The 117,697-nt window shown below is 38.5% G+C and overlaps 7 protein-coding genes and 1 non-coding gene across 10 annotated transcripts; 4 read left to right on the top strand and 4 right to left on the bottom strand.

Moving 5' to 3' along the window:
- Positions 1–1,934: 1,934 nt before the first annotated feature.
- LOC121520082 (ras-related protein Rab-3A-like) lies at positions 1,935–15,199 on the top strand. Of its 2 annotated transcripts, XM_041803331.1 has the most exons (6): positions 1,967–2,072; positions 3,950–3,995; positions 4,075–4,299; positions 7,630–7,748; positions 7,993–8,117; positions 12,323–15,199. In XM_041803331.1, exons 3-6 carry the CDS (start codon positions 4,075–4,077, stop codon positions 12,511–12,513), a joined length of 660 nt encoding a protein of 219 aa, XP_041659265.1. In that variant the 5' UTR covers positions 1,967–2,072; positions 3,950–3,995; the 3' UTR covers positions 12,514–15,199. The 2 variants fall into 2 exon arrangements, with proteins under 2 accessions (XP_041659266.1, XP_041659265.1); XM_041803332.1 differs by lacking the exon at positions 3,950–3,995 and having other exon boundaries at positions 1,935–2,072.
- Positions 15,200–15,505: 306 nt separating this feature from the next.
- LOC121520787 (transcription factor jun-D-like) lies at positions 15,506–17,408 on the bottom strand. Its single transcript, XM_041804405.1, has one exon. It carries the CDS (start codon positions 17,155–17,157, stop codon positions 16,216–16,218), a length of 942 nt encoding a protein of 313 aa, XP_041660339.1. The 5' UTR covers positions 17,158–17,408; the 3' UTR covers positions 15,506–16,215.
- A 7,050-nt stretch (positions 17,409–24,458) lies between these two features.
- On the top strand, positions 24,459–28,583 carry LOC121519705 (pyroglutamyl-peptidase 1-like). The gene is made up of 5 exons (XM_041802531.1): positions 24,459–24,598; positions 25,118–25,170; positions 25,376–25,492; positions 26,740–26,972; positions 27,150–28,583. The coding sequence occupies exons 1-5, from the start codon at positions 24,568–24,570 to the stop codon at positions 27,361–27,363; spliced, it is 648 nt and encodes a 215-aa protein (XP_041658465.1). The 5' UTR covers positions 24,459–24,567; the 3' UTR covers positions 27,364–28,583.
- Positions 28,584–33,122: 4,539 nt separating this feature from the next.
- Positions 33,123–52,081, top strand: LOC121520135 (regulator of nonsense transcripts 1-like). Its single transcript, XM_041803433.1, has 24 exons — positions 33,123–33,461; positions 34,038–34,174; positions 36,577–36,666; positions 37,203–37,370; positions 37,492–37,672; positions 38,417–38,578; positions 38,858–38,942; positions 39,205–39,303; positions 39,688–39,796; positions 40,071–40,230; positions 40,381–40,499; positions 41,524–41,688; positions 41,879–41,993; positions 42,180–42,323; positions 42,510–42,723; positions 43,088–43,205; positions 43,366–43,522; positions 45,635–45,777; positions 45,936–46,110; positions 46,330–46,411; positions 46,535–46,696; positions 46,786–47,042; positions 47,293–47,415; positions 48,996–52,081. Exons 1-23 carry the CDS (start codon positions 33,291–33,293, stop codon positions 47,410–47,412), a joined length of 3,333 nt encoding a protein of 1,110 aa, XP_041659367.1. The 5' UTR covers positions 33,123–33,290; the 3' UTR covers positions 47,413–47,415; positions 48,996–52,081.
- A 1,234-nt stretch (positions 52,082–53,315) lies between these two features.
- On the top strand, positions 53,316–84,269 carry LOC121520486 (homer protein homolog 3-like). 2 transcript variants are annotated; one of them, XM_041803959.1, is made up of 11 exons: positions 53,316–53,706; positions 53,827–53,875; positions 61,224–61,380; positions 66,714–66,845; positions 67,002–67,106; positions 67,895–67,903; positions 71,126–71,259; positions 77,405–77,561; positions 82,530–82,637; positions 82,754–82,834; positions 82,959–84,269. In XM_041803959.1, the coding sequence occupies exons 2-11, from the start codon at positions 53,853–53,855 to the stop codon at positions 83,142–83,144; spliced, it is 1,092 nt and encodes a 363-aa protein (XP_041659893.1). In that variant the 5' UTR covers positions 53,316–53,706; positions 53,827–53,852; the 3' UTR covers positions 83,145–84,269. The 2 variants fall into 2 exon arrangements, with proteins under 2 accessions (XP_041659893.1, XP_041659892.1); XM_041803958.1 differs by having other exon boundaries at positions 61,224–61,386.
- Positions 84,270–86,145: 1,876 nt separating this feature from the next.
- trnan-guu lies at positions 86,146–86,219 on the bottom strand. Its single transcript has one exon. It is a non-coding gene; the product is annotated as a tRNA-Asn (tRNA).
- Positions 86,220–88,490: 2,271 nt separating this feature from the next.
- On the bottom strand, positions 88,491–103,100 carry LOC121519690 (ceramide synthase 2-like). Its single transcript, XM_041802513.1, has 11 exons — positions 103,007–103,100; positions 100,984–101,151; positions 99,924–100,041; positions 97,474–97,592; positions 97,213–97,270; positions 96,996–97,046; positions 94,010–94,102; positions 93,671–93,799; positions 91,151–91,260; positions 90,692–90,845; positions 88,491–90,531 (listed from the first exon to the last, which is right to left on the bottom strand). Exons 2-11 carry the CDS (start codon positions 101,148–101,150, stop codon positions 90,151–90,153), a joined length of 1,380 nt encoding a protein of 459 aa, XP_041658447.1. The 5' UTR covers position 101,151; positions 103,007–103,100; the 3' UTR covers positions 88,491–90,150.
- Positions 103,101–111,336: 8,236 nt separating this feature from the next.
- On the bottom strand, positions 111,337–111,669 carry LOC121519691 (cortexin-1-like). The gene has a single exon (XM_041802514.1). It carries the CDS (start codon positions 111,667–111,669, stop codon positions 111,394–111,396), a length of 276 nt encoding a protein of 91 aa, XP_041658448.1. The 3' UTR covers positions 111,337–111,393.
- Positions 111,670–117,697: the final 6,028 nt, after the last annotated feature.

Genomic DNA, 117,697 nt, shown 5'->3' with positions numbered 1-117,697 from the left:
TAAAATGTTGGAAAAAATTGTCTACAATCACATGTATTTCGCTATTATATGACTTATTTTTCTTTATCTACCTACACCATAGAGCAGAGGTTCTCAACCTTTTCAGCCTGCGACCCCCAAAATAAAGGTGCCAGAGACCCCCACTGTACCTGAAGGTGGTTGAACACAGCCATGCACAAACTGGGGGCTCATGGAGGTCATTACAACCATGCTCCATTGTAAAGTTAAGCTGTGATATCTGTATTTCATATTCAAACTGAAAAACCGCTCTTCTCTAAGAAACAAATATCTTTTTTTTTCATTATTTCTGTGGTAAAAAACCTTCTTAAAAATGTAAATCCCTTTTGTTAAAAAAAATGATTAAAATGGTTTAAAAATGGCTAAAATGGGTTAATAATGGCAAAAAAATGGTGGAAAGGTTGTGAAGTTGGATTTAAAAAGTAGCAGAAATGGGTTAGAAGTGGCCAAAACTAAACGAAAATGGCAAAAAAAAAAAAAAAGGCAAAAATGGGTTAAAGTGGCAAAATGGGCATAAATAAATAAAAATTAATCAAAATGTGGCTGAAATGGCAAATTGGCAAAAATTGGTGGAGATTTGGTGAAAAGGGATGAAAAGTTGATAAAAACTGGCATAAAAAGGTTAACTGAGAAAAAAATAGGCAGATATTGGCAGAAACTGGTTAAACTAGCAAAATGGGCATATCGTATGGTGAAATTGGGTTAAAATGGGAGAAATTGGCTATAAAAAGTGGTTAAAAGGGGTTAATAGTAGCAATAATGGGTCAACAGAGGCATATGGGTCAATCTTGGTTTAGAAGTGGAAAAAAAGTAGTGGAAAGAGTTTAAGACTGACAAAAAGGTGTTTAGTGGTAAAAATTATTAACATTGGTGGGGAAAAAATGATGAAAAGGGGTAAAAAAAGAATTGGACAAAGTTGCCATAAAGTGTCAACAGAGTGATTTTAAAAAATATTCTTAGTTTTTTTAGGGCAACTGGAGACCCCCTCTCAGTGTTTTGTGACCCCCAAGGGGGTCCCGACCCCAAGGTTGAGAACCACTGCCATAGAGTACTGTTTTCTTGTATATAACAGTCCTTTTTCAAGAAAATACCCTTTGTATGGCTTGCTAGATGAATTGCCCATATGTCTTATAACATGAATGGGTGAATGTCCAGATAAGGTTTCTCCAAATTGCAGAATTGCTAGAAATCCTACATGGACAAAACCTGTCATGACATCCACCCCTATTCACCTTTATGATGTGTGAGTGTTATTAGCTTGTCATGGTTAGTTATGATTTTAGGGCCATTTGTTTGGGACCAGAAGAGACGTATAACAGCATTTTTTGAGTCCCGGAGGAAATAGGAAGTTTTAAATGCTCTGGACAACTGCTGATTGGTCGGATGGTGTAATGTCATGTTCAGTGATGACTGATCTCCACTGACTGGCTGAAAAATCATTCTGGTTCTGCTAAATCACTGAGAGTTCGAGGAAGGCCACGAAGAAGGACAAGGGTATATGGTTCCTTGTCTCACAAAGGGTTAAGGTGATATATCTAAAGTATCTATAGTTTGAGACTTTTCATTCTTTTAAGCCACTAATATCAGATGCTATGCCTTTTTGTATTTCCTCAAATAATTGCTTTAAGTAGGCCACACTTACCTGGCAAGAGTAGACTTCACTCGACTTCAATGAAATAGAATTCACAAAAAAAGATTATTTCTTTAATTAACTACCTAAACAAACCAAATAAGTTTTTAATGTCTATACATCTGCATTAATAATAATATTCTTGAAAAATAATAATATTAATAATTTAATCTCACAGTCACATGTTTTAAATCAGAAATAGTATTTAAGTCTCGCTAAAATTAAAGTAGGTGGGACTTTTCGAGAATGAATGGACCCTCTTCTCTGATTGGCCAGTCGCCCTGACAATCATCCTTACACTCTGTTTGTACCCTCTTATGCCGGGGCTGTCAATCAACAGACGCACGAGCTACTGCAGGTGCAAAGCTTGGTACTGGGCTAGGCGCTGCTGCTGTGAAGCCGAGGATAAAACACATAATATAAGGTAAACCTTGCGCTTATTTGTAAATGCTGGACCGCATTAATTCCAGCAGTTGCAACAGATAACATGTGGTTTATTTGTCGCTCTTCACTTCATGGAAATAGAGTGAAAAATTCGCCGTAAATAAGGAAGAGTAACCTTCATTTGACATAGCTGGGATGCTTAGCTAGCTCCCGATGCCAGTTTTAAACAGTGGTAACGGTCTGCTGTGTTAGCTTTAAAGGTAGCGGTGCTAGCCTAAATTAGTACATGACCAGCGTCTGAAAGCTGCTTTTTATGGTCTGTGTTTCACCTGTCATCTAATCTTTATCATAAGTGATAGGCTGTGTTAAAGCCTGAACGTTTTCTGTGTTATTTTTTACGTTTTTTCCCCAACTTACTTGAAACAGACCGTCATACTCGGGCTGCTAACATGTCCACTAGCGAGCTAACGTCAGATAGATAAGCTCCGCTGTGGACAGGGTCTGTGTCTAAGGCCTTTCAAATTGGGAATATGGTATGTTAGAAAGAGTCAGAGGGCACTTCTAGGCGATGACGACAATTTCCCTTTATATCTTCTAATTTCCCACAGGGCATATTCTGTGTAAACATATGGCGAATCATAATTGGCTGGCTAACGCAGGCTCCTGCCCCCCTGGATAGGGAGGATAGTCAGTTTAGCTGAAGATGCTTAGCCTGCTAAGCCCTGGTACTTCCGCCCTGTTATCTGGCGTGGCGGTGGTGTGTACACCTTGTATTACTGACATGAGTGGAGACACTCAGGGCTGTGTGTGTGCAGGCATTGGCTGGTTGTATTTTCACAGCCTTGAGTGAATTATTTTATTCCCTGATAAAACCATAAAAGAGCATAGAAACCATATGGTGTATAGCCCGACCTCAAACAGCTGACGATGCTGACATTATTCAACCTGATTACGTCTTTAAATGTTTATTTAAGGCTGTAAAACAATAGCTTGTAGGCTCTGCTGATGTTCTGTTGTCCGTGGGAAGGATTTATAGACTAAGAGTGATGATAGCTTGGTTGATGTAGAACTTTTCTCAGAGAAATTACAAAGTACTTTATTGTCAAATCAAGATTAAATAACGAAATCCAAACAACTGTAAACAGGTACATAAAACATATTGGTATTAAAAACCTTGTAAAGAAGTACAAAACAAGCTGATGTTTAAGAAAAAGCCACCAGAATAAAAGTGAGCTTTACAAGATGATTTATAAAGAAGATATTTTAAAAAAGCTCATGATTTGAGGGCCTGAGATTTCCAGGCGTAGTGCTATCTCTATACATTTTTGTGCGTTAGTATCCTTCACAGGTGTTGCATAAAATGGTAAGTTACAATGAGATTCATATATTGCATTTGTGTTTCAGAAAGCAGCCGAGTAATTGTAAAATCTTTCATATTTAGCAGCTGCCTGGCCATCTTGTTACATGCTATTCATTCTGAAACACTCTACAGATGTCACTCCTATATTTTTGCTCCAAAACACTGTCAATATATATGTGTGATTAACGGTTATAAACTCTGGTTTCATGACAACCATACTGTTCTAGCTCTAAACTGTCATGTTTACATTATAGTATTTAAAAGCTTAAGCTTGTGTCAATGATCTAGTCTTCAGGGAGGAGTTGACTCAGGTGGTAGTGCTACTACAATTTTGATTTGTTGAGTTAATCTGAAGTAACCATGTATGGACAAGCAGGGATGTACATCTCCTTTATTTAATTTTTACAATTTATTCTCATCAAACATATAAAAGTGCAACTATTGGCAGAGGTATTGTGTAACTTTAGGGACTGGACACAATTTATCGAACACAGGAAAACCCTGCTAGTACTTTGCTATTGCTCTTAAAAGTTTATGTAACATCTTTCTTTCTGCAGGAACTCTCAGAGAGGCTTTAATTCAACACATTATTTAGTGGCAAAGGTTTGTGAAAGAGATTTATGGATGGTCTTACTACTTCATCTTTTTTAATGATTAATATTTAATCTCCACCCTTGTTTAGATGGCGTCTGCTAATGCCACATACGGACAGAAGGAGTCCTCGGACCAGAACTTTGATTATATGTTTAAAATCCTCATCATTGGGAACAGCAGCGTAGGAAAGACCTCCTTTCTCTTCCGCTATGCAGACGACTCTTTTACGCCAGCCTTTGTCAGCACAGTGGGCATTGACTTTAAGGTCAAGACCATCTACAGGAACGACAAGAGGATAAAGCTGCAGATCTGGGTGAGGAAGTTAACAAAACATATGCTGATGTGACGCCAGGAAAACCTGATGCTGTACACTGAACTCCTGTAAAAAGAAGCCAAAAAGTCACATTAATTTGTTTTGATGCCTTAGTTTTACATTCATCTCTAATTTTTAATGTCGCCAAAGAAGGAAGAGCTTTGCAGGTGGAGGTGATTACAAGTACACACTTATTTTATTAATGTTACATTTTGTATTCACTTAACAAGTCTCAGTCAGTGTTCTTTGTGTCTGCTGATAATGAGTCAATCTAATGTATTTTCTGTGCAATACAGAATCATTTACAGCTGCATTTTTGTTAGACAGTTTGATTTGGTTCAGTTTGGTAAAGTCTGATATGCACTCAATCACATTTCACTGTCAAAAATTGTGAAAGGTACTAATATAACTGATCCATGCCATCCTGCTGGTTTTGGCACCTTTTTTTGTGGTACCAAGGGCCTCATCTGACCTTAAAAAGTGGAGCTAAACTCACTGCCGTCCATTAATTGGTCAAAAGTACCCTAATCACCTATTTGGTAGCTGTAATAATGCACAAACACAAACCTGTTCTTCAGATGAACATCTTTTCTCCCTCATTTTGTCATAAATCTGCTTTCAAAGGAAACAGTAATGTGTTATTTTGCTAATAAACCTTGTTGAGTACTGGTTGGGTTGAAGTGACAACCTAATTCAGTACAAGAAGTTACAGGTCATATTGTTGTGTCATTTATAAGCCTGCTTTTTTCATTTGAATAACAGCCGTTGGCTTCTGTTTGAAAACTGTGGCCCCTACAACAGCTATACACAAGTTAGGGTGTTAAGTCCACTGTAAATTCCATGTTGAAACTAGTCACTGTTTGGTTGCACCACAGAGACATAAGGTTCATCTTTGTACTGGAACTTTAACATCCAAAGTAAGTGAAATATTGTCACTGATATGATGTTTTCACTTCTTTGACAATCACTGAAAAGCACATTTATTGCAGTGCTTGTTGAAGTGCTGTCTCCCATGCTGGATTGACTCTCAATAGACTCATGGTTGGAATTAACTTCTGCTAAGTGCCGTTAATCCTCAAACTGCAATGAAAGTGTATGCAAAATATGTCAAAGCATTGTGATTAGTTGATAACTAAAGCCTGTACCCTGAACCTACAGCCAGTGTTATAAATAGATAATTTAAAGCTAATTTAAAGTTTGATGGCTGAAATTATCTCTGCTTATGGAAATGACAGTGAGTCCAAAGAAAATCATCAAACATCTTTGAGGGATGTGAATTGTCAGCGAGAACAGACAGCCAGTAACATCCTCAGCTCTTTGTCATCCTGCAAGTTATCTTACCTTTTAAAACAACCACAAAGACAGCCACATTTTATGGATGACTTTACACCTACTAGTAGGTAAGTGTAATATTTAACTTATAACTTAAGCCCACACTGAAACTATCTTAGCTGGTGCAACACCTTAAATATGAGTAAATTCTAGGGGTGGGAATCACTAGTGGCCCCATGATACGATATTATCACGATGCTTCGGTCACGATTCGATATTATTGCGATTTTAAACATTTTGCAATACAGTGAGTATTGCAATACCATATATTGCGATCTATACCATTTTTTTCAACTGTCTAGCTGATTTAGCATTAGTCTTGCCCCAATGTTTGTCATATTTCCACAGTATTTTGTTTTCATGTAGCACTTCTTGCAAACCTCATGTGTCATGTCCGTCTAATTTGTGCCCTGCTTTCATTTCAATGTTCTTTCCCTGGTGCTGCCATGTTTGTTGTACCAACTTTCTCCTGCTGTATAACCGTCACCTCTGCCGACCTCACTGGACAAACAATTGCTCAAACAGTTGATTTTTATTTTTCCATTATCATAGACTTTAGCTCATATAAGCAATTAATTTGAAAAAATCAATACTTGGTGGACAAGACAGCACGATATATGACCAGACAAAATATTGCAATACTATGCTGTATGGATTTTTTTCTCCCACCCCTAGTAAATTCTGTCTTAAGTTAGAACGTACTTTCAAACTAAGCTATATTTGGACTTACACATGGCTGATACAACTCGTAGCCAAAATTGTACCAAATGAAAGCAGTTTGTGAGCTGAAAGGCTGCCTCTTATAACTGTGTTAAACCAAAAGAGCCAGAATTCCCTAAACCATCAGCAAGGATGGATGGACACTGGCTGGAAACGCAAGGAAGATCAGGATTTACTGTACCAAATCATGCCAACCTTACTGTAAAAAACTGGACCGCTCTTTAAAAACATACTACTAGAAAATAGCTGCTGGCACTGAGATACAACCTGCAGAAAAATGCATTTATTTAACAAAATACAAATGAAAATAAGAGTAGGGGTAAAATAGAAAATAAAGTTAAATCACACAATAAGTACGACAAACGTAGGGATTAAGGGAAATAATCAGTTTGTTCAAGGAGTGCAGTATTGAACAGTGAATTGCAGTTTTCCAGCTGACATCCATTACATTTTTTCCATGTCTGCATAAAATGGTAATTTTCAACATCATAAAAAGCACTCAAGTTTGCTGTATCTCTGACATCTTTTGAAATATCCCATCAGGCAAGTTTGCTTCCCAAACTGTCCTGTAATATCAGTTGAATAGAACAAAAAGTAAAGATGTCCAGTAAACAGTATCAGGAAATTCCTTTAGGACTGTGGCACTAACAACACAAGCAAACAAAAAAATAAAACGAGCAACAAACCTGCAAGAACTTGTTTTAGTTAATCTGAATTAGGGCAAATGTTTTTACTGCCTGTAATGTCTTTAATAAGAGCCTGTTTCTCGTGCAGCCCAGTCACATCTGTGGATGAAGCGTTCTCTATTATTATGTATCTGTAATGAATAGCAGCTGTTCAACTGGCCCCTCTAGTCCTCACAATCACTTCATCTGGGCTGGAATGGCAATACCCTTGAAGTGTACTTAACACGAGCCATAAAGCCAGACCCTGGGACCAATCAGTTATTACATGTGACACCAGAGGAATACCTAATGCTCATGGGGCTTTGTCTGAATGTTGAACCTCTACAATCATCAGGAGGCACATGCACAGTCATAAATTCTTTGCAGGTGCAGAGCAGCAATCTTCTGCATACAAAAAAAGAGGTAACATTTGCAACACAAGTGTCTTGTTGTTAGTTTTATTGGATTTAACATCAAAATAACAATGTTTGGACAACAGCTTTAAAAAGATGGATGAATCTTTCCATCTTATTTTTAAGTTAGATATCCTGCTTTGTTGATGCTAAATGTTATGTTGTTATCAATTAACATCAATGGTTGATGTTTTGTTTAGGACACTGCTGGCCAAGAACGCTATAGGACAATCACCACAGCTTACTACAGGGGAGCCATGGGCTTCATCCTCATGTATGACATCACAAATGAAGAGTCTTTCAACGCTGTTCAAGACTGGTGAGCCACATCTGAGTTTGCTTGCCTATGTGAATGAGGGTGGCAAATTCCCAACCTACTGTCTCATTTCTTTCAACTTAATGTAACACAGCTGTGCTGTTTCTTTAAAACAATGTACCCAAGCACTGAATTTCATAAAGACTCACATCAATAGTCTAGAGAATCAGTTTTCAAACATTTTGCATGTTAGAAATAAAATTAAAAGGTCAGTGAGCTGAAGCTGCTTTACTGTGTCTGCTAACAGGTCCACACAAATCAAGACATATTCGTGGGACAACGCCCAAGTCCTCCTGGTGGGGAATAAGTGTGATATGGAGGATGAACGAGTGGTGGCTGCAGAGAGAGGCCGGCAGCTCTCAGAACAACTCGGTAAGTCTGCTAGTCAGAGTAAGAACAAGATGTAATATGTGCCTTGGTTTCCGATGCTTTTTCTGAGAGCTTTAGTAAAAATTTAACACCATCATCGATGAGTTGTTTTGGAAATTTTTGCACACTTTGGTGTATGGTCTTTGTCTCTTTAATGCTTCATATTACTAGAATATCTACAACTGAAGCTAAAAGCTAATTAACAAACTCTTAAAACATTGCAAAATAAGTTGATACAAAGCGATATACTTCTTCATACCCAGGAAGTCCTAAAAAAAAGGATTTATGTTCTTTTTTTTCTTAAATTGTGCTCAAGCTTAAGTGTTTTTTATTTACAACCCCAGTTCCCTAAAAAGTTGGAATGCTGTGTATAATGTACATTGTATTCAGTATTTAGACCCCCTTCACTTTTTATCAATCCTGTTATGTTGCAGCCTGATGCTACAGTAAAAAGGATGTATTTTTACTCTTATTAATCTACACTCTGTACCTCATAATGAAAAAGTGAACACAGATTTTTAGAAATGTTTCAAATTTATTAAAAATAAAAAACTGAAATATCACACATTGACATAAGTATTCAGATCCTTTGAAAAACTCTTGAAATTTAGCTCAGGTTCCTCCTATTTCTCTTAAATCGTTGCTGAGATGTTTCTTCTTGATTAGAGTCCACCGGCCGTAAATTTGATTGATTGAACCTGATTTGGAAATGTACACACAGAGGGGCCTTAGTCTAAGAGACTCTACAGTAACTCTGACTCCAGAGCAAGGTTATAATAGTTTTGGATTTTTCATTAGTTTTTATTTCTATTTTGTTTTCACTTTCTGTGTTCCATTTCAGTTTAGCTTTTATTAGTTTTGACTGCTGGTTTTTTAGTTTAGTTTTTTTTTTTTTTTTTTGCAAAAATGCTTTGCTTTAGTTTTTATTAGTTTTAGAGTTAGTTTTAGTTTTTTACGGATAGATGCCGGAGCTGAGTGAGCGTCATACATTTTTAAAAACACATTAAAACAGGCTGCTCTATACTTATTATTTATTTATTTGATGATGATGTTTGAATACCAGTCCAGACATACAGCTACCACTATGTGAAGTCTTAACCAATCAGATCAGGCAATTTTACTCTCCCCAGACTTGGGTGTCAGTGCCAGTCAGTATGGTTGTGTCAAAGACTAAAACTAAGGATGTTTTCTCTCCATTTTTATTTTATTTTAGTTTTGTAAGCCCACTATGCAGTTTTAGTTAGTTTTCGTTTTTTGGTAAAACTTAGTTTTTATTTAGTTTCAGTTAACTAGAATGATTTTTGAATTTTAGTTTTGCTCCAGAGATCTTGTGTGGAAATTGGACAAAGCTCCAGAAGGGCAAGCATCACTGCAGCCCTTCAGCAATGTGGGCTCATGGCAGAGTGGCTGGATGGAAGCTTTTCCTCAGTGCAAAACACATGAAAGCCCACTCAGAGTTTGCAAAAAGGTCCATGTGAAAGTCAAGCAGGAGGCACCTGAGATAAATTTCATGTGTTTTTGCAAAGGGTCTGAATACTTATGTCAGTGTGATATTTCAGTTTTTGATTTACAAGAAATTTTGAAAGTGTCTAAAATTCTGTTTTCACTTTTCATGATGGGTACTAAATGTAGATTAATGAGAATAAAAAACATTCTTTTGACTGTATCACCAGTAGGTTTTAAAGTTTTTTTCTCAAGGCAGCTTTAGGTCTAAATGAGTTAAAGATAAGATAGTGTTTTTATTTTGCCTTTTAAAAATAAGTTAATTCATGTTTGTTTTGTTTTTACACAGTCAGGTTTTGAATCTCCTCTGTAATTCTTATGTTTTCTGTTTTTGCCACACTGTAGGACAATAATAGATCATATAATCCTGTTAGAGGTTATGTAACAATAAATCAGACTGAAGTCTAAAATCCAGTGCTTCAGGCCTTAAAGAAAAACTTTCAGAAGCATAAAGGATCCCGTGGTCACATGTTTTCTGCAGTAGGGTTTTTTCTGCTCTTTCTGAAGAAATGTGTGGGAAAATGCAAGTTAGAGACTAAGTATGCCTGTAACTAGGGATAGGTACTGAATTCGATCAACATCAAATCAAACAGTATCATATTTTCAGTACCTAAACGCATCCTTGTGACTGTGAGAGAGTGGGAGAGTAGGCGACTTTTCCATGCCCCACACAAACGCAGCATTGCATGAACGAGGGTATAATGACAGAGCATGCACAGCTGATAGGAAGAGATCAAAGGTATTGCTTCACTCTTCAAAATATAATTCAGATTACGCCGCATTATTTGTGATGTGTAGTACAAGGCTTGCCATGGCAATACTGCTAATCTGAGAAAGCAAAGTGATGAATAATGATTCAGATCAGTGCTCGCTGCTTCTTCTTCCCCTCTCTCTTGCTCACTCACCCACCTATGTCTCTCTCCCTCTCTTGCACCAAAAACTTTAAACAGTGTGATTTGCCCATTTATCATGTGGATATCAACCATGGAAATATACCAGATAAAGTTTGTTCTCTCTAACAGAGACTCAGTTAAGCTCAAACACGCTCAGGCACGGTACAGATTGCCCAGCGTGAGTGCATCCTAAAAGTTGCCCCAACTGGGACAGTTGGTGCTGTATGAAGCTCTCTGTCAGGATCGATAGATCCAGAGTGTTTTTTCAAGAGTGACAGAGCCACAGGCTCATCCTCACTGCTTTGTTTCATTGCAGTATCAAACAATTTGCCACATTTTACACATTTTCGCAGTAAATACAAGACAGACTCAGTGTGAAAGGTACGGGTGTTTGACGTATTTTCGGATTAAGGCTCGATTTTACTTTCTGCATGGACGGCCGCACGATTGATTCATGAGTGGGGAGCGGGCTCTGAAAAAGTAGTTTGTTTGTTTTCATTAGTTGTTTGTAATATTTTGTAAAATATACTTTTATTTATTTATTTAGACTCTATCCTCTATTGTTCATTTGTTTTAAGCTTATTGGCCCTTGATGGACCATTAACACACATTTTTCCAAGAGGGGAAAGGAGAGGTATAGGAGGTACTAGGGCTGGGTTTTCATTTAATATATTCAATTTAAAAAAAAAAAAAAACACTGGGTAGATTTTTCATGTTCAAGTAATTTGAAACAAACAAACAAAAAAAAACACTTGTGATGCTACAGTACAAACATTGTTTGATGTTGTTTTAATATATTTGATATTGTTTTGATATTGAGAAATAAATATCTAAAATTCAGAAGTTTTGAGATTTTTTATAAACTAAGTAACATTTATTATCTCATATACCCACACACAAAAGTACTGAAAATGGGTACCGTAGCGTACTGGTACCGATTTGCAGCTGCCGGGCATCGGTACCGTACCGGTTCAAATGTGAAAGGTATCCCTACCTGTAACTGTTCCTCTCTATAATAGCAAAGAAAAGATTGAAATACAGATACATTTTGAAGATGTATTAAAAGAAAGTGTGACAAAATATGAACATCTAAAAAAATGATTATGACTACAATTATGGCGAGGGTCGCCAGAAATGACTAAAACCCACACATCCTCTATGTTTGCCTCCCACCACAACTGATCAGGGGAAATGAGAAAAAAACATACCCAAATGTGCATCACCAGAAATTATATGTAAACTAGAGAAGCACTCGGAGAGCACAGACCTCCGCCATTAGCCCTATCTCCCAATAGTATCGAATCCTTTAAAAAGTTTCTGGATCCAGACAGTGATCCGGATCACTCCCAAAATCTAATCAGTTCCTATCCTTATGCCATTTCTGACATTTCTTGAAAATTTCATCCATATCTGTCCATAACTTTTTGAGTTATGTTGCTAACAAACTAACAAACCCTGCCGATCAATAACCTCCTTGACGGAGGTAAAAATATAAGGGGCAAAACATAACAATCAACAGAGATAAACCTTATGACTTCTACGTATAGCCTCAAAAGGGAGAATGATTGAGTTAGTATTAAATGTAGCAAGATTATATAAAGTATAATCTGAAAACACAGAAAAAAACTGAAGATTCATGAATGGACAGTAAACATGGACAGAAATCTGATTTAGACGTGAAAAGCTTCCTTTCTGACTACCGTCTTGATGTGTCCTGACACGATGGGACAAGTGGATTAACAGGGTAATCTTCACATTAGAACAATGAGTGTAACTGAGGTCTCTCTCTCTCCCTGTCGTCCATCCTGGCAGGTTTCGAGTACTTTGAGGCGAGCGCTAAAGATAACATCAATGTGAAGCAGACCTTCGAGCGGCTGGTGGACATCATCTGTGAAAGGATGGCAGAGAGCCTGGACAACAACGACCCGACCATCACTGGAGCCAAACAGGGGCCACAACTCACCGAGCAGCCTCAGAGGTCCAGTCAGGATTGTGCTTGCTAAACATAACCATATACACACATGTACAACCGCTGTTTACTGTCCTGAAAACACTCGAGTTTACGTTTCTCAGTCTGGTTCTCACTTTTTCTTTCTCATTTACAACTACAAGCAAATGAATCACTACCCAAACACTGCCATACAGAGACACCACATGGCTGCTTAGATTCTTCACCCATCTAGCTACATCAATAGCTCTACACCCTGAAGAACTGGGTTTTTACAGAGATATAGTCTGTATAGTTTTGCTTATTATGATGATAGTGGCAGAGAGGTGATGAGCATTTAACAGAGGAACCAAGTTGTCTTTCTTTCTTAAACACTATACTGTATCATAACAGAAATACAATAGACCAGGAAAAACTACCACTCAGTCATTCCTTACTGACACATCTGCAGGTTTTTATATAAAATACTGTAAGAAAGATATTTAAGCGAATCTTCATTTCCAACCTCCCATTTAAAAAATAATGCCTCAACTTAAATGGATCAGTTCCAATGGTTTTAAACAGTGCTATTTAAAATTTACTGTATGTTTGTTGCTGTAGATAGAGGTGCTGTTTTTTTAGTGTTTTTGAAATGGTTGCGTGTTGTTCTTAAGGATGCTAAATCTGGTCATTCCTGATGGTTGTGTTTGAGCTCCAGATAGTTACGGTCCAAGTTTAAAGGTCAGTGTGCGATATTTAGCTTAATTAAGAAGAACAAACCTGGAAAAGTAGGTCTGTCTTAATTGGTCTTTGATCACCTGAATATATAGAATTGTTTTAGACGGTTCCTCTGTGGTAATGCAGAAGCATGCAAGATTTAAAAAATCCAAGATGGCGGCGCCCATGGAGGGGACCCTCCCCCTTCCCCCCTTCTAAGTTAATATGGAAAAAACATTTTTTCATGACCAGGTGATTAAACATTGATTTCCAGAGGCCTACATATGAATATTATGTTACATTTTTAGCAGGTTTGCTTTGCTAAATGCTGTGAGGCTAAATATTACACTGTGACTTTAATGTGCAAAGAGGGCATTTAAAATTTTCAATCCTTTGAAAAACAAGAAAAAGAAGTCATGCATATCAGATCAATAGTCAAGTTTGCCCTTTACCACATTAGATTATTTTTCATATTTAAGTTTATTTAAGAGGCAGTTTCAGCAGCTCAGTTAGTTGAGTGTGCAGAGCGACACAGCATTGATATTTGTTTTTTTATTTTTTTGTTACTTTTTTAAAAGACAATGAAAAGAAGAAGAGTGCATAAATATCTAAAAGTCAATAGATATACATTCTAAGATGCATAGATAATATATATAAATCAATGAGTAATACATACATAATGATTTAGATTTTTTGATTCCTATCTGAGCTTAAGTGGGACATGGATGTTGTTTTCAACCACCTCTGGTTGACTGGAAGGTTATATGTATGAGCTGTTTTCTGGATTTAAACCCTGTCCGTCCGATAGTGTCTCCTCTCAGAGGAACCAGGCAGAGTTGAAGGTTTCACATGTGGAGCGTGTGGCCCCTTCTCATTGTATTAACTTTCATTCACCACATACAATGTGAAACATGCACTCACTAGAATGGCATGTGTGAGCACATGTATACCACAGAGCCACCATCTCCAGATAGCCTCTATGCCATGGTAGAAACTCTTTTAATTTTTGTTATTTTGGGGGGGGGGACATGATGTTTATAAGCATGTTAAATGTCAAAATGTGACTTTAATTTCTCTCTCGGATGCTACAGGTTTGTCTGCTTGTGTGTACAGAACCAAACCTCCTGTATGTCTTGCATCCACAGATCAGCTGAGGCATGCGACAGTACTCTCAAAAGTTATTTTAAAATGTAACCTATTTATTTTATACTACTTAATTTATTTCTGAGATAATGTTCTTCGTAGATGATGCATTACAATCAGTACTCTGCTTTTTAAAGAGCTGTTCAACAGTATTCAATTGCTTAAACCATCCCAGCTTTAAAATGAAAATGTGTTTGTGTTTACAGTAAATATAAAGCTTAAAATGCTTCCTCAAGAGGAAAGTTTAACATTCCAGAGTAAGAATCTCTTATCGTGTCAGCGCGGCTTTGGTGGGAAGCTTGTTTGTCTTTTGATATCAGTTGTGTAGCGCTTAAGACTCAGTAGGACTGTTCTCGCAGAGCAATAGAAGTTTTTCTCTCCACACCCAGAAATCAGCAACATAAAACTCTGCTGAAGTTTTTGAGCTTGGGTGTGTGAATGTACAGTTTGTATAAAGGCTGTATCTTTAATTTTTCTTCCCAAAGAGATCCCGACAACAAATCTAGAGCCAAAAAGGGGCATGTTTTCCTGTCAATGTTTGCTCGAATTGCACTAAAATAAATGTATAGTAGTTTTCCTACTCTGCAGAGGCTTCATAAAGGGAAAATGTTTAGGAAGTAAACTGAATACTCTGAACACTTCATTAAAATAGTTATTCTTGAAGCATTGTTTCACTTTTGACTTATTTGTTGATTTTTTTTTTTTTTTGTTGTTACTTTGTGTTTTGCTACAGCTGTAAACTTTCCTGTGACTTAGAAACACGTATCAGTCCTGTTCAATCCTCTTCGTCAGAAACAACCTTTGTAAATAGGAATTTCTTCCCCTGTCGGGTATTTAGTTGTGTGAATTGTGCTGTACTTCTGTAATGCCAGATTTGCTAAAAGAAGGAATCAATAAACTGTAAAAGCTGATGTTTTCGTTTCATTCAGTGTCTTTCTAAAGTGACGTGATTTATAAGAATTGCTCATGTGATATTTGAGAAAATGTCTCAGAGTTGTATGCCCAGCAGAGGGCATAATACTGCAATAATATGTGTTTTCTTCCCTATACAGCTGTTTGACCATCTATGGCTTGGTTCAGAATCTCTACTGCACTTTAAACAACACCCACAGCTGCTTAAGAGTCAATAAATGTAAAGGTATGACTGCACTCATTTTCACTGAAGTTCCTTCTAATGTAATAAAATCAGAATCTGAACAGGTGGGGTTTAGTAATGTAGTGAATTTAATAAATGTCAGGTAGACTTGTAAGTCCATTACACATGGATACATAAGAGTTGAGCACGTACACATACATTCATGGAAGTGGCAACTATACAGCAGCAAACATGAAGAGAGATACAAGATTACTGTACACTAAAGCGACGAGACATGCACTTTTCAATTTAGCAAAAAACAAATACAAGAAGTAAGACCATGTGTAAAATAAGAAATGTTTCAGTAAATAAAATATATATTTGTCATAGCGAAGTGCTTGTAAACAAGTAAGGCATTATATTACACTGTGGATGACAGCACTTGGTGACACCCTGGTGTTTGGTTGCACTCTTAGGTTGAGATTGTCCAGCTTACACACACACTGCTATCCTGCACAAAGAGTCCAGTGGATAGCTGTTTGCTACATGGCTTCAAAGCAACAAATGAGTCTGTTTGCTGCAAAACACTGCCACATTTTCATGAATGATCAGAGTAGGCTGCAGCATAAATACCTGCTGCTGATTTCCAGTACACTTTGCTCTCATTAAGGCCTGTGTCTAGTGAAGTCTTTGAGTTACAGGCGTTATCTCCTTGGTTCATTAAGTGTCCTCATATCAGAGTCTGTGATAAGGATTACAGGGCACAAATGTTCCTCAAAGCACAGGCCTCATCCTCGGAGCAGATTTAAAGCTGTAAATACATCCTGTAGGCTACTGCTGGATTTAGTAAGCTTGGACCTGGTTTGGTAAAAGCTGGCACCCACTGCTGACATGGTTCATCACCTTTTGCTTCAGTTGGGCCACTTGCTCCCTGAGGACGCTGGCTGTGGACGCCAGCTCGGTGTTCTGCGTTTTCAGACTCTTGACCTTGTCCTCCAGCCGAGAGATCCGCTCCAGTTTTCTTTTGCGGCATTTGGAGGCGGCTATTCTGTTCCGCAGCTTTTTCCTCTCCGCCTTGATGCGCTCCTGGTTGTCCATGTCGATGGGAGACAGAGGGGGGCTCTCCCCGAAGCTCTGCATGTCAGGCACGGTCTGCGGTTCGTCCTTCAACGCGCCGCCGGCAGCCTGGAGTCGTGACAGCGCAGCCGCAGCCGCCGCCTGTTGCTGCGCGCCGGCTAGATGAGACGGAGGCGGCGGGAAGGGGATGGTGTCCGTGGCGTAGTTGATGGTGGTGGCTCCGAGCGGGCTGGCGGCATACCCGTTGAGAGTGGTGTAAACGGGGAGGTCTGATGTCTGGAGCCCCGAGGAGCCGACCGCGTTTGACGATCCTAGCAGCTCCAGTCTGTCCACGGAGACGCACCCCGCCTCGCTCAGCTGGTTCTGCTTGTGGAGATCCTCCAACGCCTTCACGAAGCCCTCTGCGAATTCCTGCTCGTCACTGGCCGACTTCGGGTACAGGAACTGGGAGGCCGGGTTGCTGCTGGAGGAGGTGACCAGACCGTTTGACTGGATGATAAGGCGCTCCAAGTCCGGGGAGGTGAGTTTCAAGAGTCCCAAGTCCGGAGAGTTTAGAAGTCCGTCCGTGTCTCGGAGAGGGTTGGATTTGAGCTCGGGGTTCTGCTCATCTAGGTTGAGATTAATCTCCTTCTTCATCATCGTGCTCTGGGTGTAGATGCTGGAGCCCCTTGGAGTGTTCACGGTGTCTTGGTAGAGGCTTGTTTCCATTCTACACCCTCACATGAGGGAGCGCTGAGCGTTACGCATCGAACAATATCAAGCAGTAACATCCAAACACGAGGAAATCAGCTGTTTCTAACGCCCATATAATCCTGTTTCCTTTCACTTTATCAGACGAACGCTTGAGCTGTTCTGCCTGAGGGGCTCTGATGTGTCCCTCCAGCGCGCGGATGAGATTGTCTTTTCCCGATGGCACGACTGCTATGCGCAGCGCCAGACCTCGCTTGCTTTCTAGCCCTAAAAATTCCATTATGTCACTCCAGAGCGCGCAGATTGGCCCAAAATGACGTTGGTTTCCGGTTCAATTTGAATAAGGGGCCGAACCGGTCTTTATTGCCATGGAGACTCTAGGTAAACTACAAACAGTGCAATGCATTGTGGTTTGATGTCATAGCATAAAAAAGCTCAGGGTCGCCAGAAGAGAGCAGAGACTGGGCGGGGAAGGTGTGAGAGGCGAGGGCCGAGGAAAGGAGGAACAGGCTGAACAGAAAACACTCCTTAACTCAGACTGAGGTGGTTCTTTTAAAGCGTCTACATTGTAACAGCTTAAACACATCTGCACATATTACTATAGTCTTTCACCATTTGAAAAGCCTTTACAGAGCCCTGACAAACTAAACTTGGATTAGATCAATTAGGATGAAAAGAACAGAGTGAAGAATGCAAACAGAGCCCTGATTTGGCTTTAAATCACGTATTTAAGTTAAAATGGATTCGATTGAATTCCTGGGGTCCCTTACCACAGCAGCCCCTCTCCTTCCAGCTCCCTGAACATCTATGACCACATTCAACACTGACACAACACTAGAAATGAGGTGTTTCAAAGAGTTCTGAAAGTGTTTTGGGGGAAATTGAGTGAAAACTAGAAAAGGGAAGGAAAAAGTGACAGTCGAATGAGGAAACCATGTGTTTTTCTGAGATTGAAAGGAGCATGTGGAAAGGTTAACATAATGAAATGTCTGCCACTGAAACACAAACACTGTGTACTTTTATGGTTTTAATGGTTACAGCCATTACAGTTATGCACTTCAAAACAAGAATGTTCAGAGGAAAGTGTCCAACAATGTAGACACAGGCTGGGCATACAACCTTTGATTTTATAAATGGAAGGGTGTACTGCTGAATCAGGGTAAAATAGGGTGAAATTAATAGATTTATTATAAAATGGCATTAACGACTAACACTATTGACTGCCACAGAGAAATATTATGAAATAGTTTAACATGATAGCATCATAGAATTTCAATAGAATCGATCTGTAATAAACACAAGATACAGTTGCAAGAAAAAGTATGTGAACCCTTTGGGATTTCTTGGATTTCTGCATAAATTGGTCATAAAATGTGTTCTGATCTTTATCTAAGTCACAACAATAGATGTGATGCTTAAACTAATACCGCACAAAAAAGATATGTTTTCATGTTTTTATTGAACAAACCATGTGAACCATGTGAAAGTATGTGAACTCCTAGGCTAATGACTCCTCCAAGAGCTAATTGGAGCCAGGAGTCAGCCAACCTGGAGTCCAATCAATGTGATGAGATTGGATGTGTTGGTTAAAGCTGCGCTGCCCTATAAAAAACACACACCAGTTTTGAGTTTGCTGTTCTCAAGAAGTATTGCCTGACGTGAACCATGCCTGGCACAAAAGAACTCTCAGAAGACCTACAATCAAGAATTGTTGACTTGCATGAAGCTGGAAAGGGTTAAAAAAGTATCTCTAAAAGCCTTGATGTTCATGTGTCCACGGTAAGACAGACCGTCTACAAATGGAGAAAGTTCAGCACTGTTGCTACTCTCCCTAGGTGTGGTCGTCCTGTAAAGACAACTGCAAGAACAGCGCAGAATGCTCAATGAGGTGAAGAAGAATCCTAGAGTGTCAGCTAAAGACTTACAGAACTCTCTAGCACATGCAAACATTTGTGTTGACAAATCTACAATAAGTAAAACATTAAACAAGAATGGAGTTCATGGGAGGACACCACGGAGGAAGCCACTGCTGTCCAAAAAAACCCATTGCTGCATGTTTGAAGTTTGCAAAAGAGCACTTGGATGTTCCACAGCACCACTGGCAAAATATTCTGTTGACAGATGAAACCAAAACTGAGTTGTTTGGAAGGAACACACAATGCTATGTGTGGAGAAAAAAAGGCACAGCACACCAACATCAAAACCTCATCCCAACTGTGAAATATGGTGGAGGGGCCATCATGGTTTGGGGCTGTGTTGCTGCCTCAGGGCCTGGACGGATTGCTTTCATTGACGGAAAAATGAATTCACAAGTTTCTCAAAACATTTTGCAGGAAAACTTAAGACCATCTGTTCGCCAACTGAAGCTCAACAGAGGATGGGTGATGCAACAGGACAACGACCCAAAGCATAGAAGTAAATCAACAACAGAATGGCTTCAACAGAAGAAAATAATACACCTTCTGGAGTGGTCCAGTCAGAGTCCTGACCTCAACCCCAATGAGAGGCTGTGGCATGACCTCAAGAGAGCGACTTACACCAGACATCCCGATAATATTGCTGAACTGAAACAGTTTTGTAAAGAGGAAATGTCCAAAACCCCTCCTGACCGTTGTGCAAGTCTGATTTGCAACTACAGGAAACGTTTGGTTGAGGTTATTGCTGCCAAAGGAGGGTCAACCAGTTATTAAATTCAAAGGTTCACATACTTTTTCCCACCCTGCACTGTGAATGTTTACATGTTTTGTTCAATAAAAACATGAAAAAATTTCATTTTTGTGTGGTATTAGTTTAAGCAGACTGTGTTTGTCTATTGTTGTGACTTAGATGAAGATCAGAACACATTTTATGATCAATTTATGCAGAAATCCAAGAAATCCCAAAGGGTTCACATGCCTTTTCTTGCAACTGTACATGTGCCCTATAATGAAAGTGAGGAAGCCCCTTATCTCAGCTCTATCCCTCTATTGCTACTGATAAGTTACATAATATGACCCTTAGTTGCTACAGAATCACCACTATCACCAGACCCAGCGTCTGTTCATATAAACTCCAGGTAGTCACAATGCCAGAGCTATCTAATCTGCCACATGATGCAAGGACAGTGCCTGAGTTTGAACCTCCCTTTTCATCTGATTAGTCCCACGCCAACTCCAGCTAGCTCCCACCCACCATGTCAACACATGAGACATCCTTTATATTACCTGGAGAAGAGAGGCTTCCACTTGATGCCCTGGCCTGTGCAGCCCATTGGCCAACAATGTTGGCTTGTGTGGGGGATTAATAGCTAAAAAGGCAAATAGCCAATCACTGTCAAGTCCTTTGGGTTGGTCAATGAAATTTCAGAGGCACTCTGGTCAGTGTGGACACCACACAGCTAAACTGGCAGAGTAAAATAAACACTGAGTTTGTTAAATTTAACACTAGAAAAGTGTGTGTATGTGTCTTCTCTTTTGAGTGTCAGTTTAAGTGTTACATTTTGGCTGACCACTGAGGTCCACTCTACAGATGGCTCTGTCTGTGTCTGACTGACTGACTGACTGAGTGACTGAGTGAGTGATCTTACTTTCAAAATCAAACCATACAGAGTTGGGTTTGCTTGGACTGAAAGCCGTGGGTAATGGCTGCCTCCACCGTGGTAAATAGAGCCATACACACAGTAAAACAATTTACTCTGGTGCAGTGGTTCTCAAAGTAGTGGTTGGGACCCCTGGAGGTTGCAAGAAACTAAGGAGGGGTCGCGGGATGCTTGCCAAAATACAAAAGAAAAATTGAAATGATTTAGAGGGCATATTTTATCCATTATTGTAATAAATATACCGAAAAGTTTGGGGACCACTGCTCTAGTCGGAGTAGCATATTGTGGTTAACCACTTCATCCCATCTGGCCAAATGCCTTTTCCATAAATCTGTTAATAACATGGCATACCAGACATGCAACTTTCACTAAACACTGTGTTTAGATGAGCAGGTATGCTGTCAAGCTCCTGCAGCAAAGTGAAGTTTCTCTAAAAGGTGCATAACAGATGTGAGAATCAAAAGACAGATAGGGTTTTTGATAGCCCCTTCGTTGCACAAGTGGGACCTGACTAACTCTGTGAATAACTTCACTTATGGTGCAAAGTGATTAACATCAAAAACAACAACAGTCCATAAGAAACAAGAAATCCCAGTAGGGATTACTGTACAACAGGCAACATCCAAACACATCCAAAAAACATCTAAACGCTGCCCATCGACATGATGGAAAAACAGAATAGAAAAAAGGAGAATAGAGAGCCCAATACAGACAATGATGGAGTATTCTAGAACAGAGGGACAATTTAAATGGAATACAATAAAATAGGATAAAATTCAATTAAAAAAGGTCAGATAATAGAATCATTAATGGGACTAACACAGTAGTCAGCCTACAGCCAAGCATACAGTGTGGTCCTGTGGTGTAAGCTACAGTAGAGTATTGTTATTCCTCCCATACACAGCCATGACGTCAGCACACTGTCTGCATCAGCACCACACAGAAGAGAGGGCATCGTTAGTTTCCATGGCAACACTGACATAGCGCATGACGCAGGCGAGACAGACCGAGAGCGAGAGTGAGGTGAATGGGTTGAGGGAGGAGACGGAGCTGTTAGCGACTGCAGTGCAGGTTGTGTAGGAGGTGTTACAGTGTGTGTGTTTGTGGAGGCAGGAATGAGTGTGCAGTCTGTAACCGTGGAGGCGCTACCTTTTCTTCCAAGAAAATAAAAAACCTCCACCCTATGAGGAGCATATTATCTCCAGTGTGCCAGTTTGGAGCCACACAGGGTGCAGTGTCCAGAATGTGTGAGTCATTTTTTAAGATGAGGGTGTGGACGCCAGAGAGTGAGAGCTCACTGAAAAATAAAATAAAAAAAAAAAGTTCCTGTGAGGTGATGTTAGAATGGCTCTGCCTGTATGTAAACAAACTCTTTAATGCTTTAAACTCAGGTAATGGAGCATGTGAGAGGTAGTGTAAAATTTCAGTCTTAGAGAAGTGCCCTTTGACTGAGACTCTCTTGGGAGAAGCTAACAGAGTCTGTGTGCTTTCAGCTATGCCCTGGGTCACACTCATGCTTCTACACTGCACACATTCACACCTGGGAGCTGCCCAGTAAAACCACTGAAGCAGCTGGTCATACATGGGAAGTCTCAGCAGTATGCTTTGATTGAGGGGAAATTCTTTTTTCTCTTCCTTAATATTTAATCTGTGAATGCAGAGCAGATGTTTGGTTTCAGTTTTACACATTGTTTAAATCAGTGGTTCTCCTCTGGTCCAGCCTCAGGACCCACCATCGCCTCCTTATTGAGAAATCACAACCCAGAGTTCCTAAAATGTTCAACCACTCATATGTATTTAATGAGAAATGTTAGAATTTGGGCCTAAGATGAAGAGAAGCATTATTGCAGGATGGCTAGACGGGAGTCTCTCCTCAGTGAAAAACACTTGAAAGCCCTCTGGAGTCTGCAAAAAAGTACCTGAAGGACTCTTAGACTTTGAGGAACAAGATCTGGGTCTCTAATGAGAAATCAATGATGAAAATGGTTGTTGACCACCGTTTTTCCATGAAGAAGTCAAGGCTAAGACTAGCTAAAAAAGATCTTTGAGGATGAAACTCTCAGACATTAAGAGAGTTTAGTTTTTGTCAAAAAAAAAGACTTCAATCAATTTAAGAATAGATAGTGCATTGATTTGAGTGTTTTACATGTTTAATTTTACATTTTGTTTGATTAAATTAGTGCAAAAAGAATAGATACCTTGACTAAAAGGAAAGACTAAAATGTATGGATCTTTTAAGGAGTTTTCATTGTCTAAAACTGGACTTAAAGTATAAAGGTAATAAAATGTCTAAAAGGTGACTAAAATTAATGAGCATTTTTATCTAAAGACTAAGTTTAAATTTCAAAGAGCTACCAGAATTAACACGTACGTAGCTATGTCATCTTTAGCACCATTAGCTTTAGCTGCCTTAGTGTCTGCATTTGCTTTAGCCACTTTTACTAAAGCTCATGTTGCTAAAGCTAACTTAGCTATAATGACTTATGCTGTAACCATAGACTGTAGAAAGAACTGGACAAACCTGTGTGACATAAGCCGTCTGCTTACAATAGGCGGACTCAAACAGCTCTTGAAGCCAGTCCACGCAACTTCCATATCAACCTAACAGCCTGCCTACTAACTCGACTTCCTGTCAGCTAGCTAGCTAGCACTCTAGTTGACAGAAGAGAAGGGTGTAGCTGCAGCCGCAGCCGTTACAAACCATGCTCTGTACAAAACACGCCCCCAACAAAACACCCCATCGATCCATACAATAAATTAATTCTAACCCTAACCTGTGGAATTTAAATGCTAAACCTAACCCCAGGAAGATAATTAACTAAAATATACACCTATCCCAATGAGCTACCCCTAAATCTAACCAGTGGAAATTAAAATGCTAAACCTAACCTAAACCTAATTAAGGCCTATCTAAACTAATCTAAGTTAACCTTAAACTACGCAAATAGCACAAGTGGGCATGTTTTGTAGGGGTCGTGGTTTGTACGGTATCTGGGGCTGCAGTTGGGTATTATTGTGACAGAATGAGCTTCTGCCTGTCGAGCTGTCAAACAAATGAGACGCACCAATCAGTCCGCAGTGAGGTTTTTCCTAAATATAATCTAAATGATTGTAGTACAAAAAATTCACCCCCCATAGAGTGAGAGGACATGAAGACATTAGCTAATGAGACACGTTTGTTTTTTGAACCAGGCTGTAAACCAGTTTATTTCTTGTGTAAAAAACAACTTTTTAACATGTGTCCAAGCTGGACTTACGGTGTTTCTGCAGCCAGCCTCAAGTGGACACTTGCTGTATTGCAATTTTTTGCACTTCTGCATTGGCTTTATGTTTCAGGACCGGAGGTTGCCGCTCGGCTGTAACCTTAACTTCATTCTGACAAAGACATGTCGTGAGCAAACAACCAAAGTTTACCTGTTATCAAAGCAAGATGGATTATTTATGATATATCATGTCTGCTTAGGGCTTCAGTATATCGTAGACTTTTGCTGTATATATTTTTTTCCCTAGGCACACATCTGCAGCTCTCTGAAAACACCTCTACAACCCATTTTTGAGTCAATACTTTTAAGTTCTTTTCCTTTTTTAAAAATACGAATCTCTGAGTCTTCTCTTGAACTGCCAACCCTTTATTGTAGGATGAAGAGCTGCTGTTGGAAGCATGCCCGGGCAGCAGATGGCAGTATGATCCATTCGGTTCTGTTGTTTAATTTCCTTTCAGCTTTATTCCAGAAGAAGACGCTGCACTAGCGCAGACAATCCTATGAGGCAATCCTGGGATTCTTGTTTGTGATTTTTGATTCCTCTTTAATTTAAACCTATGACAGTTTCTGTCCGGACAGTGGAGGAGAATGGCCAGTAAGAAGAAAGTGATCGTAACAGGTGAGAGGTTTGAATCAGCTGGAGGACTGGAGAGAGAAGAATGGTGCTTACATTATTGAATGCATATTTTCACTACAGTGTTGTTACAGCTTGCAGCTGTCTTGTGCGTCTCACCTGCCAGTTGGTCTAACCCGTATTTCATATTTTTTGATGAGAATTTAAATCTGTAAAATCACCGGGCTCATTCTGTCAGATTTTGCGGGCTTATTTAGATATACAAGTGCACCATTAAGAGGTTAAATAACACCTGATTTATGCTGTTTTTGTAGCTTAAAGCTCCTGATCCGCTCAGTTGAGTGAGAAATCGCATAGAGTCTGCTCTGAGTATCATGTGCTGCTTACATCATTAATGTTTAACTTCATGCAACCTTTAAACTCCGAATTAAAAGTCGCTTTTTTACATGCATTCTTATCACTGCTCTCTCTTTGACAGATAAGCATCCTTACTGGCTCATGATGTTCTCTTCTGCACTGTCTATCATGTCTGACTGATTTTCTGTGTCCCCCTCTTCTGTGCAGGGTTTGAGCCTTTTGGTGAGCATGCTGTGAACTCCAGCTGGGTGGCTGTGCAGGTAATCACTAATCCTGTTGTCCACTTTTTACTAAAGTGCCAGTTCAGTGCTGGAATTCTCATGGCGTTCAGGTGGCACAAACAATCATGCATTTTGTAGTTTGTGTTTCTTATTCAATTTCCCCCTCAGCTGCTCTGTTATTGTTTATTATCAACTTGTATAAGTAATAAGGCCTGTATGTGTCTGTTTCTGTCCATGCTTGTAGGAGCTGGAGAAATTAGGTTTGGGAGAAGCAGTGGACCTTCACGTGTGTGAGGTCCCCGTTGAATACCAGGCTGTTCAGAAGCTACTACCATCGCTCTGGAGAGAGCACCAGCCACAGGTATCTAGGAAAATACATAGCATTTATTTTACACAGTGAACATATTACTAAGAAGGGTAACAGACTTGAGCTTGTCCAGTGACTTTCTAGTTAAATGAATACTCAGTGCTTTATACACAGCAGTTAACATAGTGGGAGCAATTTGGGGTTCAAGTGTTTTGTCCAACGATGCTTTGACATCCATTCTCTCTTTCTTGAATAGGTTTTCCTTTGGGTCCATTTATTAAAAACATTATTTATCTTTCTTTTTTTTTTTTTTGCTGGTGACCGTTAAGTCTATCTACCTATAAAACCTAATAATAATTCTTTAAAAGTCTTACAAAACTGTCGTAAAGATGTAAAATCATGGTTAAATGTTTAGCATTTCAACAGAAGGAAATCATAGTGTTTTATTATGTTTTAATAAGTCGTTTGTCATGCTTTTATTGTTTATTTTATGATATCTTTTAAAATAGTGTTTTAAACCTGTATAGCACTTTGGTCAGCTGTGGTTGTTTTAGATGGTCTGTACAAATAAACCTTGACTTGACATGTGGCTGCAGAAGTTAGGGGATCGGACCCCCAGTCTCCTGTTGAGAGACGACTGACACTACCATTGACCCACAGCCACCCCACAATCATGCAACGCATTTCTTATTAGTTGCTACAGAAATTAAAAATCTTACTTATATTAATTTTAAAAAGGAAAAAGGGATATTTTGCTTTTTAAAAAGGAAAAAGGGATATTTAAACAAAATGTGTTGTCATTCATAAGTTTGCTTCAGTTCCATGAACTGTGATTATCAATGAATCCCAACATTTATGTGTAGGGGAATTACTGAAGGACTCTAGTACTGTAATATTTTTATGTTGTAAAAATGCTTCATGTGACTAAAACATGATTCATATTTAATGCATAGTTTACATGCAAAACTTTTTTTTTAATATCCTAGCAAAGTTAATGGTTTACGCCTTCTCAAGTCGTACAAAAAATAGTCAATGATGCTGTGAGAAATGCAGAAAAGAAAAAAACATCAATACAACACATCAGGAAAGACACTTTAGTACTGAAATCTTATTTTTACTAAGTTTGCAGTATTTTGAATTCTAATAATCTTAACCATGGTATCATATTGCCAGTTTCTAACCAGTACACAGCCCTTTTTTTTGTTTGATATGACACATGAACATTTACAACAATCCGTGAGTAAATAAAAAAATCCTTGTCAAACCTCTTCCTCTGATATCTTTTGTGTTCCTACGAGCAGTTGGTGGTCCATGTCGGTGTTTCAGGGTTAGCCACCACCGTCACTCTGGAGCAGTGTGGACACAATAAAGGCTACAAACGTCTGGACAACTGCTGCTTCAGCCCAGCTTCAGAATGCTGCATGGAAGAAGGTCCAGACTGCATTCACTCAGTGCTGGACATGGAGACAATCTGTAAGAGGGCCAATGACTCAGGAGTGGGAGTCACTTTCTCTGTGTCCAAGGATGCTGGAAGGTAAGAGCTTTCATGAATACATGTGGAAATATTCACACATATATGCTCTGCATTGATATTTCTAACAGAATGATTGGATTCAATCTGCACTTTCTTATTGTACACATTTAAATTTTAATGATAATTCAGTGATTCAGTGATAAACAACAATACCCTACTCTCCATCATTACTGTCAGGTATCTGTGTGACTACACCTACTACACCTCTCTGCACCTGGGCCAGGGTCACTCTGCTTTCATTCACGTGCCTCCTCTGGATAGACCATACAGCAGCCTGGAGTTGGGCAGAGCTCTTCAGGCTGTCCTTCATGAGATGTTGAAACTTCTGGAAGAAGATCTGAAACACCACAAGCACTGCAATCACACACATCGACACCAACAAGATGACTAACTACTGACTGTCAGCCTGAGAACTCTGTGATGCTTTTAACTGAAACAACAGTGCCAATAAGAAGCCATGTGCTGAATCTCAAAATCGTTGATGGCTTTACAGGGGTGGGGTTAAAAACAGATTCCTGAATACAACATCTGTTTATCATTGACACCATGTAAGTCTTTGCACATGTGGGTTTGTGTGTGCAGGAGTGCGTGCATCAATGAGTACGTTCACATGAACATTTTATTCAAATAACTGGAATAATCAAGTAATGAAGTAACCTTATTTGGCACATTTATTTGCACCTTTGTGAACTTCTGTTAATAGCTGGATATCTTTTCACAAATACATTGCCAACCTGACGCACTTGTGTGTTTTTCTTAGCTTTGGAGTTAGCCAGGCTAAGTGATTTCCAGAGGCAGAAATGTGATCCACACCTCTTTTAAATCCCACTTTGACCTTGGGTGCTTCCTTAAGTATTTTGCAATTTCTAACAAGAATTTGATTCAGCTTCATTCCACAAATAATGCACTTGTTGCTATTTGCAATGTTTGCTGTTTCTCTATCTTTTTCCTCCTCCTCTTCTTCTGCTTTTGCTTGCATACTTAAATGTACTATTGACATGTTAGAATGAAATAAACCCGATTTAACTGTGTCCTTGCATTGAGTTAAACAGAATGGGCAAAAACCTAGGTGAGCTTATCTGAATGGAATAATGCAGTTTACATGGCTTGAATAATCACATAACTGTAGAGGTCATGTAATGGTCAACTTGTGCATGTAAACGTACTCAGTGGCTGTTTGTCGTGTCAACTCGGACTCTAATCTTCCATAGCAGCATGAAAACAAGTTTTCTTTACAGCGATGATGAACTTGTGGGATCATGTGCTGATTAATGAGTCTGTATTAACAGAAAAGTATTTGTAAATGTGGAAAAAAAACAAAAGGGATAAAGGACACCTTTTCCTTGTAATGCATTGCACCGTCTTTGTGTTTAAGGGACTCCTCTCATCTCCTAAATCCTCTCTGTATGATTTGGTTGTTGTGTATGAATAATCATTCATTGTGTGTCTTGTAATTGCACTGTTAGTAAGTGATGAATTTGAATTGATAAAATCCTAACAAGGTTGAAAGATTCAAATGTAAAATTGTTTTGTTTATCTCAGGGAACATATTGCAAATGCAATCAATCTTAAGTAATGTGTTTGATTAAATGTGTCTGTCATTTGTGTGAGTTGCAGCTGTGTGCAATTAAAAAAAATGTACACAGAATTGTTTTCCGTTGTCTTTAATAAAACTATTTGCACATTGAAAAACAAAACTTTAACACAATAACTTTTTACATTTATTTCAGGCTTTTTGCCTTTATTAGATGGAAATAGGACAGTGGTTAGAGTCACAGATAGGGATAAGAGCATGGAGAAGGATGTGGAAGAGCCACTGGTCGGACTTGAACCTGGGCAGTCCGTGTACATGGGGCGTGATCTAACCAATAGGCCATCTGCACCCCAGCTACAACTGTTTTTCATTGAATTGTGAGTTTAAGTAAGCAACCAGCAGGTAAGTCCCACATCCAAGGAAGAAAATAAACCAGGGTTCAAATCTCAGCACTTCCAAGAAACTGTCACAGACATTAAAAGGGGGCAAATACTTTTTCACAGCACTGTATATCTCCTGTCTATCTTCAGCTGTCCTATCCCGTTAAAGGCAAAAAGCACCCCAATAGTTAAAATATTTCAACAAAAACAATTATTCATACATAGTAATCTCATTATTTTATGTGATAGCATAAATTATGGATGATGCTATATGTGTGGTAAAGAGACTATTCCGTTGTTTTGTTTGATGCTAAAATAATGAGTGATAAGTGCAGTACCACTGTAGGTATAGATTTGCCTTGTGTCAGTCTGAGTTAATCATGTGTGTTTTGGTCTGGTACATCTTTACAGTTTTCCATGTCTGAGCTTTTTGAATAATCAGGATCAAGTAAAAAACTAACAAACCAAAATTTGACTGCAGTATCTGTGGATGTCTGATCCACATTCTAAGACTGAATATGAGAAACTTCTGTTTGCCTTTGCCAGTTTGCTGGCCAGATGTTTCAACATACTGAGAGGTGAACTACAAGTTCATAGCTTTTGGACATAAAATTTGAAAGATTGGACACAAGGAAGACTCTTGTTTGATGAAGGATTCATGTTAAGGACATTATACTGCCAGAAAAGGGTACAGCTAAGGGTTCATGTCCGTTATCTGAGGCATAAAATTCTGCGATTTACCCTCAAAGGTTCCTTTTTGGTTCCTGGTGCTTGAATGTATTTTTTCTGGGTTAAAAGTGTGCATTTACTCTCCAAAATGATGAAGGGTATTTTTTCCTGTTCTTGCTATATGAGGAAAATCGTGTGCCAAAAATGACATGATTGTTTGATGCATGTTTCCTTTAATAATTCCTGTACTTTATTTTTTTCTGAATGGGAAGTTGTGCATCTTTAGCTATAAGCCTATTCCCTTTTGTTGGAAATTGAATGGAAACAGTTGTATCGAAAATGATTTTATTCAAACTTAGTGCATTTAGTGAAATATTTACTTTTACAATGATGTCCTCCAGCCAACAATAACTTTGCATTTCACTCTAAGTTACACCCATACATGTCAGCTATTGAAAAAGGTCCTTAAAGGCAGCTTCTCTACTGCCAAAAACTTTGAAGAGTGATGGGAGAGTGATTAAAATTGTGAACATTGTGTACTTTGACATTCAGAGTCCAAAAACACTCCTATTCCTGTTTTCAGTTGTTCCTAAAGTCCTCACATTTTAATGAAAGCCAAAGCCTGATAGTTTCATTAAGACTTGTACATGGACATTGTTAGGATTCCTAAAATATGAATTAAAAAAAGTAAATGTGTTCTTTTCTGAGACATTCATCATTTGTGTGCAGTTATAACCTGCGTGTTACAATCCATTGCTGTCATGTGTGAAGTTTCAATGAATTCTTTTAAAGTTGATTAACTTTTACATTCCTAGAGGGCAGGATGAGTTACGGTAACACTGTGAAATAAATAAATCATGGTTCAACAGACCTGCTGAACTTGTTCTGACCTGACAGATCTGAGCAGGACAGATTGAGCTGATCATTATGTAACTAAGACAGTAAACCCTGAACACTACTACTGCACAGGTGGGGCACACGGTCCCTGTCTGTCTCCCTTTATAACTGACAATACTCAAACACCACAAAGCTGTATAGGACCCATCTTTTAATGCTCTCTTTAAACACAATTGTATCCCTACATTCACTTCAAACACCACTGTGAAGCTTCTAGATGAAATGACTGTATTGGGCTCATCTGATAAGGATGAGGCACCCTGGTGCTCCAACCTACATCTGAACACCATAAATACCAAAGAGCCAATAAAAACCTTTGGAGGACTTCCCAGAATTAGAATCATACTACACTCTCAATGCATGGCAACTGGATGGAGAAATGAGCAGTTTTATGTTCTACAAAGCTTCCACTAAAGACAACTTAGGCTGACTATCAGCACCACAGTCCTTATGACAAAAGCACAATTCATTTCAACTCTGTTTTATTTGTACAGCACATCTCATGCATATATAAATGCAATGTTCTTCACAGAGGATAAAAAAATTAAAGCAATAAATTAAACAATTTGCATAATTATGACATAAAGCAGTGTATCAGCCGCATATGAATGTTGTGAGAAGTAGTGTTTGATTGAAGTGCAAACATTGGCCTGAGAACTGACCCTTGTGGTACCCCACAACCCTGCTGAAATTTTCAGAAGAGAAGTTGCCGAGTGAAACTGAGAATGTTTTTTTCCCCTGCAGATATGATTTGAACCACAGAATGACGGATCTGGATAGGCCAATGTTTTTTAAAGTCTATGTTGTAATATGTTGTGATCAGCTGTGTCAAAGGCAGAATTTAAATCAAACAATACCAGGATTGAGTTTGTTTGAATCATTGTTGAGTTTAGATCACTTATAAATTTGACCAGTGCAGTTTAAGTACTGTGATTGACTCTGAATCCTGATTGGTAAACATCATACATATTGTTAAGCTATTGTATATTGGATTGTAGACAACTTTTTCTATAGTGACTGTTTCTCCTGAGGATGTTGAAAAAGGTTAACCTGAACGCCAGATGGATTTGTGCCAGAAACGGGTGTATCCATCTGCTTTGCAAGGTTAGAAAAAGGTTGGTCTACCCCAACAACAGTGTTGCTGACTTTCTATACTGTAGGTCAGGGGTGTCCAAACTTTTTCACAGAGGGCCACATACAGAAATATATAAGGATAGTGGGACCACTTTCATATTCCTAGCCATGAGGATTTTAAAGTTAGTAAGACTAATTCAATGTAAGTTAATACACGCTTAACGATTGAGTATGGCTTAATGGCTAGGTAAAGACTGACAGGGCAAATGGATAGTAATTTTTTAGGATTTTGGGGAGCCAGTCAGATTTCAGGGGGCCCATTTAGCCCTCGCTACCACTGGCTCTACCCCTGAAAAGTCATTACTGCTGCTATTTGCTGTGATAACCCATCAGGATGTTATTCACCAAAATATCTTCTTCTTCGTCAAAATTTTTGTTTACAGATTTAACATGGTAGCACTGCCTTGTGCTGAAAACAAGAAGTACAGTACATTCAAGCAAAAGCTTCACGTTTTAATGTGGGCCATGTATCATTTTACCTCTTGAATTTGCTGCGGGCCAATCAAAAATGTAGTAATCAGTAGTAATGGTGCTTGCAACCTTTCTAACCATTACTGCATTTTGGAGCTGAAAAGTGTGTCAAGCTTTTATTGGGTTATAATGTTGAAAATATTTTAACCTCTTTTTCACCACTTTTCAACACATTTTCACCTATTTTTGAACAATTTTCCACTTTTATGCCATTAATCACCCATTTTTGCCTCTTTTAATTTAGTTTACTTTTACATTTTACGCCCTTCTTACATATTAACTTAAAACTTATTGACCACTTTTTTTTTTTACCACTTTTATCCAATGTTTACCACTTTTCTGTCCATATTTACCTCTTTTAATCTCTTTCAGCCATTTGAACCAGTTTTTTTTTGCCAGTTTTCACCCATCTTTTTGGCTTTTTGACCAATTTTCATCACTTTTTCAAAGCCTTTCACCACTTTTATTTATTCCCATTTTTTTCCATTTAACCAATATTTTATACTTGTCGCAATTATATAATAACTTTTCCATTGAATTTGTCTCAGTTTCTTTTACTTTGTCTTTTGACATCCTGACATTTGCACATCATGGCTTAGTTATGCTGTTTGACATTACTTTCCAAATGGCTTGGTTCAATGTGCCCATCCACATCGTTAACAGTACAAAACAACAACAACAACAACAACAACAACAACCCAACAAAAACAACAGTTAATTCTATTTTCAATGTTATACTGTATTACAGCATGAATTCTAAAAAATAAAAAACATTATTTGTTTTATCATCCAGGTAAAAAAAAGATTACATATTTTGTTGCAAACTCATTTGTCATAGATTAGGAAAATTAAAAGAAAAAAAGGAATCTTGCCTTACAATACGACATTGTTTACATAATAAACCTCTGTGAGTTTTGATAAGGCTACATGAAACTAAGTTTCGTACTTTAATTCAGTTCACATGTCTCCTTGACTCCTTTCCTTCCTTCGTTCCCTAGGAGTAACTTCCTGTAGGAGACAAGTGGCAGTGAGTAGCAGAGGAAACGAGCTGGGGGTAGAAGATAAACGGAATGCAGCCATAGTCGAGGATATTTCTATCTCCCTCTCACCGCCAGTGTTTGTCATTTTGTCATCAATACGCTGTCGCCGTTATTTATTTATTTCATCTGAAAAGCAACAGTTCGTGGAGTGTACGTCTCAACAGATCAGAAGGGATACGAATAAGGTAAAATCATGAGTGTGGAGGCGTACGGGCCGAGCTCACAGACTCTAACGTTCCTCGACACGGAGGAAACCGAGCTGCTGGGAGCGGACACCCAGGGCTCCGAGTACGACTTTACCGATTTCACCCTGCCGAGCCAGACCCAGACTCAAGGCCAAACCCAGAGCCAGCTGGAACACCAGGTGTGTGTGCCTATTTGAGACAGCTCAGTGTCAAAATATCTTCTGCTGTGTTGACATAATGTGAATTAGCTAGCTGTCGATAGCTAACAACACCACAGGCTACCCCCGGGTTAGCATGATGACGCCTACCATCCGTTACCATGCTCTATCTCCGCTAATTGGCTAGCATGCTAGCTAACTAGCTTTCGACGTTAGCTAGCTGACAGCTCAGTTAGCCTGCTGACACAGCTAGCATGTCAATGCAGGACTTTATTGCCATTCAAAACAAGACTGAAAGGGATTTGTCCGTGTGGCTGACCAGCCGCAAAGGCCCCTATTTATACGTTTAGGTGCTTATATGTTCTGACAACATTCATAATGTTCAGATGATACAGTTACTTAGATACAGTGTGATGTAGCTGTAAACAAACCGTATATTTGCGTTATTTATCAAGCAACTTGCACCAGCATTGATGGATTGCTTATCATCTGTCCAGTTTTTGTACTTTGAATTCATTATTTGGGATCATTCAGTGCTACATTATTTTGACTTTTATTTTCAGTTATTAAACCTACTGTATTTACCCGTTTCTTCAGGTAAATGGCCCTGACGGTCTGCTACAGAACGGAGATGATCCTGTGGTGAAAGCCAGTCAGCTGCTGGCAGAGTTAAACTTTGAGGAGGATGAAGAAGACACCTACTACACCAAGGATCTACCTATACATGCCTGCAGGTACATGACCAGATTAATGTTGTGATGCCACTGTGGTCCACAGATTTAGTTTCAAACAGATGACTTTTTTTTATGACTTATTTTTATTTATCCCTTTAAGGGCTTTCTGTGGTATTCGTTACCCCTTTTTATTTGTTTTTTAATGATACGATCTAAAAACATTCATAATTCAAAGTGTAACTGGTGTAAACACTAATAAATTAAAGTAATTATATTTTTCTAGTGCCATGACATAAACTGTTCTGATTCAATAAAAATGAGACATTTTTTTCTGCAAATTCCCTGTAGCTGATATCTGTTATGCTCATTTCAGTCAATTTTAACCACTTGTTTACAAGGTACTTTTCATAAAACAACAAGAATAAAAGAAACATAAATCAACAAATGAAATTAAGCATTATATGGGAGGTAAAAAAGCAAAACTAAAGCAGCAGGGACACTTTTTTGCTAGAACATTACACCAGATGGAGATAAACAGTGCAATGAGATGATAGTCAATGATAGTGTGTCTAAAGAGAGTTAAGTGATAAGATTGGTAGACCTAACTTCAGTGGTTTACTGCCACTTCTGGACAACACATGCTGTACTTCTGCACAGACATCTGTACACCAAATTATCTGACCTTTTTGTGTCATGTCTAATGCAAAAAATGAATGATTACTTGTTTTTGCAAGTAGTGATGCTGTCTAACTAAGAAGCTGGCTGTCAGCTGTGAGTTCACAAGCTAAGCTGGGCCAAAAAGTGCAGTTGCCTTTCATCCCCGACAGTCTTAGTTATTAAGCTGTAGAAATGAAGAAGACAAGTTTGTCTTTATTATTTTAAATGCGTATTTCAGCAGTTCAGCAAGAGTCCGGGTGTTTTTGAATCTTTCCTATGAGTTTTTTTTTTTGACAGATATTATGGCCTCAATTGTTTTAACAATGTGTCATCCTTATCTCTCTTGCCAACAGTTTTATAAAAGAATGTTCTAAAAATCTTCAGTGTCTATTTTCACATTTTATCCATGCAGATAGATTTTTTACTGTTTGATCGACTTAGGTGCATTATGAAGTTGGTATTGCTTGAACAAGTAGGTTTTGATTAAAACTAGAGATGCAGGATATTGGATTTTTTGCTGATTTCCAATATTTACAAGATAATTTAAGTTGAGACTGATACCAATACCTGAATGTAGTTCAGACCTAAAATGTTTGTTTAAAACACACAATTTAAAGTTTGAGGATAAATAGATTAAAACATTTCAGTCCTTAAAATACACTTTAAAATGTAAAGAGGAATGAGAATGACTAAAAAAGACTTGATCCAGCCTAAAATTCCACTAACTTATTTGTTTGTACAGACAATATTTACAGCTGATATAGGCAGATTTTTATAGCCAAAATATCGGTTGTAAAGATACATTTTTAGGCATTTTATGCCTGTATTTACAGACGAGGACGGTGGATAGAGTTGAAAACAGGGATGAGAAAGTGGGTGAAAGACAAGTGGGAAAGGAGCTATAGGTTGGACCTGAACCTGGGCCGGCTATCTGCTAATGCCAATATCATACCGACAGTATTGTGCATCCCTGATTAAAACTTTCATTGGTCTGGATATGCACTTTTCTGAAGAAACAAATCAGGAGCTGACTAATCCTGAGTTTCTGAAATGCCTTAATAATTCATATTTACCTCAGACCCCCACCAAAGCTTGCTTTGTTAGGTGGATATCTATATTTCAAACATACATTTCTTTACACATTCTGTAAAATATTTATTTAATTTACTAAATTATGCCAATTGAATAGGGGGTACTGTTTTTTAAATCTGGATAATGAATATGACAAACTTGCTAAATTAATTCTTTTCAAGAGTTGCAGTGCAGTTTCAGCACATACCTCGCTTATTATTTAACTTCTGGCATAAATGCTGATGCACAGACCAACTGACAATCTATGTTCACATTTGTTTGACAGACCGCTATTTTTAAGTGCAATTTATTACCTTGACAGATTCATGACATCATCCTGCAGTCTACCTCAGAAGAGATGCATGATGTTACCGACAATGAAATAATATTTTGAAATACTTGTCCACCAACAGGAAAATGGTAGTGAGGTTCTGTGGCCGCAGTCTAAACCTTTGCAGAGTCCATACATATCCATTTAAGCTAAAATTAATAAGTATAGGGATTTTTTTTTAGACAGACTTAACTGTGAGTGAGTCACTCGTCTATATTCTTGGGAAATAAACACTTATTGTGCACACATTATTGCGGTAGATTTTCTGTCGAGATGTTATGTGTTTAAAAATGCACTTGTGCTGTTAGAGGCAATGACATATTAAAAGGATGTGATGGAGGTCCATGCTTTTAACTCTAATGTTCTGTGTTAATTTTTCCATTATGACTTTGTTCATTTATAGTTACTGTGGCATTCATGACCCAGCTTGTGTGGTTTACTGCAACACCAGCAAGAAGTGGTTCTGTAACGGCCGTGGAAACACTTCCGGCAGGTAGGATGCTGCGACTTAACAGCTTTTTTATTGACCCACTGAGTTAATGCAGTGAGCTAAGTGAACTCAGAGAGAATCATTAAACTGGTTCAATATCACAGTAGCAAAGGATTAACTTAAAATGCCTGTATCAAAGATCATTAGTAATGCTCAGAAGCCTTTGTCATATGGACATTGTTTGGCTAGGAGTTAAAAGATTGATAAAGTAGAATAATCATCAGTGATATTCAAGGGCTGTGAACAACAAAATGAAGTTATCCAGGAAATAGTAATTTGAAAAAGTAATTTGACACCCAAGTAAATCCCCAAACACTGACAAATTATCATGTATTTCACAAATACAAGAAATGTTGAAATTCGTCCTAATGTTTACTTTTGTGTACTATAATAATAATACATGAAATTTTGCACCCTGTTTTTAAAGCTGTTTTAATCATTTCCTGATGCATCCTCAGTATATTTTTGTTGAACTCTTTTGTATTCATGTTGAACTGAAGTCCCTCTGGTGCGTCAAATGTCATTCTCTTCACGTTCAGCCATATAGTGAACCACCTGGTGCGAGCAAAGTCCAAGGAGGTGACCCTGCATAAAGATGGTCCCCTGGGGGAAACAGTTCTTGAGTGCTACAACTGTGGCTGTCGCAACGTCTTCCTCCTGGGCTTTATCCCTGCTAAAGCTGACTCAGTAGTGGTGTTGCTGTGCAGGTAAGAGGATGGAGATGGAGCTGACTTTGCTGTCTGACTGTCCCGCTGAGGCGGACAAATCATAGGGAATACTGGATCTGTTGGTTATTTTTGGCCATGTTTGTGTTTGGTTGTAACACAGGCAGCCATGTGCCAGCCAGAGCAGCCTGAAGGACATCAACTGGGACAGCTCACAGTGGCAGCCACTCATCCAGGACCGCTGCTTCCTGTCCTGGCTTGTCAAGATCCCATCAGAGCAGGAGCAACTCCGTGCTCGTCAGATCACCGCCCAACAGATCAACAAGCTGGAGGAGCTCTGGAAGGTAGCGTCCATGCACACACCTATCATTGTACTATGTAAATATTCAAAACCAACAGAACTGGAATTGAAGGAAGGGCATGGCTTATCTTTAATAGCTAACCAGACACATTTATACAGTGAGTGAATAGCTTTGTTGTCTTTGCTTGGCTCCTTTATCTTTTCAGTTTTAGTTTCATTTCTTGATTCAGACCTGTGTTTCAGGTTGTTTCAGGTACTAGTTGTGCACAAGGCTGTATTTTTTTCTACCAAGCAGTCATTTTGTGCATTTATTTGTCACTGTGCTCTCATAACATTTGTAGTAGAGATTTTCACTTGTTGTGGAAGAGGAAAAGGAAACCTGTTACCTGTTTATTAATGATAGTACTTGAGTTCCTCCAAGTTTGAGATCTAAGCCAATAAATCAAAACTACCAACCCAAATCAGTCTACAATGTTGATTGTGGAGTTTAATAGGGTTGGCATGTTAGAGTAGGTGGCATGAGTGGTGTCTCTAACCTGGCTGTGGGTGTGATGAAGTCTGTGCTGTTTTGGTTGCAGTGACAGCTGAGAGCCATGTGGTAGGTTTTACAACCCATCAGCAGGTCATGATTTGAATAGAGAATTTCTTAGAGGAGTGCTTACACTTTTTATAAGGGCAACAGTATCTCATGTTAATTTCTTTTTTTGTCATTTCTGTCTATATTTCAAATGTATCCCATCCTACTGTGTGATTGTAAGGGTGAATGTATCTGTGTTTCTCCCTGTAGGAAAATCCCACTGCGACTCTGGAGGACCTGGAGAAACCTGGTGTGGATGAGGAGCCCCAACATGTGCTGCTTCGCTACGAGGATGCTTACCAGTACCAGAATATATTTGGTCCCTTGGTGAAGCTGGAGGCTGACTATGATAAGAAACTCAAAGAGTCCCAGGTAAAGAAATAAATATGGATAAACAATGGCCTTGTGTTGCAGCAAACGAGGTTGTCTAAATATTTAGTCAGGCATTTTTGTTTTATGTAATAATTTATTCCCAGTTACTTGTGTAATTTTAATTTAACATTTTATTCTGGAAAAGTAGCGTCTTCACTCTAAAGTCATGTTTGACTGTGTGAGATTTGGCGTTTGAATTATAAGTGTAGATGTACATATAAAGTTGATTTTTTTTTTTCTACAGCTGTCTTTTAATCTTTTTATGTTGCTTTCAAACAGACTCAAGACAATATTACAGTCAGATGGGACCTGGGGCTGAATAAAAAGAGGATTGCTTACTTTACTCTTCCCAAGACAGACTCAGGTATTTACTCTTTGATTTTCTTCAGTTGGATTATTATTATCATTTCAGTGCTTTCTCTGTGAGAGAGATTTTTCTTGCCATTATAACAGTGCTCTTAATGAGAGGAATGTTTTGACTACAAGTGTCAGAATATCTCTACATTCTCTGTTGCTTTTTGTGTTTCTTTTCGATGGAACATTTTTTTTATGTGGCTTAAGTTTTAGTGGTGGCTCTTGTAATATGCTTCATTAATATGCTGTCTATCTTTCCTGCTTTCCTCCAGACATGCGACTGATGCAGGGAGATGAAATTTGCCTGAGGTACAAAGGAGACCTGGCCCCTCCATGGAAAGGCATTGGACATGTCATCAAAGTCCCTGATAGTATCCTTATCACTGCGCTGTCTGCAACACAAGATAATATATTCTACCTAAATAATTTGTAAAAGGTAAGGGTTAGGATTACCCTAACCCTAACCCAGACTTGTCAGCAAAATGAATCTTTACTAACCTCTAGTGGCAGCTGTAAGGAACTACAACAACATCTGTGTACCTGGATTTTTAAAGTTTCTTGGTGTTTTTGAAAATAGTTTCTACAGTTGTTCAGTAATAAAACATAAGGCTGCATATCTTGAGAGTGCTATTTTAAATGCATTATTGGTAATATATTTAAGAATTTTCAAAATTTTGCCCTGACATTACTGATGATTCTGATAAAGTTCAAATTTTGTTCAAAGCTTCTTCGTCTTCCTTAACCTACTGTACCAGACTATGGTGATGAAATCGCCATAGAGCTGAGGAGCAGTGCTGGGGCTCCAGTGGAAATCCCTCACAACTTCCAGGTTGATTTTGTTTGGAAATCCACCTCCTTCGACAGGTATTCACTGAAAAAAAACCATACTTCCCACAGTTTTTTTCTGCTTTTTCTGCCTTTGTTTAGAGGATAGGGTGGTGGTTAAAGTTAGAAATCAGGGATGAGGTAGTTCGGGGTGACATGTTGTAACCAGCAAGCAAAGCTGCTGTGAGGATTTTAGTATCTGTACCTAGGACTGTACATTTAACTACTGTGCTTAACTAGTGACCCACATTTTTTGCCTTTTTAGATCATGTCTAGGACCTTCTGTCAATATTCCCTTTGTGTCATTTTTCAGAATGCAGAGCGCCCTTAAGACCTTTGCTGTCGATGAGACTTCAGTGTCTGGTTACATCTACCACAAACTGCTTGGACACGAGGTCGAAGATGTTGTCATCAAGTGCCAGCTGCCCAAACGCTTTACAGCTCAGGGCCTGCCTGACCTGAACCACTCCCAGGTTAACTAAAACTTCCGCTTGAACCTTTGATGCAACTTTTCTCAACAGGAATGCTTTTTTGCTTGGTGACATGTTTAAGGTGCTATCGTAAGATCTCATTTGAGTCTTATGTATATACAGAGATTTTTTTTCTGTTTTTTTGTCATATAGGTGTATGCTGTGAAGACGGTGCTGCAGCGTCCTCTCAGTCTGATCCAGGGTCCTCCTGGCACAGGGAAAACTGTGACCTCTGCCACCATTGTCTATCATCTGGCTCGCCAGGGCAATGGGTAAGATGCATGATTAATGTTTTACATCTTCATTACCCTGTCTGTATTTGTATAAACCCACCTGTGCTTTTGTAATAATAAATCAGGTTATTGAAGTTGCATTTAAGCTGTGGTTAAACCTTTACTGATGTTGTTAATATTTTTCTATTATTTTTTCAATTGATTAGTATAAGCCTTTCAGATTTTTTGTACTTTTGATACTTGGTATCATCAGGTTTTTTTTACTGTAAAATCTCTGTTTTTTACTGATCATTGGTATTGAGAGTATTAAAGCTTTAAAGAAACTTTAGATCATGTTTTTAACCAAAATCTGCTTGATGCAAAAGAGATGGCACAACCTAGATTCCACAAATATGCTGGACAAAATGTTGCCAATGTATTTTTCTAACCAAGACAGTGCAAGAGTTTGTCTGCAGTTTTTTTTTGGTAATTAAAAAACAAGAAACAATCCAATATGTGGTGCCAAGGGCTATCTTCATTTGTTGGGATGGTATCAAAACAGGTGTTGACAATATTCTTTTCTTACTAATATATCCATGTAAAAATGACTTCCTGAAAACCCTTCATTAGTATTTTATTAAACATAATATGTATTAAAATTATGACTGTCAAACAGAATGTTTAATCATAATTAATCTCAGGATTTCTGTAGTTAACCATGAATAGTCTTCCTTTTTTTGACACATTATGAAATTCCAGTTTTGGTATTTCAAACAGTTTTGTTTAGATTTTTTTACTGTTTTAAACCAAGGCCAGATGACCTCCTGACCAGCTTTTTTGACAGCTAAGTAGATTAAAAGTTTGTGACATTGACTTAACCACTGAAAGATGCAGAAATGGAAAAACTTGTTTTAAATTGAAAAGGAAACTTACTGAATGGCAAAAAAGTAAATTTTTATATATCACGAGGTGCAAATGACTTTCTATTTATCCCCTGAACTGTATGTGAGTTTTTAAACCTAAAAGAAGGATTAAAGTGTCTTTTGTGGTTCCTTTGAATGTATCGTAACTTGTGTTCTCCCAGGCCGGTGCTGGTCTGTGCTCCCAGTAACATTGCTGTCGACCAGCTGACAGAGAAGATCCACCAGACTGGACTAAAGGTGGTGAGGCTGTGTGCAAAGAGCAGAGAAGCTATTGATTCGCCTGTGTCCTTCCTGGCTTTGCACAATCAGACCCGCAACATGGACAGGTAACACCCAACAGACCTTGATTTAAAAATTACTTACTTTGGCTGGTGTCAGGGTTAGCTTTGAGTTCCAGGATAAGTTGGCATGTTTTTGATACACTAACAATCTAGAAAATGGGTCTTTGGAAAATGAATAGAAGTTTGATGGGATAATGCTGCACCCGCTGTGTTTTAAAATGATCTGTACCTGCAGTATGCCTGAACTTCAGAAGCTCCAACAGCTGAAGGATGAGACCGGAGAGCTGTCCTCCTCTGACGAGAAGCGATACCGAGCTTTGAGACGCACAGCAGAGAGGGAGCTGCTAATGGTATGAAGGGCTGGTCTTACTGAACCCAGAGTACTGCTGAGTATGTTCAAGTACATAATGGTTTGTAGGCCCACTGAGTAGTGTATTTGTCACGGTACTGGTTAAAAACATCAGTGCTTGAAGATGTGCAAGTAGTATTTCATTGTTCATTAACTTGTGAAATTTGTCCCTTTGCTTTTTCCCCAGAATGCTGACGTGATCTGCTGCACATGTGTTGGTGCGGGTGATCCTCGTCTGGCTAAGATGCAATTCCGCTCTATCCTGATTGATGAGAGCACCCAGGCCACTGAACCAGAGTGCATGGTGCCTGTAGTTCTCGGAGCAAAACAGGTAAAAGCCTTATGTGTAAAAACACACCTTACTATGTATATAGCATCAACTATCTAGACTCAGCTATCTCAACGGCACTGGGAATAGGGAAACCTTCATATCAAGGATAAATCAAAGCTTTTAAACAAAAGCTGTCTTTCCCATTATTGTCTCTACACTCATTCATTTTTCCTGCTTTTCCTTCAGTTGATTCTGGTGGGTGATCACTGCCAGCTGGGCCCTGTGGTGATGTGTAAGAAGGCAGCTAAAGCTGGTCTGTCTCAGTCCCTGTTCGAGCGTCTGGTGGTTTTGGGGATCCGGCCTATCCGTCTGCAGGTTCAGTACCGCATGCACCCAGCCCTCAGTGCCTTCCCCTCCAACATCTTCTACGAGGGCTCTCTGCAGAACGGAGTCACTGCTGGTAAAACAAGATTAAACTTTTTGCAAAAACTGTTTTTTATATTGCATGGTCACTTTTCACAAATATAAAGCTTTAGAATAAGCGCAACATAAAGCAAATCCCTGATATTTTCTTTACAGTGTAAATATCAGAACACATGTAGTATTTATGGAGAAAATATGACACAGACATAACAGGTGTGCTGCTAGACTACTTGCATGCTGTGCATTGTGTAGATTTTTTTTGTTTTTTTTCCCCCCCTGTCCATCAAAGTTGTTTTTTTAAAAGTATTATTAGAGGTTAAAGACGTGTTCTGTCTCTACCTGAACTTTGTTGACCATATATTGAACCAGCTCTGAGTGCTTCTTGTTTGCCTCTTCTGCAGCGGACCGTATGAAGAAAGGTTTTGACTTCCAGTGGCCACAGCCTGACAAGCCGATGTTCTTTTATGTCACTCAAGGCCAAGAGGAAATTGCTAGCTCTGGAACATCCTATCTCAACAGGTTTCAGCATTTTCATTGAAATGTCGAGCACTCGCTATTTCACACATGTTCATAAAACTTGTTAACCTTTTAGAGATATCTCATCACTTTACAGATCTGATAATATGACATGCATCATTTGTTTCTATGTCATTTTCAATCACCACTCTTGTCTATGCAGGACTGAGGCAGCTAACGTGGAGAAAATAACCACCAGGCTGCTTAAAGCTGGCGCAAAACCAGACCAGATTGGCATCATTACGCCTTATGAGGGACAGAGGTCCTACCTGGTCCAGTACATGCAGTTCAGTGGCTCCCTTCACACCAAACTCTACCAGGTAAACTTAGAAACTAATAAAGTATCACAGAAGTGCTGGTAGCCTAATAGTAATGCCTGTGTGCCCTGTCTACAGAATTGGTTGACCTTGGAGTGTGCAACCTGGGTTCAAATCTGGCCTGTAGCTTCTTTCTCGTCATTTCCCACTTTCTCATCCTCTCCAGATTTTGACTATCCACTGTCCTATCTGAGTAAAGCCATAAAAGCCAAAAAAGAGCAAAAGTATCACTAACATTAATTCTGAAAACCAATAAGACTTTCAGCTGAGCTGTTCGAAGGATCTGCTGTTGGAAGGATATTTTATGATAACTTAAAGCTGCATCAGAATCAGACCATCAGCTGATGAGTGTTACAGCGTTGCTTTTATTGATATATGCAAGCAGGATCTGCAGCACATGTACTCAGCTCTATATGGCCATGAATGTTCAAGTGTGTGAAAGTGAATATTCAAGAACAGCACTTCAGGTCTGAATTCTGACTGAGGTCTGAAAGACACTAGAACTTGGACTGATTATTGTGAGAGCATTTTGAAAATTTTCAGGAAGCAGCTTCCAATTTTTAACCCACACCGATCGTCACTTTAAAACTTGTTAAAGTGATCCAAACGACTGCTGTAGATCATCCTTTAATGGCGGGGGACAGATTGAAATGCAAGTCATCCTTTGTTAAATCTCTTGCCATAGATTAAAATCCTCAAATGTCACTTTTTCTGGTAAATATTGTTTTATCTTAGCACAAAAGAAAGGAAATTTGTGTTTGGTAGATTATTTCTTTCTTGTAACAATGCTCCTTTGCAATAAATCTTCCACTGTTGGAAAGCCTGTTTATTTCTCTCTCAGATAGTTCAACATTTGTAATGAACATGTATTTGTGAGCAGCAGAGCTGAGTATGTGGGTTGCATCCATGAAAAATTTGCCAAGTCTTCTCTGCCAGTGCTGAACAGCTAATTCTGCCATTCACCCTTGTTTGGTGGATTGGATGATTGAAGTATAAAGAAACTAGACATATTGGCAATTTCCAGAGAAGGAGATGCCGTCCCACTCCATCACACTGCCTCCACCAAAAGATAGTATGCAGCATCAGCATAGCGTTCTCCACATTTTGACCCTACGATCCACCTGCCATAGGGAGAATCTGAACTCATTGCTGAACATTACATTACTAAACATGCTCAGTTCAGTGCACATGTTGTCAACCCCAGCGCAAATGGGCCTGATGGTGAATGACAGTCATGGCAGGCCCCCTGGCCACCATATGAAACTGGAGATTGGCTGCGTGCAGTCTCTTCTGGATTGTCTGGGCAGACTGGTCAGCCGCATTGTCCTGCAGACCTTGGCTGCAAATCTGTAGAAGACAGTCCACGGTTTCTAAGTGCTGACAGGGTCAGGAATCGGTCTTCTTTGGGTGTTGTCTTCTTGGGACGCCCACTTTGCAGCCTGTCTCTGACATCCCCCATTATATAGAACTTGACCTTCAGTTTGGAGACAGTACTAGGGCTCACTCCAAATAATGCCACAACTTGGTTTTGCAGAACATCAGCTTGAAGTTGCCCTATCCAGATGAGTCAAACCTGGCATGCGTATTTTTGGAGCAGAATCTACTGACCAGTGTAGCAGGACCCATGCTACAGGCACTGACAGTCAGATGCCTGATTGTCACCTTGGGGTACCAGAAGCTCAAAACAAGAGTCAGTAACAGCAGCAAAATAAACTGTTTGGCATTGGCAGAGAATATTTGGCGAATTACTCCGCCCTGCTGCCCATCCCACAAATATATGTTCCTTACCATTTAAAAGATAAATAAATAGGCTTTTTAACGGTTTAAGATTATTTTTTCTACAACAAAGAAATAATCTGCCAAGCACAAATTTCCTTACTTTTTGTGCTAATTTTAGAAAAGAAGCTCATAAAAAGAACATGAAAAATGTGTTGGCTACAGTTGTTTTGCAGTGCATACATAACACTGTTTTTTGCTGGATTCAGATCTAATCATAGCTAATCTAATCATAAGTTAAGTTTGAAGTTGTTCCAAAAATGTAACCTAAGGCTTAATGTATTTGAACCAAGCACAAACAAATTATTCCTGACTGCTGTTCTCTTTTTGTATCTACAGGAGGTGGAAATAGCCAGTGTGGACGCCTTTCAAGGCAGAGAGAAGGACTTCATCATTCTGTCTTGCGTGAGGGCCAATGAGCACCAAGGAATCGGCTTCCTCAACGATCCCAGACGTCTTAATGTGGCGCTCACCAGGGCCAGGTAAAACTACTCAGGTTTTTTGTTCTTTTGGCATCTACAGCTCCCTATGTCCAATATCATTGTTGTCAGTCATTGCTAATCTGTTGATGTCATCACCATTACTGAAATTAGCTGTTGGTCAAGCTTAACTTTCAATCATTTTGTATAATGCTTTATAGATATGGTGTGATTATTGTGGGAAACCCAAAGGCCCTGTCCAAGCAACCGCTGTGGAACCACTTGTTGAACTACTACAAGGAGCAGAAGGTCCTTGTGGAAGGGCCTCTCAACAACCTGAGGGAGAGCCTCATGCAATTTAGCAAGCCACGCAAGCTGGTCAACACCATCAACCCTGTGAGTTCAGTGTGTGTCTGTGTTTTACACACAGGGTGCTAAAATTAGAGTTTATAACTGGGTCATGAATATGTTATCATCTGCGGCATGTGAAGGATTTAGGTTTTACTCTTTAGGATAAGTAGTTTAAAGAAAGCAAGGTAAAATTTCAGTTTTCTTGCAAGAAATATGGGATGTTCTTAAAACGCAAAATAGCTTTACTTGCTCTTTGTTTTGCAGGGTGGTCGATTCATGAGCACAGCCATGTATGATGCTAGGGAGGCTCTCATTCCTGGATCTGTTTATGACCGCAGCAGCAATGGTGAGGATCTTGTAGCAGCACAATTGTTTATAAACGTTAGATAGTTTCACCCTACTATATCCCAATAACATTGACATTATTTAAAGAGATATTAAGATTAATCTCTAACTCTTTTCTTTATAGGGCGGACGTCTAATATGTATTTTCAGACCCATGACCAGATCGGTATGATTGGTACAGGACCCAATCCAATGACATCCATGAACATCCCCATCCCCTTCAACCTGGTCATGCCCCCCATACCTCCGCCAGGGTACATGGGACAGGTCAATGGACCATCAGGAGGTGAGAAAGACACAAACTTGTATAGATGCCAAGTGTGGAGACTGACATGTTCAGTTAAGCTGCAGTAAAAACATGTTATTTTCTTACAGGTCGTGGTGGAGGAATGAAAGGAAAGGCAGGCGGTGGTGGAGGTGGGGCTCGGGGTGGCCGCCAAAGAAACCGGGGCAACATGGGGAACCACAGTGGAGGAGAGCGTGGGCAGCATGGCCACATGAGCGGCAGCCAGGCCAGCCAGGACCTAGGCTCCCAGCCGTTCTCTCAGGGGCCTCTGACGCAGGGCTACATCAACATGAGCCAGCCGTCACAGATGAGCCAGCCAGGGCTCTCCCAGCCTGAACTCTCACAGGTCTGCTCACTCATTCTCATTCAGTATGAGCAAAGCTTTTATTCATCATAAATATATGTGTATAAAGTTACTGTTATTCATAACGGTTAGTACTCAGGGCTTGTAAACACAAACTGTATATTCTAAGTGTTTCTCCTGCTTTTTAATTAAAGTAAAGACTTCATTTTTTCCACTTACTTCATTTCTGCCTGGCATAAATGTAGGAATACTTTGCACCAACCTCTTTATGTTTTTGTTTTTCTCATTACAGGACAGTTACCTTGGAGATGAGTTCAAGTCCCAGATTGATGTGGCTCTGTCCCAGGATTCCACCTATCAGGGGGAGCGGGCCTACCAACACGGTGGTCTAACTGGACTGTCCCAGTACTAGACTGTAAGTAATTCCACTGTGGACCAGCTCAGCCTTTTTATGTGCTCATTCAGAGTGAACTAGATGAAAAAATAGATAGTACTTTGTCACTGAGTAGCCCTGACAGTACAGCTTCCTTTTATTTTAGTGGTCAACTAGACTGTTAAACACCACATCCTGGAAACCTTAAAACAAATGAGGTATGATGTGTCCATAGGTGAGCTTTAATCCATAATTTGGCTGTTTAATGAGTGGTTACCTACAAGACTATTTCTTGGCTGAGCTCAGCTACTTTGCTAGATTCCTTTTTTGTTGACAGCTCCATGGTGGCAGAAAGCACTGCCTCTGTGTGAATAGGCCAGGGACACATATTTTTGCTAGAAAAGCCTGAAAAAGTGTATTTTGCATAATATGTGACCTTAAAGTATATTTTGTGGAAGATATTATGCTTCTTTACATTTTAAAAAGCGTCAAAAACCTACTAAAGTCAAAACGAGACGGTCCTAGCTCTCTGTCAGCAACATGAAACTAGCCAGTAGTCTGACCATGACAGTTGGTACATAGTGAGAGAATGATTCCACACCACAAAACAGCTGTTAAATTTCCATCAGTTAGGTGTGCTTGTTGGTTATTTTAGGCTCTAAAATAGTCTGTAATTTTTAATAAGCTTTCAGTAAAGTGAACTTGCGGCAAGACGGAGCTCGCCAATGATGCACAACGTGGAAATTAATATAATTAAGGTAGATCTTTATCTGCTTAGGAGCCCACAGAACATTACTTCACATTCGTAGATACTGTATGATAATAGTTGTGGATTATTATTTTCATATTTTCTCATAAGGATGAGGGATTAGTGATCATAGGAGCTAATAGGCAGAGAAGGAGAGGGGAAAAAAGTGATGGAGGATCATTTGATCCAGATGTAACTCTGCTTGCCTGTAAGATGTTGAAACAGTGCTTCAACTGTATTTCACTTGCAGCATCCCTTTAATCAATGTCATATTTTCTGTAAACTTGAAGCATTTTGTCACAGGATTAAATGAAGGACCTGTAGATTTGCACACTGTGCTTGCACAAGCACGCTGACAAATGCTTGTATAATCTGGGTTTTAATCATCTGGCAGTAATACTGTATACCCTGGTAAAATTTGGATAAAGCTTGAAGGTATTAAAAAATGGATACTGCCCAAATAAACAATCTGTACTCCTAATTTCAAAGTTTTCTGAGTTGTTTTGTTTTGTTTTTTTTTTAGTCTAAATTTTAAATTTGTGTTTTATCAACAGTGAATTTAGTTGCTTGTAAAACCCCAATTTCTTGCTGAGTAGTCCTGTGTTTTTATTAATCAGCTAAATTAGTGCTAGTATGTTGATTTTGTTACTTTATCTGTGGGCTTCACTAAACTAACTAGCAGCTGTATCCAGCTTCCTGTTCAAATGTTTGTGCATTCATGGAGTCGGTCCCTCTCTCAGCAAGAAAGGGAACAAGTGTACTTTTCTTCTTTAAGGAAAAGTACTAGTACTTTTGATATTAAAAAAAAAAGGCTAGCAAATATGGCGTCAAACAAGTACTAATGTGAGTGTATATTTTTGTATTTGTCTTGCAGGCTGCTGGAAGGAGCTAGGCCTATGTGAAGCTTAGTTCATTGGTATTTTAATCTGGGTAATAACAAAAAAGAACAAACAAGGATACCCGTTTTCCACTGCTACAACCGAAGCACCACTGTGTGAAAGTAACAGGAGAGAGACCGTGAGAAACCAACCAATCACAAGAGTGAGAGCAAGAAAAGGGAGTAGAGCTGGACAGGAAACAAGCAAGAAACGAGAGAGAGAGAGAGAAGGCACTGCTGCTCACACGCGAAGACATGGCGAAGGAGAAAAGCTGTTGTTGTCACAGCAGCGCAGTCTGACAGGCCAGACCTTGGACAGGTCTGGAAGGGTGGCTGGTCCAAAAGATTCTGGAGAAGGGACAACCGTCACCTTGTCCCTTGTGTGTCCCTGAACCCTCGGGGACCTCCAGGCTGTGTGGTTGGAAGTCTTGCTCCAAAAGCTGAGAAAGATGGAGAAGAGGTGTCTCACACAAAAAGTCCTCCAAGCTAAATCAACAGGACGTCTTCTGTGACTTGGAGAGCGGGAGAGAGAAAACAAAAGAGGACGCAACTCTTTAAGCAGTTGATGTGGGAACTTTTTTTAAACTCAAAGCTTGAATTGAGGCTCTGCTTTTTGTCACATTTAAGCATCCAGGAGAGAAGAGTGAAACACTGTTTGGCTACTCAAGTGAACTCTGAAGTGCTTGTGTTGTTGTGCCTCAAAATGTTCAAACGAAATTTGAGGATTAACTTAGCCACGGATCATTCACTTTTCTTTCTCAGCTTTGAGTTGGAAAGTTTTCTTGATAAAAGCTGTTTTCATTGAGGTTTTCAGTGATGTAAGCTGGCGTAGTTGGCCGTCTTTCTCAAGGTGGTCTGCAAAAAACAAGTGGTGGACTTAAAAAACATGTAAACATAAAAAAACATCTTTGTCTCCAGATCTGAGGAGATACACTTGAAGTTCATAATGTAGAGAGACAAGTTTGTATTTGTTCTTCTACTTGTATCTTTTGTAGTTGTGAAAGTGAACACCATAACCAGCTTGAAACTGAATGAAACAGTTGTTGTTTTCTGGTGACTTTTAAGCCACTAAAGATAGCAGGCAGATCATCTTGTGCTTATATTGCTTAATGCATCAATTAAGCCAAATTAAGAGGGCACTAATCCCAACAACCTTAGTCTACAGACATACGTTAAAAAACATCTATACATGAAATTTTTATTGTGGAATTCTGAAGAAATGATGAGCTGTAGTTTTCATGCCTGTGTGGTATCGGACACAAGTACTCACTACACAGAAATCTGAACCAGCAATGCCCAGTCTGAAAACAAATGAGTTGTATTTGACTTTGGTGAAATAATTTTATGTGGGAAATCCCACTTATTCCCAATAACAGATAATGTTATAATATTAAATTTGACATAAAGACAAATTTAAAGCTCCTTTGGGGTGTTTTTAAACCGTTAGAAAAACTCTGAAATTCATACTTTTTTTCTCTTTGTGACATTCAAAGGCAAATAAAACCATCCGCATAAAGATCAACTTATTATTTGAAGTTATATTTCTTGGCTGATAATGCTTCTGCAGGGTAGGTGTCAGATGAAGGGCTAAATAATGTGCTGTTTGACATTTTCCACCGTAGACATGAGGGATACCTATCAGTTAAAAGAAAGCAGGATAAGATTTCTATTAACAAAGAAAAAAAAAAGCTGAAAAAATCAGCAGAGATGAGGTGTGTCGCTTTCTCCAGAGGAAGCCCAAGATCAACACAAACCAAAAGCTCCTCACTAGAGCTTTAAATTGTTGATATGATGATTGTGGGGAACTGTTTAGTCGGATCAGAGTTAAGTCAAGAGAACATTTTTTTGCTTCCCCTTTTTTGTCTTTTGTTGTTCGAAAGTCTTGAATGAATATAAAAAAAAGAAGCTGTCATAATTAGTAGTGCGTTTTATCAGTGTAAAATAATTAGCTTGATGTAAAATTTGGTAAACATTAGTAAACGTAACGTCTTAGTTTCAGTGCTCTGCATGTGTTGACAACAACTTTGTTTTTCTGCAACCCACAAAACGGTATGATCATCACTGACATAAGCCTGGGTTGAGTCTGTTTAATTTCTTTCATGCTTTTAAGCACTCAGTGGCACAAGGCACTAGGGATGTGCTCTTGAAACTGTTTCAATGATGGGGATGTAGCAATACACTCAGCTTTTGATTCCTACCATGTTACCGAGCCATAAGAATTTGACACGACTTTTTCATTTTTTCCAAATTTTACAAGATTGAAGTAAATAAATGAAATATGATTTTTCTATTTCAGCTTGCCGGTTAATAAAATGCTAATGCATTTTTTCTTTATGCATGTGAGAAATACTTTATGAATGTGAGAAATACTTCTGAATTTTGAGATTTTATAGTTACTAATAATGCGATGCATATTTTCTTCTTCTTATAATTACACTGATAAGTGATTCTCCTTCAGCTGACGTCAAGCAAGGGAAGCATAATTTAGTCAAATTGATTCAAACTGTCAATATTTGTTTTGATTTCTAATTGTATTGAGAGATATTGTTACATCCCAAATCACTAATAACTAATTTCAAGCATTCATGTTCCCACAACAATGAACAATTAACCTAGTTTCATTTTTCCCCTTGTTGCTCCAGGTTTTCTGTATTTCCCACATCAGATTAATATTTAAACCCTCTTTATGTCTGAATTCTCTGTAGGTTGCTCACTGCTCAGTAGGTTATTTGTTTGTTCTCTAGATGTGACATCTTTATTAGCTAGATGCACCCATTACCTCACATTTTAAGTCTGAAAATATAAAACTTACCACTAAACCTTCCTCACACACTTCCCCAGATGCATGTCTAAAGACTAGAAGGTTAGTTTCTGAGTTGGATTTGTTCCTCTGATATACTTTTGCTGTGCTGTCTTTTGTTTTGCTGTTTGAAACAGACTGAAAATGAACTTTAGTTTCAGCCTCATGGCTGCACTGTTTTGTTTTCTGCCCTCTGATTGATGTTTTAAAACTTTACACAAAGATTCTCCTGTTGGTAATCCTGGAAAATTAAAGTTTGCTTCTTTTTGCTTCTTCAGCCTTACTTTACGACTGTGTTTTATCTTTCTAGTCTTTGTGTACATGGATTGAAATACAGTTAAAAGCATGCTTCCCCATGGCTGGGCCCATGACATCCCCAGTGAATGGGCCCTCCAAAGTTGGGATTTATTGATAGTGTGAATGCATTTGTGTTGGATCAGTAGCATTGGTGCTAGCAGCATGGCTAACAGTCACTTCATTTTGGAGCAGAAAAGTGTGCCAAACTATTATTTGATTATGATCTTGAAATTATTTGTGCCTCCTTTAACCACTTTTCCCACCTATTTGTGCCACTATCATGCCCATTTGAGTCCATTTTTCTACATTACAGCATCTTTTGCAACATTTTGACCCTTTTTCATCACTTTTTTGGCCATTTTTGCCACTTCTAAGTTATTTCGCCACTTTAAAAATCCAATTTCACCACCTTTCCCCCATTTCTGCCACTTTAACCAGCTTTGGTACTTTCCACTTATTGCCACCTCTGTTATTTTGCCACTTTAAAATCCCTTTTCACCTCATTTTCCTCCAGTTTTTGCCTATTTTAACTCCACTGGACTGTTATTTATTCACATTTGTGCCACTTTTAATCTATCTGCCACTTTGCCTCTATTAAAGCATTTTGCCCCTTAAAAAACACAAATTTGCTACTAACAAATGAATATAATAATATGTTTTCCCTTGATAAGAGTGGTTATTCAAGTAAAAATTGTATAGTTACCATAGCTTGACTTTACAAAGGACCATGATTTTGCTGGCCTCAGTGGGCCCTAGACAACTCTCCTTTATCCCTCCTTATGAGCTGCCTTGCTTCGTGATGTTACTGCACATTAAAATATCAGAGATTACCTCGTTTAAGAGCACGTTTAGTCGAAATATTTGAAAACCTTGATTCAAAGTAGGCTACGTAAGTTAAGTGCTTATCAAGTAACGAAACTTTATAGCATCTCTAGTCCTGTTCTGTAGCATGACTCTTAAAAAGTCTTTCTAGGCCATGACTATTCCCTGGGGGACGATATTTCAGTAAGCCTTAAAACTGGCAGCGCACAGCAGTCCTACAAGATCCAGTTTGCAGTATGCACTCTTGCAGGCTGGCTGGCTGCAGGCGGGCTGACACGGTTTCTCTGCCTCGCTGCTTCATCCAGCTGTAGCGGCTGTTAGAGCCAGCAGGTGGTACTCTACTGTCGGCTGTGTCCAGTTGTTGAACACGAGCAGCCGGGCTGGATGAAGAGCAAGCATCTCTGACCACCAGGACGGGGTTACAACAAAGAAACAAAGGAAGTAAAGGGGGTCTGCTGCTTCTTTTACCATCCGGAGATGATGGAAACACATCGGGCCGCGGTCACTTCAGTCACCGGGGTCAGCAGTGCTGCCTCCGCCGGGCTGTGAGTCACTGGGCTCCGCAGAGGTGATCGGTACTAAGGATAGGATCGGACCGGACCGTGCGGACTCTTTACAGGCTGCATGCAGCAGGCTGTTCCGACAGTTTGCAGCGAAAGCTCCCCCCCTGGAGAGTTAACCATCAGGAGGAAAGCATCTGTACGCTCAGACTGTGACAGAGGAGGAGAAAAGAGCTGCTTCAGCGTGCATTAATTGTTCAGACTCACAAAGGTTTCACACCGACATGGGGTAAGTGTGACTTCTAGTTCTGTACTTCAGCTCAGAGTGAAAACTTAGATCAGTTTAATCGACATAGCTTTTGCTGCTGGGTTGATGGCACTGCTTCAACACTGTCTCCCTTTCTTGTAGAAAAGAAGCCACAGTCATCTTGTAAGATGTATCCTCACCACAGAGAAAGGTAAGAGCTGTCAACAAGCCTCTTAATATGACTCTTAAAAAGGTTATTTCTTTTCTTTTTTGAAGCCCACTATAAAGTAAGGAACATATAAAATGACAAGCTGTGATATAGAAACTGTCTGATGAACAAATCCTAGTAATGAAGTGAAGGTTAAAATAAAGGATAAAACATTTCCACACTTAAGATAAGTCACATGTTTGAAATATTATGTCAAAATGACGAGCTAGAAAATAATTTACAAGTGCAATCTCATCACTTATCTCATAACTGGGATTTACAATGGGGATATTTTTTCTCACCAAAGCTATGATTTTTTTTCTTATTTTACTATATTAGAAACAGGCTTCACACCAATCATAAATATTTGTAATACTTAAAAAACACAGGACAGATAGTCCATCTTGGCGTACAGAAAGGTTTTCATTATATTTCTGTGCAGCACATCTGGACAGATGTACTTTCCTTCTCCCAGCTTTTCCTGGAGCACTTCAGTCTTGATGAATCTGTTAAATTAAGGCGATATTCTTCTGTAATGTTTCCCTGTGTTTGTGGCCCCAGAGTCTCACATTATTTGACCCATAATTCTTAGTAATGACTCTGCTTGGGATGCTTTTATTGCAGTCACGATTACAAAAGGACCCAGGAGCGATAGTCCCGAGGACTATAGCAGGCAGATGTGTATGAATCTGCTCATTTCTTTCTAATTATTGTTAAAACTTTGATCTTGCTTTCTTAATGTAACATTAACAGAAGGGAATCTTCTGTACTGTTTTAATAATTTATTTTAAGGACAAAGGTTTCCCTTCCTTTATTCAGAAATCTGTCTGTCTAATGTTGAACATCTGTTTAGAAAAGATTTAGATGGATCGTCCAGAGGGAGACAGAAGAAACCCAGTGAAGCAGATTGTGGATGCTGTTAGATTGTGCCAGGAATTAGTGAGGTCATCCATCCTGAGGTGCAACCAAGACCTTCATTCAATAACTTCAAGGCTTCATTATGCTTAGAGGCCCCCATTAAGCCCTGTAGGCTATATCCATCTGCTGTGGATGAAGGTCGAGCAGCTGAACATCCTTCAGAAAGGGACCAGTAGACATCAGTCACTTTTTTTTTTTTAATTAAGAGTTTTCACACAGAGAAACACCTTAGTATACTATTACACACTAACACAATAGTTTTATATACTTTAACATAAAGGATTCCTCAGCCCCTCATGTTAAACTAAACATTATTCCAGTCTTATCCTCAAAACCAAGTCTGACTAATCAAACAGTCCTTCGAAATCTGTTTTAAAGTGAGACTGAGTCAAAATGTCCACACGTTTCATAAAGGTCCTCAGACCAGCGTTTCAACAATCAATGGTCTCCACATGCCCTTAAAAATCAGTTAAACTGGGGATGGGTCAGAATGCCCACATGTTCCAAGAGTTTCCTCACTCACCTGATATGCTGAATACATAGTTTCATACATGGCATTGGATATATTTCACATCCATCTATTCAACTGTCCATAGTCTGTGTTTGGGAAGGGCAGAACCTTTCAAAAATTTCCAAGGGGTGAATGGTTAAACGTTCATTACAGGCCAATCACAGCAACAAGACATTGGGGCATACACAGCCCCAGTGAGTGACTTACATCGCATGAGCTCAATAGGCTGTAGCTGTTGTTGTTTACCGTCAGTAGAGCCAGTGGTAAATAAAAGACATGATTCCTTACAAAGCTCCCATCTGAACAGATTGGGCCCTGTAAGAAAGTGACAGGACCAATCAGGAGTAAGAGGCAGTACTTTCGGGGGCAGCAGTGTCATTATGTAAGCAAGCAGCAACAAGAGGCCGGTGCATTTATGGCAGAAGAGTTTAGCGTGGATGCTGCTATAGTGTCAGTTTTATCAGAACTTGATGAGATTTCTTCATTAAAGAAGCATAAAGAAAAGCATTGAGTTATTTTCTTTTCAAAAACAAGTTGTGTACTGACATGTTGACAGATTGCCATGGTTCTCATTATACAGTTCTCTATAGAGTTTATTCCTTGGTGATGGTGCACACCTACCACGTCACATGTTTTTTTGCTCTGATTGGCCCGTAAAGATGTGACAGACAGAACATTCATTCAACCATCCTCAGAGTTTGTTTGTTTTTGTTTTTTTTCCAAAGGCCCTGCCCCTTCCCAAACAGTCTATGGGATGTTTTCCAGATGGATGTGGGAAATAAATCTGTCTGGCTTGTTAGGTTAAAAGCCCATTGGGAGAAGAGCAAAAACATCTTTTCTGCAAATTTTGTTTTTGCCAGTGTGACTTTTTTTGCTCTTCTTTGAATAAAGAAATAATGTCCAACTTTGGTAAAAATCACCACTATCGCTACATCCTAGCTACTTGCCTCACTGGCAGTCATTGTGTACTGGCTTGTGGTACAACTAGACCATGCATGTAGCTATAACCTTGTTCTCAAATGACTTTGATCCATCTGCCCATTCTCAGACTGGACAGAGATGTTTCAGATTGAAACTTTGCAAGATGGATCTGTCTGATGACAGACATGGAATCTGGCCCAATTCCATTTTCTTTTAAAGGTTGTGTCCTCACACCAGTTTAGGAATCAGTCGTTATCACATAGATGGCTGTACAAGAGCGTGTAGCCATTGGTCTTTTTTTCCCAAACCACCAATATTTTCTTTTGTCTGTAATGTGTTCTGCATCTGCCCTTTTATTAACCTGACATGCTAGATAGATTTGTTTCACACGTTCATCTGGCAAACCTTCAATACTAAGCGTTTGGGAAAGGGCAGAGGCTTTGAAAAAAACAGAACACGTGACGTAGCCGCGACCAAGGTGCGTGTGTGCAGCTACCAAGGAATAACACGAACCATGGCGACTGTAGACATGTCAATACACGACTTTTGTCATTTTTGAAAAGAAAACAACTCACTGCTGTTCTTTTTTCTTTTTGTAATGAAGTAATGTTGTCAAGTTCTGATAAAACTGGCATGTTAGCAGCATCTATGCTAAGCTCTTCCGCCATAATTGCACCGGCCTCTTGTTGCTGCTTGCTTATGTCACGACTGCGCCGCGCCTGAAAGTACTGCCCCTCATCGTTGATTGGTCCTGTCAGTTTCTAACCGGGGCTCAAATGGTTCAGACAGGAGCTTTGCAAGATGGATTCCCCAGTGAGAAACAAGGAAACAGGCGTATCCATCTACTTTGCAAGGTTACACACCCCTACATCCAACCTCATTCTATGTGCAATTAGGTGCCAATTAAAGATTGTTTTAGTGGCTCTACATTTCTGTTTTGGTCTGAAAATGGATCCACTTCAGTCTCGTCTTCAAAGGCATCACCAACAAAAGTCAAATGTGAACATAAGCTCCAAAGTCATAACAATTGGTTTATGTACCAAAATGTCTTCATCAGATTGCTTTTATAATAGAGTGGAATTTATAGAGCACAAATCTCACTCCCAGCTATAGGGTCCTGTCCTCAGAAAATGCATCCGTGTTTGCTGCATGAGATCCAGTGACAACAGGGAGGATTACTGAGACATGAGAAGGAGAATTACTGCCTGGGTTATTATCAGACTCAAGCAGGTCAGTAGTCTGAACACCACTGTTCATATCATCATCTTTACAGACTGGCTTTGAATCCCAGTGTATGTAGGAGGCCATATAATGTGTCTGTATTATGATAGAACAGAGACACCATTAATGCATTTGTGTGTCACTAATGGGGTCAGATATAAATGTACAATGACTGGCCAAAATGATAAAATCTGTTGGGAACATCCACACAATACTACATAGAAGAAATGCCCTGGTTTTTACCATTCAGTTCTTCAACTTTAGGTTCCATTTAAATGAGATGGAGATTGGTAGATAAGCAAAAGACTGATGAATAGAAACATCCTGTGACCCTTTCCCCCTGATCATTGTTGGAATGGTTTCTATCAAAAAAGCATCACAGGGTTAGTATCTGTCTGCCATGATCTGAAGACTTTTCATAGAGAAGACGGTTATAGCAAACACCCTGGTCCTGAATCTCAGGAGCACCCTGTCTACCATGTTTGATTTCTCTGTATGAACAGTGAAAAAATCTTTTTGATTTTTTTTCTGTGAAGTAATTCAGCCGTCTCATTGATATTGATCGATGACCTTGTCTGGAATGTATTCTACAGTGAGTCATTCATGGTGTTAGCCACGTTAGCTGTGTGGCTTGAAAGAGGGTATTATCGTTGTACTGTTAAGTCCACCACTGAAATGAGTCCGAACTGAAGTAAATTATATGGCAGCCTGTTTGGCGAGTCTGGGTTTGGCTGACGCTGGGAGAATGTAACCTGCCTGCCTGCATTGTGCCAACTGTGAAGTAGAGGAGGGATAATGGTATGGGGCTGTTTTTCAGGGTTTGGGCTAGCCCCCTTAGCCAGTGAGGGGAAATCTTAATGATTCAGCATACCAAGAAATTTTGGACAATGCTTTGCTTCTAACTTTGTGGCAGCAGTTTTGTGAATGCCCTTGACTGTGCCCCATTGCCCAAAAGAAGGCCTATAGAAGACATGGTTTGAGGAGTTCAATGTGGAAGAACTTGACTGTCCTGCCCAGAGCCCTGACCTCAACCCCACTGAGCACCTTTGGGATGAAATGGAAAGGAGATTGTTAGCCAGGTCAACATCAGTGCCTGACCTCATAAATGCTCTACAGAATGAATGGGCTCAAATACCCACAAAAAATGCTCCAGAATCTTGTGGAAAGCCTTACAAGAAGAGTGGAGGCTTTTATAGCTGGAAAACAGGGGCCAACTTCATATCAAGGCACTTGTATTTGAGAACAACGTCATTATAGCCCCTGGTGGTGTAATGGTAAGGTGGCTGAGTACTTTTGTCCATAATGTCTCTCAGAATCATGCTGTGAAGTTTGGTACAGACTTTCATGGTCATCGGAGAATTTAGCGGTGATGTTTCAGAACCCATCACCTGTCATTTGATTATCACGTATGCCCCTGGGAGTGAATTGTAGCTTTTCGAGGCTTCTAGTGTAGCTAGCTTTAGTAATGAAAGAAATTCCTTACATTGCCTTAGTTTGCGCTCAAAAGCAATCGAAGAAGCTAGATTATGTGGGCTTTAGAGACACTGCTAAGAGTGTATTTTTGGCTGCACTTGTAGTGTAGATGTCTGGCAGTCAACTTAAGCTAGCAGATACCGAGAGAGGTTTCTGCTCTCTGAGAAATAGACTACACTGCATCTTACGCACTTCCAAATAAACTGTTTTTAGGTTTGACATTTTGTATTGAATGAATAAATGAGATATATGATGTTGCCAAGCTTCATTTGTGCTTGGTTCTTTACACTTGTTAGGTTAAGTTTAGCTAGGCTAAGCAAATGCTAGCTGTAGCGTCATTTTTTTTGTACGAATGTTAATAGTTGACGTGATACGATACGATATGATACATATATTACAATGTAACATGATATGATAGGGTACGATACGATATGATAGTGCAATATGATACGTGCTATAGGATGCTGTATGACAGGATATAACATGAGAAGATCAGATACAATATGCTAGAATACAATAAGATACAATGCTATATGATGCAATATAGTAGGACTTGGTATAATATGATACAATGATAGGATATAGCCACCGTATGCTGATATGATATGATGTGACATGATATGAATAATACGATGTATGTAATGCCATCCGTTGCATTGCTATGCAGTGCTATATTACATGATACAATATGATAGGATCAGATACCATATGATGCTATACAATAAGAAATAATATTGGATACAATGTGATATAATATGATTATGATATAATAGAAAAAAACAATATGATACAGTGCAACATGATCCTATGAGAAACAATGATTGTATTCTATAGACTAAGTACAATATCATACATACAGTGCTATGCAATGTGATGCATACAATGCTATAAGATACGATATGATAGGATACATTATGAAAGGATCTGATATGATACAATATGATATGATACACTATGATATGGTATGATGTGTATGATACTATATGAGAAAAATGACTCACACTTAGCTGCTTCTACAGTTGAATGAATAAAAAGGTCCACATGTAAACAATTTATAATGGGTACATGTCAGCATGAGTATTTCTGATCGCTAGCCTGCTGTGAACAGACAAGCATGCAGAAGTTAGCATTACCACTAAACACATTTGTGCTAAAGTACGGGCCAAAGAGTCTTTTTTTCTTGTCTTAGCGAGTCAAAAACCACAAACCATTCACTAGCTTATGAATGTATATAACATAACATGTAACTAACAAAAACCTGGTTGTATACCAAGTTTGATATATCCCTTTTTATGTAGCCTATTATAATTTATTTTATATGAAAGTGTGAGAGCACACATGGCTATAAATCTACTGGACACTGGCTAAAGGGAAAAAGTATAAAGGCTGAAAGTCATTTGGCAGCATGTTATTCATGCCACATGACAGTAATTCTCCCAACACTGGTTGACTTTGTTACTGTGATGTATTTACCTTGTCTCCAGGATACAATTGTGCAAATACTGGCAGGATCAGAGCATAGGGCGGAGGGTGACCGCCTCGGGAGAAGGTTCAGAGAGTTTTTAGTCAACACCGTTTGCCAGCTAAATCACAGCCCTGTATGGCTGCTGACTGAGTGACGCAGGAACAAGTGTGGGAGAAGGCCAAGGGATGATTCAAACATCTGTTCCCTAGATGGCAGAGTGATATGTGAAGAAGTACCATTGAGAAATTAATGGAGGGTTTCCTTTTAAAGCAGAAGAGGGTGACAAATGTGTGATAGTGGGCTTAAATAGCGGAAGTTGGATGCTTAGATTATAGAGGGGAGCATTATCTCAACGATAAGAGATTTTAATGCCTGGAACTTCCTATCCTTCAATCAGAATAAACCAGTGATCCTCCCTTAAAAAGTGTAGAGTTGTCACAATACCAGACTTAAACTTTGATACGATTCTAGTTAAAATCAAATCATGCCATTACCCTTTGATTATGATAAATAACAACTATTGGCAAACTCCTGGTGATTCTGCACAAAAACAGCTATGTTTCTATACAAGAAAGTATTTTGTAATAACTTTTTTGTGCAGTTTAGACTGTACAGGAGTTTGCTTGCAGTTTTGAGTGGATTCACTCCCCTCCCATGCATCTGTCTAATATAACAGTTTTTTTTTTTTAAGTTTAAGTATTTTTTTATATAACTGATTATCAAAATAAGAGATTGTGCCATTTTAAAACAAATGGTCACGGGAAGTAATGGTGTATTTCCTTTTAAACATAATTTAGTAATTTTGCTGTATCTCATAATCATTCCTGTGTTTCCTTATCCAGGGAGCAGCCGATCTTCAGCGCCCGGGCTCATGTTTTCCAGATCGACCCCGCTACTAAGAGGAACTGGATCCCTGCCAGCAAGCATGCCGTCACCGTGTCCTTCTTCTATGATGCTAACCGCAATGTGTACCGCATCATCAGCGTTGGAGGGACGAAGGTGAGGGTGAGGAAAATAGTGATAGCTGTGATTGCACAATCATGTATTCTTGTTGAGTGGTGGAGGGAAAAGAAATTCTTGATCAGTTTTTTTTTCACTTGCCGTTGAACTGTTGTATAAAGCAACATCACGCTCAAGGTCAAGATGTTGCACTTCTGTAATGTAACATCAGCGCCCGGCCTGTGGCTTCGTGCTCACAGTACGACCAAATCCCAGCATCAACCTCTCTAGTGCGATATTGCTTAAGTATATTGATCAAGCCATGAAAAGGGACCATACTGTCCATATTTTTTATGTAGATCTTCATGTATCAAACAAAACCACAGTGAGAGTCAGTGACATGACAACCAGAGCATGTTTCTCTCAGGCTCGTGGATTTAGATTACGAGGAGGAGACCACATCCATCCCTGGGGAAGGGGGAGGGGGCTCAGGGTCTACTTGATCTCCTCTTAGCACCTCTGGTCTGACCCACATTTCTACATCCCAGAAGGCTGTGCGAGGTGGCAGTTGGTCAGTCAGCAGCCGGAGCCTGCCAGCACTGTGGTGTCTGGCTCCTGACTAATCTTCACTGCTGCTCTTACCGTCCAACGTGTTATGTCAAACATGTCGACGTAGAAACACAGAACTCAGAGTTCATGTAATCGTTTCTTGGTTGGGGAAAAGGTCCAAAAGGTTTCCTGCTAAGCTGCCATCGGCCTGCAATTCTGGGATTTAAATCAGTTGCATTATTTTAAAGCCAGGGGATGACGTAAAAAGGTTTATAAATAGGCCTGGTCTAATATTTTGTTCTCATATTTTCAGGGGAAAGACGTAGTTTTGTCTGAGAGGGGTCACAAACCTTGTGTATGTGCTATGTTTTTGTCTTTACTGATGCCCCAATCTTTGAGAATACAGTGATTGAAATCTGTCTCTGCTCTGATTTTACATTGAACAATAAACAATGGGGATCTTTTTTATTTATTTATATTTCTTTTTTGTAAAGAACATAATCTTCAGACAGAGAAAAAAGCTTTAAAAGGCTGATTGGCAGAAATCAGTGAAAAGTTGATACTTAAAAATATCAAAACGAGCAGCAACGTTCTCAAAAAAAAAATGCAGCATTAAGTTGTTAAAGAGTTGATAAGGTTTATGTGGGCAAAAGTCACTTTAAAGAAATTAGTTATTCAACATCTGAATAATAGATTTTTTACATTCACTGCAGCACTCATCAAATAGATAAAATCCACCAATTTAGCGAAATGTAACTATTTAAACAGAACTTTTAGTTAAAACATGTTGAATTATAATACAACCCCAATTCCAAAAAAGTTGGGGTGCTGTGTAAAATGTAAATAAAACAAGAACACAATTACTTGCTAATCTCATAAACCCATATTTTATCCACAATAGAACAAAACCAACATCACAGATGCTGAAACTGACATTTAAACATTTCATGAAAAACATTAGCTCATTTTGAATTTGATGGCAGCAACACATCTCCAAAAAGAAGGGAAGGGGCAACAAAATGCTGGAAAGTAAGTGATACTAATGAAAAACAGCTGGAGGAGCATTTTGCAAATAATTAGGGGAATTTGCAACAGGTGAATAACAGACAGAGTATAAAAGGAACATTTTAGAGAGGCAGAATCTCTTAGAAGTAAAGATGAACAGAGGTCCACCAATCAACAAAAACTGCATCTAAAATTGTGGGACAGAATTCAGTAAAATGTTCCTTAATGTAAAATTGCAAAGACTGAATATTCCCCTATCTATAGTATATAATATCATCAAAAGATCTAGAGAATCACAGCTGGCTGTGCCTCCAGGAATGTAAGTTTAAGCTTTATCATGCAAAAAAGAAACCTTTTGAGAACAAAAGCTAATTTAAAATGGACTGAGGCGAAATGGAAAGCTGTTCTGTGGCCAGGTAAATCAAAATTTGAAATTTCTTTTGGAAACTGCAGACGCCGTGTCCTGCGAACTAAAGAGGAGAGGGACCATCCAGCTTGTTATCAGCACACAGTCCAAAAGCCTGCATTTCTGATGGTATGGGGTTGCATTAGTGCCTATGGTGTGGGCAGCTTACACGTCAGGAAACGCACTATTAATGCTGAAAAGGATAGAGAGGGTTAAAGCAACATATGATCCTATTCAGACATCTCTTACAGGGAAGACCTTGCACATTTCAGCAAGGCAGTGTTAAACTATGTACTGCATCCATCACAACAGCAAGGCTTTGCAGCAGAAGAGTCAGGGTGCTGAACTGGCCTGCCTACAATCCAGCCCTCTTACCAATAGAAGACATTTCATACATTTAAAAATCTATCAAAGAAGACTCAGGAGTGTTGCGCAGCTAGAATCCTACATAAGACAAGAATGGGACAACATTCCTCTCCCAAAACTCCAGCAACAGGTCTCCTCACTTCCCAGACATATACAGACTGTTGTTAAAAGAAGAGGGGATGCTACATGATGTTAAACATGGCCCTGTCCCTACTTTTTTGAGATGTGTTCCTACCATCAAATTCAAAATGAGCAAATATTTTTTATGAAATGGTAAAATGTCAATTTTCATTATCTATTATGTTGTGTTCTATTGTGAATGAAACATGGGTTTACGAGATGTGCAAATTATTGCACTCTGTTTGATTCACATTTTATACATGTGCCCCAACTTTCTTGGAACTGGGGTTGTATAACAGTACTACTTTTAGATTATTGCGCAAATTTAAGTATGCATGAGAGGAGTTTTTAGCTGGTTATGAAACCGACTTAAATCAGTACTCACAACTTTAAACATTAAGATGAATTTACTGAATGTTATTATTCAGCTTGAAACAAGCTGAAAATATGTTTTTCAACTCTAAAGAATAAAATTATGATGATCTGTCAATCATCAGATTAGACCAGATTCAATTTTTTTATTGTCAATCAAAAAAAAAGAAAATAAAACAGTTTGGCAGCGTAAATTTAGCAGTGAGCGATCAAGCATTAACAACACACACTCAGAAAGACTAAATAGAAACAAATAAATAGATCACACTAAGGGCAGGTGCTATGATAGCAGCCTCCTTCCTGGAGTGCAAACAGTTCAAATTTGGGGTTCAAATCCTCTGCTGTGCAGCTAGCAACCCATACAGTACAGCAGCAAATCAATAGGCTTCCAGCTGTGGCTTAATAGAAGTTCATCAGCAGGTGTTGAGGAAGGTGAACAAATCAATTTTTTTTTTTTTAAGTACGGCAACAATTACTAACGAGGCTGAAATGGGCCTGTACTATGCAGATATGATGTTTTTGAAGAGACAGGAGATGTTTAGAATTGCCTTTACAGCTTCACTCGCTGATGAGTATCCAAGCATGATTGCAATCACATCTCCCATGGCCTGTGCTTGAGTACACATGAATTAGGCCCAAGACCAGCACTTCAGATGGATGCAGGTCCAGTGTGCTGTTCACACTGACCAAATGAACAGGGCTTTGGGGTCAGGTGTACTCATGTTTGGGCCCTAATTTCAAACCACTCTAAAGCTCCTGTGAGGGACTTTTGAATATGTAGATTTGAGAGGGGTCTGGCTGTAGACTGCAGATCTCAGGCACCCCATCTTGTAGACCACTAGTGTGAGACACCGCCTCTGTCAGAATGAAAGTAATTAGATGCAGAAGGTTTTAAAGTTCAGCTTTATTCATAGATAAGTCTGGAAGTTACAAGAAAAAACACACTGCAAACATTACAGTCTAAGTAGCATTTTTATAAATAAAACAGATAAAAGGCCAGAATCCTTCAATTCTGCATAGACCCCGTTTTAGACGTAGTTACGTAAACAGTGACTCGCGTTAGTTTCATCAGCTTTAGCTAAAGTTAACATAGCAACACTAGCTCCGTAGTTTATGCTACTGTATGAGCCAATGTAGCTATATTAGCTCAAGACTTTAGCCATGTGAGCTTAAGCAAATTTAGCTGAAGCTAATGAAGCTATACTAGTTACTTAGGTAATGCAGCTCTGTGAACTTAAGCAAACATAGCATAAGCTAACATAGTTAAAGTAGCTTCATCAGCTTCAGCTATATTAGCTACATAAGCTACATTAACTATGTGAATTATGTTACCTACATAGCCAATGTCGCTAACAAAGCTGTGTAACCTAATCCTTAGCTATGCTAGCTGCGTCGGAGTGTTTTCATGGAGGACAAGCTTTATTGTTGTGAGGAGACTGCTGGCTTTATCAAACTAGTTAGCTATGTAGTCAACGCTTCTACATAAACCAATGTAGCTTAGATAGTTTTAGCAATGTGATCATTTCTCTAGCAGCAAAACAAAGCCCTACACTTACATTTCTAACCATCGCTTGGACCACTGTGTTTGCTGCTACAGAGGAGACTGCCAAACGTATTTTCGTATCATTTTTACAATGCAATGACAATGAATGATTATCTATCTGTCTTTTGCAGAAAAAGCTTAAGCCAACTTAGCTATGTAGATAACATTGCTACGTATCTTACACCGGTAATGTTTGCTTCATAGCTTCATCATTCTTCCTCTTCATTAGTATAGATATCCTTGAGCTTCATAAGCTTTAACTTTTGCTACTCTAGCTACTTAGCTTCATTATCTGTGCAGTTTATGCAGCTAAAGGGGCTATGTTTGCTATGTTATAATGTTTTCATGGAGGATGAGCTTTTTCCTATAATCTTTATTACTTGCCTTATTCAACATTTTCTAATTAGGTTTTCCAGGTCAGATTTTTGGACTGTTAACTTTTGTTATCCTAACCTAAACCCATACCTCAGCCTAATTGAAAGTTTAACCTGTTTTTATTTGTAAAGTTTCGTTTTGTTTTTTCATTCTGACAGAGGCAGCTTTTCGTAGTTGTCTTCAAGGGGGGCCTGCAGAGATCTGCGGTCTGTAGACAGACTGACTTGGTAGATTTTGGCACCACCTTTGGACAAACTGGGATGTTTAAGACTTTCCTGCTCTTGTGCTGCACATGTTTAAAACGCCTTCTCTGACGATCTTTAGCATAGAAATTCTTAAAAGGCTGTATATGCAGCATGCTGTTTATGACCCATTCTGATACATACCCCACAGAAAAACGTGACAAACAGACAAAGTCACACTGAAATAATCATTTAACTCCTTGATGTTATTATTGGCCTTTTCAGTTCTCATAGAGGCACAAGTATAGACTTTAATTTGTTTCATTGCAAGCTAAAAACTCCTGTTAGGAGCTTTAGTCAATTTCAATAATTTTGTCCAGATTCTTGGATAAGCTTCTTAACTACATCTTCCTAAACTCTCTTTAAGTATACTTGCCTTAAGCTTCGATCAGCTCTTATATCTTTGCATTTCCAGGCGATTATCAACTGCACGGTCACTCCCAGCATGACCTTCACCAAGACGTCCCAGAAGTTTGGGCAGTGGGCTGACAGCAGAGCTAACACTGTGTACGGTCTTGGTTTTGCTACAGAGCAACAGCTGCATCAGGTAAAGACACCCAAAGACAACTGAAGTCAAAACGTCAAAAAACATTTTTAATATCTCACCATACTTCTCACCATTTGTCAATTTGAGGAGCCGTCTTAGCTCTGCATCATTTATCACCAGCTGAAACAGTTAATCACTTGTCCTCTTTTGAAAAAGTTTTCAGAGAAGTTTAAGGAGGTGAAAGATGCAGCTCGGCTGGCCCGAGAAAAGTCACAGGACAAAGAACTGGCCAACACAGCGCTCACCATCGCTGCTCCTCAGGTGAGATTCTGAGTAAAATTAATGTGGACATGAAAATGGAGCAAACCTCAGCAGGATCAGGCAGAGAGAGTAGAGAGATTAAAAAAAAAAATCTGTCAGGAATCACAGAGAAAATATCTAGTCATGCATTTTGGGCATTTTAGGAATGAGGATTGACTGAGCACAGGCCAAGGTTAGACGAATGCACCTCTGTGTCTCTGCAGCAGCTCAGCTATTAGACAGGACCGCTGTGATTAAATCAAAGGAGGGATGGAAAGAGAGGAAAGAAAGGCAAAAGAAAGATGAGCTGGGTCACTCGTCTCGGAGGGTAGAGAAGAGGGGAAAAGTAGGACGGTGGTAAAATTATCCTGTGATGCTCAGCAATGAACCACTTCCACATTTTCTCCCCCTCCTATCAAGATGTGTCTGACTTTAACGCTGTAATGATAAAAATGTAGTTAGCGCTGGAATTTTTTGATCAATAAAGATAATTACCAATCAGATACATCTGCTTGGCCATGAGGAACATGCTCATTTCCTTTTTAATTCCACGGCTGAACAGAATCCAAGTGATGTCTCTCACTCCACGCCTTTTATTGATTTATTGAACACATCGGAGGAGCCAAAGCTCTTGAAAATTGCCAACAGCGTCAATTAACTGTTTTTGATTTTTGCTAAGTAGTGCTGTGCTGCATAATTGATCACACAACTTCGTGGGGTATCTTTACAAAAGGTCATAATGTATAAGAAGCATTGTGATGACATGTTTCTTTGTCTGTTTTGTTCCACCTGATGGATTTCCTCTCTAGTTCTCACAGGTGAGTCTTTTGTTTTTCTATTATGTCTGAGAAAAATCCAAGCTTTACTTTGCACCCAAGAAAAGAAACAATCTCAGAGAGCAATTTCTGTGAAAATACACTCTGAAAGTGTTTCATTTCCAAACTGTCTGGGCCCTAAATTTTGAATTTATTTATACCTGCTGAGCTGGGCTGATCGTTTTTATTTTGAAAGACCAAAACAGACACAAACAGTGTGAAAAATATAGCTCACATCATCAGGAGTCTGTCAGTACATTTACATGCATGGGAAAATTGAGCTACAATTATATCTCTTTAGGATATTTAACTGGACAAGTCCTAGTGTTCATGCAGAGCATAGTGACTGAAGCATGTTCACCCAGTGATAGGCCCCCTTTCCGCTCATTACCACAGACCTCTCTGTTGACCCTGCTAACTAGTTAGCAAGCAGCTAACCCGTTATATAAAGAATGGTGAAAACATGGACAACCTTCACTGCTCTGTACATTTTGTACACCTCTAGTTTATGGTGAGGACCAGATAACAACATGACCCAACTGCTGGGCCAAAGCCTGGAACAGAGACTCTGGAGCTCACAGAATGCCTGATCCATCTGGTGCAATTGACATGTAAACGTGCAAGAAAAAACTGATCTCCAACCTTGGACTGGGCAGTGTCCAGTTTTTAATACCATTAGATCTTTCCAAAACAATCCTCTAGTGTATTTTCTCCAGATGTTAAAAACCACGTTATCCAAGAAGCAGTTCCTATTAAGGACATGCCGGCTTGCAAGCAGGAAGTGCTTCTATACACTTTTTACTAAATCATTTATAAAATGCTTTGAGTCTTAAAAAAACAAAACCAAATAAACACATTAACAAACAAAAAAAAAAAAAAAAACATGAGGTTTACTCCAGGGGAGCTAGAAGTGGTTTATAGTTGGAACATTGTTCTCACACTTCATCAAGAGAGAAGAACAGATGGGTCTTTTTTCCCTCTCCCTCTATATAATGGTGTATATGTGCTCTCTTCTCCTTCCCCACTCTGAAATTATTTAAAAAAAAAAAAATCAACAATTTTCAGGTAAGATTTATGCAAAGTTGTGTTCTGTGTGCCTTTAAACAGATAAAGATAGGCAGTAAATAATATTTAATCTCATATTGCACAAGAACTGGGTGCTCTGTCCAGCCGTGAGTTTATTCCACAGGAAGCTTAGGCAAAGTTGCAGTATTTTTTTTGCCTTAAATAACAAGAGGGGTCTAGCTGCAGCCTGTAGCTCTCAGACATCCCCTCTTGCAGACAGTTACTGTGAGATGCTGCATCTGTCAGAACGGAAATACACGCTAAAACTTTAAAAATAAAATCAGATTACACTATTAGTAAGGTTGCCTCCACTTTCCACATACAATGGCTACGTCACAATTTACCAGCCAATCATACTGCAGAGCAAATCTCTCCCTCTAGTCAATAAGAGCAGTTCCACTTGCCTGTGCTCTGGTCTGGCTCCAGCAAGTCTCTGGAGCACCACTCTGCTCAGGTCTATTTTCAGTGCTGGCCACTGCCAAAGCTAAAGCTCACATAGCTTATTAATATCTACCAACGAAGCTATGAAGCTAACGTTAGATACATAGCTACAATGTCTGCATAGCTTACAAAGCTACTGGAAGGGGCTGCATGGCGGCGCAGGGGTTAGCGCTGTTGCCTCATGGCAAGGAGGTCCCTGGTTTGCTTCCTGGTCAGGACCTTTCTGTGCAGAGGTTGTATGTTCTCCCCATGCATGCGTGGGTTCTCTCTGGGTGCTCCGACTTCCTCCCACCACCAAAGACATGCTCGTTAGGTTGATTGATCACTCTAAATTGGCTGTAGGTGTGAATGTGAGCGTGGCCTTGCGGTCTCTGTATGTCAGCCCTGTGACTGACTGGCGACCAGTCCAGAGTGTACCCTGATGGATGTACAGTTAACGGAACTACATACACTACATTTGCTACATTATCTGCATAACTTATGTAGGAACTTTAGCTTAAGCTACATCTGCTAAAGCTCTTGTTGCTAAAGATAACTTAGCTACATTGGCTTACACAATGCTTACTACGTAGCTGCTTGCTATGTTAGCTGAAGCTAAAGTGAGCCACTGTTCACAAATCTACTTATAAAAAAGGGGTCTACACATAATTTAAAGATAAGACCTCTGACCTTTTTCTGTTATATTTTTAAAATGTAATGTGTGCCATGTGGTTGTCTTATCAATGAAACTGCCCAAATTTGTTTATGAATAAAGTTGAATTTAAAAAAATTCTAAAACTGGAAATACATTTCTCCAGCAGTGCAGCACTCCTGTTCTGACAGACATCTTCTCACAGTAGCGGTCTATGGGAGGGGATGTCTGAGATCTCCAGTTTGCAACCAGAGTGTACTGAACATAACTAACAAGTATTGCTTAACTTTAACTACATATCTCATACAGAGGTTTTTAAAAACAGGTGTGCCTGATATTGAAGCTGCAGCACCCAGTTTGCATGGCTATTAACAATAAAGTTTGATCATTTCTCATCACTGATCGACTGCCAGAAAGAAGACTTAAAGTGTTTTTAAACTCGCATTTTTATTGGTCACATTACAGCCAGCGGTGCACGTTTTACTACTTGAATTAGAGAAGATCACAGTCAGGAACCATCCCATGCTGCTCAAGAATGATAGCGCTCTAATAGGGAGTCCTTTTTTTAGATCGGTTTGTTATTTTTTTATTGCATTTTCACACATAAGCAGTGGTGCTGCTGCTGGAAACGGACACTTACTCTTTAGGCATTTATAACAAAGATTACACAGCACTTTTTTCATAACAGTAGTTGAAGCAATGCTATGGCTGTTATAAATACCCTGGGATATTGTGTTGTCCAACCTTACTCCAACTGAATTACCTAGATGTGTTAGTCCAACTTTGAGAAATTGAATTTAATATGATTTCAGTCTATCATGTTTACATGCATTTTAAATGTCCAGTTTTTGTCAAACTAACGTGAAAAAATCAATTTTTTCTGCCTGCATGTAAATGTACTGTAGCAGCAAACAGAAGTTTTTTCTCTGCTACAGTCCTTGATTTGTGTTTTTAATTTTCAAAATAAAACACACATTTCTAAACTCTAAGGAGAGTGGGATTTCCTAGATCTTTTCTGAATAGTTGCTTTTGATGCTGAGTTTAAGTGTGTGTTATCAGGAGAGTCCATTTACTGATGTGTTTCTCAGGACCTCTCTGATGAACTCCAGTCTCCACCTGTGATGTGTGTGAATGGACCAGAAGATAAGCTTTTCCGCAGCCAGAGTGCCGACATCACGCTGTCCTCAGAGAAGGAGCGCATTAAAAAGATGCTCTCTGAAGGGTAAGGCAGTCACACAAACACACATTAACACAATGGAAACTGGAGAGACGGTGAACAAATACTTTTCTTCTCTTTGTGAGTTCAGTCTCACCTTTTGTTCAAACAGATACTGGGATAAGAAAGCCTTTGTGAAATGTGTCTTCAGTGGTGAGGTGAAGAAATAGTTTCTTTATGAACCTTATGTTTAAAATCTCACTCTGGGTTTTTTTTCTGCACAAAAGTTCATACTTGATGACTCCTCTAATCAAGCTGTCAGACCCTACATGTTCATTATGGAAGTGTATGTTTTTACCACCATGCAGAAATACGGACTAGAGTTAGATTAGGTGCACATCAGTGTTGGTTACAAATAGTGTTGCATATCATACGGTACTGTACCATTGGTCTGGTGGAAGTCTGCAACTCTCAGTTTCTGTCTCTTTCACCATTTAAATGACAGCCTATTGATGTACTGGCAAAGGGTGCATTTGCGTTTCATCACAAAAATCCTCAGGCACTTTAGCCAAATCTCATGACCTTCAGTGGAGCAAGTCTTCATCAAGTTCTCTCATTTGGAGTTTCTCTTGAGTCAGTGTGCATGTAGGTTTATGTTATATATCGTCACATCATATATTCTTGTAAAATGTTTTGTGTCAACTATAAATTTGAAATTACTCTTGATTTTTTTGTTGATGATGAGTTGTAGATGTAGTGATGCCCTCTTCTCTTCTCCTCTAGCTGTCAGTGTTGTGATTTTTTGATGGATATGTAGCTGTCCATGGTGCTGATCATGTGACAGTCATGATTTCATGGTGTGATGGACTTTATTATGCGCTATGTCCTGACTGAGGTCTCAGACTGTGTATGCACCAGGCTATCGAGCTGAGGTGTTTTTCATAGGTCCTTGGTACCGTGTAACAAAGAGGTCTGCACTATTTGGTGCTGCTGTGGGTTGCAAGAATCATGATGTTGTCTCATAATGTGAAAAGCTAGGTTAACTCGTGGTGCATGTATCAATTTGGGGCACGCGCTGTGTATTCACAATGGGTACACACAGAAGAGAAATAAAGAGTGAAGAGAAGAGTAAAATAAGGAGATGAGTGGTTTGTTTAGGTTTGCACGTAGTAGGCCTTCTTGTTTGTCTCCCTTGCTCTGTGCAGCTTCATCAGAATCCGCCTAGCCCATGGTCACAATGAGCCTCACCATCGTGGAAAAAGATGGCCGATTTCCTCATTTAAGGTTCCCAGCTTCACTTGCAAACACTTTTTTTGGTTCCATGCCACAATGAGCCAGCAAGAGCCAACTAGATTTGGACAAAAAATAAGATCACTCCAAATAAGGAGGGGCCGCTCAAAACATTCCCTTAACTTTGAAAGTATTTGGCCCAGTTTCACTTACTCTGACCTGTTTGTGCTTGACAGGACTAGCCATACAGCAAGCCATCAAATACCACCAACCTGTTTGGCCTAGAATGGGTTAGAATGGGTATAATTTCCACCAAAAGTTCTGAATTACTTGGAAATTTTAGTTTGATATCCATAAAAATTTCCAATGAAATTACTTTTTCTGTAAAAATTCTTAAACATGATTAAAGTTTCCCATAAATAACCCCAAATCTTTTTCAAATATTCCCCAAATGTTTCAGTGAAACTTTACCGTAACGCCTCAACATTCAAACTGAAATTTCCCCCAACAGTTGCAAAACTTGAAACAAATTCAGTGAATTTCAAAGCAAATTCCCCCTTAATTTTCTTAAATCTCCCAGAAATACAATAGTCAGAAAATTCCCCAAAACATCCAAACAATGTCAGATAAAAAATAAAAATAAGATTACATGCACAGGATGACAGTTCTCTCTACAGTCTATTCTTTGCATGTTGGTTGCAGGATATAAGTCATCACACCCACCTGTTTGCTCACAGTGAATATTCCTGAAAAGAAATGTTGGTAAAGTTTGAGTGAAGAATTCAGCTGTTCATACATGGAGCTCATCCTGGTCATTTCTGTAATTTTTCAGAAGTTTTGTGCATTTGTGAATACAGTCATACTCTAGCTTTACCTAACGAATACATCCTCCCTGTGGTGGTGCTGATGTATTGATTTTGGACACAATAAATCTAAAATTAGCCCAGCTTCATGAGGTCTCTACACATTTCATTTAATCCAGATTATTGATCGCCCTGGAGCAGGTAATCCATTAACTTTCACAGGGTTCAGTGAGTATTAACACGACTTTACATGTTGGGTTAATTAGTTTGATGTCAGTCGATTTGTTAAGCTTCCTCAAAACTGAAGAGGTCATTGATGAGGCACTGACTCATAAAAAACACCAAATAAAGCCTGTTAACAAATCCTCATGTAGTCCTTTAAGCCGTTTCATCCTACAGTCCCATTATTATGACCGAAAGCTGCTGCTGAATGGTTGCCATGGTAAACCGCTGCCATGGTACAACCTCAATCTGCGTGGATGCAAAGAGACAAAGAGAAAGTCTGAATTATGTTTTATAAACTGTTAAAAATACATGATATTTAACGATTGAGTGTATGTGTTTTTTGTAGATTGTTAAATTAAGCCGCATCAGGTGAAACCACAGCCTTCTTTTCAACCATTATGTAACAATGCATGTGTCTGGTATCAGGACTGAAAACATTTTAAATGCAGTGCCAGTATCAAAATGATGACCAAGCTCATGAAACCATTCTTATTATTTATTTTTATGTGTCCATGCTGGCAGGAGCCGAGGTTGGAGGCATTGTTTTCTGGTTGTCCATCCAACCTTTGGTCCATACGTCATGGATTTGCTCAAATTTTGCTCAAATATTCACTTTTACTCAAGGTTGAACTGATTAAATTTCAAAGGTCAAAGGTCATTGGGCCTCATGGTCATCCCTTAGGAATGAAACCACCCCAGCCATTCTCCTTGACCCACCTCTGTACTTTTACTGTGCAGTTGTTTACATTGTGGAAGCATACAACCATCGGTTTATTCCTTAGACCAGCACTCCCCAACCTTTTTTTGAGCCACGGACCGGTTTCATGAAAGACAACATATTCACGGACCGTCCATCAAAGCATGTGAGATAAACACGCCAAAATAATATGGTACAAATAGCATACAAACAAGGACTGAAAAAATACAACTCATCATAATCTTGAATCAGTGGGTGGGTTAGACTCATTTATCATGATAAACCCATATTTTAAGTGAGACTCCATGTTTTGTCTTTTAACAGCTTCATTTTTCTTGGCTGTTTTTTTATTTTTGGGTATCCTGACTGAGACAAGCATCTTGACGTGTCAAGAAGTTAAAAGGCAGAGATGGATGACATAATAGAAGAGAATCCAGTCATTTTTCAAAATAAAATGGACATGAAATTAGTTATTTATTCTTGCTGAGCAGTCTAGTACCAAATCACCAACAGACCAGCACCAGTTTATGGCCTGGTGGTTTAGGACTGCTGCCTTAGACTGTATGGATACAGAACATAGTATAATCTGTAGTAGTTTGAGCCATGTAAGTACTCTAAATGTTCTTAACTAAGTTGTCTTTCAATGTCACATCTAGTCTTTTGTGTTGAATAGAAACCCCCCATGAGTAGAGGATACCTGCAGCAACAGTTTGACCTTGTTGTTCGCATCTTTGGCATTTAATAAGTTTATCTGTGCTTTTTTGTAAACCTGTGAGATGACCTTCACACTGAGCTGTAGGTGTTGTGCGGCAGACTGCAGTCCTTGCTTTAGCTTTCTCAACCTGGCAGTAGCGGCTCACTGTTTGTGTTACGCAGGCCACACATTTTTCATATTCATTCAAGCTGCAGTAGAGGATGGTTGATAGTAACAGCTAGAAAAAATAAAGACTTAGCATCGATATTTATGTACACAAGAGAGCAGAAAGAGATGATGTTGTATTGAAAGTTAAGGATAGTTTTCATTCAAGTTGAAGGCTACTAAGGCCAGTTTAATCGATGTTACCTTTCATTAGTAGTCAGTGAGTGAAAATGAATCAAGTGACTGGCTGAAATGGACACCAGACAAAAGGCCAACCTTTACCCCAAATATATTCTCCAGTAGAACTGCATAGATTGTGGTTTTGTCCAGTTGGTAGAACGTGTGCCCATATCCAGAGGATGCAGGATACACTGGTTGTAGGATTGATTCCTGTTCCGGCACTTATTGGTAAATGTCTTTCTCCGCTCTCTCTCACCATATTTCCTTTCTCTCTTCAGTTCTGCTTTTATAGTAAAGGCAAAATCCCTGTAACATCATCTTGAATCAAAGAGAAATACACAAAGTGCAAAAGGGCAGATATCAGAGGCAATGTTTAAAATAACAGTTCAAGTGACATTCCTGATACCTTATGTTTCTCTAATCACTTCTTCTGAAACGCTATATTAGGGATGGTAAACTTTAGTTCCTAAAAGGACCACATACACCGTAATTTTGCCCCCAGAGTGACAATTGTTTTCATTTCAAGATACCCTTAATTTAAAAACTAATAATAATGTATGATTTAATGAAAGGGAAAATATCGTGCTCTCATAACAGTTCATTCAACCAACATTAACTTTTTAAACTCCAATGCAAATAATTTAATAGGCTAAACAGAACTTATGCTGCTTTTTCTATAGATGAACATAATACTTAGTGGTTATTTTAGTATAATTCAGTAATATTTCTAGTCTTTTATACATATTAATTTAATGGCGCACATAAAAGATTTTAACATCAGGAACTACAGTCAATTATATCAGAATTTATGCAAAGAACCTAACACAGAAAGTGATCAAAGATAATTATGACATATTTCTATTTTCATATCGTCATTTCAGATTTTATCATGTTTGCAATTTCTTTGCTTTTGAAACTGACTTGTTGGCCACAGTGAGTAAGGAAAAGGGCCCCATGTGGCCCCCAGTTGCCCATTATTCCTCTAAATAGTCCTTTCTTTTGAAATGTCATCCCTCCTGTCATTGATCCTTTCTCAAGACAGTAAAACTCCCACAGTAGAGACATTTTCTATTACATTTGGCCATTAAAAACAACTTAGAGTTAATCCAACAGGTGGCTTCCTCTGCCCAGAGAAAAATCTTTGAATTTGCACTAATAGGTAAACTAGCTAACTAGAATTAAATAATTAACAACAGTATACTGATTGGCCACTTACTTTCACGTGAGGCATGATATATTTTAATGGACTGATGTCTGGCGATGCTCTAAAACCAGAAAAAGGTGAAAATACTCAAAATTTTTATTTGAAATGATTACGTTAAAGTTTTTAAGTAGTGGAGTATGACTCAAGTTACAGTATATAATTTACATGTTTCTCATCCACTGCGGTTTTCTTTAATGTTTTTCACATTTTTTATTTTTGAACAATCATGCCACCTAGAGCAAGCTTATTTTATTGTCTAACTATGAAGTAGCAAAAATCCTTGCCATGTTGAAGTTGGTCCCCAAAGGGAGGACTTTTCTAACTGAGAGGATAACTTCACTCATGGTGCACAGGTGTCTAGTCTCCAAAGGCATCCAAAGGAAAACTATGCAGATTTAGAGATGACTGTCAAATAATCGCAGTATAGTGACAATAAAAACCTTGGACTGCTTAAGTGCATTTTACTTGGAACTAACAGTGTATTCTTCAACTCAGAAAAATGGAGCTGAAATAGCTATTTTGGATTTTTAAGTTTAAACAACTATTTTTTTTTAAACAACCTTTTACTGTTCGGTCTTACAGTGGATCAGCCCAATTTTGAATAATACTGATGTTCATCTGCAACCTTGTGCTTCAATTTTGTTATTTGTGATATTGTCTAGCATTTAAATGTATTCTTGAAAATATCATCCTAAAGGTCTGAGTGTTTGCTGTTCTGAAGCATTCTATCTTGTCCGATTATTCTTTAGCAATACAGTGTCGTCATCATTTAAACCATTAAGTTAAAATTTCCATTTTTTCTCTGAGAAACTCATGAGATTCTTATTGGCTTAGACAATCTTATCACATTCAAAGTAATGAAAATGCAGGTATGTCAAATATAATAGGTATCACTGTTTTGCATTATTAAACATAATAATTTTCATATGCTAGATGTATGTAATAGTTCATATATGCATGTGTAATACCAAACAAGTTTCCTCGGCTTGCTAAGCTGTGTATGTGTCTTTTAGGTCTATTTGTGAGATGAACCTGGAGGCCGAACTCTTCACTCTACAGGACAGTAACTCTAAACTGGTGGCAGCTCTACATGAGGCTAATGCTAACGTGGAGCAGTGGAAGAAACAGCTGGCAGCATACCAGGAGGAGACAGAGAGACTCAGAGACCAGGTGAGACTCTGCTGTTCAGCCTGATGTTCGGGTACAGAGGGAACTTTGTTGGGTCTTGTCTCATTGCACTGAAACTGTTCAGTGAGACAGATGTTTTTCCATAGGAATTAATTTATCAGATTAGTCAGTGTAACATAATTCAACTCTAGGATATTTTACATAAACATTACTAGATTAATCTTGTACATCAGTTGAGCAGCAGAGTTTTCACGTCCTTCTCAAACACTCGTACCTATGATTTTAAAACTGTATATAAGTATAATCACCTCCAAGTTGATCTGTTTTTAATTATCAAGACGTTTGCTGTTGCGTTATTTGCTTTTAGTGTGTTTGATACAACTAACAAAATGGGCAACCTGGCTTTAACTCCCACCCTTGTGAGAGTGTCATTTCAGAATCATTCCTCTCTTTCTCAGCCCTATTTCTGACTCTATCAAATGTCTTGTCCTCTCAATAAAGGCTCGAAAACCCCAAAATACAATTTTACAAAATAAACTCTGCATACTCTTTTCTAAAAAAGAAACCAAGGCAAAGAAGTGAGAAAAACACACGGATGAGTAGAAAAAAAGTCCTCAAACAGCCCTTAAATTCTTTCAAGTTGTGACAAAGGTATGATAGGCCCCACTCTGCCCCTTAGCTTTATATTCTTGTGCTAATCTTAGCTAATGATAGAAGCTAACCAACCAAACCAACAAAGACAATCAATACCAGCCAGTCCATGGTAGCTTAGGGCATAATGTTGATGAGCAGAGCCTCTTTTGTCCAGGAAGTTGATGAAAAGGTTAGCTGTTACATGACAAGCTTAGTAGGAAAGTTAGTCTTAGTGGAATCTATTTTTATAGCTTATCGAAAAATCTCGGCTGTGTTTCTAGCACCAGAGTGTAGATAAGCAGATGAGACAGCACTGGTAAATAAAAGTTACATCAGACAAAAAGACCTTCATGCCTCACTGAGTCAAACTCTGGTGAGTGCTTCTTTAAAGAGCTTCAGCCGTCTTGTGCAGCCACATCTTGTTTGTTTGTTTGTTGTTTCCTGCAGGGCAGAGGCTGATGATTAAGGTCAAGACTAATTATTAGTTCTTGAGATGTCAAGCTTAAACAGTTTGTTTATTTAGTTTGACAAACTTTCAGTAGGTCGTGCTGGTTTTGTTAATTGTTCTGACTTTGGGCTCAGCAGTTTATATCATAATCATTGAGATAAATGCTGTAAAAGTACTTTTTCATGCTCAAGTTTTGCAGATTTATAAGCAGAATTTATCCAGGGCATGACATGGTAAAGAGCTGTAAGTCAGACTTGATGAAGAGACTTGTTTTCTGATGTGCCAGTTCCTTCAAATTGAAATTACTTGTTTAATAAAAGAAGAAAGATAAAAAAAAAAGTAAAAATAAACCCAACAAAACAAATTCAGTTTGATTAAAAAAAAAAAAACATCAACATTAATGACACAATGCTGTTAACTCTGATTAAAAACATAATTAAAGAAAATTATTTAAAAAATAATACATTTCAAGGGAGTTTCAATTAAACCTTTCATAGTTTGAAAATAGAGCATTAAACTACAGAGGAGGATATGGGCCAGAGGTGAAGGGAAAAGTAATGCCATGCACTGTGATTAAAGAAGAAATGATGAGGAAAAAAGTCAAAATTTTGAGTATAAAGTTGAAGTACAATTTCAAGAGAAAAGTCAAAATAATGAGGATTAAGTCAAACAATATTAGACCATAACAACCATCCTTATATCAATGAACTCATGAAACTATACTTTAGAATTGGATTTAACAAAAAAGACATTCTTTCTCTTTTAGCTCATAAACAACTACACTGTGTTTATACCTGAAAGTCTTAAATTAAGTCTTGAATGAGGTCTCTGACTTCACTGAAACCCTGCCTGAATCGTCCACACTGAACACCAGGTTTGGCTTTGCCATGTTGCCCATTTTGTGATTGTGGGGTACTAGGTGAAGACTGTTGAAAATAAAAATTAAACATCTGTAGCATCAGCCTGCTAGATAGCAAAATTGCAAAAAGTGAACAGAGTCTAAATACTTTCTAAATGCACTGTATTTCAAATTTCCATACCTAATTTACAAATTGAAGATAAACAAAATATTTCTGATTTTGGTTTAAAAATTGTGTGCCTAGTTAGTCCCTAATTATTCTGTGTGAGAAAAATATACATTGAATAACATCACACTGCATAGTACAACATGTATAAAGATAACCTAAAGTATACACATCATACTACATAAATTCTATATGAAGTAGAAATTTTAAAGATTTCTATCTGCTATCCAAGATCCAAGGAGTAGATGTTCTATGATTTAAGACCTTAAAAATAAAACAAATGAAATAAAGAAGAGTACAATTTGTATTGTGTTTCTGCCATCTTCAGTCAGTATAATTAACTGCCAACATATTTTTATTTTGAAATGAGAAGTCCATAAACAATCATTAGTAGCACAAACATTTTCATTTATTATTTAAGGAAAGGGACCTCAAGGGTGAACGTAGCAAATAGTGATGTTGAAAATTTAGCTTATGAAAATGGATGTGATTTTAAATATTTAGCATTAAAAAGTATTTGTGCAGTGACTAAGAGGGAAAATGTTTGTGAAGTTTTGAAGAAGAATGAAGAATTTCTGTTTGAAAAATGAGAAAAAGAAAACAAAAATTGTTAATTTATCAATTATTGTTTTATGATTCTCAACTTATATCAAACTGCCTGAAAGAGCAAAGGGCACCTTTATTTCAGTGTTTTGCTTTCCCGTTTTAAATGGCCATTAGGAAACAGCTTTTTTCTTGACTTTTGGATTTGATTTTTCTAGGATTTCTCATTTCAAAATAATCCATTGTCCATAAACTACACTGACCCTTCACCATGACTTGTGCTAAAAGTGTTAACCAGCAACCCTGCTAACAAAGGTACTTGAATGATTTGAACCTGTCGACAGTGCTCATGTCGATGTCACATTTCACCTCAGGAGAGTTTGGTGTATAGAAGTTCAGCCTCAGGATGCTTTTACACTTCAGAAAACTATCTGTTCCACTGGATGCAGATGTCTCTGGTCCTCACTCCTACCGTCGCTCATCAATAAAAGGTGGTTGCTGTTGGCTGATTCCTCAGGGAGCGACCTCGCCTTGGGCCAACAATTACAAAGTTCTCTGTTTCTACGCTTTAATACCTTGATATTTTCCATTATGGCCAAGCCGTACAGTATTGATCACTACGTTTTTATTCTCCACTGCTCAGCTGCTGTTTTAAAGCACTTTTCACTGTTTTGGTCCTCATCTAAAAATTAATTTGTACGTGTCTCCATCTCCTCTGGACCGAGCGCGTCCCCTCTTTCTGAGGAAGGGGACCAGGTGGCTGAAAATGGTTCACGTCTCTCGGGTGAAGTGAGAGGGAGAGGGGTTTGTAGGACAGCTATATCCTACTTTCAATGCCCCAGTTAGGAAGAAATGAAAAATCACCAGAGGGAGCTGGCATCCACTAGTTTGTCTTTTCTCTCTACTTCTTCTTTCCACCACTCCTCAACCATTCATGGTTTAAAATAATCGAGCCTGCCACAGACTGCTCTGGGGGCATTCTTAAGGTGTCCTTTTTCTGATTTGTGGGGCAGAGATGACAGTGCAAAGAGTGTCAGCGCTGTTTACCTGTGAGTGGTGACATGACCCAATTAACTGCCTGTTCATCCTAGTCGGTGTGATGTTATAGAAGGTTTTTTTGTTTAGGCAAAGGGAATATTACAGTAGAACAATATAATAAAAGATGGATGACCCTCATCTTGACATTCTCCTTGCAGGGTCACGCTTGGTAAAACATCCTGTCATTCAAAAGTTCAAGACAGAATTTCAAACTTCTGCATAGAGCTGATGGTGACTAATGGGCTAAATAAAATAGCAAAATGATCCACAATAAAAGCTTTTAGTACAAAATCACAAAGTTGCAACACACAAGACAACCAAAATAATTTCCCGATAGAGTGCCTATACAAAGTATTCACACCCTTGGATGTTTAACCCTTGTATTAATTTTATAAATCAATCATGGTCAATATTATTTGGCTTTTTTGGATGGAAAAACTTTCTACATTAATGTGAATTTAATAAAAATTCATCATATAAAATTAGTGACTGCATAAATATTCCCCCCCTTTCAGTCAGTATTTAGTAGATGGACCTTGGGCTGCAATCACAGCAGTGAGTCTGTGTGGCCAGGTCTCAATCAGGCTTGCACATCTAGACACTTTGATTTTACTCCATTCTTCTTTACAAAACTGCTCAAGCTCTGTCACATTGTATGGGGATTGGACGTGAAAAGTCCTTTTCAAGTCCAGCCACAAATTCTCTATTGGATTGAGGTCTGGTCTTTGACACAGCCACTCCAGAACATTCACCCTGTTGTATTTAAACTATTTCTGTGTAGCTTGGCTGTATGCTCCGGGTCATTGTCTTGCTGGTAAATAATTTTCTCCCAAGCCGTAGTTCTCTTGCAGACTGACTAAGATTGTTTTCATGGATCTTCCTATATTTTGCTGCATTCATTTTACCCTCTGACCTTTACAAGCTTTCAAGGGCTGGCTGCCAAAAAAGCTTTCCCTCAGCACGATGCTGCCCCCACCATGCTTACAGTGGGGATGGTGTGTTTGTGGTGATGTGCAGTGTTTGGTGTTCATCTTGTCCCACACTTTGGGGGGTGAATACTTATTACTGGCACTGTAGACAGATACGTATGATCTTGTTCAAAACTGTGATGCACACGCATGTAGTAGAATCAAGAAGTGTTCTGTCATCAAAGAGCAAGCAGACCTCTGAATTACATAGCTGGCATTTGGTGAGTAAACTTGAGAGATCATAAGTTTATGGCTACAACCATTAAAAGCCACTTTGAGATGATCAAAGGGTTCTGGGTTAAGTGATGTCCCATGAGCTGAACTGGTTTGATTCATTGTCTTTGTGGTTTCTAAGGTGGCGGAATTAGAAGCCCATGGAGGCCATGGCCCCAGTGACCTCTTAAAAGATGAGCTGACCCAGTCCCTAGAAGAGCTGGAGTCCCTGCTGAAAGCCAAAGATGAGGTTTGTATTAGTTCAAGTTTGTCATGAGCTGCAGTCAGAGCTGAAGAGCTGTGATGTCAATGTCCGGTGAACATTTGATCCACTTGAACTCAAGGGAAGCTTTTATACTCTTTCAGGAAATCCACATTTTGCAGAGCAAGAAGGCCGACTACCATGAAATGGAGCATGATAGAGATGAAGCTATTCGCAGATTACGGGTAAAAGAGATTATTCAACATCATGGCTAGTTGGCTATTCATGGATTTTTTAAACTTTTGAAAAGCATTAGTAGCAGCTGCAGATTAGATATTTTTAATTCTTCTGTCCTTTTCTTCTACTCAGGAAATGGAGATACGAAATTCAGAGCTGGAGCGTCGCATCGGGAACTCAGAGCAGAACCTGAACAACTCTTTGGAGGACCGGGATCGCATGGATGCTGAAATCCAGAGGGCCATTGAAATTCTAGACATCAAGATCTTTGACCTCAATGACCTCCGCCAGAGTCTGGTTAAACTTATTGAAAAATAAAAAAAATGGAGAAAACCTGACTCAAGGGAGGAAGACACACTATGACAGGATTAGTTTTGTTCTGGGCGAAGAAAACAAATCAATATGGAGATGCTCCCTGTCGTCTAAGGGCACAAAAGCCACCTATGGCTACAGGAAGGTGTCTCCAAGCTGTGCTGTTCTCAACAAGGAGTTGGCCCAAGCAGCAGCATACACATGCTTGTCCAGTCTATTGTAATGCTTCATGATGCTTTCAAGGGTAACATTCAATGCAATAAAACAACTTTAAGGTAAGTGCTTGACAGTGCTAGACAGTAATAATGGTGCTTGTAGTTTTTCCTAGGTATGACTTTTGTACACAAAATGACAATGCAGTGGCAATGATACTGACAAGAGGCCTTGTTTATTTTTTTCAAGTGACAGGTACGGATATCCACGATAAAATGAGTCCATGCACATAAGAAAAGTGAGATAATATCAAGAGGACAGTGAATGCAAATAAAACTTACAAAAGACAAGGGAGATGCCAATGTAACAGCCTGCATACATCATCATTATTACTGAATTAACCACAAAGAAAGGATGGTTTTTAGAAATAGTATGCAAGTAGTGTTTCATTTTACATTATGGCATGGACAAACAACAGACACTAAATATGAGATCTGCATATTTACAATAATATTACACAAAGTGTTGAATCACTGATAAGGTCTTCATCACATCTTCATTCAAGCTAATAAGAAAAATTTAAGTCTATAAGAGACCCAACAGTTATCTGTATGCACATTTAAGTAGATAAAATCCAATAAGTTATGATGAATATTAATATGATAGAATAAGAAATGTTAAAATATTAAGTAAAGATGATAGATAATTCAAGACTAAATGTTTCAGATAAGTTTAAATGGTGTTTGGACTCTGCTTCATCTTTTCACAAGCCACTGACTTAGTAACTTATTTATGATGCATTCAAGGAAATCACATATTCATGCCTTCTGTCATTTCTCAGCACGTTAACTTAAGCTGTGGACAATATGCCAAACGCCTTCAGAGTCTATAACCACACCTACTGTATCCTCGAACAGAGCATACGAAGCTGTGTTTTTATTTTTCAGGCCTTACTGTTTTAAGATGGCTGTTAATAGTCATGTCAGCTGTGTCTCAAACATCGAGCTGTCGTTGTGATTGGTTGGAAATAAAAACAAATGCTCTCACTCATGGGAAAGTTCTTCATTCTTATGTTTTCAGTCTTTTTCCCTTTGCCAGTTATTGCATGATTGTTTTTACCCTTGAATTGATTAAACTGTTTCAGAAAATGTATTTTTATTGACCCCTTTTTGACAAAACTTCTACAAGGAGGATCGTTTCATTTCATTAGCCAAGAAAAGAAAATTAAAATGCCCAGATATGATTTCGTTGCAGGTCATGGGGTCCTCCAACAGGATAATGACACAAAACACAAAGTTAGAAACACAGAAGAATGGCTAAGTACAAAACACAGGACTATTCTGAAGTGGCCTTTTATGAGCCCTGATCTAAATCCTATTGAACATCTGTGGAAGGCGATGAAACATGGAGAAGGCACCGTTTAAACCTGAGACAGTTGGAGCAGTTTGCTCATGAGGAATGGGCTAAAATACCTGCAGACAGGGGCAGAAGTCTCATTGAGTGTTACAAAAACCACTTGATGGCAGTGATTGCCTCAAATGGCTGTGAAACAAAATGTTAACTTAAGGGTACCATCATTTTTGTCCAGGCCAGTTTCATTAGTTTATTTTTTGTTGAACCACAATTAAAAAGGAAAGTCTAATTTTCATTAGTTAACCTTGAGTACATTTTTAATGTATTAGCAGCTGCTGCTTAAATGGCATCCTGGTGGTCCATAAGGGGTTACATTTGTAAGTTAATGAGGTTTACAATACTGCTGAACTTTAATACCTGTACAACTAAACAGCATGTGCTTTCACTGTGGGCTGTTGTTTTAAACAGTGAATAACTGTCTTCGACATAATTTATTTGGTGTGACAATTAAAAAGTTGACATTTATGGTGCAAGTATTTCCCCTACCTTTTCTAACATGCACAAAATAATATAAGTTGAAAGATAATACAGTGGATGTATTAATGTTTATCAGTATTTATATGACTGAGATTTTCTGGTCAGAAAACTGGAAGTATTACATTGGTGCTTGGGTTAAAAGAAATTAGGCAAAGTGAAAAGAAGTTAATAGCAACACAAAATCAGATGAGGATAAAATGCTGATCCATTTGAGTCATGCCTGTGTTACTGGGTGAGTATGAGTTTCAAGAATTTTTACAGTTTATAAAAACAAAAGCACTTGAAAGAGTCAAATATTAATCAGATACATGTTATTTATTTTTGGAACAATCAGTATTGCTACTTTCTTTGTCTTTTATTTTACCTTGAACAGTCCTGATGGGGTCACTGGGCTCTGTTCTGAGGGGCAGGTATTGAACTGTCTGCCTTTTCATAAAATCTGCAAGGTAGAGAGGGAAAAAACTGCTATAAATACCTCCTCACTCATTTCTCGATTAGATAAAGCGCATGTATTTGTTCATACATCCTCGACATTATACATACAAAGCATTGAAAGGGGACTTAAGTGAGCACTGCTAAAAGCTGCAGAACCAACTCTATGCATCGCGTAATACGCTATGGGTTACTACTGCAGGAACATCGATTTCTAAGCAGGAGTTCTTTCTTTCTTTCTTTCTTTCTTCTTCTTAACAGGTTTAAATAAACAAACAACTGCCCAAAAACCTCCTGCCTTGATCATTAACCTGACGTGTGGTAAAAAATGCAACTTTACTTATTCTGCGCTGGAGGAAACGAGCTCATCCAGTGTTGTTTATCTCCTGCCCAGCACACACAGCCACACCATATGAGGCCGGTGTTCCGCCATTTTGTTCGTGTGGGCTTATTTATCATAAATATATTGGTGATAAATTTACATAAATACAGGTTAAATAATTATCAAATAAAATAAATAAATAAATATCGTCGTCCCTGGGTGGGCTCGAACCACCAACCTTTCGGTTAACAGCCGAACGCGCTAACCGATTGCGCCACAGAGACAACCATACACATTTAATTCACTTGAACGAATTTAATTAATAGCACAAACGGGACGGTTGTGAATATTTTTGAATAACGTTGTGCCAGAGTAAGAGCGCCACCACGTGGCACACACTACAGAAATACTGATACCAAACATGGTAACCATAACGACCGCTAGGGGGGGTTAGTGTCTGTAGGGAATCTCGATTAAAATATGTAAAAGCGAAAAAGTACCCACAACAAACATTTTACTAACAAATAAACATGGGTACAAGGACATAGTCGGTCAAAACTGTTGCACGTGATGCATGACTTAATAGCTAATAGACAACTTCTTTGCTAACCGCCATGAATGCATTGCAGCAGGCCTAGCATGTTTTTCGTTTGTTGACTGAGGACTGTTTACCGCTACATGAGCGACATTTAACAAACATTTTCTTTTTACCTGAATGCACTTTGAAGTTGTTTTACACTGGCAGATACCAGAAAAACAAAACATGGCTTGAATGACACTGAAGAAAAGGAAACATTCAATATTTGACGATAATGAATGCTATCCGAGCTAACGGTAACTCTAGCAAAGGCACTTGCAAATATGTAACACAACAAGCAGTTAAAATAATCGCGCAAATAAGAGGACAAACGCATAAAAACCACTTGTTATAACATGAGGATATTAATTTACTTACTTTTAGTGAAAGGGTCAGCATTTGAATCCTCTAAATTACTCAATCATACCTGCAGACAGGTGATTAAAGTCGCTGTGACGCAGTGGAGAAAATTGATGACGTCCTGTGATCGAGAAAGTTCTGCTCCGCCCCCTACTTAGAATCTTATTACAACCTACTTAGTTGTCATTAGTCTTCATCTAGTATAGATAAATAAAATACGAAAAGATTGATACTGTTTTCATAAATTGATATAAAATAATACTAATCTATTTTTTCTTATTCTCTTAACCTTGGGCACCATCAGTTGGGTTAATATCAACACAATTTTGTAACCAACCCAAGTGTTAGAAGTAGAGGTCGACCGATATTTTTCGGGGGGCTGATACCGATTATGAGTTGCTCGCAATACTGATTAACAATATTTTAAACCAATATGTGTTTACAGAAAAAGTGAAAAAGTTAAAGTTCTAAATTTAAATTGGTATTGATAAATAAGTACAACAGCAACAAAGACGATTTTTTTATCTCTGATGACTGCACATCTTTAACAGCTCCTTTTGTATCAATCAATTATATAAGTGCGCCTAACTCATGTAAAAGCAGCAAACATTGTAAATGCTCCAGTACAAGTATATGTTAAAATCTTACAGAAATAATGTAATAATGGCAAACAAAAAGACTGTAAAACTGGAGCTAAATAAGATGGATAGCTTAATTATAATATCACATGAATATGTAGTCTTTTATTTAATAATCTGAATCTGCTAGGTGACTCTTTACTAAGCCATCTAAATCAATCATTTATATAAAAAGCTGCATTTTCCCCCCTAAATCTGGTGGAGTAAAGTTTTACGTAAGTCTTTATGAAGTACCAGTAAAGCACCTTAAAATTACTCTGACAGTACTTGATTGTCCTAAATATACTTTATCACTTCACCGCTAGGATTAACAGAGGCCTTATAAACAGTATAGCTTTACATCTTAAGGCTAATACAGCAATCCCCCTCATTTCTATAACTTTACCAGAAACAGTTTTAGGACATTTCAGCACTATTAAGTTTTTGTTTAGCCTATCTGACACTGGCTATGAAGTACTGATACATTGTAAATCAGCGCTATGTTTGAGACAACAAGATGGTTATTAAGGTGATTTCAGTTTGGATTAGGTGACTTCTACACACAACTCAGTACTTAAAAACAAGTATTTACTTTCATGCTGTGAAAATCAAATCACACCCAATTCAAGTAAAAAGAAGCAGGTGATACTCTGGTGGTGTTTGGTCTGATGACAAGAAGCACATCCCACTCAGCAATGTTTCACACCCTTAAAGATTTGCCGTACATTTTACCTTGCGTTAATTGGTGCCCTGCATATCACCCTTACATGTCTATTATAGATAGACATAAACATCAGAATGAGATACCACTTAATGAAACCAGGTGGCACTGTAGTTCCAAATGAAAATACAACAAATTCTCTGCTTTATATCAAAAACAGCTAAAGGTATGAGCCTTGAAAATATGATTAGAGTCGTGTTACAAAACATTTACACTGAATCCTCAAGGAAAAGTATTTCAATGCATACGTGATCAGATGACACAGAGAGAGTGCATTTATTCCTCATGTTACATTTCTTGATGTTACAGAACAAGTAAATTATGTTACATCTTTTGTTTTGCTATAGCTATTAAACACACAATTTTAACCTAGGCTGCTGTTCATGGTGAAATATATATCCATATGGAAAAACCTAAATAAGAACCAATATTACTATTAGCATAATGTGTTTGTAGTGTAGGTCATATTAAACAGATTATCCTTTACACTGTTTTTAATCTGAAAAAGAAAGTAATTCTGAAGTATTTTTAAGAGTATGTTTATTTTTACAGTATATTTTTACAGAATCAAAACTAATGACCCAAAACATAACAAAAGGAAAACAGGGGAAAAGTAAAATTAGAAATGTATTTCCTTCATTTACAGTATATTCTGCATGCCACTTTCAAATGTTGTTTTAACAATAACCAGTTGTGTCTACAGGGTCTCACACCTGTGAAATTTTACAAATGATAACACTGGTAACTTGTTTTTTTTTTTTTTTTTTTTTTTTTTGTGCTTTCTGAAATGTCTGTGAAACAAACACTTGGTAGTGTTAACAGTCTGAAAGGCTACAGTGAAGGCACTGGACGCTTTTATGATCCTATTATCTGCCCATCTCCATAGAAATGTGACTTAAAAATACTAAAATGTCAGAGTTAGCACCTCTGAACAAAAAATCACGTGCTAAAACCTCAGCTCAATTTCACCAGCCACAGTACTACTGGTCTCTTAAACTAGAAGTTGTAGGTTCGAGCCCACACTGGGATGACAAAAACAAATGGGAGTCAGGCTGGTATCATAACCAAGAGATCAACAGATTACATCTCTCTGTCAGTATTTTACAAATACTTATGAGCCACCTGTCACAGATTTATTAAATCTAATCTTAGTAAAAATGAGCTATGATCTTATACTGGAACCCTAGTAAAAAAGGGGTCAAAATAAATCACTGATCACTCTTTCAGTTTGCAGTAAAACTTCCAGCAAACAAGCTTTACTGAAATTTCTGCAATCCATCAGCCAGACATAACCTGTGGTTTGTTAAGTTATTCAGGCCACAGTTGCTGGCAAGCATCAGCAGACAGGAGCAGAGTTGTCACGATACCAGAATTTTCAACTTCTACTGATACATTTCAAACAATATTTTGATACAAAAATGACCTGGACGACCAAAAATGTAGTTACTTTTGATTTACAATTAGAAAACATCGCTAGACACATACCAAAATTCGACGTTATCAGTAGCAATAAAAGGCAAATATATAGGCTATTAGAGTTTCCTTAAAATTGTGTATGACCAAAATAAAAATATTTCCTCTGAGTTATCATTAATAATCCAGAGGAAGTGTGTCTAGGCACTCAGTCTCTATTTTCTAATGCTCTTATTTTGGACATTTTATGGGTATCAGTGTTCATGCAGAGATCTGACGCTGTCATCTGTGAAGGGAGAAAACATCACTGTATTTTGCATTGATCTTTTCTGCATAAGACACTAAACTCAGCATGTGCATCCTTATGAAAGGAACTTAAACTGTTGAGTGAACATTTACCGGTGCCTATGACAGGAAGGAGTGGGCTTCAGCAGCTATCAAACAGACTCCAGCACCTTCCTGCACGTTTGTGTGGAGGTGTTGGCATGTTTAAGAGTGTTTTCCCTATCAATCAATCAGAAAACATCTTATTTCTCTGTATCACCACTTTGTGTGTAACTAGCTCTTTCTAATTGATCGCCCACTGCTGCATGCTGTCTGTCTCGCTCTCTCTTGTGGCAGCTTTTGGTTGAAAACATGGCTATATCTTTTATTTTTTTTGTTACTTCTGTACTTTTCGGCACTATTGATCGTAAAAAATAACGGATATTGTATTGCTGAAAGCATGTGATATTGAAAAGGTTTCTAAGTATAAAAAATTTTGACATTCTAAGTTTGAAGTCAAGGATGTCTTTACTTTTCTCCCAGCAATAATTGCCTCCTTGATCCATATATTCCTCTTTCCCTTTATTGTGCTCTTCATCTTCAGTGCTCTCACTTTCTTCATCACTGCGTTCATCTTTTTCCAGCTGAAGACAGAAACAGATCAGGAATTTCATATTAGAAATCAGTCTTATAGAATCACAAGAAATTACTTTAAATATATACTCACATGAAAGCTATGCAAGAATATACAATGTTCATGACAAAAGTAACAGATAACCTGCTGTTGATTAAAATGATTCTCACCTTGCCTTTCAGGAACTTGTAGATCATACGTAAGATTAAACCAGCCCAGAAGATATGAAGAACCTGCAGCACTATCAGCAAGATGTTGAAAAAGTAATAGCCAGCGAAAGGTTCACACAGCTCCACAGACAGCACCAGGGTGGTATGGATGATTCTGTAAACGATCAAATAAATAGTTGAAATAATGTCTCTAACAAAAGACTTACAAATCACTTTTTTAAATATTGATGCTTTTGTGCTCTTATTCAGATAGGACAGTGTAAGAAACAGTACAGAGAGAGTGTGGAATGACATGCAGGAAAGAAGCTGCATCCTGGATTTGAACCTGGGCCGTCCACTCCAAGGAAAACAGCCTCTGTACTTGGGGCACCCAAAGATACTACTGGCACCCTTAATTCATTCATAAATAAAGCATTATATCTACAAAAAATTGGTAAACATCATAAAAGTAAGCCTTACTTGCTGGGGAAAACCACCAGTCGAGTCACAAGGAAAACCACAGCAAACAGAACAAACAGAATGTCACATGTTTTCCTCCACCCAGAGCCATAGTTGAACATCTTGGCAGACTACAAACACAGGAATAAATGAACTGATCAAGGAAATACAAGCCATAATTTCAGTCATATGTAATATATACTCATTCCAGAAGAAAGACACTGAAGAGTGGATCAATCAGAAGATTTGGATAATAGATAAACAGGGAGATTTACAGGACCAATCGTGCTTTTTTAATACCATTTATACTCTTAGATACAGATCTTTTAGAGGTAACATGGCATCCCCATACACATAAAGGCTGTAAGTGGAGTTTCTAAAAATCTTCCCCCTAGAAGGAGCTTTTAAAAAGGTCCAATTTCAGTGACCTAAGAAGCCATCTGCATGTGAACGCAAGGCCAAAATGCACAAAAAAACCTTGTTTAAAAAAAAAAAAAACAACTACAGATGGATTTCAAAAAGTAGAACAAGATAAAGTAAAAAAGTTTTTTTCTCCTTTGATTTCTCTCCAAAAATGTTTACTTCTATAAATTCTGGATTATGTCATACATGGTGAAATATTCTCTTAGTGAAACATTTCAAACCTTTTTTACTTCAATATTGATGAATATGGCTTACAGCTCACAAAAATAAAAAATTCACAATCTCAAAATGTGAGAGTACTACAGACAAGTCCAGTCATGGGGAGGACTGCTGACCTGACTATTGTTCAGAAGACAGTCAGTGTCACCCCCCACAAGGAGGAGGAGCCACAGAAGCTCATTGCTAAAAAAAAAAAAAAAAAAGGCAAGCTGTTCTCAGAGGCTGTATCAAAGCATATTCATGGACTTTACTTGAAGACAAAAGCATGGTAAGAAAAGGTGCACAAGCAACAGCCTTCAGAGGATTTTCACACAAAGCAGATTCAAGAATTTGGGGGAACTCCCCAAAGAGTGGACTGAGGCTGGAGTCTGTGGATCAAGAGCCACCACACATGGACAGGTCCAGGAAACAGGCTACAAGTGTTGTGTTCTTAGTTTCGAGCCACTCTTGAACCACAGACATCACGTCTCACCTGGGCTAAGGAGAAAAAGAACTGGACCGTTGCTCAGTGGTCTGAAGTCCTGTTTTCAGATGAAACTAAAATTTGAATTTTATTTGGAAATCAAAGTGCCAGAATCTGGGGAAAGATTTGAGAGACAGTGTTTTCAGTTTCAACAGTCAGTGATGGTTTGAGGTGCCATGTCATCTGCTGCTGTTGGTCCACTGGTCTTTATGAAGTCCAGAGTCAACGCTGTCAGCCGTCTACCAGGAGATTTTGGAGCATCATGCTTTCATCTGCTGAGAAGCTTTATGGAAATACTGATTTCCTTTTCCAACAAGACTACCAGAAACTGGTTTGCTGACCATGGTGTTACTGTGTTTGATTGGCCAGCCAACTGGTCTGACCTGAACTCCATAGAGAATCTCTGGGGAACTGCCAAGAGGAAGATAAGTGACACCAGACTCAACAATACAGATGAGCTAAAGACTGCTATCAAAGCAAGCTGGACTTCATAACACTCCAGCAGTGCCACAGACTGATTGGCTCCATGCCAAAATGCATTGATGCAGTAATTTGTGCAAAAGGAGCTCCAACCAAGTGCTGAGTGCATAAATGAGCAGAATTTCCCAGAAGGTCTTGAAATATTTCATTTTGTATGAGATGAGTCTAAAATATATGGAACTTTGATTTCATTAATTTAGCCACAGAAAAACAATGGACTTATTCATATTCCATTTTTAGATGCACCTGTGTGTGAGGACAAGGCCTCTGTACAACTTAACTTTGAAAAAGTCTTTGTCTTACCTTATTCTGTTTGATTAATTGATTATCTTTTGGCCTGTTTTTGTTGAAACCATCTTTAATTGCTTTAATTTAAAGCTGCGGCCATGTGCCAATGCTAATGGGGTTTTCCAATAAACAATAAACAATAATTGCATTGCTTCTTTTAACATTTCTACCTTGACTAAAAACATTTTGGGTTAACTCCTGCTTTTTTGTTTTATGTATGTTGATTTGATTGAATAGCAGGCCAATGTTACGATGCCTGAGTTTGAAAATGTATCGGCATAATGTATGAGTCATTCCTCTTGTCTTTGCTTTAGTTTTCTGTCACACATCCCACTGATTTCATAACAGCATAACAATCCTTCAATATGCACTGCTGATTTTACTTAAGAAATGCTGCAGGTCTGTTTTTCTGACTCTAGTATGGCAACACAAAGGCAGAAAATGGCCAACGTTATATAAATCCATGATGAAATGCCCTGAAGACATTAATTACATTTGTAAGGTCCCATGTGGCTGTGGCTCAAGAGGCGGAATAGATGACGTGACTCTTAATGTACAAGTTGTCCTTTTGATTCCCACCAAGGCTGCATGTCAGCTACATGCCATTGTCTTCTCACATACTTTAAGATTCTTAGTTCATTGAGAAAGTATATGAGACCAAATGTTACCTCCAGCAAGATGTCAGAGGAGTCATGGAGCAGAATCACCAAGGTGCCGATGCGGATGTAGTTGGCAGAGTAAGAGAAGCTGAGCAGGAAGATGGTGGCCAGATGATGAATCACCTGCTCTTTAAAATCCTAAGCAGAAAATGGATGGAAAAAACACTGCTCAGCAAAAACTAGAACTATAATAATTTCATTATTATATGTGTAGTTAAGCTTCATGAGAGGAAAAGCGCAACACATCAAGTATAATATAAAAGCAAGCTGAAGCTAACTGAAGGCCAGTTCCCTCTGAATTTAAGTTTAGGCCACAAAGTTAGAGGAGAGTTATAAATTAATGCTCACCTTCCTCTTGATGTCCACAGAGACCCGAAGGAGTAAAGAGACGTAAAAACCCAGCTCTAACATGTAGTACCAGTAATGAGCTCTCTCCATGGGCTGTGAATAGAACATTTTTAACAGTTTAAAAAAATTTAAGTGTCACCAAAATTTGTCTTAAAGGGGATTTGTTTTTAAGTTTGAGGGAAGAGTTACTTTAATGAGGGGGAAGTAAAAAGAGCAGGTGGATAAGTGCTAAGATTATTTTAGGGGCTTTAGCCTTTATTTTGAAAGGACAGCTGCAGAGAGACAGGAAATATGGAGAGAGAGTGGGGAAAGACCTGCACAAAACAGTGCATGCAGTCCCCCCAATTTGCTACACCTTTATTGGAGTCCACCTGTGGTAAATTCAATTAACTGGATATGATTTGGAAAAGCACACACTTCTCTATAGAAGATCTCACAACTGACAATGCATATCAGAGCAAAAACCAAGACACGAGGTCAGAGGAACTGCCTGCAAAGCTCAGAGACAGGATAGTTGCAAGTCGCAGATCTGGGGGAGGCTACAAAGACTTTCTGCTGCACGAGGGACAGTAGCCTCCACAACTCTCAGATGGAAGATGTTTGGCACAACCAGGACGCTTCTAAGAGGTGGTCGCTTGGCGAAACTGGGTACTTGGGGGATAAGGGCCTTTGTAAGAGAGGTGACCAAGAACCTGATGGTCACTCTGACTGAGCTTCAGAGATCCTGTGTGGAGATGGTACGAAATTACAGAAGGATAACCATCAATGCAGCCCCCTACCGATCAGGGCTTTATTGCAGAGTCGCTGGATGGAAGCCTCTCCTCAGAGCAAAAACACATGAAAGCTTGCTCAGAGTTGAAAAAAAAAACACCTGAAGGACTCACAGTCTGTGAGAAACAAGATTCTCTGGTCTGGTGAAACCAAAATCGAACTGTTTGGCCTAATTCCAAAAGTTATGTCAGGCACTGCTCATCACATGTCCAATACCATCCCAACAGTGAAGCATGGTGGTGGCAGCATCATGCTGTGGGGGTGTTTTTCAGCAGCAGGGACTGGAAACAGGTCAGGGTTGAGGGAAAGCTGAATGGAACAAAGTACAGAGATATCCTCAATAAAAACTTGTTCTACAGTGCTTAGGACTTCAGACTGGGCCAAAGGCTCACCTTCTGACATGACAGTGAACCCTATCAAACATCTTTGGAGAGAATATGACTGTCTACTGACAGTTTCCATCCAAACTGGCTGAGTTTTAGAGGACTGCAAAAGGAGAATGGCAGAAAATTTCCTTATCATGGAGTGCCAAGCTCGAAATATATTGAAAAAGACTCAAGGTTGTAATTTTCAAAAATTTCGAAAAATTCTGTTTTCACTGTCATTATGAGGTTCTGAGTGTAGAGAGAATAAATGAATAAATATGAAGGGGGTCTGAATACTTTCTGAATGCACTGTAAATGTTTTGAGGACAAAAACCCAGACATCATTTTTTTTTTATCCCTGATTGAATCTCATCATATAAAATATTCATTGTTCTCTCTGGTGTGATGATGGTGCAATGACGAACCATAACTTGTTTTAAAAACTCCCTTTTCAACAGATCTGATCTGTTTCCTTCACTATCCGATTTCATCCAGATTGTATTCAATCAGATTGTGTTCAATCAGACTGTGCTACAGACGAGGTCACTCTTATTTCCTTGTGTTTCCAGTCAATCCCTGTGTTTCTCTCTTTGTGTGTGTGTTTGCTAGAATAGGTGTGGTCCTCCTGGTTCCCTCGGCTCCGAGCTCTGCTCATTTTACACACCTGTGTAAGATGAGCAGGCAGCTAATAAGATCACCCTCAGCGCCCAGTCTGCACACCTGCCTCTCATCAGCCTGCAGAAAATGTACCCAGCTCTTCCTCACCTTGTTCATCCACTGCTGTAGTAATACTTTTGAAGGCCATTTCTTGATCCTGTGGTTGAAAAGTCAACTTCACAGAGAAAGGCTCCTGAGTGGCATGAATTTGAAGCATATAAATGGGATTAAATATAAGGTGTCTGGATTTTCTAAATGAAACAATCAGCAAGATAGACGGACATTCCTAAGCTCATCCCTTAAAACTACACAACATCACAGTTGCACTAAAGGAGTTCATGTTGATTAATACGACGTTAGTGTTTCCAGATTCTACATGAAAATGTAGCACAGGGGGGTCTGTGCTGTCAGCATGGGAGATGTGCTGGTTTCTGTTTGAAGTTAGCCTGAGCTGTGTTGACCAATCACATATCAGCAGGTTTGGGTATTTAATTAAAAACACCCCCTGGGGAAAGCATAAAAACATTATCCATGCTAATGCCACACCAGCTCCCACAAGGAATATTTTAACGATGTTTTACTGATCCCTATAGACACATATCTGCTTGAAAGTACGGTTGAAAATCCATCATACATCAAACATTTCAGCTTTCAGAGCCACAAATCTGGTTAATGCAGTGCTGTTAAAGCCAATCAGTGTTTAGATTTCCTACCAGAAACACATCAATCTGATCTTCATCAGCAAACAGGTCTTGTAAAAGTTGTTTGCTTTTCCTCTTGAGGAAGTCTCAGGGCAACGTAAATGTACATGTTACAGTTAGTGCTCTGCTTTTCCTGGCATTAACTGTTAACATGTGCTACAACAGGTTTTTAAAAAATGCATTCCTCCATCTGTAGTCAAAGGAATGCATGGCTGCATATATAGAGAGGAATAAACATAAGGCCTAATGACTTTGATCTTTGATCTTCAAAATCGAATTAGTACATCCTGGAATCAGAGTCGACATTTGTACAAAGTTTGAAGAAAAGCCTTCAAAGTGTTCTTGAGTATTGGGTTCACATGAATGGATGGGTGCATGGACAAATGGCAAAACAAAATGCCTGTCAAAATGGCTAGTGCAGGTATAAAAATGTCAAAAGGTGCAGCTGTTATGGGGGGGGGCTGTGATGATGTATTGATGTTATGTTCTCACCTGAAGTGGGTATCCCCTCCAACATTCCCTGCGGTCCCAGAACCATGGCCTCTGTGGACAAAAACTAAAGAATTTAAGAGTTTTAAACAAAGCTGAATCTGCAGAACAAAAACTATAACATCAATGTCTAAATTGTGTTAATACACTGTAATTCATTAAAAAAGGATTAATATTTTTGTAATAACGTTTTTTCTTTCACACTTTTTAAAGTACTCACATCAATCAAACAAGCCAGTCCTACTATGAAGGCTGTGATGTAGAAAAAGAACCTCCAACTGTAATAAATAAAAATGAAACAGGTTAGAAATTTAAACAGACAAAAACCAAGCATACGGATAAATTACAAATAACTGGTAAAGTGTCGATCTTTATTGTAGCAACTTGTTGTCTTTGAATATTTGCAGCAGGGAGGGAAGTGCTTTTGAGTCAAGTCATGTGTAACCTGAACATTGAAGGGTTCTTAAGAGAGAAAACTTACGCAGCCTCACCAAACTTCTTGGTTTGACATGGTCTGTCTTGGTTCCTGCGGCGTCTGAACCAGATCTCAATCTGCCTCTGGCTTTTCCCACATACAGACATTAAACTGAGAATTTCATTCTGAAAAAAATAAGGTAATGATCAAACCAGTGAGATGGGACAAGTGAGACTAAGTGTTCGTCTATGGAAGTAATTTTTCCATGAAATCATCTAATCTTCTCACACCATTACACTCACGCTGGTGCTAAATTACTGCTGCAGCTTAAACATTTAAAGTTGTGATACTCAGTGTGTGGCTCTTGAGCCAAGTGTGGCTCTTTTGTGATGACTTGTGGCTTTTTTAGTCCTACTTGGAAAAATAATTCACTCAGAAAACCTTAAAAAAAAGGAAAAACAGAGCTGTAGGATCAGCGAACAAGGTCATTAGAAATTGCTACAGATAGGTCGGAGAAAACCCTCTAGCCAAAGACTGCAGGATTGCGCATGAAAAATGTCACAACTGTGGAAAAAAGAGACACAAAAAGAGCCTGCAGATACAAAACATGGGGTAAATAAAATACTACACAGGTTAAGAGGAGGAAAAGAAATATGCAAAGCGAGTTAATTTCATACAAGAGGAAGGGACGGATAGTGAGAATGAGGAAGTTTTCACTTTGTATCATACAATGTCACACGTCACATATTAAAGACCCAGGAACCAGTCTAGTTTTATTAATTCAAGATAGATGTCAAGTTTTCAGTTACCTCTTTCTGATCTTCAGTAATGGTATTTAGTAATACAGTGAATTGTTTTCACTTATTTTTACAGTCATCTGTGTCTTTTCTCTGAATTTCATGATTTTCTAACTTTATCTATAATATTAACCATATTCAAAAAATGTTATATAAATTAGGAATTTGGGCACATAGATCAGCTGGTATTTTTACAAATAAGCATTTTTTTTTGTAAAAAGAACAAAACCATCATCTGGTGGAGTTGATAAGTGTTGGCAATGGAAATAAAAGTTGATGGCTTAAACTACCCTATCAACCCAAATAATAATCTTATATGACTAACGACAAAGAGAAATTGTATAAATGAACAGTTAAACAAAGCTGCCTGCATGCTATGATTATTATATGTTTTTAATCTTATCAGTAATTATTAGCGTCACATCCCCAGGGTTTGGATTGTGGCTCTTTTTAGGGTAATTTTTCAACATTTTGTCTCTTTTGTAGAGCAGGGTTGAGTAGCACTGATTCAAAGGTTTGAAGAGTGCTGTGTTTTACCCCATCAGATAATTCTGATTATAAATGTAATGCAGATTTAGCCTGTGCTGATTCATACTTAATATAAATGAGAATGAATTAGTTTAATACATGACTTAGATTACCTAGTTATAAAGTGGATAAAAAGGATCTTTACATCATAATGGTTGAAAGAAAATATTATGAAAGCAAGACCAATATAGAGTACAAACTACATGGAGAAAGGGAAACTTTTTCATGTTCGTCAGTGTAGAAGATTTTTTAAAAACTTGTCAAGTAAAAAAACTAAAACAAAAGAAAAATGTATAGAAGGATGTTTAAATGGATAGAGCTGTTTTAGGATGCATATTTTTACTAAATGTGAAAAGATAATGCTAAAAATATGGCTCTTAAACACCAAAAGTTGTAATATGTTGGAAAAAAGACTAAATGTTGCATACTAAGTTTGGTGAATAACAGCATTTTCTAAGAAAAAAAAAGAAATATAAGAAGAAAAACAGAAAATGTTTGATGGTATATGGGGAGTGTTTTCTGCCTTTGTTAAATATGTTGATTTAACAGTGGATGAGGAGGAGGAATGAGTATGCAAGAACAACTTTCATGTGTTTTGGGTTTACATTGGTGCCAAAGACAGCTTAATGTCTGAGCGGTAGTTTGTTTCAGTCTTTATTCTTGCTAATGTCAGTGAGTGCGTTGGTTAAACCCATCTATTAATTGTGTTTATCATCAAATTTGTATAAAATCAATAAATACAGCGATGAAAAGTGCTTTTTAGTGCTTTTTGTGCCTCCTTATCAGATTCATGATCATGTTACCTGCCGAACAAACATGTGCTACAGATGACACGTTCAATTAATCTCAGGCCTGCTGGGACTAATTAAACTGGGCCACCAAAGCTTCTCCCTTTGTTATCCTTTCTTAACTTTTTTCTCCAAACAGGGAGAAGGCAAACGTGGTTAATTTTACGGCATTGTTTCTACTCTAACCAACAACTGAAAGAGGACAATGAGAGGTAAATATAGTGCAGTGTTTTCCTCTACACTATGATTTTTAAAGGAACAAGGATGTGAACTGTACTCCACCAAAGATTTGAAAGAGGAAGTAAAAGGTTGAAACGAATATATCATATTGTGTTCTCCAGTTACCTTCACTAAAAAGATAAAAATGTTCCTGAGAAGCGCACTAACACCTTTTCAGACTAACCTGTGTTGGCTGTCTGCTCCTCTGGGTGTAAAAAAACTCCAGCTTCGGGGAAGGGGCTGCGGCCACTTGTAACCTTTTTTTCACTCCCAAACATCTGCCAATGGGTGGGGCCAAATACCTGGAGGGGAAGTGAACAAAGGACAGCTTAAACAAATGATGAACACCCACTGTGGGACAGTCAGGGTGTCAAACAAAATAGCAGAACACTAACAACTAAGGGCTACACAGTAAATACAATTTACAGGTTACAGCAGGTAACAAAGAAAGCAGTTTGTTAATGAAGACAGACTTATTGGTTGTACAATAAACTTGCCACATATTTGTCTTTCAGTATAGAAAAAAGTCAACTGATCCCAACAAGGACATTGTTAAGGGAACCAAAAATGACATGGCACAAAAGATTAGGTGGAATTTGGATACTCAAAGGACTAGAACCAAGCATAAAGGGAAAAAAATCATTACAGAATAAACACTGAATACTGAATATAGTAAATAAGAAATAACTCATGCAAATAAGACAACAGGGAACACACAGAAGTGTAATAGACCTATCAACAGCCCTGTCCCTGAGTTTGCATGTTAGAGTGACATTTAGATTTTTATGAAAGCCTATACTACTCCATCCCATTTCATCTCCATTAGATTTCTCAGTAACACTTTATTTTAGTGTAATTATCCAGTCATTTCTCTAGAAAAAGGTGGAAATTACAAAGTAAGAAGTTAAAAAGAACAAACCGATGGACAAAAGCAAAACAAAGCAGTTTCATTGTGTACATAAATCAGTTTGTGTTTTCCCAAGTGTTTTCAGAAGTAGTTAGTTAGGCTTGTTTAGTGGTGAATGTGTTTGCAACAATGAAATAAAATAATGTTGATTGAAATTTCTCCATCCTTGTTTTTTAATCTTTTTTACTCATGTTTCTTAAAAGAGGAATGCAGATTTGATTTCTGATGAGATATGTTTTAACTTGTTGAGCCAAAGTCAATGCCTCCTGTAAAGGCAGTGTAATATGAAACAAGTCACCCAGATCTTTATGGAACAAAGAGGGTAGGTGTGTTTCACCTCTCAAACAGGTAACGGAGCACAATAAAGCACAGTGCAAGGGGCAGAGCTACGAGGAGGTCCCGGGGTCGTGGTCGCTCAGATTCTGCCAGCTGCTCCATGTCCATCCAGGTCACACCTGGAGGAAGCCAGAAATCCTGTCTCCAAACATCAGGCAGCAGGTCCATCCTGATCAGAACATTGTGAAAATGATCAAAGAAATAGTCTTCAGGTAGTTCAGTCTTTTATACATCAAATGTGAGGTCATCAAGGTACATGGAGTATACTGTATTTGTACTGAGACGTGATTTGATTAAGGGAGAAAATAATCATCAGAGGCGTGTTTCATTGTTTCAGTGTGTGTGTCTATGGCATGGCTGTCCAGGATAATGCTTCACCACATTTGATATTTGTCTCTACTTCAGGCAGGCCCGACCCAAAGAACTGGCTGGGCCCCTGAAAAACCCAAGGAATGGGCCCTCCCCAGTTGTGATTTATTTATGATGTCAATGCATGAGTGCTGGATCAGTAGCACTGGTAGTATTCTAGCCTACAGTTACCTTGGTTTGGAGATTAAAGGTGTTTCAAGCTATTACTGTGTCTGATGTTGGAATTATTTTATCATACTCCTTTTAAACCCCTTTTCACCACCTCTTCCACCCATTTTTGCCACTTATAACCCATTTTCGCCAAATGTTTTCACTTTAAACCACGTTTGGCCACTTGTAACCCATTTTGCTGCACCTTGTTTTGTCACTTTTTTGCAGCTTTAAACCAATTTTAGCCATTTTAGCCACTTTTATTGCCATGATGTCAGACATCTTCCAAATGTTTTAGTTCAATGTGCCCATTCACATTTTTATCATCACCAAAAAAAAAAAAAAAAAGAAAAAATAAGTTTTTTGTTTGTTTGTTTGTTTGTATTTAAAAAGGGGGTTACATCTTTGAAAAGGACTATATTGTAGGCTACTACATCATGTTTATATATAAAATGTGGTTACCTCAGCCTTAGGTTGCAATGGAACATGATTTTGCTGACCTCCATGGGCCCCCCCATTATACCCCCTTATAAGCAGCCTTGCTTTCGGTAAAAATGAAATTAAATAAAAGAGTGACTGCCATCAAGGCATTATGTAAATCCATATCTTATTTCCTAAACAGAAATTATCAATACATAAAATCATAAAATATCCTGCTGTGTCGTTCCAATAATTTGAGACATGCACACTGAGCAGTTTGGAATTAGTAGAGGATTAAAAGAAGACTGTGCACGAGCAGACATCACATCTGACAGACCTGACAAACCTGATGCATGTATTCGTCAGAAGCTGGTGGTTGATTGGCATTGCGGTAAGCATCAAATCGCGGAAGATGATCGAGATCACCTGCACGCACTGCAGACTGCAAAGTCTTTTGTTTGCTGTTGACTTTGATGCACTGCTGCTTAACACCCATGTTAACACCTCAGTCACAGTAGCCTAAATAAACAGAAGACTTGGCATTTTAACTTATATGTTATATGTGTTTTGAAGCTGACTTCACATCTCATCGGGTCTTATCATGCACTGTGTCAACGCCTGCAAATATTTAGTGAATTTTTTAAACCGATTTGAACACTTCAGCGTCGGTCGTGGACGTGTTTTAGTCGTTTTCAGCGGTAAAATGCTCACTGCATGGGCAGGATACCGTCATTAAGAAGTCGAAATACAACTAGACTGATTCAACTAAATCCATCGTTTACCCCACCTAACCCCCCCACCCCACACACACACACACACACACCCCCACACACACACACATACACATACAAGGAGCCTACAGAAGTAGAAATAACCTCCAATAGTTAATACAGACTTTCTCGGAAGATGCAAAGAAAAAACATCAAACAGAACAACAATCTTGCAAGTGTAAAGGTAACCCGTTGCCTTTGTAAAAAAAACACAAAACAAAACTGTTAAGTCCTAACTAAAAGTAACCTAATCTAACAATACACCATTTTGTAGTTTACCTGTTGAAAGAAATTATCTGTGGAGCAAAAACTCACCTGTGTAGTGACAAACTTCTCGTCCAGGATACAGAGGGTAAAAGTGTGTCTTTGTCAAAGCTTTATTTAGTTATGGATGAGCCCTGAATTCCACTTTGTCCCCACGATTACGACAGATAGGAGGAGGACCGTTCAGTCATCACGGCTAAACTGTCAAGTTTTTCCATTCACAATGGCTAGGTATTTCGAAATAAAAGTTTGGGACGTTTGCAATTACTATTTCAGGAGATAATTTGCTACTTTAAAAAAATACCCCTCAAATAGTCATTCCCACGCGTATTTTTCAGTTATGTACACCCAAAATTCAATAAATAGTTCAATAAGTAATATAGGTGTACCCTTATTTTGAAAACATCCGCTGTTAACGTATCCGTTGATGTAGCTTGATGGAGGAGCGGCTAATGAAGCACCTGGGGCGTCTCCTGTTAACACCAATGCTCCCCTACCCATGAAGTCAGTAAGCAAAGGGAGATGTAAGCTAGCTGTAACACTGTCACAACGCGCAGTGACATGATTATTAGATAATGGTTTATCAAACTCGTGTTATATTAGCCCAGGCATCGTGCCTTACATATAAATACGTTTATTTAGTCATAAAAGGCGTGACATTTTACACTTATAATTAAAAAAAATGATACCAACGAATTTAAACAGTAGCATTCAGCGTCCGGCCTACATTTATTCAACACATCCATCCTCAGGTCAGACTTTCTCATGCAGATAAATTCAGTATGACCTTTTCTTCTGTGCCTGCTGACATTTTATTATGTAACTTCTTTAATAAGAGATGCATTTCTATGAAATGCAGATTAACAAATAAAGTAAATGCAAGAACTGGTTTAAACCCAACAAAAGTTAGCTACAAGAGGCAGCATTCCTTGTTTGTGTAGAAGCTAATGCTTAAGGAAGAAAATAACTTAAATAACTGTTTTGTTTGTCTGTTTTGTGGACTGATTATTTTTTTTGCACAGGCAGTGATTTTATGGCTGTGTCCTTTCCTCATGCTTCAATGAAGTGTTAAATATTAGGGTGCTGTTTTCACTTATGGAAACTTCAGGAGCTTTTCAACCAAATTGTGTCTTAACTTGCACAGCATGTAACATTGAAGCACACACTTAACCCTGTCTACAATATGAAATTATAAGATAATACAAGGGGAACCCATCTGGGGCAAGGCTGAATCCATTTCAGGGAAAACTTGATTAATGATTCTACTACACCCAAGTTGTTTACTTGAGTAAATCAAAACCCATGACACACCTTTGAAAGGAATTAAGGATCATATCTCATTACATTTCCTTGTACTTTATTATGCATCAAGCTCATGACCTCTCCTGGGTTACTGGCAGCCCTTAATTTACAGTGAGCATACCTTCGGAGTGAATGGTTTACAGGGATATGTAGCTTACATACTTTACCATGAACAACTGTATATGCCATCACAGAGGGCTCTCACTGACTGCTACATTTCCCTTTAAGACACACCCAAATACTTATCTGAACCCATGCCACCATCTACTCACACTTTAATCTTTTCTCACCGTATCCTTTGCTTGAAACAACACTTTGAGCTCATGGCAGAAGAGAGATAAGCAGGTAGCCTAATGATAACATCACTGCTGTCGTTCAAATTAACTTATCTTTTTTGCTATTTATCAGTCAGACAAGATCTGTGTTTGGACATGAGTATTCATGCATTATTCAGTAACGTTTATGAAAAGATGATGAGGTGTTTATGTGCCGGGGTTGAGATTTTTAGTGCATTTACATCAAAACATTATTTGCATTTGTCTCTTGGCTGTGTTTACCTCTGATTTGCATTGTGTGTGGTTGTGCGAGGGGAGGGGGTTTAATGGATGGAGTCATATTACCAGAAAATTAGCTGGTGCAACTCAGGGAGGTATTTGCATACTGTGTGCCCCTATTTGCCCAGCCATTATGATCACAACAGACACGTGTATGTATTGCTTCTGCAGAGCCAGAGTCAACTAAATCAGATCTGCACAGCAACCATCAAAGGAACCCACATTTAAAAATAAATTGAACTATCAAACAATTATTGGGTTCTGATGTTGTCATTAATTATTTGAGTTACCTTTAAGATTTTTTTTAACCCCTCTTTACCATTTCACCATTTCAGCTTATTTTTGCCCCCCCCCCGAGTGATTTTCTCACTCTTCAATCTCTTTTTATGACTCTAGCTGGCAATTTTTGCAACTTTTTTGTCACTTTTAAACCATTTTTGCCTTTTCAACCCATTTCTGTCAACTTTTGCCACTTTTGCCACTTTTGAAGCACTTTTTTCCCACCAATTTTTGCCACCTTCTGCATTTGTGTAAACCAGTTTGACACTTTGATCCCATTTTTGCTTTTTTCAGCCTCTTTTCCCCACTTTCTTCATCCATTTTTACCACTTTTTTAACTGCTTTAAAACACTTTTGACCATTTTTTTGCCCCTTTTTACTCATTTATGCCACTCTTAACCTTATTTTGGCAATTTTTTCCAAAACTCTAATTGTTTTTCCCTTAAAGTTGTCACAGTTCCCTCTACTTATTTTCTAGCATGCACATCATGGCTTAGCTATAAAGTCTAACCCATCATTTACTCTTAAGTGAGCAATTGCAATCCAATTTTTGGATGCTTTTCAACCAGTCAAAAGAAGGTAATTCTGTTTTAAGAAAAGGGGTTTCTATTAGGAAAAGACTGTATGATACTGCAGCATAGATGTATACAAATTTTGTTTTGTTGCTTTGATAAGAGTGGTTATTATTTAGGTTAAATAAAGAATATAGTTTTCACAGATTAACTTCACAATGGACCATGTTTTTCGGACCTCCATGGGCTCCCCATTTGGCTTGGCCCCAGAAAGTGCTCCCCTTTGTATCTGCGGTGGGAGGGTTTGTTTGTGATTGTGGGTGTTCACATTTTGTGCGATGTTGATGGGAACTGAGTGTCTTTGTTGTTTGATCAGGGCGGTAAATTGTGAGAGCCCACTGAGGCAGAATCTGTCCTGTTAATTGCCTGACTAATGAGGTAGGGGTTGTGTCACTGTGCTTCTAGCCATCTGTTGGAGTCTGATAAAGAGGATGCTGAAAGGGCTGATGTAGTCTGGCAGAGCCTGGCCACTGTTTAGCTACTTTAGTCCTCTCTAATGAACTGAAAAAAACATTTCAGTGACTATATTTAAAAACAGCAATTTTCCTTTGACTTCATACTCAGGGAGGCTTGCTAAAATTGAGTTTTGGTTAGCGCCATTCACAAACGCCAGACTGGCGTGCTCACAGAAATACAGTACGTTCAGTTCATGTTTGTCCAAAATATGAACGAGTTCATGAACGATCGTTCACTGAACTCGTTCAGGCACAACACTGCCCCTCACAGTTTTAAACAGTATAAATTTAGGGTAGGGTTTATGACATCAATATTACACAGTTTTTCAGTCAAACATTAATATAGAAATAAGTAAAAGGTGAACGGCTGGTGAAACATTGGGCTATATTTTGTGTACAAAACAAAATATTTCATTAACAAGGATCTGCAGCCGAGAACATCTAATATTATCAATTATCCTCTTAAAAATATACTTAGCTTACAGGATAGGCAGATATTACTGCTTAATAAAAACATAATGATGTGAAAGCCATAATGTCCTTATGCTAGCAAGAACTTTACTTCCTAGCTAAAGTGATATATATATAGTGTCTCAAACTGCATACTTCAGTTAGTGTACTGTAATACAGTACTTTTAAATGCAATACAGTGCATTTAATCACAGCTGGTTAGGGCACTGCTATTTTACAATAACAGGGAATGACAGGTTTAACTGTCTCTGTTTTCTTCTTTTACTTCTTTTGTAACAGCACCTTCTAAGTCGACTTTATAATTTAAATTTGAGGGCTATTTTCACACACTTTTGGATTCACGGCTCTGAAGGCCCTTTTTTTGATTGCAATCTGCTGCCAATGCTAATGACACGAAGGATGGGTAGGTAGGTGGGCAGGCAAGAAGGTAGGTTTAGATAGATAGCTAGATAGCTAGCTAGCAAGCATGGTATGCATGGTAACACTAGCTCGCATGCTAACAATATAACATCCACTACATCACCAGTATGGCGTTTACTGAGGTTGCTGATTGTCCATTGTTCCAAACGCAATTCTTAGACGTTTTTGAGTGTGCCAATTATACACTGCATTCAAACGTACTTCTCAGTGTGAACGCACTACACCCATTGACACAATCCAAATGTTTAGCATTTGGTATGGAAGTATGCACTTTGGGACACACTGTTGATAGCTTAGCGTAATGTTTGCTAGCTTTTAAGTTGTAGCAGTTTATGTTATCTGACTTACCATTACCATTAGCCTCTTAAATAACACACTCATTGAAAAGTAAACAGACAAGATCACTTTGAGCCATAGTTCATGAGTAACTTTTTTATTATCCATTGTCTTCAGCTAAGTAGCAGGAAGCTCAAGAAATTTGCCGTGGCTGAAGACTTCTTAACTCTTACTGGCTTTCATTTAAGCACAAAACTGCAGGCAGTCAGATGGATTAGCCCAGGTTTGGTGGATGCCTTGAGAACATAATCTACCTGACTACATTGTGCCAACTGTGAAATTTAGTGGAGGAGAGATAATGGTATGAGGCTGTTTTTCAGGGTTTGGGCTAGGCCCCTTTGCTCCACTGAAAGCCAATATGAATGCTTCAGCATACTAAGACATTTTAGACAATGCTATGCTTACAACTTTGTGGGGAAGCAAGTTCTCATTTTCAAGTAAAGGAGACTTTCTTTTTTATGCCAGCTGGGATAAATGTTTTATAAAGTGAAACAAAATCTGCACTTTAGTCGATCAGGTGTAAAACAGAGAAAATGTTTTTCAGCAGTTTTTTTAAAAAAGGATCTTTGAAGTTTTACAGTTTGCCCCAGGATAGTAGTTTAGACATTACAGAGTTCTTTTGTTTACATTTTATTATGGCAACTGTGAGGAACCATGGACAACAAGTGCTTTGTTAGTTAGTATAAACTTCTTTGGTTTAAGTTGAAATATTTCTCAGCATTTGTTTGAGTCAGATTTAATAGACATGGGGAATTCTTTGAAAAAAAAAAACTTACTGTATAAAATTTCCTTACATTGGTACAAAATTTGAGAAGAGTCATAGGCGTAACTGAGATCCCCTGACTTTTCCTCTTGCATCATTTGATCGCTATCTGTAGCTGTGAGTGAAATGTCTCAATAACTATTGGCCCCTTGAGATGAAGTTGAATAATTCTAGTGACTTGTCATCTGGCGACATCATTAAATCAATATTTTAATTTGTCAAACACTTTGTTTAATGGCCAAATATCTGTCAAACTAATGACATTCTTATCAGCCTCTACTTTAATTTGCATTCAAACCTAACTTGCAAATGTTTATCATGCCAAAACTACAATGCTAAACATAGTAAAAACATCACAATCTATGAATAGAATTGGTTTTTTTTAAAGAGAAAAGTAGCATTACAGTCTGCTTGGTCTAAATTCTTTGCTCAGTATATTCATTGTATAAATATAGATGCAGCGCTGGAAGCCTAATATTCTTTTTAAACTTTGTTAGGCTTGTGTGGGTATTGTCCATATTCACATGACAACCACTTTCTGATGTTTTGCAAAGGGTTACAAGCTATAAACTGTTGTAATCATAACTTATGTGCTGAAAATCAAGAAAATAAAGGGTATCTGACAAATACTTCATACCAAACTGCTTCAAAATGAACAAAAAAGATCATAAATATTGAAGAGATTATCAGTGGGTCATACACTATGTGGACAAAAGTATTTAGACACTGAACCTACACCAACAAGGACTGTTGTGACATTGTATTCAACTTTATTTCTTTTATGGAGTTGCCTTCCTTTTTGTGGCTATAACAGCCTCCACTCTTCTTGGAGGGCTTTCAACAAGATTTTGAAGTGTTTTGTGGGAATTTGTGGCCATTCATGCAGTAGAGCATTTATTAGGTCAAGCACTAATGTTGGATGAGAAGGCCCAGCTATGGAATCAGCAGAGTGTCATTTATGCACCATGCTTTTTAGCAGTCGTTAACCTGTCTCTGTGGATTTACATGGTCTTCTGCTTCATGGCTGAGTTGCTGTTGTTCCTAAACGTTTCCACTTTCTTATCATATCACTTAGAGTTGACTGTAAAGTATCGAGCAGGGATTAAATTTCACAAACCTTCTTATTGCAAAGGTTGCATCCATTACGGTACCACGCTTAAAATCACTGAGCTCTCCAGAACGACTTATTTTGTTTCAGAAATGTTTGCAGACGGAGACTGCATGGCTAGATGCTTGATTTTATACACCTGTGCAAATGGGCCTGACGGAAACACCTGGATTCAGTAATTAACAGGTGTGGCCAAATACTTTTGTCCATCTAGTGTGACCGTGCTTAGATTTGACAGACTGTGGAAGAGAATGGCATCCTTCCTGCATATTGGCTTTTGATTAAAGATTGATGAGCACTATATCTTTCTCCAAAATAATGAAAATAATAAATTTTAGTAGATTTCACAAGAAAATTAAAATAAAAAAAAAAACATGCACATTTCTGGTTCAAGCATAGTTTGACGAGTGTGCTCAGTTGTAATTCTTAAAGTATCCAGAGGAGGTCACAGCTTGTTAGCAGACTGAAGCACCACAGGAAACACTACCAGAGTGGATATACAGCAGTGATTCTTGATACTTGTCATTGATCTCTTCATTCATTCAACTTTTTCAGACTCTCATGAATTTCTTTCAAGAGAAGTTTTTCTCATGCATGTTTGTATCTGTCATCCACATATGCAGTTTGCTGTGATGAGGGTCTAACTCACTCAGTGTAGGGATGTAATTTATAAGGGTGGGGTGATCTGCCTCTGGATCCTCGTAAATTAACTGACTGTGTCTCTTTACGAGCCTCCGATTGATTATGTGATTGATTTCAGTTGCCCTAAATCTTAGCTGTATTGATTTGTAGGCAGCAGAGAGGATGGCTTTTGCTAAGGAAAAGTTTGTGTTTGTGTACTATGAAATAATGACACTTTCTATAATCAAGACAAGACAAAAGCTTTATTTTGTTAAAAAAAAAGAATTGATGCCACTTTAAAGAAACATTAGGAAAATATCTAATTCTTAAACAAGTCTACATCCAGGAAGTTAGACTGCATACAGTAGTTTGGTATTAATGTACAGCATTTTGGTCTTCAATAAGGATAGAACTTTTTACAAATCAGTAAAATATGAATACTAAAATCACTTTAAAAATAGCCTTTCATTGACACACTTCAAAGGAGAATATGAAGGGCAGAAACAAAGTTATAAAACAAGTGGCAAAAGGAGCAGTAACATCATTAGTATGAAATAGATATTTTCTTATATTCCTACAGGCACTGTTGAACAGATTTGGCTGGTGCACTGGACGGGGCCTAAAGGCAGAAAGGATTAGGCGGAGGAAATTAGCGTACATGCATTTCATAATCAAAACTTTATATGACACACATTCAGCCGGGGCTGTGACCCTCCACACTGAACCTTTTAAGCCTCTTAAAGGGACGGCGACTTTGAATAGAACAACCCAGAATAAAATACGCTGTAATAACTGCAATGTATTATAAACTACAGCTTTTAAACTCGAATACATCAACAGAAAATAGATACCAATACCTGTTTGAGCTCAATTTCAGAGGTGTACTTTCAAAATGGCTTTGGTGGATTAGAGATTGGTGCTACCTGAGGACCGTCATAGAGGATGTTTAAAATGCCTCAGATTATCCAGCATGGTTCACTTTTTAAAAAATGACATCTTTTAAATTTTGCTCACCTTTAAAAAAAGCTTAAATAAATGCTGCAGAGATATAAAAGTGTCATTTTAACCCTAAAATCAACAGTTTGCAGTCTTGTCCCTGTATCCTCACTAATATTGTATAATTGTGTTACTCTAACCCAGCTTTGAGGACTTCCTTACCTTATCTAAACTTATTTGATTTCTCTTTAACTCAATCAGGACCTCTCTAGCAGCAGATCTACTCTGTTTTTATGATCAGCTCTGGGGTTTGTAAAACTTTATAGGATTAAAAATGACATGGTACACATAATGCAGGGGAACAGATCGTAGTGTTCCTGCAGTATAACATTAAACACACCATGAATCTCAAGTAAAACATGGCATACTGTAAATCAAGACAGATGCAGGTCTTCTGCTTCTTTCCTACATCCTCTAACACATTTAATCCTCAAAACTTTCCTATCACAACCAAAACACATCAAGTAACAATCTGCTTTTCCTTTCATTTTCAGGAACTTTTTAACACCATCATCCATCAAATGAGCCGTCACATCCATCCATCATCTTCTGATCTCGTCCTCACACCAGCGCGTAATCAAACTGTCCTCTGTCCAGCCCCTCCTTGTGGTCTGACCATGACGACGCCGGCATGCTGCTGTATGGGTCCAACAAAATCCGGACGCAGCGAACAACCAGAAACAGCAGCAGCAGCACAAGGAGGCCGACAAAACACAGGGCTGTTCCCTGCTCGGGGTGCCCCGCCACGGGCTGCAGCTGCGTGGGGCCCCTGGGGAACCCGGGCGGAGCAGGAGAGGAGAACTCATAATCCACCACCCAGTAGTTTGTGTCACCCATGTTGGAAGAAAAGGTGAGGAGTTTAATGTTTTATTGTGGGAGTTTTATTCAGCAGTCAAGAGCTATGAGGAGTTGCATTGCTCTTTGTTAGTGAGTGTGATTTTTGAAGCCAGAGGGACGTGGCATTGTGACATCTGGCAGATGTCAACACATTTAACTCAACCAGCCGCAAGGTAAAAGAAAGAAAAAAATGTTCCAGTAGAAATAACACAGGGAAATCAGTGGTGAAAATTAATAAGCCCTCTGGTGAACCAGAGACAAGCCCAGGCACGCTCAGTAATTAAATCTAACCTACTGAGGTTTTCCCCTCTCCCACAAAGACCTACTCACAGACTTCAACTCCCAATCATCTGCACTCGTCCTCGGCTCATCCGTCAATACTTTAAGTGTCATCCAATAGCAGCCCTAGAGGGGCATTTCTTGTGATTACAAAGTGAAGTATAAATCTCAAACGAGTGGCTGAAGATGGCCCGTAGATCAATCAGAGGCTGTAAATGATTCCTGTTTTTGCAGTCAGTCACAGGGCCGTTTGACCATGCGGCGGTGACCTGTAGCTTCTATTTTTTGGACCTTCTTCTCCTTCCTGAGTCACCGGGAACATCTTTATTGGGTAGTTTGCTCATCAATATACCTAAGAAAAAAAAGCAAAGAAAGGATATGGCATGAGTGAGTTTTCAGCGCAGAAAGGTGCTGAATGGAGGGAAAACGCTGATTGATTCAGGGGGCTGAGAACGCGACAGGAGCCTTTGAAACATGCCAAAGGTTATAGATTCTTACTTCCACCATGCAACACTGCACCCCTCCCTCCCCAACAAAAAGACTGCAAAAATCAAATCTTAAACAGTGTTTTTGTCTTATTTATTGTCGAAATCCCTTCACACTCATTAGAAGACATATTCTCTTAAAAGTCCAGATAAACATCTTATTTTAGGGTTGAACAACAGGGCTTGAAAAGCTTGGAATAAAATATCTGTCAATGTAAGAATGCAAATTTGGCCAGGTAAATGTTTCAGAAATTAAGTATCTTTATACAAATCATCTAGTACTGGTGCATATTTCCAATTATTGCAAGCAATTCTGGCCTTATTTTGGGCTTCTTATATCTTGAGGTAAGTTGTTATCTGGACTTATTAAGATAAAGTGGCACAAATGAGAGTAATGGGACATTTTTGACTATAAATATTTAGAAAAAGAAGACATCAAAAAATGTTTTCTTTGTTTTAAGGTTTAAAAAACACTGACACATGCTGTAAGCACTACTCCTTTCTTGAACTCAGGTACATCCACGTACAAAATAAATAAATCAGACACTGATGAGGAAAGAGGGAAAAAATGTGGAGAACTCCTTGGAGAGTTCCTGCACTCTTGCACAGAAACACTCTCCATAGCCTCTTTAATGGGCCAAGGAGCATAGAGACATTTCCTGCTCTACTGTAAGGTGCACTCCCTCCCTGTCAGCAGAATCTATTCCAGGAGACTCCGTCTTCTTCCTCTACAAACCCCTCACAGACCCCTCGCAAACACTCGCTGATAGCTCCCTCTGCTCTGGGGTTGATGGGGCTAAAGGGCTGAGTGACGATTTAATAGGCGACTTGAAAACGTAATGAAAGAAACCGCCTGCATCAGAATCCATTATCAAATGGACTGGACTGTCCAGGTAGAGGACATTAAATAGTCAATGGAGAGTCTTAAAACAGACGTGAAGTTTACACACAAGAACAGGACAGCACATCAGTCAGAACGAGTGCAAACCATTTAAATCAGAAAAATTAGAAAGTAGCAATGGCACATTTTGTGTTCTTTAATAACTTCTCCATCTAGAGGAGACTTTTATGATGTGTATTGCTTTATCAGCTGCCAGAAAACTTGAAAGCAAATGTTAAAGTTATCTAATGTTTTCCCCCTCTTTAATCCTTTTGAGGTTCTGCCCAGTCAACAGATACAGAGAGTTTTGCAGCACCAACCAACATTTTGCCTACCACTGCAACTTTACTTGACAGTTTATTTTATGCACACTTGCAGAATATTCAATGGTAGGATAGTGTTGTATAAGTTAACCCCTAACTTTTATTTTCCCCCAATCCTTTATCTTCTTTACAAGCCAGGAAGTATAGCAAAAATGCTTTTGATGTGACAAACCTGTCAGGTTTTTCCTCATAAATGGGCAAACTCAGCAGATGTGTGAGTCAGGTGAAGATGGGGTGTATTTAGAGGTTATTCAAGGTTATATTAATGCACAACAGGAGGATGGAAAACAAACACAGCTTTAGAAATAAAAGAAGGAGCAGCATCAATTTCACGGCCCATCGATCCTCATTGAGGGACCTGCTTTGGTTCCTGAGCAGCAGATAAATCACACTGTGGTGCTTCAGCATGTGATTTACATATTCAGTGAAAAATATACTGTCTTTCAAGTCAGATTTAGAAAAATGCATTTTAATAAAGTTTTAAAGAATATCTTTCGTAAGTTCAAAGCAGCCTTGCCAGTGTGCTCTGACGACAGAGCACATGCAGCGACATATGGCGTTCCTCGTGGCAGTAATACCTGTAATACCTCCCGTTTATACCTGTGGATTATGACAGGAGCTTTGAAAATGTCAAGGACTTCTGTCAATAAAAAGGGTGAAATTGTGTACTGTAATATCGTAAAAGTAATTGTAATTTACTATAAAATAACAAAATAATCAAAAAAATTCAGTGCACTCTCTGAATCAAGATACAACTCTGATTTTATTGTTTTTAAAATCATTTAAGGAATAACCAAGTGACACAAAAAAAACTGCTCCCTCCTTTTTTCTGTCATCTCAGCATATGTGGATGACAGATTTTTTATCTCTTTAAGACTTTCTCTCATCTTATTAGTTCAAACTGATGACAAAAAATTTATTAACTTCCTGAAATCAGGGAAATGATAGTGAAGATTCAAAATGATATAAAAAGAATCCAATAACAGCTTTTAAAATAAAGAAAAAAGCAATTGTACTATTTTCAATCTTTAGATCATGACAAATACATAATAAATGACGTAAGATAAACACTAAAGCACTCATGTCTCATTAGATCTGATTCTGATTCAAAACATAATACTGCCTTATCAATCTGAAGAGTTTCTTAACAAACAGATAACTAACAATGCAAAGATGAAAAATTAGAGCCTTATCACTTAGAAAACTGGTAAACATGAAATAAGTGCCAACATACATTTTTTTGTGATGAAGGGCATTGTACCACCTGACTGTCAAGTTAAATTTCATATTTTTCTGTTTAATAAAACACTAGTTTGTCTGATTTTTTTTCAAACACAGACAGTCAACATCATTCCAAGGTGACACAAAGTTGCACAACATCAAAAAAAGTTGCATCCTCCACAACACAACTTGTAAACGTGTGACATGTGAGAAACCACGCACGAGATGACCTCCACAGCTCTACACACTTCTACACATCGCAGCTCAATTATAACAAACACCACAGAGATAAACAAACACGTGAATGGCCAGATTAGAGAACTTACCTCCTGGCTGGAGTCACAGGTGAGGATGCATAATCAGATGATGATGATGATGATGATGATGATGAAGATGATGCTGATCCTGCAGCAGCAGCAGCTGTTCAGCACCTCGGACAGCTCCAGGCTCGCTCAGCTGCACGCGGAGCTGCAGGTCTGAACTCTGTCACATCCTGAAGCACCTCCTCCGCTTTGTCAGGACCTTTAAGTCTGTTCAGCATACGGATCCGCCCTGCCTCCCTCTCTCCACCCCCCCTCCCGTGTCCACTCCGGACTGTCCCTGTATGGAGTGAACACATAATCTTTTCGTTTGGAAGAGTGAAGCGTACAGAGTAGCGTGTGTTTTCTGCATTATGTAAGAGGTCTGTGTGAGGCAGCCAGTATGGCACACATAAAGTGCACATGAGTTTCACTCACTTTTATTGTTGTTGTTTACTGGAGCACATTTAACAAAACCCAAACATTTTCCTTATGCAAATTAGTATCCACCTCTGTATATAGACTCAATCTAGTTAACATGTGAACAGGACAAGTGCTTTCTTACATGGAATACTTTTTACTTCAAAACTTTGGTTTTTGGACCATTTTTCTTCTCTAAAGAGAGAAGGAGGGACGACATATGTTTGACAAATGTCAGGCCCATCTGAGACAGTTAACTTAACTTAATCCTCAAATCTTTTAATCCAGCAGCGCTGGAGTTACTTAAAGGTAAAATGTAAAGGGACCACTTTAACTGCATTGTAGATGGCTTCTGCTGGCATCAATGAAACTGATGACTTACAGAAGAGTTCATTTATTTAAAAGGAGGTTGAAAACACAGCTAAACTCAACTACAGTGTTTGTCTTTTGGATATTCAGAGCTCCTTCGATATATGGTCACTCCTTTTAAGCCAGTTAAATTTCTTTGTAAGTGTCTTGGAAAGACTAATGCAATCTACTTACGGGCTGTAATGTAAATTAAAGACATTCTGACTCATCTGTAATTTGGTGGTGTTTAAATTTAAGTTGATGATTTTTTAATGATTCAATTGAAAGAAAACCACATACAGCCCCAGTTGTAATGGTTTTTTCCATCTGATAAAAGAAATTTTCACCTGTTAAGACATCCTGAATGCCACTTCAACCCCTGCTACTTCTCCAATGCCTCTACTATCTCTACTAATCTGAATCCTTGGAGTTGAAATTTTTTTAAAGTTTGTCTAAAATTCTTTGATGCCTCATAACTTTGACCTCCAAAACCTAATGAGTCCATCCTTGAGTCATTTAAGCAAGCAGGGATGACACGAATACCTGACCTTTGACCTCCAAAATCTAATCAGTTTGCCAGTTAGTCACAGTGAAAATGTGTGCAAAGTTTGAAGAAAATCTCCTCTAGTCTTAACACTGCAAAGCGGATTGACTGGGCAGGTTCCAGGTCTGTGATCAGGCAGATCCATTTTGCAAAACTCTAATCTGAAACAATAGTGCATGTGATAACAGACCAGACAAATCAGTGAGAAGAATACTTATAACTTGTTTGTAACAGGCTATCAAATAAACTTTATAAATAAGGCAGTACAGAAGGGCATGGTGGGGTTGTACAGGGAGCTGGTAGTAATGGCTGCTGCCAGCAAAGCAATTACCTTGGATGTAGCTCTTGTATAGCTGCAGTTTTATCAGATTTGGACCACATTTCTTTACTTGAAAGAACAGCACTGAAAGAAGAGGCAGAAAAGAAGCACTTCACCATGACTTTTTGAAAATTATTGGAGGAGTTAAGGTGTACTGAAACAGTCAGGTTATTAAAGTGTTTTTGTCTCATGCACAAGGAGTGAACATGAGGCCCAAGGACTCTGTCCTTCAAAATCTAACCTTTAATCCATTGGTCATAATGAGAATTTGTGCAAAGTTTGAACAAAATTTCTCAAACAACAAAGCATTTTTATATTTCATAAAACAAATTGACATTAGAAAAACACTTTTTAAAAAAATGACAACTCAAATTCTATCTATGGAACAAATGTACAAAAAGAGCAACAAGAGCAAACACTTTTCACCGAAACATTTTTATATTTCATGAAACAGATGTAAAACGTGTAAAACTTCATTTAAATTTTAAAATTTAGATTTTAAAACTAAATTACAGAGGCTAAAACACTTTCACATGAGCCGAGACAAATTTATAAGTTGTAGAACACTTTTACGACTTTTAACCGTGACCTTTAACCTTTAAAACCTAATCAGATAATCCTTGAGTCATTATGCACATTTGTGCAAGCTTTGAAGGAAATTCCTCTTAGTGTTTGTAAGATATCACGTTCATAAGCAAAGGATGAACATCAGTCTTAATGACCTTGATTATAAACTTATGAAGTTCAAGATCTAATCAGATTTTCCTTGAGTTCTCACTGAAGAAGAACCCTCAAAGGGTTCTTGAGATAGTGCATTCACAAGAATGGCTTGTAGGGACAGATTGAGAACATAACGCCCCTGGCCTTGGCTGTCGCTGGTGTAGAGGCATGAAAAATATCACAGAAAGAA

The sequence above is a fragment of the Cheilinus undulatus genome, linkage group 13 (genome assembly GCF_018320785.1).
Source record: "Cheilinus undulatus linkage group 13, ASM1832078v1, whole genome shotgun sequence".
Lineage (NCBI taxonomy): Eukaryota > Metazoa > Chordata > Actinopteri > Labriformes > Labridae > Cheilinus > Cheilinus undulatus.
The sequence above is the reverse complement of the archived record's forward strand: the minus strand, read 5'-3'. Positions and strand labels throughout refer to the sequence as shown.

Coding starts and splice junctions, on each gene's coding strand:
- LOC121520082 (XM_041803332.1), top strand. CDS start 4,075: ATGGCGTCTGCTAATGCCACATACGGACAGAAGGAGTCCTCGGACCAG. Junction 4,300..7,629: donor GGATAAAGCTGCAGATCTGG/GTGAGGAAGTTA, acceptor TGTTTTGTTTAG/GACACTGCTGGCCAAGAACG. Junction 8,118..12,322: donor GCAGCTCTCAGAACAACTCG/GTAAGTCTGCTA, acceptor CCATCCTGGCAG/GTTTCGAGTACTTTGAGGCG.
- LOC121520787 (XM_041804405.1), bottom strand. CDS start 17,157: ATGGAAACAAGCCTCTACCAAGACACCGTGAACACTCCAAGGGGCTCC.
- LOC121519705 (XM_041802531.1), top strand. CDS start 24,568: ATGGCCAGTAAGAAGAAAGTGATCGTAACAG. Junction 25,171..25,375: donor CCAGCTGGGTGGCTGTGCAG/GTAATCACTAAT, acceptor CCATGCTTGTAG/GAGCTGGAGAAATTAGGTTT. Junction 26,973..27,149: donor GTGTCCAAGGATGCTGGAAG/GTAAGAGCTTTC, acceptor CATTACTGTCAG/GTATCTGTGTGACTACACCT.
- LOC121520135 (XM_041803433.1), top strand. CDS start 33,291: ATGAGTGTGGAGGCGTACGGGCCGAGCTCACAGACTCTAACGTTCCTC. Junction 41,994..42,179: donor CAGAGAGGGAGCTGCTAATG/GTATGAAGGGCT, acceptor CTTTTTCCCCAG/AATGCTGACGTGATCTGCTG. Junction 42,324..42,509: donor TAGTTCTCGGAGCAAAACAG/GTAAAAGCCTTA, acceptor CTTTTCCTTCAG/TTGATTCTGGTGGGTGATCA.
- LOC121520486 (XM_041803958.1), top strand. CDS start 53,853: ATGTATCCTCACCACAGAGAAAG. Junction 66,846..67,001: donor CAGAGCAACAGCTGCATCAG/GTAAAGACACCC, acceptor CTTTTGAAAAAG/TTTTCAGAGAAGTTTAAGGA. Junction 71,260..77,404: donor AAAAAGATGCTCTCTGAAGG/GTAAGGCAGTCA, acceptor TGTGTCTTTTAG/GTCTATTTGTGAGATGAACC.
- LOC121519690 (XM_041802513.1), bottom strand. CDS start 101,150: ATGGACCTGCTGCCTGATGTTTGGAGACAGGATTTCTGGCTTCCTCCA. Junction 94,103..96,995: donor GGAGGGGATACCCACTTCAG/GTGAGAACATAA, acceptor TTCTATTCACAG/CCCATGGAGAGAGCTCATTA. Junction 90,846..91,150: donor CTGGTGGTTTTCCCCAGCAA/GTAAGGCTTACT, acceptor GATCGTTTACAG/AATCATCCATACCACCCTGG.
- LOC121519691 (XM_041802514.1), bottom strand. CDS start 111,669: ATGGGTGACACAAACTACTGGGTGGTGGATTATGAGTTCTCCTCTCCT.